A 144,179-nucleotide genomic window follows, 5' to 3' on the forward strand; every position below is an offset into this window, starting at 1 on the left:
AATGAGTCTTCATCAGGCCCACAAAAACACTCTGGTGGGGTGGTGGGCCCAAATCCTCTTCTAATCAAAACAAGGAAAAGAAACCATGGTGCTATTTATGTAAAGTAAAAGGCCTTTGGACAACAGATCCCAGTTGTCCAAAGAAAAGCACCAAGCCTCCTACCACTACAACCCCTACTGCTACCCCTAGTGTCCCTACTAATAGCAGTGGTGGTGGGAGCAAACCTACTAATAGCCAATCCAAGGGAGTAGCTGGGCTCACTATTGGTAATTTAGTTGGGGTTGGCCTTGTTAGGGAGGCCACAGAGGCTGTGTTAGTCTCTGAGGGGGCTATTGATTTAGCCACTTTAGTTGCTTGTCCCCTTAATATGGATAAGTACAAGCAGCTACCCCTAATAAATGGTGTTGAGGTTCAGGCCTACAGGGACACTGGAGCCAGTGTGACTATGGTCATAGAGAAACTGGTCGACCCTGAACAACACCTACTTGGTCACCAGTACCAAGTAACCGATGCTCACAACAACACACTTAGCCACCCCATGGCTGTTGTTAATCTCAACTGGGGGGGGGTTACTGGTCCAAAGAAAGTTGTGGTAGCCACAGATTTACCTGTAGACTGTCTACTAGGAAATGATTTGGAGACATCAGCTTGGTCAGATGTGGAGTTGGAGGCCCATGCAGCAATGCTGGGCATCCCAGGGCATATTTTTGCTTTGACAAGGGCTCAGGCCAAAAAGCAAAAAGGACAGGGAAGCTTGGATCCTGGAACAATGGACCAAGTGCTCCCTAAAGCTAGGGCTAGTAGAAGCAAACCACTTCCTACTATCCCTCCCTCTACAGTGGATTCAACTTCTGAGGAAGAAGAATTCCCTCCCTGTGCAGAACCTACACCAGAGGAGCTGGAAGCAGACACTGCTGAGCTTTTAGGTGAAGGGGGGCCTGCCAGGGAGGAGCTGAGTGTGGCACAGCAAACCTGTCCCACATTAGAGGGTCTAATACAGCAAGCTGTCAAACAGGCTAATGGGGATGTCAGTGACTCTCACAGAGTTTACTGGGAGGACAACCTCTTGTACACTGAGCATAGGGATCCTAAACCTGGAGCTGCCAGGAGATTAGTGATTCCTCAGGAGTACAGAAAGTTCCTCCTAACTCTTGCCCACGACATTCCCCTAGCTGGGCACCTGGGTCAAATGAAAACTTGGGACAGACTTGTTCCCTTGTTTCATTGGCCAAGGATGTCTGAGGACACAAAAGATTTTTGTAAGTCCTGTGAAACCTGTCAAGCCAGTGGCAAAACAGGTGGCACACCAAAGGCACCCCTTATTCCACTGCCTGTGGTTGGGGTCCCCTTTGAAAGGGTAGGGATTGACATAGTTGGCCCCCTTGACCCTCCTACTGCTTCAGGCAATAGGTTTATCTTGGTGGTAGTGGACCATGCCACAAGATACCCTGAAGCAATTCCTTTAAGGACCACTACAGCACCTGCAGTGGCAAAGGCCCTCCTGGGAATATTTTCTAGGGTGGGCTTCCCAAAGGAAGTAGTATCAGACAGGGGAAGCAATTTCATGTTTGCATACTTAAAGGCCATGTGGAAGGAGTGTGGTGTAACTTACAAGTTCACAACACCCTATCACCCACAAACAAATGGACTGGTGGAGAGATTTAATAAAACTCTCAAAGGCATGATTATGGGTCTCCCTGAAAAACTCCACAGGAGATGGGATATCTTCTACCATGCCTCCTTTTTGCCTACAGGGAGGTACCCCAGAAAGGAGTGGGCTTCAGCCCCTTTGAACTTCTTTTTGGACACCCTGTTAGGGGTCCACTCACACTTGTAAAGGAGGGTTGGGAACAACCTTTAAAAGCTCCTAAGCAGGATATTGTGGATTATGTACTTGGCCTCAGATCAAGGATGGCTGAGTACATGAAAAAGGCCAGCAAAAACCTTCAGGCCAGCCAAGAGCTCCAGAAGCAATGGCATGATCAGAAGGCTGTTTTGGTTCAGTACCAACCAGGGCAGAAAGTGTGGGTCTTGGAGCCTGTGGCCCCAAGAGCACTCCAAGATAAATGGAGTGGACCCCACACAATTGTTGAAAAGAAGGGAGAAGTCACCTATTTAGTTGACTTAGGCACTGCCAGGAGTCCCCTTAGGGTGCTCCATGTCAACCGCCTGAAACCCTACTATGACAGGGCTGATCTCACCCTGCTCATGGCAACTGATGAGGGACAGGAAGAAGACAGTGATCCTCTACCTGATCTCTTCTCTTCCACAGAACAAGATGCTCTTGTGGAAGGTGTAGTTTTGGCTGATTGTCTTACTGCTGAGCAGAAAGACCATTGCATAAATCTCCTAGATCAAGTCTCTGAACTCTTCTCTACTGTGCCAGGTACCACTTCTTGGTGTGAGCACACTATAGATACTGGAGACAGTTTACCTGTCAAAAGTAAGATCTATAGGCAGCCTTCCCATGTCAGGGACTGCATAAAGCAAGAGGTCCAGAAAATGTTAGAACTAGGAGTGGTTGAGCACTCTGAAAGTCCATGGGCTTCTCCTGTGGTACTTGTACCAAAACCTCATTCTAAAGATGGAAAGAAGGAAATGCGGTTTTGTGTAGACTATAGAGGTCTCAACTTGGTAACCAAAACTGATGCTCACCCTATACCCAGGGCAGATGAGCTCATAGATACACTGGCATCTGCCAAGTATCTAAGCACTTTTGATTTGACTGCAGGGTATTGGCAGATCAAATTGTCAGAAGATGCTAAACCTAAAACTGCATTTTCAACCATTGGAGGACATTACCAGTTTTCTGTAATGCCTTTTGGTTTGAAAAATGCACCTGCCACTTTTCAAAGGTTGGTGAACACAGTCCTGCAAGGGCTGGAAGCTTTCAGTGCAGCATATTTGGACGATATAGCTGTCTTTAGCTCCAGCTGGGATGATCACCTGGTCCACCTATGGAATGTTTTAGAGGCCCTGCAAAAGGCAGGCCTCACTATCAAGGCTTCAAAGTGCCAGATAGGGCAGGGGAAGGTGGTTTATCTGGGACACCTTGTTGGTGGGGAACAGATTGCACCACTTCAGGGGAAAATCCAAACAATTATTGATTGGGTTCCCCCTACCACTCAGACTCAGGTGAGAGCCTTCCTAGCCTCACTGGGTATTACAGGAGGTTCATTAAGAACTATGGCTCCATTGCAGCCCCTCTTAATGACCTCACATCCAAGAAAATGCCTAAAAAGGTATTATGGACAGCAAACTGTCAGAAAGCTTTTGAGGAGCTAAAGCAGGCCATGTGCTCTGCACCTGTCCTGAAAAGCCCTTGTTACTCTAAAAAATTATATGTCCAAACTGATGCATCTGAATTAGGAGTAGGGGCAGTCCTATCACAACTTAATTCTGAGGGCCAGGATCAACCTGTTGCTTTTATTAGTAGGAGGTTGACCCCTAGAGAAAAGCGTTGGTCTGCCATAGAGAGGGAGGCCTTTGCTGTGGTCTGGGCTCTGAAGAAGTTGAGGCCATACCTGTTTGGCACTCACTTCATTGTTCAGACAGACCACAAACCTCTACTTTGGCTAAAACAAATGAAAGGTGAAAATCCTAAATTGTTGAGGTGGTCCATATCCCTACAGGGAATGGACTTTACAGTGGAACATAGACCTGGGAGTAGTCACTCCAATGCAGATGGACTCTCCAGATATTTCCACTTAGACAATGAAGACTCATCAGGTCATGGCTAGTCTTATTGTCCTTCGTTTGGGGGGGGGTTGTGTAGGAAAGTACCATCTTGCCTGCCATGTTACCCCCATTTTTCACTGTATATATGTTGTTTTAGTTGTATGTGTCACTGGGACCCTGTTCACCAGGGCCCCAGTGCTCATAAGTGTGCCTGAATGTGTTACCTGTGTAGTGACTAACTGTCTCACTGAGGCTCTGCTAATCAGAACCTCAGTGGTTATGCTCTCTCATTTCTTTCCAAATTGTCACTAACAGGCTAGTGACTATTTTTACCAATTTACATTGGCTTACTGGAACACCCTTATAATTCCCTAGTATATGGTACTGAGGTACCAGGGTATTGGGGTTCCAGGAGATCCCTATGGGCTGCAGCATTTCTTTTGCCACCCATAGGGAGCTCTGACAATTCTTACACAGGCCTGCCACTGCATCCTGAGTGAAATAACGTCTACGTTATTTCACAGCCATTTTACACTGCACTTAAGTAACTTATAAGTCACCTATATGTCTAACCTTTACCTGCTAAAGGTTAGGTGCAAAGTTACTTAGTGTGAGGGCACCCTGGCACTAGCCAAGGTGCCCCCACATTGTTCAGGGCCAATTCCCCGGACTTTGTGAGTGCGGGGACACCATTACACGTGTGCACTACATATAGGTCACTACCTATATGTAGCTTCACAATGGTAACTCCGAATATGGCCATGTAACATGTCTATGATCATGGAATTACCCCCTCTATACCATCCTGGCATAGTTGGCACAATCCCATGATCCCAGTGGTCTGTAGCACAGACCCTGGTACTGCCACACTGCCCTTCCTGGGGTTTCACTGCAGCTGCTGCTGCTGCCGCCAACCCCTCAGACAGGCATCTGCCCTCCTGGGGTCCAGCCAGGCCTGGCCCAGGATGGCAGAACAAAGGACTTCCTCTGAGAGAGGGTGTTACACCCTCTCCCTTTGGAAAATGGTGTGAAGCCAGGGGAGGAGTAGCCTCCCCCAGCCTCTGGAAATGCTTTCTTGGGCACAGATGTGCCCAATTCTGCATAAGCCAGTCTACACCGGTTCAGGGGACCCCTTAGCCCTGCTCTGGCGCGAAACTGGACAAAGGAAAGGGGAGTGACCACTCCCCTGACCTGCACCTCCCCTGGGAGGTGTCCAGAGCTCCTCCAGTGTGCTCCAGACCTCTGCCATCTTGGAAACAGAGGTGCTGCTGGCACACTGGACTGCTCTGAGTGGCCAGCGCCACCAGGTGACGTCAGAGACTCCTTCTGATAGGCTCCTTCAGGTGTTAGTAGCCTATCCTCTCTCCTAGGTAGCCAAACCCTCTTTTCTGGCTATTTAGGGTCTCTGTCTCTGGGGAAACTTTAGATAACGAATGCAAGAGCTCAGCCGAGTTCCTCTGCATCTCTCTCTTCACCTTCTACCAAGGAATCGACTGCTGACCGCGCTGGAAGCCTGCAAAACTGCAACATAGTAGCAAAGACGACTACTGCAACTCTGTAACGCTGATCCTGCCGCCTTCTCAACTGTTTTCCTGGTGGTGCATGCTGTGGGGGTAGTCTGCCTCCTCTCTGCACTAGAAGCTCCGAAGAAATCTCCTGTGGGTCGACGGAATCTTCCCCCTGCAACCGCAGGCACCAAAAAGCTGCATTACCGGTCCCTTGGGTCTCCTCTCAGCACGACGAGCGAGGTCCCTCGAATCCAGCAACTCTGTCCAAGTGACCCCCACAGTCCAGTGACTCTTCAGTCCAAGTTTGGTGGAGGTAAGTCCTTGCCTCACCTCGCTAGACTGCATTGCTGGGAAGCGCGACTTTTGCAGCTACTCCGGCCCCTGTGCACTTCCGGCGGAAATCCTTTGTGCACAGCCAAGCCTGGGTCCACGGCACTCTAACCTGCATTGCACGACTTTCTAAGTTGGTCTCCGGCGACGTGGGACTCCTTTGTGTAACTTCGGGTGAGCACCGTTTCACGCATCCTCGTAGTGCCTGTTTCTGGCACTTCTCCGGGTGCTACCTGCTGCTAAGAGGGCTCCTTGTCTTGCTCGACGTCCCCTCTACCTCCTGGTCCAATTTGCGACCTCCTGGTCCCTCCTGGGCCACAGCAGCATCCAAAAACGCTAACCGCACGATTTGCAGCTAGCAAGGCTTGTTGGCGTTCTTTCGGCGGGAAAACACTTCTGCACGACTCTACAAGGCGAGAGGGATCCGTCCTCCAAAGGGGAAGTCTCTAGCCCTTTGCGTTCCTGCAGAAACCGCAGCTTCTTCTGTCCAGTAGAAGCTTCTTTGCACCCGCAGCTGGCATTTCCTGGGCATCTGCCCATCTCCGACTTGCTTGTGACTTTTGGACTTGGTCCCCTTGTTCCACAGGTACCCCAGATTGGAAATCCAGCGTTGTTGCATTGTTGGTTTGTGTCTTTCCTGCATTATTCCTCTAACACGACTTCTTTGTCTTTAGGGGAACTTTAGTGCACTTTGCACTCACTTTTCAGGGTCTTGGGGAGGGTTATTTTTCTAACTCTCACTATTTTCTAATAGTCCCAGCGACCCTCTACAAGGTCACATAGGTTTGGGGTCCATTCGTGGTTTGCATTCCACTTTTGGAGTATATGGTTTGTGTTGCCCCTATCCCTATGTTTCCCCATTGCATCCTATTGTAACTATACATTGTTTGCACTGTTTTCTAAGACTATACTGCATATTTTTGCTATTGTGTATATATATCTGGTGTATATTTCCTATCCTCTCACTGAGGATACACTCTAAGATACTTTGGCATATTGTCATAAAAATAAAGTACCTTTATTTTTAGTATAACTGTGTATTGTGTTTTCTTATGATATTGTGCATATGACACTAAGTGGTACTGTAGTAGCTTCACCCGTCTCCTAGTTCAGCCTAAGCTGCTCTGCTAAGCTACCATTATCTATCAGCCTAAGCTGCTAGACACCCTATACACTAATAAGGGATAACTGGGCCTGGTGCAAGGTGCAAGTACCCCTTGGTACTCACTACAAGCCAGTCCAGCCTCCTACATTGGTTGTGCAGCGGTGGGATAAGTGCTTTGAGACTACTTACCACTCTTGTCATTGTACTTTTCATAAGAGAAAAATATACAAAACAAGTTCAGTGTATATACACATAGCCAAAAAGTTTTGCATTTCTTCTTTTCACTCTTTTCTAAGTGCTGAAAAGTACTTCTAACTTTCTAAAAAGTTCTAAAAAGTTTTTAAAGTTTTTTTTTCTCTGTCTTTCTAAAAGCTCTGACAAACTTTTTTCTCTTTTTCTATCACTTTAACTCTCTCTAAAAATGTCTGGCACAGGCCAAAATGTTGATCTGTCCATACTTGCATATTATCACCTTAGCTGGAAAGGAGCAAGGAGTCTCTGCATAGAGAGAGGTTTGAGTGTAGGGAAGAATCCTTCCTTGGAACTGTTACTTAACAGGCTTAGAGAACAGGATAAGGCTAGAAGTGCCCCATCTGTTGAAAAAGTAGCTAATGGTTCCCAATCTGATCCAGGGACTCCCCCAGGAAAAGATTCAGGAAAGAAACTTCCTAGCCTGCCCATTACTAGACAGTCTAGCATAGTTGGTAATGATGAAGAGCCACACCATACAAATAGTGTTGTCTCACATCATACTAAAAGCATTTATTCACACCACAGTGGTACTGATGTTTCTGTTAGCCAAGCTGTTAGGGTGCCCTCTGTAAGGGACAGGTCTCCTTCTGTCCATTCTCACCATACTTCTGTTTCAAGGCATGTCCCTCCCACCCACCCTGATGACAGATTGTTAGAAAGGGAGCTCAATAGCTTGAGAGTGGAACAAACCAGACTGAAGCTCAAGAAGCAACAGCTGGATTTGGATAGACAGACTTTAGAAGTAGAGAAGGAGAGACAGAAACTGGGTTTAGAAACCCATGGTGGCAGCAGCAGTATTCCCCATAGTCATCCTGCAAAAGAGCATGATTCCAGGAATCTGCACAAGATAGTTCCCCCTTATAAGGAGGGGGATGACATTAACAAGTGGTTTGCTGCACTTGAGAGGGCCTGTGCTGTACAGGATGTCCCTCAAAGGCAGTGGGCTGCTATCCTATGGCTATCATTTAGTGGAAAAGGTAGGGATAGGCTCCTTACTGTAAAAGAAAATGAAGCTAATGATTACAAAGTTCTTAAGAATGCACTCCTGGATGGTTATGGCTTAACCACTGAACAGTACAGGATAAAGTTCAGAGAGACCAAAAAGGAGTCTTCACAAGACTGGGTTGATTTCATTGACCATTCAGTGAAGGCCTTGGAGGGGTGGTTACATGGCAGTAAAGTTACTGATTATGACAGCCTGTATAACTTGATCCTGAGAGAGCATATTCTTAATAATTGTGTGTCTGATTTGTTGCACCAGTACTTGGTGGACTCTGATCTGACCTCTCCCCAAGAATTGGGAAAGAAGGCAGACAAATGGGTCAGAACAAGGGTGAACAGAAAAGTTCATACAGGGGGTGACAAAGATGGCAACAAGAAGAAGGATGGTAAGTCTTCTGACAAGGGTGGGGACAAATCTAAAAATGAGTCTTCATCAGGCCCACAAAAACACTCTGGTGGGGGTGGTGGGCCCAAATCCTCTTCTAATCAAAACAAGGAAAATAAACCATGGTGCTATTTATGTAAAGTAAAAGGCCTTTGGACAACAGATCCCAGTTGTCCAAAGAAAAGCACCAAGCCTCCTACCACTACAACCCCTACTGCTACCCCTAGTGTCCCTACTAATAGCAGTGGTGGTGGGAGCAAACCTACTAATAGCCAATCCAAGGGAGTAGCTGGGCTCACTATTGGTAACTTAGTTGGGGTTGGCCTTGTTAGGGAGGCCACAGAGGCTGTGTTAGTCTCTGAGGGGGCTATTGATTTAGCCACCTTAGTTGCTTGTCCCCTTAATATGGATAAGTACAAGCAGCTACCCCTAATAAATGATGTTGAGGTTCAGGCCTACAGGGACACTGGAGCCAGTGTGACTATGGTCATAGAGAAACTGGTCCACCCTGAACAACACCTACTTGGTCACCAGTACCAAGTAACCGATGCTCACAACAACACACTTAGCCACCCCATGGCTGTTGTTAATCTCAACTGGGGGGGGGTTACTGGTCCAAAGAAAGTTGTGGTAGCCACAGATTTACCTGTAGACTGTCTACTAGGAAATGATTTGGAGACATCAGCTTGGTCAGATGTGGAGTTGGAGGCCCATGCAGCAATGCTGGGCATCCCAGGGCATATTTTTGCTTTGACAAGGGCTCAGGCCAAAAAGCCAAAAGGACAGGGAAGCTTGGATCCTGGAACAATGGACCAAGTGCTCCCTAAAGCTAGGGCTAGTAGAAGCAAACCACTTCCTACTATCCCTCCCTCTACAGTGGATTCAACTTCTGAGGAAGAAGAATTCCCTCCCTGTGCAGAACCTACACCAGAGGAGCTGGAAGCAGACACTGCTGAGCTTTTAGGTGAAGGGGGGCCTGCCAGGGAGGAGCTGAGTGTGGCACAGCAAACCTGTCCCACATTAGAGGGTCTAAGACAGCAAGCTGTCAAACAGGCTAATGGGGATGTCAGTGACTCTCACAGAGTTTACTGGGAGGACAACCTCTTGTACACTGAGCATAGGGATCCTAAACCTGAAGCTGCCAGGAGATTAGTGATTCCTCAGGAGTACAGAAAGTTCCTCCTAACTCTTGCCCACGACATTCCCCTAGCTGGGCACCTGGGTCAAATGAAAACTTGGGACAGACTTGTTCCCTTGTTTCATTGGCCAAGGATGTCTGAGGACACAAAAGATTTTTGTAAGTCCTGTGAAACCTGTCAAGCCAGTGGCAAAACAGGTGGCACACCAAAGGCACCCCTTATTCCACTGCCTGTGGTTGGGGTCCCCTTTGAAAGGGTAGGGGTTGACATAGTTGGCCCCCTTGACCCTCCTACTGCTTCAGGCAATAGGTTTATCTTGGTGGTAGTGGACCATGCCACAAGATACCCTGAAGCAATTCCTTTAAGGACCACTACAGCACCTGCAGTGGCAAAGGCCCTCCTGGGAATATTTTCTAGGGTGGGCTTCCCAAAGGAAGTAGTATCAGACAGGGGAAGCAATTTCATGTCTGCATACTTAAAGGGCATGTGGAAGGAGTGTGGTGTAACTTACAAGTTCACAACACCCTATCACCCACAAACAAATGGACTGGTGGAGAGATTTAATAAAACTCTCAAAGGCATGATTATGGGTCTCCCTGAAAAACTCCACAGGAGATGGGATATCTTCTACCATGCCTCCTTTTTGCCTACAGGGAGGTACCCCAGAAAGGAGTGGGCTTCAGCCCCTTTGAACTTCTTTTTGGACACCCTGTTAGGGGTCCACTCACACTTGTAAAGGAGGGTTGGGAACAACCTTTAAAAGCTCCTAAGCAGGATATTGTGGATTATGTACTTGGCCTCAGATCAAGGATGGCTGAGTACATGAAAAAGGCCAGCAAAAACCTTCAGGCCAGCCAAGAGCTCCAGAAGCAATGGCATGATCAGAAGGCTGTTTTGGTTCAGTACCAACCAGGGCAGAAAGTGTGGGTCTTGGAGCCTGTGGCCCCAAGAGCACTCCAAGATAAATGGAGTGGACCCCACACAATTGTTGAAAAGAAGGGAGAAGTCACCTATTTAGTTGACTTAGGCACTGCCAGGAGTCCCCTTAGGGTGCTCCATGTCAACCGCCTGAAACCCTACTATGACAGGGCTGATCTCACCCTGCTCATGGCAACTGATGAGGGACAGGAAGAAGACAGTGATCCTCTACCTGATCTCTTCTCTTCCACAGAACAAGATGCTCTTGTGGAAGGTGTAGTTTTGGCTGATTGTCTTACTGCTGAGCAGAAAGACCATTGCATAAATCTCCTAGATCAATTCTCTGAACTCTTCTCTACTGTGCCAGGTACCACTTCTTGGTGTGAGCACACTATAGATACTGTAGACAGTTTACCTGTCAAAAGTAAGATCTATAGGCAGCCTGACCATGTCAGGGACTGCATAAAGCAAGAGGTCCAGAAAATGTTAGAACTAGGAGTGGTTGAGCACTCTGAAAGTCCATGGGCTTCTCCTGTGGTACTTGTACCAAAACCTCATTCCAAAGATGGAAAGAAGGAAATGCGGTTTTGTGTAGACTATAGAGGTCTCAACTTGGTAACCAAAACTGATGCTCACCCTATACCCAGGGCAGATGAGCTCATAGATACACTGGCATCTGCCAAGTATCTAAGCACTTTTGATTTGACTGCAGGATATTGGCAGATCAAATTGTCAGAAGATGCTAAACCTAAAACTGCATTTTCAACCATTGGAGGACATTACCAGTTTACTGTAATGCCTTTTGGTTTGAAAAATGCACCTGACACTTTTCAAAGGTTGGTGAACACAGTCCTGCAAGGGCTGGAAGCTTTCAGTGCAGAATATTTGGACGATATAGCTGTCTTTAGCTCCAGCTGGGATGATCACCTGGTCCACCTATGGAAAGTTTTAGAGGCCCTGCAAAAGGCAGGCCTCACTATCAAGGCTTCAAAGTGCCAGATAGGGCAGGGGAAGGTGGTTTATCTGGGACACCTTGTTGGTGGGGAACAGATTGCACCACTTCAGGGGAAAATCCAAACAATTATTGATTGGGTTCCCCCTACCACTCAGACTCAGGTGAGAGCCTTCCTAGGCCTCATTGGGTATTACAGGAGGTTCATTAAGAACTATGGCTCCATTGCAGCCCCTCTTAATGACCTCACATCCAAGAAAATGCCTAAAAAGGTATTATGGACAGCAAACTGTCAGAAAGCTTTTGAGGAGCTAAAGCAGGCCATGTGCTCTGCACCTGTCCTGAAAAGCCCTTGTTACTCTAAAACATTCTATGTCCAAACTGATGCATCTGAATTAGGAGTAGGGGCAGTCCTATCACAACTTAATTCTGAGGGCCAGGATCAACCTGTTGCTTTTATTAGTAGGAGGTTGACCCCTAGAGAAAAGCGTTGGTCTGTCATAGAGAGGGAGGCCTTTGCTGTGGTCTGGGCTCTGAAGAAGTTGAGGCCATACCTGTTTGGCACTCACTTCATTGTTCAGACAGACCACAAACCTCTACTTTGGCAAAAACAAATGAAAGGTGAAAATCCTAAATTGTTGAGGTGGTCCATATCCCTACAGGGAATGGACTATACAGTGGAACATAGACCTGGGAGTAGCCACTCCAATGCAGATGGACTCTCCAGATATTTCCACTTAGACAATGAAGACTCATCAGGTCATGGCTAGTCTTATTGTCCTTCGTTTGGGGGGGGGGGGTTGTGTAGGAAAGTACCATCTTGCCTGGCATGTTACCCCCATTTTTCACTGTATATATGTTGTTTTAGTTGTATGTGTCACTGGGACCCTGTTCACCAGGGCCCCAGTGCTCATAAGTGTGCCTGAATGTGTTACCTGTGTAGTGACTAACTGTCTCACTGAGGCTCTGCTAATCAGAACCTCAGTGGTTATGCTCTCTCATTTCTTTCCAAATTGTCACTAACAGGCTAGTGACTATTTTTACCAATTTACATTGGCTTACTGGAACACCCTTATAATTCCCTAGTATATGGTACTGAGGTACCCAGGGTATTGGGGTTCCAGGAGATCCCTATGGGCTGCAGCATTTCTTTTGCCACCCATAGGGAGCTCTGACAATTCTTACACAGGCCTGCCACTGCAGCCTGAGTGAAATAACGTCCACGTTATTTCACAGCCATGTTACACTGCACTTAAGTAACTTATAAGTCACCTATATGTCTAACCTTTACCTGGTAAAGGTTAGGTGCAAAGTTACTTAGTGTGAGGGCACCCTGGCACTAGCCAAGGTGCCCCCACATTGTTCAGGGCCAATTCCCCGGACTTTGTGAGTGCGGGGACACCATTACACGCGTGCACTACATATAGGTCACTACCTATATGTAGCTTCACAATGGTAACTCCGAATATGGCCATGTAACATGTCTATGATCATGGAATTACCCCCTCTATACCATCCTGGCATAGTTGGCACAATCCCATGATCCCAGTGGTCTGTAGCACAGACCCTGGTACTGCCAAACCGCCCTTCCTGGGGTTTCACTGCAGCTGCTGCCAACCCCTCAGACAGGCATCTGCCCTCCTGGGGTCCAGCCAGGCCTGGCCCAGGATGGCAGAACAAAGGACTTCCTCTGAGAGAGGGTGTTACACCCTCTCCCTTTGGAAAATGGTGTGAAGCCAGGGGAGGAGTAGCCTCCCCCAGCCTCTGGAAATGCTTTCTTGGGCATAGATGTGCCCAATTCTGCATAAGCCAGTCTACACCGGTTCAGGGGACCCCTTAGCCCTGCTCTGGCGCGAAACTGGACAAAGGAAAGGGGAGTGACCACTCCCCTGACCTGCACCTCCCCTGGGAGGTGTCCAGAGCTCCTCCAGTGTGCTCCAGACCTCTGCCATCTTGGAAACAGAGGTGCTGCTGGCACACTGGACTGCTCTGAGTGGCCAGTGCCACCAGGTGACGTCAGAGACTCCATCTGATAGGCTCCTTCAGGTGTTAGTAGCCTATCCTCTCTCCTAGGTAGCCAAACCCTCTTTTCTGGCTATTTAGGGTCTCTGTCTCTGGGGAAACTTTAGATAACGAATGCAAGAGCTCAGCCGAGTTCCTCTGCATCTCTCTCTTCACCTTCTACCAAGGAATCGACTGCTGACCGCGCTGGAAGCCTGCAAAACTGCAACATAGTAGCAAAGACGACTACTGCAACTCTGTAACGCTGATCCTGCCGCCTTCTCAACTGTTTTTCTGGTGGTGCATGCTGTGGGGGTAGTCTGCCTCCTCTCTGCACTAGAAGCTCCGAAGAAATCACCCGTGGGTCGACGGAATCTTCCCCCTGCAACCGCAGGCACCAAAAAGTTGCATTACCGGTCCCTTGGGTCTCCTCTCAGTACGACGAGCGAGGTCCCTCGAATCCAGCAACTCTGTCCAAGTGACCCCCACAGTCCAGTGACTCTTCAGTCCAAGTTTGGTGGAGGTAAGTCCTTGCCTCACCTCGCTAGACTGCATTGCTGGGAACCGCGACTTTTGCAGCTACTCCGGCCCCTGTGCACTTCCGGCGGAAATCCTTTGTGCACAGCCAAGCCTGGGTCCACGACACTCTAACCTGCATTGCACGACTTTCTAAGTTGGTCTCCGGCGACGTAGGACTCCTTTGTGTAACTTCGGGTGAGCACCGTTTCACGCATCCTCGTAGTGCCTGTTTCTGGCACTTCTCCGGGTGCTACCTGCTGCTAAGAGGGCTCCTTGTCTTGCTCGACGTCCCCTCTACCTCCTGGTCCAATTTGCGACCTCCTGGTCCCTCCTGGGCCACAGCAGCATCCAAAAACGCTAACCGCACGATTTGCAGCTAGCAAGGCTTGTTGGCGTTCTTTCGGCGGGAAAACACTTCTGCACGACTCTACAAGGCGAGAGGGATCCGTCCTCCAAAGGGGAAGTCTCTAGCCCTTTGCGTTCCTGCAGAAACCGCAGCTTCTTCTGTCCAGTAGAAGCTTCTTTGCACCCGCAGCTGGCATTTCCTGGGCATCTGCCCATCTCCGACTTGCTTGTGACTTTTGGACTTGGTCCCCTTGTTCCACAGGTACCCCAGATTGGAAATCCAGCGTTGTTGCATTGTTGGTTTGTGTCTTTCCTGCATTATTCCTCTAACACGACTTCTTTGTCTTTAGGGGAACTTTAGTGCACTTTGCACTCACTTTTCAGGGTCTTGGGGAGGGTTATTTTTCTAACTCTCACTATTTTCTAATAGTCCCAGCGACCCTCTACAAGGTCACATAGGTTTGGGGTCCATTCGTGGTTCGCATTCCACTTTTGGAGTATATGGTTTGTGTTGCCCCTATCCCTATGTTTCCCCATTGCATCCTATGTAACTATACATTGTTTGCACTGTTTTCTAAGACTATACTGCATATTTTTGCTATTGTGTATATATATCTGGTGTATATTTCCTATCCTCTCACTGAGGGTACACTCTAAGATACTTTGGCATATTGTCATAAAAATAAAGTACCTGTATTTTTAGTATAACTGTGTATTGTGTTTTCTTATGATATTGTGCATATGACACTAAGTGGTACTGTAGTAGCTTCACCCGTCTCCTAGTTCAGCCTAAGCTGCTCTGCTAAGCTACCATTATCTATCAGCCTAAGCTGCTAGACACCCTATACACTAATAAGGGATAACTGGGCCTGGTGCAAGGTGGAAGTACCCCTTGGTACTCACTACAAGCCAGTCCAGCCTCCTACAGAGAGTTTTCAGGGTGCGGTTATATCTCTCGACTAACCCATCCGTTTGCGGATGATAAACCGCCGTTCTCAACTGTTTAATCCCCAGCAGTTGACAAACCTGTGCCATTAAATTGGACATGAACTGGGTACCTTGGTCAGTTAAAATTTCTCGGGGAAATCCTATCCGGGAAAAGAATCCTATCATGGCATTAGCAACACTCTTGGTGTTAATACTGGTGATGGGGATGGCCTTGGGGTATCTAGTGGCGTAGTCTACAAATACTAATATATAACGGTATCCTTTAGATGAAGGAAGAAGAGGACCTACGATGTCCATTCCTATTCTGGAAAAGGGCACGTCAATAATGGGAAGGGGCTGCAACGGGGCTCTTCTCTTTGGGCCGGGATCGATCAATTGACATTTAGGGCACTGTTGACAGAATTTTCTGATCTGAGAGAAGACCCCAGGCCAGTAGAACCTTCTTAACAGGTATTCTTCTGTCTTTTCTCTCCCATAGTGACCACCCCCTGGTTGACTGTGGGCCAGGTGTAGTACCTGCAACCTATAAGGTTCGGGTACTAGTAGCTGTTTCTTTTCCCTCCTATTATGGCCAGTGATTCGATATAACAGAGTTTTATGTATTGTAAAGGATGGACCCGTATCGTTGGGACTTCGAGGTCTGGCAGTTTTCCATGCATTAATCAAACTGGGATCTTCCCTTTGACAACTACGGAAGGGAGGAAGACCGGTAAGGGTATGGACCCGTGTAATTACCCCATTGTGGCTCGAATCCCCTTGTGCATAGGATTTCCTTGTTTCTCGTTTTTCTCTTCTTGAGGGTTTATATCGTACAACCGGAGGTTGAATTGGTAGGTTAAAGAAGGGAGCGCTCCTCCACCAGGTACTCATGTCTTCTTTATTCCTTGTACTGTCCAGAAGTATCGAAAAGTCATTAAAATCTGTTCCTATGATGGCTTCCTCAACCACTCGTTCAACCACCCCCATTCGTATGGGGGTCTCTTTTCTTTCCCATGAAAGGGTGGCCCAGATTAGGGGATATTCCCTTGTTTCCCCATGTATACAACAAATGGATACAGTGAGTCCCGGAGGGAAGGCATGACTGTTTATTAAATCGGCTCTAATTACGGACTGACTGCAGCCTGAGTCGATGAGGGCCACAGTTAACCTCCCCATTGATTAATAGTTCTTTCTTGTACTGGGTTTCTTTTCCCCCTGTGAAGAAGACCCTTCCTCTGGTAACCCCTATCTCCATTGGTTCAGGTTTTTCAGTTTTTAGGGGACAAACCCGGGCGATATGACCCCACTCTCCGCAACTAAAACATTGAGGTTGCTGTATGTATGGTCTCTCAGTTGCTCGAGTTTTTCCTAGGTCTTGAACCGATCTTCGCCCTAAGGACGAGGTTTGTCCGGGATTCTGTCGAATGGGGTTAGGTGGTGTACGTGGGAGGGGCGTCTTGAACTCGAGGGAGCGGTGGAAGGCACAGGCCAGCTCAATGGTAGTGTTTGTATCAGGGTTCGGGTGTTGCTTGATCCAGTTGCGGGTATTGGTGGGAAGGGCATCTAGATATTGCTCTAAAAGGACAACCTCAATGATATCCTCCCTATTAGTCCCAATGAGTCCTAGCCATTTGAGACCCAAATCTTTAATCCGAAAGTATAATGCCCTGGGATTCTCGGAGGGTCCCCACTTGGCTTTCCTAAACCTGACCCGGTAATGTTCCGTGTCAAAGCCCACCGCTCTCCAGGATACTCTTTTTTATGTCCTGATATGGTGTTGTGCCGCCCAGGTTTACCGCTTGGTACGCAGCTTGAAGTGTCCCCGTTAGTAAAGGAGTGATGTATTGTCCCCATCGATCTTGAGGCCAGGTGGCGGAAGTGGCAACGCGCTCAAAGTTGGTAAAGAAGGCGTCCGGGTCTTCGCCTTCCTGATACCTCTGTAAGACTGAGCTGGGTACGTTCGGATGTACTCGAGTGGCCGCAATGGTATCCGTGAGGCTTTTTAGTGCATTCTCATGTACCAACTGGTTGTTGGCCATGATGGTGGCCTGACTTTTAAGAGCATTCTGTAGGGCTTCTCGTTCCACTTTTGCTTCTTTCTGCTGCTCCTCCCACACGATTTGCAGGTGACGTTGACCCTCAGCTAATTGCTGCATCATGTCAGCTATTGTAGGGGTACCCTCCATGGTCTCTATTGATTCCGTCGCCTATTCCAATATCCCACTTCTGACTCCACTGTAACGGGTTCTTTATCTCCGAGTAGGATAGATATTGGAATAATTCGATAGGCGCAGTTTGAGAGGGTTGAATGATTTATTTATTCGTTATCAAGGTTGGGTTTTCTTTTGTCTCTGTTTGTTCCACAGGTTTAACTTCCTGTTTCGTTCACTCAGTATCCCTTTCTCCTTCTCAGGCTCCGTTCGGGTTCCCACTGTGGTCCAGTCCTGATTTGAAGGGATTCCTATCTGGTCTTGCGTGGAAGTAGCAGAGTGTCTCCCAAAATAAAGACAGAACGAAAAATAGGTAAGTGTAGAGGTAAGTAAAGTTATAGCGGGTTAATAGGGGTGAGGGTAAGTGCAGGTGGATGGGGTGAGGTAACTGTCATTCACTCGGTGTGCATCACCTTCCCCTGTGGTGCCTAGGTTTCTCTCTTTTCTAGAGAGGGTGGTTCTTTTCTTCTCTCTCTCTCTTTTCGCTCTGGGCTTTTTGTGAGGTTAAGAGGGAGGGCGGTTCCTGCGGATATTCCCCGACTTAAAGGGTTTCTCCCTCCCGACAGGACCTTCCTTTTTCCCTCCCGGTAGTCCCCCTTTTAGCCCCTACTTCCCGTAACCACTGAGGCAGGAAGCCCCAGTTCTGGTACGAACGTACCTGTAGGGGCCACGCCCCTCCGGGGACGCGGCCGGCTCTCTCGTGGTCTCCCGACTTTGCTTCGGCAGGGCCGGGAGGCGCCCTGGGGTTTTCCTTTGTTCCCCGCGGTTCTTTTCCCGGGTTGGGCTTCGTTTAGTTCGTCGTCGGCTCTCGGCTCTCTCGGTCCGGTTAGTTCGAGGTCCTCTGTTTCCTGCTTGCCCTCTTCCCCTAGTCCGTCGTCTTTTTCTATTCTCTCGACGCAGCTTCTTCCGGCTGCTGTCACGCCCCCGAGGCTTTTGCTCGTGCCCCAGGGGTATGGCCACTCGATCCCGGTAGCCGTATGGGGAGCTGCTTCTGTAGACGCCCGGCTACAGGCAGATTGGAGGAAGACCCCTCCAACCTGCCCCTGACGGGGGCAAAATGACTGCTGGGGGCATATGGGTGAGAAGGGACTAGGCCCGATGCCTGGGTGGGCCGCTCCCACCCATTTATTACCCTATTATAAAATCCCTGGGGTGTAGTAGGCTTTCTGCCCCCTCCTTCACGTGGGCAAATCGGAGGTTAAAACCTCCAATCTGCCTCGGGGGGCAGAAAGACTTTCGGGCCCAGGGGAGCACTAGACCATTGACGTGGGACTGCTTCCCCTCTCCAAGACACCTCCAACCTGCCCCTGATGAGGGACAGAAAGATTGCTAGTGTTTATATGGATGGGTGGCTGCTGGGGAATGTGTCGGTGGGACACTCCCATCCTTTTATGGCCCATAAAAAAAATCTCTAGTGTTTAGTGGGCTTTCTGCCTTTCCCAGGCGCTGGTTTGGAGGTTAGAACCTCCACTCTGCCCCTGGGAAGGGGGGGGGGGGGGGAGCAGAAAGACATTTGGGCCAGGGGGAGGTGGGAGCACTAGCCCATTGTCAGAGGGCAATCCCCACCCCCTTAAAAAAAGAGTACTTGATGTCTAGTGGAGTGGATCCCTGCTTCGGGATTGCCCTTCTGTGAAGCTCTTCCCCAGCACTCAAGGCTGAATAAAGTAAAAGGAAATCCCTCTGGTGCTTGCACCAGGGGACTTTCCTTCCTCATGTTCGAGGACGGCCTGCAGGCGTTCTCAGCAAACAAGGCCATCCTCCTCACAGAAGTGGTTAAAACTAGGTAGGCTGTAAAAGTTAATATCAACTTTGGTGATGTATGAATGAAAAATCCTATTTAGGACTGTGGACTTAAATCAATGCATCATTATAGATATTTAGTAGAGAAAAAAATAAAATAAAGACGTGTGATCAACAAAAAACTGCTGGACTTTGTGTTGACTTACTAGTTTTCAAAATACTTAGGCAGATGCTTCATATTGTCACCTCTCTAGTAACTACCCTTGTTGCCACCTGGCTGTTTTTTATCGTCATGACCAGTATTTCAGTAACCTGACCAGTACAAAAATTGGATACAGCATCTAAAGCAGGTATTTTCTCCCCCTTATATAAGTGTCTACCTTAATCAATAAATATAGGAAGAAAGCATTGCTTCCCTTCTAAGGACCTGATTACGAGCTTAGGTGTTATTTAAGACGTGTTATACATAACGACACCATGGGATACATTTTTTAACAGGTATGTAACACCTATTACAAGTTGAATGGGAATAACAAGCGGATGTTAAACACACCAGAATCTGCATGGTACGGTAAATACCGTATGAGCATACCAACACTACCCCACCCACCCCCTTTTAAAATTCGGCAGATTTGACCTGCCAACATTTTACAGACAGTTGAGGTATTTAAAGCATCCGATAACTGCGCCAAATACCTCCCGACTCCTATTTCCGACTACCCACGGGTCAAAAAACAGACCGCGTCGTAATCAGGCCATAGGTAGTCTCCTACGTTGAACATGCATGTACCGGTCACGCTGTAATTTTGCACCACTGATGTTTCATTATTTAACCAGCTCTAGTGTATTTCTCGTATTTGAGCTGTATCTTGTATCGTTTTTTTGTGTTTTTTTTTATAGCACAGACACGCGCCCCAAGGGCTTTCCTATGCTTACGAGACGTTAGGTTCGTTTGATCGAGAACTCTGTCTGACATTAAACAAGAAGTTATTTGTGCCTACCTAAGCTCTGCAGGAGTCCCGACCGAAGACGGCCGGCAGTGAAGTAAAAACTTCCCCGTTCAGCCTCCTCTGAAGCTTAAAAAACATAAGATTACAACCCAAAAGGAGGTCTAGTAATATCTTGCTCGACCAAAAAACGTCACCCTCTCGAGTGACGGCTCTCATAGTTGGATTCCCAAGGGATTCTCAAGCGGCTGCCTGACCCAAAGATGGTTGATGCTCAACGAGTAGGCCAAATACATCAATTGAAAGACTACATCTCCCGGTATGCCGCTAGTCCTGACCACAAGATGGCTACCCAGAGAAGTCCCTCCACGCCTATAGTACTTTCGAGGAAAGACTACATCTCCCGGTATGCCGCTAGGGACGTGATTTCCCGCGCTGTTCGGTTTAGTTCCCCTCTCTACTCTGTCCGCACACTCACCTACCCATCACAACTTTACCATGGCAGAATATGACAGTGGAGCACTTCCTGACCTGCTGCCTCTCTACTACCGACGTCTTTTCCCCTTTTCACAGTATTACCGCTGGCTTAACTACGGAGGCGGTGAGTGTGCTAGAATGAAGCACTGAATGTTGTGGCAGAGCGGGGACGGCAGAGGGAGAGAATGGTTGAACAGGTCATTAGAAGAAATCGTAATGTGGTATAAAATGAGTGGGGTGTGGGAAATCAAGTGGAAGCGGTAGGACAAAGTAACAAGGGCTGTTTGAGCAAATGGAAAAGCGCAGTGGAATAAGGAGGGAGACTATGGCAACGAAGGAATGATAAAGGTGCGGGAAATATGAAAGCTGCACTTATAACAAAACATACCTGTGGCATTAACCCCTTCGCTCCCAGGTCTTTTCCCCCTCAGGTGCCAGGCCTTTTTTGGCCATTTGGGGGAGTTCACGCTTAGGCCCTCATAACATTTTGCCCACATAAAAGCTACCCACGCCAAATTTGCATCCTTCTTTCCAACATCCTAAGGATTCTAGAGGTACCCAGAGTTTGTGGGTTCCCCTGAAGGAGACCAAGAAATTGCCCAAAATACAGCAAAAATGTATTTAAAAACAAAATGGGAAAAAGGGCTGCAGAAAAAAGCTTGTTTTTTCCCCTGAAAATAACATCAACAAAGGGGCTGCGGTGCTAAAATCACCATCTTCCCTGCTTTCGGGAACAGGCAGACTTGAATCAGAAAAACACATTTTTTTAACACAATTTTTGCATTTTTCTGGGACAGACCCCATTTTTACTTTTTTTTTTTTGTGTGTGTGCTTTCAGCCTCCTTCCACTTAGTGACCGGAATGGGTGTGAAACCAATGCTGGATCATGGGCAGCTAAACACTTCTGAAAAGTAGACAAAATTCTGAATTCAGCAAGGAGTCATTTGTGTAGATCCTTCAAACATTTCCTACAGAAAGCAACAGCTAAAATTCAAAAAAATATTGAAATTGAAGTGAAAAAAGAGCCATTTCTGTCCACGTTTTCTTCTATAACCTTTTCCAGCTAAGGCAGATTGTGGGGATATATAGGGCTTGTGGGTTCATCAAGAACCCTAGGTTTCCAGAGCCAATGAATGAGCTGCACCTTGTAATCGGTTTTCATTGTATACCGGGTATACAATTCATTTGGTGAAATATACAGAATGAAAAATATGTATCAAGGAACCCTTTGTATTTCCAAAATGGGCACAAGATAAGGTGTTGAGAAGCAGTGGTTATTTGCACATCCCTGCATTCCGGGGTGCCCATACTAGCATGTGTATTAGAAGGCATTTCTCAGATAGACGTCTTTTTTACACACTGTCTTACATTTGGAAGGAAAAAATGTAGCGAAAGACAAGGTGCAATAACACTTGTTCTCCTATTCTGTGTTCCCCTAAGTCTCCCGATACAAATGGTACCTCACTTGGGTGGGTAGGCCTAATGCCCGCAACAGGAATTGCAACATGAACACATCACATTTTTACATTGAAATCTGATGTGTTTTTGTGGAAAGTGCCTATCTTTGGATTTTGGCCTCTAGCTCAGCCGGCACCTAGGGAAACCTATTAAACCTGTGCATTTTTGAAAAGTAGACACCTAGGGAAATCCAGGATGGGGTGACTTGTGGGGCTCTCACCAAGTTATGTTACCCAGAATCCTTTGAAAAACCTCAAAATTTGGCAAGAGAACACTTTTTCCTCACATTTCAGTGCTGCAAAGTTCTGGAATCTGAGGGGAGCGAAACTCCCTTCCACCCAGCATTCCCCCACGTCTCCCAATAAAAATGGTACCTCACTTGTGAGGGTAGGCCTAGTGCCCGCGATAGGAAATGCCTCAAAACACTACGTGGACACATTACAATTATCAAATACAAAACTACCTGTTTTTGGAGGGGGACCTGCGTTTTTGGTCCTTAACTCAGCAGCCATCTAGGGAAACCTACCAAGCCCAGACATTACTGAAAATTAGACACCCGAAGGAGTCCAGGGAGGTGTGACTTGCGTGGATCCCCCAGTGTTGGCTTAGCCAGAATCCTCAGCAAACCTCAAATTTAGCTAAAAAAAACAAAAATCACATTTCTGTGTGGGATCATCGCACGGGCACAAATTTCCTACCACCCAACGTTCCCCTCAGTCTCCCGATAATAGTGATACCTCACTTGTGTAGGTGGGGGAAGTGCCTGTGACAGGGAAGAGCCAAAAACATGTCGAAATTGAGGGGGAACCAAAGTGGGTCCAAAAGGGCAGTTTGAAGGGGGAAAAAAAAACGTTTTTTAGGCCAAAAAGTGGGGCAGAATTTTTATTGGTATAGATGCGACAATGCTGGGTGTTAGGAATTTTGTGTATTCCTGCAGATTTTGGAAGGTTCGATCACAAAAATGTGGGGAAAATTTGGAGGTTTGCAGGGCATTGTGGGTAAGAAAATGGTGTGGGGTGCATGTGAAGCACATCACCCTGGACTCAACCCAGCTGTTTAGTTTTCAGATGTGTCAAGGTCTCGTAGAATTTTCTACATGGTAGCGTCTCAAAGTCCAGAAAGTGCCACCCTCACCATTCCAAGTGGGACGATTTTGAGTTAGCCAAGCTCTCATGGCCCAAATGTAAAACCAAAATAATCAAATGTCCTCTTGTTTGCCGTTGGGATAAGATCTTTTAGTGTGCGAGGGGAGAGCTGAAAGACTATTACCCCTTTCAGTTGGGGTGGGGGCATAACCATGCCCGGACTGGTTGGTAGCCACCGCCCCACTTTTTTTTTTTTAATTCCCTGGCATCTAGTAGGCTTTCTGCCCCCCCCCCCCCCCCCTTCCCCCCCTTGGGGAGTGGATCGGGGTAATTGCCCCATCTGCCCACCGGTTGGCAGAACAACTTTGTTCCCATTTATTGGGGGGGGGGGGGGTACAGCCATGCCCCCACTTTTTTTGTTTTTGTTTTTTAAATTCTTCCCGGGTGTGTCTGGGGGGCAGATGAACCTTCTAAAAATAGGCCGATCTGCCCCCAAGGTAGAAAAAAATGGCCTAAAATAAAATATAACCCCCCCCCCCCCCCCCCCCCCCAATCTGTAAAAACACAAACAAAAAAAATCCCTGGTGCCTAGTGTTTTCTGCACCCCCCCTCCTCCTTGGGGGAAGATAGGCCGATAGGCCCCCGGGGGAGTGACCCTTGCCTAAGGGGTCGCTCCCTCTTGCGTGAAATTGGCACAACAACAAAAAAAAAAAAAATCCCTGGTGTCAAGTGGTTTCTGCCCCATTGGGGGCAGCTTGACCTAATAAAAATAGGCTGATCTGCCCCCAGGGTGGGCAGAAATGGCCTAAAATAAAATTGCCTTCTGGGAAGCAACCCGTGCCTAAGGGGTCGCTCCCCATCTGTTAAAAAAAAAAATCGAAAAATCCCTGGTGAGGTATTGTTAAGGTGTAGGGTATGACTTTAAAAGATGAAAACAGGCTGTGCTCTGTGATATGAGTAGGCAATTTGCAGAAATCCAAAAATATAGGCTGAGGCAAACAGGCACATGATTAAGAATAGGCTGTATTCTCCTTGGGGGCAGATGACCTAATTAAAATAGTCCGATCTGCCCCCAAGGGGGGAGGCAGAAGTGGCCTCAAATAAACCTGCCCTCCCAGGGGAGCGACCCTTGCCTAAGGGGTTGTTCCCCTTTTGTTTTGTCTTTTGTTTTTTTAAATTGTCGCAAGAAAAAACAAACCTTTAGCATGTATAGCTGATCAGGTCAGCTGTTGGAAGTGTAAAGTAATGGCTAGACTTATGGATGGATAGGGGAATATCAAGAAATGGAGCTGCACCTTATTGAAGCAGTAACCTAATTCATGATCAGAGCAACATTAGAAAACATACAGAATAAAAAGAAAACATCCAATGTTTACATCAAAAACGGTGTTCTGTTAATGCTTTTGCTGATGTCTTCTGATGTTTACTCATATAAAGTGTGTTTCACAGAATTAATCACCAAAACAAATGGGGGCACATTTGTATGTTCTGATTTAGCATGGTTCATGATAGGGGTGAGGGTACCTTCACAGGCAGTAAAATTATATTGCCTGATTTCTTGCAGCTGGGAGGAGGAGATCCAGATACTGAAGTGAGGGGGGGAAAGACTGGGCTACCTTTAGAAATTCAACAGTGAGCTGCAGTTCAGTCTTCCTGAGCAATGCCATTTGGTAGATGGCATGGGTGGGAATGAGGTTCCTGTTTTTCAAGATGAGGAAGGTTCTAGGTCTGGTCTGACCTTTGTATCTCCTGATTGCTGTAAACTGTCAGGAAGGATGACTCATTCAGGTTCTGAGATTTCACACTTAATTGTGCCTGTGTTGTTGGTGCTCCAGCTTGGGGACAGCAGCAGTACTTTTGCTGTGAAAGACAAAACTTTATAGAAAGTTTAATAAATGTTGCATTCGCTAATTGTCAAGTGCTTTCTATATTGCTGAATGCCATTCTGGGCCACACAATCAGTGCAAAAATGTGTGTACATGTGTTACACATGTCGGACTCAGGGGATAGAAGATTGGAGAGTGTTTACACATTATAGAGGCCCGCATGTTTGCAGAGAGCTCACATAGTGAGCTGCTTTAATTTAGCTGTTCAAAATTGTAAAGAATATTGCAATAATTTCCCATTACAGTCAGCCAACAAGAGATAACTTTTTTCTATAAGTTTTAATAATGTATGACATATTGTAAACGTAATCACGTGCTGTATTAAGTGTCCTGAATCCTTCAGTGCCCAATGCACTAATTGCTTCATACAAGCACTGAAAAATTACTGATAAGTAAGCACAGACATTTTTCGTTCACTATGCATGTATGCTTAACCAGAAGGCTCGTAGTTGTACTTTGGTGTAGTTTTGGCACTCCATAAAAATAATCCATTAACACCCAAAGTTATCGATTTAAGGGAAAATTATTTGTGTTTTTGCTGGAGTAGTCGTCCCCTGACCTGCTACCCAACCCCATTTGCTACAGGAACTTTGTCTGAGTGTATTCTCTTAGGACAAACCTATCACAGGAAAAAACATCTGGGTAACAGGCAGCTGCTAGATTGCAATTTCCACCTGTACTGTGCTACATGTATGTAGTTCCTAAGTTGATTTGTAAGTTCGATCGGACGCTATGCCTAAAAAAACAAAAAATCTAAGTTTATGCGAGCTGATGCAATGCAGATTAAGTTCCTTTCTCTGGGTGTTTATTTCTGGTCTGTGTTTCCTACTCCAGGTTGAGGGGCAGGGCAAGTAATGGTGATGGCCGCACAGTTGATTGGCACTTCACGTGGGTACTAGTATGGTGTTGGCTGGCACAAGGGAACTTGAGGGAACATAGAATCTGCAAAGAGCAAAATGCAGGTGAAGATTGATTCAGCTCGACTTTCGATAGCTCAACCTGCCGGCCTGGTCATCTCACTATATCCAGAGAAGGACTCACAAAGAGGAATGGTGGCAATATTAAAAAGTGCATTAAGGGTGTGGGGTAGTAGGGGATGAGGGTGGAGCTGGATCAGTGTTCCCTCAATAGGCGGTATCAATTTAGTCGCTTTGAAATACGAGACGGTGAAAGCATGAATGAAGAGTGTCTCAGGAAAGGAAGACTGTGTTGTCCTGGGGGGGGGGGGGGGGGGGAGAAGAGAGAGGGGGGAGTTCTCTTACGGACTAGGTGGTCTCACACACATAATAGTGTCTTGCTTCATCATTTGACCACCTAGCCCCACCCAAGTAAGATGATACTACTTGGGCGGACTTAACCTCTTGGTTAAAAGAACCAGAGGGAGTGCTGAAATTAAACTGGCGATAATCTAGACTAGACTGAAGCTACCATTTCAGTGACTTTGGCAGTTCAAAAAGGAGAGCTTACACACATTTTGTGATTGTGCCAATGATAATAAAGGCAGTGCTACAATTATGAAATGGATAACAAAACAAGATATTTCCCCCTTTCCTGGTGGCAAATAAATACATATTTATAAGCAGTTAAATTTGTGCTTGATGTGACAACTCCTAATTCTTTATCTGGTTGTCAGGCTCTACATCCGGGGGCAATATATGCAGATATATCAACAAATCCTTCTTCGAAGGTTGAAATGAGGAGCCAAGTGAAATGCACTATGAGGTTGAAGATTGGCAGGTTGAGCCCTACTATTCCATTGAGTATAGAGGGAGTACGGGGCGAGAAAAAGGACAGAAGGAAATGGAGATCTGTAGGAGGAGGATCTATAAAAGCACCAATAAGATAATACTTTTGGAAGTCCAGCTGCTAAGTTTGAAGTCATGCCTATTGAGCAAAGCAATTTCAATCTAGGTGAGGTTGATAATCAAGGAACCTCTAAATCTGTCAATTCCCCCAACTGTGTGTTTATAAGCTAATTGTTTGGAAGGTCCTGAAGCTTAGAACAATGGTTCATAAAGACTCTGAACTCGTCACCTTGTCTTGGAAGGAAACATCTGGACAGAGATGCTATATGTAGTCCCAAAAATCATGGGGAACATGCTAAGCTAACTGAGGACAGTCTGTGGGCAATAGGAGTGATAAACAATCAACAGAAAGAGGCAGGCGTGGAGGATCAATTTTCAGACTGCCAGTAAAAGAACTGGATTACTGCAAACCTCATCAGGCAATCGGGATGTGGTGGACAGATCTCCAAGAAGTGAGTCTCTGAATGAGCCCTCTCTAGGAGAAATCTATCAACTTATTTTAGCTCACAGTTGAGCCTCAATCACACTATGCTGGAGTCAAAGCAGACAGTCTGAAAACCCAGAATTCCAAACAAGCCATTGCTGATTCAATAAACTGTGGTTAAATCGATAGATGAGCTGGAAAGAGAACAGAAAAAATGAAGGTAACCACTGCATAAATATGTGAACAAGTAGGAAATAAAACCATAAAACACAACACCTCCTGCGTAAGATTGAAGATTTACAGAATGGACAATGCACTAACTTGCACATCTTGGGAGTAGGAGAAGACCCGGATGGCTTGGATGCTCGCAGCATCATTGTGGGATTTTTTCAAAGGGTGTTTAGGGATTTGGAGCCCTGGGATTTCGACTCTGGTTCAAGGTGCCCGTTGCTTCACATTTAAAGAGTTTGAAACCCAGTCCCTATATGCATTCTATCATTTTGTGTGTGTGGTTAGGTTTGACATTTTTTTCCCCTCATCGGGTCTGGATTATGCACAGTCCCGGATTGATCTTTTTAAGTTCATAAGGAAACTGAAGTTAATGAAAATGCATATCTTACGCCATCAGAAATTGGAAGTGAAGGATAAAGAGATAAGAGAGCTAACTGATATTTTGAGGGGTACGGACTTGGAAACTTTACGGTTATTACAGGAGTTGGGTTGGAGATGTCAGAGGTTGGCCAAAAAGCGGGGAGGAGCCATTTCAGACCAAAAGTGCGCCAGATCCACATAAGCCACACAATGCCATAGATGTTTTTCAAGAAGCAGTAATACAAGATCTTACTAAATGTGATATCAATGGAAGGGAGAAATAACATATGGGGAAAGGCAATTTAACTAAAGATCAATGGCTGTCATTGCTGTCATTAAAACAAGATGAAACCATAGTAATTAATCCTTCAGATAAAGGTGGTGATGTAGTATTGCAGTCCAAGGAACAATACAAGGCAGAAGTCCTGAGGCAACTCATTGCTAAAGAACAATATTTGGAGAGTGTACAAACCTTCTATGACTTATTGGATTATTGGAGGGACTGGGGACTTTTGGACTTTGAGGAGTACCAGTACTTAAAAGTTGAACATCCTACCATTCCTGCCTTAACCATACACCAAAGATGCTACAAGTCCCTCGGGCCGTCCATCTGCATCATTAAAAACAGTTTATTAGAGAATGCTTCCATTTATATTGATTTATTTCTTTCTTTTTCCTTTTATTAAAGACCTCAAGCTCGTATGTTTGGGATACCACTGACTTCATGAGAATCATAGAGGGGTGCAATGTGGCCAGGTTTGCAATTGATTACAATAGACACCAAGAATTTATACACAAACATTGCACATCATTAATGATTGGAGGCAATAGAATTTTTTTTCTGAAAAGTAGGCCTCATAAATACTTTAAACATAATAGGATCCTGCTACAGATGATATAATTTTGTCTACATAACAACGTTTCCTGTTTGCAGGGCAAATGTATCAACAGCTACAGGGTACAGCGATGAGAACGTGCTTCGCCCCTAAGCCATGCAAATGTATTCATTGGCTGGTGGGAGAGGCAAGTGGCCTGGGCTGAAGAAAATGATAATTGGCTGGAACAAGTGGCATTATGGTTCAGGTACATTGACGACCTGTTTATAAAATGGAAGAGCTCTCGGCAATCGGCCGAGGAATAGAGCCATGTTAAACACCAATGGTTTGAACTTGTCATTTACCAGCAAGATTAATGAGGCCCAAGTTCCTTTTTTAGATCTATTAGTGTACATTCAAGACAATCAAATACACACAAAATTATACTGAAACTCCTCAGCGGGTAATTACGTATTACAAGCTACTAGTCAACCCCCTGGTACACTGGTAAGGAGTATCTGAAAAGGGGAATTACTAAAGATCAAACATAAATGTTCCTCTTACCATGAATATGATGAAGCGGAAAGGGAAACTATTTTGAAATTCTCCAGGAGAGGATACCCCAGTAGGCTGTTGAATGAGGCATCACAAAAAGGATAGAAAAATATTATTGGTCACAAGCAGAAACAAAATCAGACATAGAAAGTATAGTACAATGCCCTAGGATGATTGCAATATTCTCTGAAGTATCTAAAGTACTCTTCAAAATTATGAAGAAAAATTAGGGCATTTTACAGGCAGATAATTTCATAGGTTCCAACTTCCAGGCTCCCCAACCATTACTGATAAGAGAAGCACTTTATTGAAGGATTTCCTAGTACATAATCACTTCTCTGATAAATGGAAAAACAACAAGTCACTAGGTGGGTTCTATCCCTCTACATGACGTAAAACTTGCAGGTACAGTTCAAAGATCAATTAATTTGAGGTTCCTGGGGGGAAAGGAAAAGACAAAGGATCAACAAAGTGTTGAATTGTTACTCTGATTTTGTTATATACTGTCTACTCTGCCTCTGTGGGAAGAAATATGTTGGGAGTACCATTGGCATGGCCAGAAAACATATTTTAGAGCACATGAGGGCAGTCCCACACCATGATCGGCTTATCTTGTAGCTAGACATTTTCACAAAGAACTTCATGGGGATAGCAGCCGTATACAGTTCTTTTGCATTTATCAGGTAGTGAAGATGGAAAGAGGTGGCAACAGAGTTAGAAAACTGAGGCAACTTTAGTCTTGCTACGTTACTAGACTAAGGACAAAACACCCCCTGAATAGGGATGAGGAGATGTGGACACAGGTATTTAAGGTTTAGTTAGTTGATCTGCACTACGGCTTTGAGGAAGAATTGAATGAAGCAGATCTAGCCAGATAAGATCTCCCATTAAAAGATTGAGCCCTTATGGTTGGTATGTTGTGCAGCATGCCTTTTCTAGTGTAAAAAGCTAGCAGCAACATGGGTAATGAATGTTGAGAACTGATTGAGAAATGCATAAGAGACATCAAACAGTTATTAATTTGTTTATTTGTAATCTAAATATTAGCATGATGAAAGAAGAAAGTTGTATTACAAAATGAAATCAGGAAACTGAAACATAAGATTATTGTAATTGGGAAGCGTAAATCTGTGCAGGGATTAAGCCCCTTCAGGGCTTGCTACTCAAAAGAATAACATGCTGCAGGATACGTATGGAATGTCTTCACATCGCAAAATTTTGATGAGATAAATTAGGTGTGTTGATTTTCTGTTCACAATCATGGCACAAAATTTGTAAAGTTTTAATTTGTAAACTATGTGCCAGGAAAGACTGAGAATATTTATGGAAAGAGAAAGAACAAAGAAAACGTGGGTGGATTTCTAGACTAAAAAATGAAATGAATTGGTGAGATAGTGTAACTCCATGTTAAGATGGCACCCATATGATTTAGAACATGGGTACTCACAAACTTTTTCTCGGGGGCCAAAATTGCAGTATGGTTTGCGGCCGAGGGCCGCACTGAAGTGACAGCGGGGGGGGGGCTTAGAGGGGGAGGGGCTTAGAGGGGGAACAACCACCCCACCCCCTTTTTCAAAACATCTGCACACTACCCCAGTAACACACACAGCGCCATCTGCACACTGCGCCATCTGCTCCCACCCCTACCCCAGTAACACACACAGCGCCATCTGCTCTCACCCCTACCCCAGTAACACACACTGCGCCATCTGCTCTCACCCCTACCCCAGTAACACACACAGCGCCATCTGCACACTGCGCCATCTGCTCTCACCCCTACCCCAGTAACACACACTGCGCCATCTGCACACAGCGCCATCTGCTCTCACCCCTACCCCAGAACACAGACAGCGCCATCTGCACACTGCGCCATCTGCTCCCACCCCTACTCCAGTAACACACACAGCGCCATCTGCTCCCACCCCTACCCCAGTAACACACACAGCGCACACACACAGCGCAATCTGCTCTCACGCCTACCCCAGTAACACACACTACATTAAAAACAAATAAATAAATAACCAAAGAGCCTTACCTGACTCAAAGCACTGTAAAGATGCCACAAATGTGGAACAGCAGGCAGGCAGGCGGACAGCAGACGTGGAGCCGGTGACAGTAAGCAGACGACAAAGCCCCGTAAAAGTTAGCTGCAAGCGCTGACTTTTATGGGGCTTTGGCTTCCAGGATCGTCAGAGTAACGCCATAAACAATGGCCGCCGTACTTAAACATAGAGGAGGGCCGTGGGAGCATGCGCAAGGAAGCCACTGTTGCGCATGCTCCCGCGGCCCTCTTCTATGTTTACATACTGCTGCCATTATGATATGGCGTTTGGTGTGCGTCTCGCGGGCCGCCAAGCTAGGTCCGTGGGGCCGCTGGCGGCCCGCGGGCCGTACTTTGAGTACCGTTGATTTAGAAGAAGATGTACTGCTAGGAGGAACAGTCAGTTCTCTATGTTGTTGAAGTGTAAGGGTGAAAAGGAGTTGAAAGTATGATGGCGGCTTAGGGTTGCGTGACATTGAGACAGACTGTTAGCCGAAACGTGTCTGCCTTGCTGTAATTTTCCTGATTTGCGGCTTAGTAAATTTCTCGACAAAGCCAGAGTCTGCGAGTACTTTATGAAAACCTTTTGGGTGTTAAACATGTGTATGATGTATGTGTGTGTATGTATATATATATATATTGTGTGTGTGTGTGTGTATGTATGTATATATATGTATGTATGTATATATATATATATATCAAAACAAATCCCTTTCAGGGTTAGAGTGACGCATAAATTATGCAAAAAAGAGAATAGAGAACTCTGGGTAGTTCCCAAGTTTAGGTGGAGAGCAGCTAAGCTTCCAGCAAGCAAGAGTTGGGACTGGGCGCTTATGTCTTTATCCAATAACCATCTAGATTTATGTGAATACAAATGTTTGTGCACACTTTTGTCATACTGAGATGGAAGTTAAGGAGTAGATTTATCAGTGGTGTGTGTTCTCAACTAAAATCCCCAGAACAGAATGAGAGGGGGAAAATTATATATAATAGCTGGGTATCGAGCAATTGTCAAATTATTAACAGTTGATAGGATTTATTGATCAGGCCTTGAAAAATCAGAAAAAGTTTACTAGATCTGCATGTCTAGTGACTTGAATAATCTACTTGACGTAAATGTAATGTGCTTGACCATAAACTTGTCTCAACGTGCGCGATCCCAAGATTTCCAAGTTACCTTGTTCTTCAATATCATATATAAGAACACCTTCAAATAGGAGTTCAGCATGTCTGTTATACAAAAACTCTTTTGTTTGATTCAATAAACTAAACTATTGCTCCAAGTTTAATAAAAATCCAGTGCATACGCAGGATACACATGACCCTTGATTTGCCTCTTAATTAACTAATAGCATTGTCATAAGGGCTGGGGCAGGATTGTTTCCTAGTTCATATTTAAAACTCTCACTTTAATAAATATATTACTAGAACTTAATGTGGTAGTGCACTGTCGATTACAGACAGTTTTATATTGCAATGGCCATAAACTCTCCAACTCACATGCATTTTCACTGATACAACTATATAACGTACAAACAATAATGTGTGGAAATCTGGTTTCAGCAAATATTTCATTTGCACATCAGCAGGTAAAGGATTCTGACTTGTTTTTGATCTTATAGAAATCTGTTACTGTCTCACCTCAGAATCACAAGAAAAGACAAATATATTTTGAAATGTGTACAGTTAATTTATAAGCTATTTAAATGTGTGCCCAGCACAGTTGTCACAGTTCACTTTACAAATTCCTCTAACTTTGCAGTCAGAGAAACAAAAGTAAAGTCACTCACCAGAATATAATAAACTGCAAATCTTTAGAACACATAAGCTGACATTTGGCCTCTGTCTTTGAAAATACAGCAAAATGTAACCAGATAAAACAAGATTAAAATGTATCTGGATTACTCATAAATTTTTTGAATGAACAGAACACCTGTTCTTTTTGCGCTGAAGCTTTGTCACCAGTCTGGGCCAGTAGAACGTACAAAATAGCTCGGCCTGGTAAAATCTGACTTGCCATGGTGATCAGGATCTGTCCAGGAGACGAGTGTGTAGTTCCTTGGGAGCAGTACCCTCAAAAAGGCCCACTTTCTGGTTTCCCTATTCTGCAGTTTTGTACAGCAGAGTATCGGAATGACCAGACCAGAGGAGGGGTGATTAGGGATGGTACTGCAGGAATGAGACCTATTACGGAGAAAACCAATTGTTAATTAGGACAATGAGTATGGCTGTAGGCTGTCAAGATAGGGATTCTTCAGAGGGCTCCGCAGTACTGCTTGGGAGCGGAGAATCAGAAGGCACAAAGGATAAGATAACTCACAGCTTCGTCTTGAAACCCAGTGATAACCAAGTTGGTCCTCTATATGTAACCACATACATAAGTAGAACACGACAAGTGTTCTAAGGTGCCCTTATGTTATTACTACTCATAACATATGCTTGTCAATTACCGAAGTTGACACTCGCTAAAGTAAACACTATGTAGACAGTCACAGTTCAACTCAGTAGTCCCAGGATAGCTGGTTGAAAGGCAGGCAAACTAAAGCTCTCGAGGTCAGGTTTTACCTCACTGGTTCGTAGGGTGTTTTCTCCAGTTTGTCAAGAGCACTCAAGACAGAGGTTGCAAAGCATCTCTTAAGTAAGTAGGAATGTGAAGGGCTCTTACCTTTTCTCCAGAGGAAGCCATACATGCCACTGAGATTGTCCGTGACTCACCATAGTCACAGGGAAAACAGACTTCTCAGCTGTAGAGCCAGAATAACGAACAGTGCGGCTTGTGCTGGCCAGGCTTTTATAGTAGAGCTTGTGGTTATCCAAGATGGCAGCCTGGAGTGATGAAGTCTAGCGGGAAGAGACGCTGGAGCGCACCCAACTCCACAACCCCAGACCCTCCCATCCCCTGAAGATACAACATCACCGAGCTCTACACCCTCGACCCGCAACAAACACTGCCACTGTACCGACCCACACTGTACTATATGACCTGTCACCTACACCCACTGCCACTTCACCTGCCACAGCGTACACAGCAACCCACTGACCAGTCCCACCCTGAACACACCACAGACACCACCTGAACAAAAACACCAATTTGCATGTGTCCTTCTCAACACACTCACTATGCAAAACCACCACCAAGATTTTGGGCCTCATCAACACCTTCGCACCCAATGTCCTCTTCCTCACTGAGACCTGGCTCAACCCTACTTCCGTGCCTTACATCGCCACCGCAATGTCCAAAGGATTCAAGATCACCCACTGCGACTGCATCAACAAGCCTGGCCGAGGGACACTAGGAATCCATCCAGTGCACCACCACAATTACTACATCGCCTCAGCCATGGAACACCTCAACTTCTGACTCCAAACAGACAGCAAAACCACCATCAGGAGCACAATCGTCAACCGTCTTCCAGGACCATGTCCAGCCTTTTGAAACTTTATTGCTTGTATCCATTGCCCTCTCACCCCGCCATAGACTCCAACAACTATTTTTTCCTCCGCGACTTCAACTTCCATCTCGACGACCACAATGACATCAACACTACCAACCTCCTCAACAGCATGAACAACATCGGACTTGCCCAACTCATCCACGACCGGAGGGCACGTGCTAGACCCCCCTCTTCACCTCCAGCTACCGCATCAGGTACAGCCACACCACTGAACTCATCTGGACTGACCACTCCATTTTCAACTTTATCCGGTCACATACCTCCACCCCAGTCTGCCCAACTCCCACCTACTGCAGCTGGAGCAAATTCTCAAAGGACACATGGATCAACACCCTGAACACCACCAACCCAGTTTCCTTCAACACCCTAGATCAGAATGTCAGAAACTTCAACAGTCTGCTCGCCAATTGCCACAACAGCGTCGTTCCTATTGACAACACCCACAGAAAGTTCACCAAGCAGGCTAACTGCTACAGTGAAGACCACAAAACTGCTAAACGACACTGTGAATAACTGGAAAGGAGATGTCGGTTGTGTCCTTTCTGGTGTGCCAAGACCACCTTCAAGACAGCCCTCAACCTCTACCTCAGGCATTTCAGCAAATCGAAGAAAAGGCCTTAGCCTAGCACGTTGAATTGAACTCCGGTAACAGCAAAGAACTCTTCAACATTGTCAAAGAATTCTCCAACCCCTCAGCTGCAGCAAACATTAACCCCCTTACAGGAACTATGAGACAACCTTGCAATCTTGTTCCACAATAAGATCACCAACATCTACAAAAACTTTAAACCCCAGCCCAAGGGCACCTACTTCTTAAATCCAAACAACCACCCGCTACCACCATTTTTATGGGCAGTCACAGAACAAATGGGTACTGGGAAGGTTTATGTGCAACTTGTTCAAGCAATTAAATAACCTAATGCAAGGGTTGCAGTAATGGGTAAGAAGTCACCAATTATCTCATGTACCTGTGGACTTGTTCACCCTTTATCTGGAGCCTTATCTTAGATCATTGAGAAAAATACTGAAAAAGAGACACAGCTATTCAGTCAATTTGAGTATTAACTAAACATCGAGAAGACGCATATAGTCAGTTATAAGTTGGCTTCAGTCGATGACTGCATCTTTGAAAGAAGCCACGTATCTGGTCTGTAAAAAGTGGATTACTAGTTGGAGTGATTGGGAGACCCGCACAAAATAACAATGTCCATATTCTGTATCAGGCCCAGTTAGGTTACTTTAATTTAATCCTTATCTCATTCCTGGGTGGTTGTCAGGCTTAAATCAAAAGAAACAAGTGTAAAGCATTTATCAGTAACAAAACAGTTAATAAGTCGAACACAACACCATAAAAATCCCATTCCAATGTATAAACATAATATAAATTTTACTGAGCAAACTGATGAAACAATTTAGATGTTTTAAAGTTTTCTAGCAAAAACTAAAAAAAAGCACAAAGCATCAGCTGCAGGTATCTGGTCACGCTAGATGGGGGTGAAAGACAAAAGTTATGCTTACCGCAACGGAGTGGGGTTCGTCCAGGTAAAAAGTTTACCTTTGGTTTAGTCATTTATTTTTTTCTAGAGCAGTATTATTTTCGTCGGGCAGGCTGTCTTCTGGATCCAATGGAGGGCTGCACTATGGCGGGGTGCTGCTTGGCACTGGTCCTGTTGAAATCCTCAATGTTGGGACTTAGCAACTTTTTTGGGGAGTAGAGTTGTTTTTAGTAGTGCATACCAGCAAGTTAAGTTTGACTGGCGATGCAACAACTGCATCTGTGGTCTGGCAGCTTTCCTGTGGTGGCCTCTGTTTCTTTCATAGAAACAAAATCTAAGTGTCCACTTTTGCAGTTTTTAAATGAGGTGAGTAAACTCGAATTCCAACCACAGGTCCAGGGCCTTTTGGGTACTGGAACTAGTCACCTGGGTTCTTCTTTGTTGCAGGTTTCTTGTAGCTTCTATGTTCCTGTAGCTTACCAGGACGCTAGTCAACTAACTTTTTGAGTCCAATCTTCTGTCCTCAGTTCATTTGGAAGTAGGTCCATCACTTGGGGTTTCTCTTCACAGGTAAAACAGCAGTCTCAATCCTTCATCTGAGTTTCCGTCCTTTGGTTCACCAGGTGCAGCCCTCCTTCTCTTTTCCAAAGTTCAGCAGTGTTCTCTGTTTCAGAGGTGATCCTGGCTATTCTAGCTTCCTCCCAGGCCTTGATAGCCTTGACAAAGTCTCTTTTCTTGGCCTAATGGCCCAGGTTGAGTTACCTGCCCTTACACTTGGCCTTCATCTCCCCCGCTGTAAGGGTGGGCAGCTCAGCTAAATCATCTTCCAGTCCCCGTTAGACATTTTAAGAGGTGCAATAATTTGACAAAAAATAATTTAGAAAAATCAAAATGACAGTTGGGTGCAGCTCAGTTTAATTTAATGCCCGGCCGCACCTCCACATCATTTAGAAGTCTGTGGGATTCAGCTGACAACCTGCTCCGATAACGAGAGAATTCCTCCAGAAAAAAACACTGAGTCTGCAGGTATATTTTAAGTTTACCAGCTTGCCTAGCATTTGATTAATGAATGCTCTCTCAAATACATCAAAGATGCTTGTGTTTTTTAAAACTGGGACAGGCTTTTTCAATGCCCGTTAATTGTCTGCATGTGTGGTGGTTGGAGGATTTATACTGACTATCCCAGTGCAACATCTTGCTCAAGAGGAAGACTAAATAAAAGAAGAAAGTTTGTAAGTTTATTTTTTGTGAAATGTTGACTTTTTTTTGTTTTTTACAGTCACAAAGAATTACTTCCAAAACCGTGAGTTTTCTTTCACATTGAAAGATGATATCTACATCCGATACCAGTCTTTTAGCAACCAGAGTGAGCTGGAGAAAGAGATGCAGAAGAAGAACCCATACAAGATAGATATTGGAGCAGTCTATTCGCACAGGGTGGGTAACTATAACTGTTAAAGGAAAAATATGTGGCTTTGCTGTGGTCCCTGGCCTCATGTTCTTGATTTAGAGATTTGAGATCTGTATGCTGGTGTCTCCAGACTTGTTTCTATGCACCTTCTTTCAGTAAAGTGATCTTGCCCCTTTGACTTTTATAGATAGACTGTGTGGTCATCAAATAAAAATATAGCTATACAGAACTTAGGCCTAGATATTCTACTGCAATACAAAACAAATGCTAAAATATTCTACTGCAATACAAAAAAGGTAAAACTATGATTGTGCTTTCAATCAGTGGGAAACTTATTTATGAGAATAGTCTGTTTCCTTGAGAGTTTGATCTTCTCACCTCTTGTGCAAACTAGGTGATAAACTGACCTTATTAGTCTCTTATGGTATTTCTGGATTCAAGATGATCTGATTCCGTAGCCTGTTTTTCAAACGTTTCAATACATAAACATATTCTGGACATTTACCCTGCCACCCTCAAAAGGATCATTTCCTCTTGGCGCTAAATCTATATGTACAACCCATTCAGACTCTGGCTTAAAGTTATAGTGATTTGTGATGTGCTGCAAACTCCCGTCTGTGGTCTCTTTGTGCTTTGAGATAGGGAAAGAGCTGTCCCTGCTGCAAGAGCTAGGTGAGAAAACTGTAAACTCTCATAACCAGGACAAATATTTCTTAAAAAGCAACTTTAAGATCATGTTCTTTTCACTCAAGAAAAGTAATCTAAAAGAGGATGCTTTAGAGAATATTTCAAATTTATATCACAAAGGCACATCTGTTATTATCATTGCCTTTACATCTAAAACTAGAAATGATCCTGCCTGCATCTAATCCTATCCAGAATTGGACAATAACACTCCATATTATTTTATCCAGGACCTGTGAAAGACATGGAAAGATCTCAACATCCGCTATGCTGGTGACAGTGGTCAACTGAATGCTTCCCTATAAGACTATTATCCATACCCCTCACCAACTAAAGTGCCTTCCCTAACCGCATCACGAATAAGGCTCTTCACCTTATTTAGGCGGTAGAGACTCTTCGATCTTTAAAAAAAAATCAATTCTAATTCAGAGTTTGCAACAAACTTGACAATGAGTTGTCACAGTTCGTCAGATCGTAATGCTATGTCCTTCAGCAGTAATTTAGTTCCATGGACTGACTATGGAATAACTTACTCATTATTGCCTTTTTAGGGGCTCATCTGATAGGATCCCAAAATGAAAGCAAACCTTTTCAGAGCACTTATAGTAGAAAGATGTGAGGTTCTTAGGTTTGATATGTGTTTATCCCATTTCACATTACTAGCAAATGTAATACCAGGATAAAAGATACTGCCCTATTTCAGTAGAATACTATGCAGATACTAAGTAAATTTCTTTGGACAACTGAAAAAAAAAAAATGTTTGTTTTTCCTACATTGACAGTCAGCTGATAAGATTCACAGTAGATTGTAGTTTGTGTTTCAAACCTATTTAGGTGTAATCTATTTGACTAAATCCTCAGCATAAATAAGGCAATGGGTATGTATACACCCTGTTTTAGGAGAAAAATAATTCATATTAGCCAGAGCAGACGGGAGGTCAGAAATGAAAAGACTGAGCACGAGGGGTGCTAAATTATATGCCTGCATTAAACCATTTTCTACTGAGTTTGTTCCTCAGAAAATCCACAACTACTTAGGTTGACTTGAACCAAGTTGTTAAAGTGAAGTTGCTGTATCATGGTCAACTCGTCATGAGGTATATTCCATCTCTTTAGTTTTTCCCAGAGGGGTACAATGGTCAACCCAGTGAAAAGCAGCCCAAAATGCAACAAATCAACAGCAAAGTTTATCCATATTTGCTGTTGACCTCTTGCTGCAGACCAGAGTACCAAGAAATGATTGATCGTCAAATGCTTTGACCTAACCCCTCTCCTTCACCCCAACCCTGCTCTTTTGGAATAACAACCAGATCCAAACATCCACGTCTCAATTCATTTCAGCAAATGTGAGCGTAAATCTTAGAGGTGATTTCCAAGAGGGAAATCACTCTATAATTGGAAGGTTCATTATAAGAAACCTTCTTGTGTATGGGATTTATAATTTCTCCTCGCCATGATTCAGGAATTCTCCCTGAAGAAGTAACCCATTTAACGAAAGGACTGAAGACTTCTCCCCACCAAAGAGGGTCACTCTTAAACAGTACTGCTGGCAAACTACATGATCCCATTGCTCTCTGGAATTTCATGTAATTGTTTGAGAAATTACCCCAATTTCTGGAATTACCATTAATTGGTTGCTCTTTATACAATCCACTGTAAACCCAGTGGTGGTATTTGAGGCTGTACTTTTGTAAAGATTTTAAATTAATTCAACCTACTGGCTTTCAGAGATGTGTGTGTTAAGAAATGTTAGGATATTGTAAATTCAGTATTTACCATCCCCCAGTAAGCTTTAAAATTACCCTGTAGTATCACGTCCTGCATTTTACTTTAATTTGACCTATAAAAATCAATTCTCGTGTATCCTTGCCCGTCTACTATTAATCATTCTACAACTCTGTTTAACACCCTCCTTAGATCTTAACACTCTTGCTTAAACCACTCCTTTGTACTGTTTTTATTAGAATCAAAAATACACAAGGAGTTGTATTTCTCTTTCTAGATTTTCAAAACTATTTTTACTAGTTGATTAGACCATTCAGTGCCATTATCATAATATCTAAGACATTCCTGACTAATGTTATTTTCAATATTTCTTGGAGAATCTCTTCAATAAATGAAACTCTAATTCTGTGATTGTAAATTAGGTCTAATTCCAATCCTGGCTCCGATATATTCTTATTTTTCTTTTGAGAGCTATCTCCATAGCTAAATGATTTGCTCCCAAATCGAGAAACTTCAAATAATGTATTACTCCAAACTGCACTAAAGGATAAATGAATAATCTATAGGAATTTTTATACTGTCTAAAAGTAGCCGTTTTTGGACTATCACTTTGAAGTTTCCCCTTAAGAGTAAATAAATTGTGTTGCACTAAGGTTGCTGGTACTTTGTTAGATATACCAGGGCTTTTACCAGATAGGCACATCACTTAAGTAATCTCATAACCTCGCCTTTGTTCCAAAAATATATCAAACATAGAGAACAGTATTTTCAAATTAAAATCACCTGCAAAGATGAATAGTGCCGATGGAAAACAGCAACACAAGTTCGACGGATCATAATCCAAACTTTTCAGTTCATCAGCAAAGTACAATTGGGAGGTACATAAAAATTCAAATAAATGAACACATTGTTTATAGCTTTTAGAACAGGCTAACATCCAATTGCACATGGTCTCTAGTAATAATACTGTATTTCCCATGAAGAACGGACACTAAAATCTGCTGGCCTTCTGTGAACGCCCAGAATTGGGGGAGAAGCATTCTTTTAAAGGATGACAAACCCTTCAACAGAGAGGGGCCGTTGTCGGTTACATCCCAGCAAAAAATGAAACTCGTGGCCATGTTGGCGGGCAAATGTGAACACTGCTAAAACCTGAACTCCTACTGCATACGAGGCATTGCTTACATAGTCCTAATGGTATCTAAAGTACCGCAGACGTATCTACATGACCCTCTCGTCTTGCTCTCTCTGCAGCCGAGCCAACATAATACAGTGAAGTCCGGTGCTTTTCAGGCCCAGGAGAAGGAGCTGGTGTTTGACATTGATATGACCGACTATGACGATGTTCGAAGCTGCTGTAGGTATGACTGCATTCGCGTTTTGTTTAATTTGTAACCTGCCTGGCTGCAATCGGCAGCCCGTATGAGCTCGTAGTTATGTGATGTCAAAATGTTTTAATACAGAGCTGGCAACAGGGCTTGGCTGTCGTTATAACACTGCTTCTCTCCATGTTCTTTCAGTTCAGCAGACATCTGTCACAAGTGCTGGACACTGATGACAGTTGCCGTTCACATCCTCGATAGAGCCTTGGAAGGTAAGCTTTTAGAGAGCAATTTCTTATTGCACTGTCAGGTACTTGGAGCAGTGGAGCGTGTCCAGTCCGTGTTTTCTGTATCATGTACCCCCAGTTAGCCTTTGTTCTTGCGCTTCGCAGGCAGCTTGTAGATGTCTCTATTTAAGAATGCTCCCAGTCACCATGATCACGTGCGGCCCCTGGAATTGTCACCCTGCTCTCACGTGACCATAGATTGCCAGAATAGGTAATGATTTATGGCGAAATGAATGAACTTTTGTTTGAAATCGCTGGTGCTGGAACTAAGGGAATTTTTCCCACTGACTTTAGTTCGCACTGTCCTTGAGTAAGGGAGAATACAAATTCCGACACGCTTCTTGTTTTGCTTCTCAGAGGACTTTGGGTTTGAGCACCGGCTGTGGGTGTACTCTGGAAGGAGAGGCGTCCATTGCTGGGTGTGCGACGATTCAGCACGGAAGCTATCCCAGGCTGCCCGATCGACAGTCGCCGAGTATCTCAGTCTCGTGAAGGTTTGTTCTCTCTACCTTGTATCATTGAGCATCTTTAGAGAGGAGAAAGTGTTGCTATGCATATTGGTACTGCCTTTTGCCTGCCCGGGGCTCAGAAGCATTACTACCTAGCTAGCTGCTGACACTTGCGGTGTTGTGGCACTAGCCGGTTGTTGTGCAGCAGCATTGCCTATAATTACTGCAAAATGAATGTTCTGATTTCATGCTCTATTCAACTTTTAGCCACCATTGCGTCACGTTCGCTGTGCGGTAACTGGTGTGTTTTTTTTTTTTTTTCCCGTGAACACTAAATTCTAAGCTATCTCTTCAAAATCCTGCGTTAGTGTTGAGCGCCCTATTCTGCTGGATGCTCGTAGGTGATGTCACAACACTTATCATTTGTTGCTTCTTTTGTGGTAAGTCACAAGTTATCCTCTGAGGCAGCCGAAGTAGCTGATGTGTGCCTTCTTTGTTTGTTTTGGGAGTTGCCCATAGTGTGCATCGTGGCTCTCCTTTACAAACATCCTACTTTGCAGACCTCATTCCTTCCCTGATAAGATCCAACACTTTGAATCAGGCTGTGTAGAGGAGGGGGGCGCATTGAGGTCCCTTGGGTGAGGGTGAGAAAGGCGGCAATAGGGCAGAGGGGGGAATGGAGGCTGTGGCTGCATGTGTTTGGTAACCTGTTAACTGGCATCAACCAGTTTCAGACACCCAACAAGAATACTGAAAACGCCAGTGTGCTCTGGATTCGCTATTTTGTGGTTCCGCTCCGATATCCGCTATTGTTCATTTATGTCCGTTTTGTCTCCCATTGTTAAGATGATTTGATGTCTCTGTGGTTCGGCCCTTTCACCTGCTTTGGTCTGATAGATGCTTCCCTATTTATAGTGTGTCCTGTGTGAATAATAAGCAACTGTTCTTTACGGCCTCTTCCGATCGTGGACATTGCCAACCTCTTAATTTACTTCTGAATCTCACCATTACCCCCAAAGCATCATGGCGCTAGGATGCTTTTTTTTTTTTTTTTTTTTTTTTTTTTAACGAGTAACTGAATGGATAGCAACCAGTTTATTTTACCTTGCTGGCTGGTAGAGTTCATCCTTTTCTGTATTTAAGAATGGCTGTTTATTCAAGATTCATCCTCCTTTGATTATTGGCGAAGAAATGGAAGATGTTGCAAACTGAAGAATTTTTTTGTGATTTTTGATCATGCTGACAAAATTAAGCCTCCGCAGATATGCACAGTAGTAAAATAGAAGGTCCTTCACAAATCCAAATTCTAACCTATTATGCCTCCTCAAGGTCAAAAAAACAATACAGGTCTCCATTCTCAAAAGATTACTGTAGCTGTCTAAAATAGTGATGTCTCGAATACTTTGTGCTTGGCCTGAAGAAGTCAGTCTCATTTGCTTTGAATAATATTCATTGGCTTCCACTCCCTGCAAGAATCTTCTTCTAGATTGCTGTCGTCACAGGTTTTCAGAGATGCTAGTCCTCTCCAGTCACTCTTTTTGTGGGTTTCTCCTAATCTAACTGAAGAGGATTGGCTATTTGATGGTACCCTTTTACCCTTGGGAATTTGGAGTGCTGTATTAAAGCAGTTTAACATTATTAGCTTTGGTGGCTTACGAGTGAAGACTTGCATCCTTTGGAAACTTCTTCTTTCACGTTATCCATTCAAGGATGCCAAAGGCTTGTGGCGTCTTAGGCTAGTCTGTTTTGGCACACTTTCCCACCAAGGTACTTGAATCTCACTTGTTTTCGTAATACTTTTTGTCATCTGCTCTTTCAGCCCGGCTTTGGTTCTTGCACGCTTGAAAATATTGTGTCCGGGGATAGCTAGTGGGCTACAAAAATATGCGAAAGGTGAAGTTAGTAGTAACATTAGTACCAAAACTTTGATTTGCCTCCACCTTTGATTCAGTTGGTAGAAGAACTTATCACTTATAGGTGGTTGGAAGATCTATATAGCTGAATGTTTTATTGTTCCTTAATCTTATCTTTTTAAGTTAAATTGTTGTACAAATGATTTGGGACCAGACCAACAGTTTACAGTTGTTTTTTCTCAATTTTCTTTTATTAAGGCTCATCTCAGCCTGGCTCTCAGGGAGCCAATAAAAAATAAAGCCACTTTGCAGTATTGCAAGAGTCCCTGTGCCAAGCTGAACATTTTATTTTTCATTTTAGTTGGAATTTTTGTTAAGTGTTACCAGCCACCCAGATGCATCTTCAGAGCACTTTAGGAACAAATAACAAAGGAAATATAGTGTGTGAACCCGGAGGTGGAGAACCAGTTGGATCATTTGCAAAGAGATCAGAGTCAAAATTTCTCATTGACCAAAGAGATACAAAGGAATTTTAAAGCCTTGAGGAGTCTGTGACCTGAGTGCCAGAAAGGAGAAACAAAGCCAGTCTTAAGCATCTGACTGTGAAGGACTTTGGGTTCGTAAGTGGATGGCTAACTTGGTTTTAGAGTGAACATCCAGATGCCTGGGTGAATGTTTGGGACTTTTGAAGATCTTCTGATTCTGAGATAGCCTGCTTCCATGCTCAAATAAAGGGGTACGAAATTTCACAGGAAGAAATCCAAAGGGCGGGACAGTGACCATAATTTTCCCATATCTGTAGTCCTGGATCCGCAGTCTGCACTTTTTGGCCGATCTGTTTGTCTCATATAAACCAGAAGCTTTTATTTGGAAGTTTAATTTAGTGAATGGTCGTGGGGTGACTTATGTACAAGGCAGAATGTTTCGAAGGTTGAGCTTGAGATGGAATGGTGTATCTTGAGCATACATGTGATATCCTTACTTGTAATCACCTACAATGACAGCAAGGGGCGCATGTAAACATTGAAAAGGAGTGGAGAAATGGTAGAGCCTGGAGGGATGCTGCCATTGATGCCTGCTGTATTGAAGACGAGGGACTGTAACATGACCTAGTGAATGCAGTCTTGCAGGAAGTAAACCAATGCAGTCTCTTGATGAGGTCAAGGTGGTCAGTGATGTCACAAGGGGCCAAGAGCTCAAGGAGGATGAGTGCACAAAAGTAATACTGTTAGAAGGTCTTCCCTAATGTTTAATAGAGTAGTTTTTGTGCTCCTTTGAGATCTGCATCATGACTGAAAATCACTTGGCAAGTCTTTAGATCCCAGGTGTAAGGATATTTGGTGATTGATGACCGTTTTGAGCAGTTTTGCAACACAGGGAAGGCCTGAGGTGGGTCTCTGATTTGCTAGATCATCTGGCTCAATACAGGGTTCATTTAGTAGGGGTATATGCCGCCGTCCTAGCCAGTTCAACTCCAGTAGTTGTGTCTTCAAATTTTTCTCCAGCCTTTACTTCATCACATCACCACTTTTTTCCACTTTACCCTGTTGAACAAGAATGTTTCCCATTGAAGCCATCGTCTTCGTGTGGCCTCTCATTAACTCTAATAGCTGGGTTGCTTCTGCCCTCGTCCGTCGCGTCCACCTTCGTGTGATGGGGTGGGAAAAAATATTGTTTGTCTTTTTAGATGCTTGCCAGACGTGTTTCTCCTCCACTGTGCCAGTCCCTGTCACCTTGCAAGTATCATTGCTGCTAATCTCATGAGCTAGTCCTTCTCCTTGGGGTCCCTAACTGCACCAGTCCGTACAACCACTAAAAGGATCCTTCAGTCATCAGACTGCGAGGACCTCGTTAAGCTCCTCTCCACCTTGGTTCACCAGAGGACCCATCTGCTACATAGTAATTTTGCTCACCGTAGGCAGCTCTAAAGCCTCAGTGCACCAATCACTGACAGCCCATCATCTTGGAATCTTCTCCAGAAGGAAGAGGATCTCCTGCCCCTCCTAGCTTGGCTGCCACAGAGCACAGCTTCTAATAGCTTGCAGAAGACCACTCCCGACTCTGCATCGGGGGCAGTAGCGAGAGCACGAAGGGGAGAGTGGCAATCATGGTCACTCCCAGTCTCCCCATCTTCACCATATTATCACTTGCAGATTCCAAAGGTATTTTAGTTAGGTTATTATGTTAATATTTACAAAGGGGATGTACATTGTTATCGAAAATGTAAACTTTTTAAATGAGTAACTATCATTGACCTTGTTAGAGCAGCCTTTAGGAATGGAGAAGCACCAACAACATTAATCAAAACCGTTTATGCAACCAAGATGTCATTGTTTTTTCCTGCTGATAGATGAACCACCCTGCATTTTGCTGAACATGGTGACTTTTTGGTGTCTCCTTACGAAATGTCCACTTTCTTTTCAGGGTGGGCAGGAGACTGTAAAGAAGGTTCATCTTTCTGACATTATTCATCCCTTCATCAGGTGAGGCCAGTTTCTTCTGTTTATAGAGAAACCATGGTTCACAGACCTATATTCGAGCTCAGTGGAGTTATGCAGCATTTAAGGACCAGATTATATTGCATAGTTGCCAAAATGTTGCCGAAGGTAAAGGTAAATTGCGGCATAGTGCGTTCCATAACAGTATTTCACTATATTACAATTTTACTACAATGTGCAGGAAAAGTTTCACCTCCGTGGTACCCTTCTACAGCAAGTCAACATCTAAATTCTGACCAGTTAAGCTTTGTAAACGGTTTACTGCTGCAAGGTATAATGTGTGGGACTTTTCAGCTAGAAACCTTTTTTTTCTAAAATCTTCAGTTTCGTTGTTATGCAAAAAACATTGCAGCATCAGAATCTCAGCACTATGGTTCTGTGTTCACTTTGTCAACTAACTGCAAGTCAGAAAATTGGTTGACTAAAAACATCTAGTTTTGTGGCTGGTACTAAAATATTCCGGGGAGATGTGTGAATGTTTTCTGGATTAGTGGTGTTTGTCTTTTTGACTCTAATAGGTTCATGCATAATTTGTATTTTTTTTTTGTCTTTTCTGCAGTGAGTCGTTAAAAGTGGTACAAAGATACTTTGAGAAATATGCCTTGCAAGATCAAGACATTTTGGGAAGCAAGGAATCATGGGTCAAAGTCTTGGCGCTGCTCCCTGACGATATCCTTCTTTGTGCTTCTCCGTTGCAAAGATGTGTGTTTTTTTTAATTTTTTTATATACATGGTTTGTGACTTTTTGATTCCCCTCTAGATATGCAGTCATAGTTTTTTGGTTTACCCTTGGATTCAAACCTGTGGATTGAAGGATCTACAAGCAAGCACTTGCTTTCTTGGATGCATATTGCTATGCTATGGCACTCCTTTTTAGGGTTGAGCCTGCGTCGCATGCGCTTGTATTTCACTTGTGAGACGCTTCCATGTCACGTCAGTGTCTTTCATTGGTTCGTGGGCCTGCCTGTTAAAATCTGCTTGCTTACATTAGTGGAAGGCACGCATACGTCATGCCTTTTCTGGTGGTTAGACCTCCTCGAGCGCAGCGACCAAGTACTGAAAACATGCAAGGCTTGCTGTTTCCCATCCGGTTTGTGGGCTACTTTTTATCTTTATTCGCAGCGCGAACTCACTTGGCAGAAGTCGAGGGCTTTCCATAACATCGACCTTGTTACATAGAAAATTGCACTTTTGCAGGTTATGTAGATAATTGCACTTTTGCCGATAGGTTTCACTATGAATATAGCAGCACGATCGTGCTGTTTTTTTCCATTTTATGTGGCAAGAAAAATCCGGATGCGAGTTTACAACTGCTAATAGCTCTAACTCAGAGAAATGCTGGACCCTATTGCATTGCAAATGCTTGTTGTTTATATGCAGTCCCTGAACCTAGGTGAGGGCTTTTAGAAAGCAAATCCATGGAGTGACGGCCTAGTTTCTGAGTGTCACTATGCAGCCACTAAAATACAGGTTTGAGCATTCAGAGTGATGCATCTCCTGGACCCCAGACATTAAGTGAGCAGACACTACCACCATTAAACAAAGATAATAAGGCTCGCCCCACATCTCCCAAGGGTTGCAAATAACATCTGAAAATGTAACTTTGATATAGACATTAACTAGGCCTGATGCACATTATGCCTGCTAACCCTTCTTGCCTTACTCTTAAAGTATTTTTAGGGTGCGGATGATAAGCCATGCTAGTTTCCGAAACTGCATGTGATTGATACAAATGAATGAGTGCATGAATGAATAATGCTGGTCCTGTTGCCGTTTGACTTCACTGTAAGGGGGGGGGGACTGGTGCAGAGAACGGAGTTGGGAAGAGCTCATTCAGTGGTATCCATTTCAAAATTTGAGGCACAATATTTTGTTGTAATCCAACTGATTTCTCTTTCTCACCAAGGTAATGTTTGCCAGGGATATTTCATGGACGGTCTGTAAGTGGAGTGTCTTGTGGGAACTGTAACAGGTATACGTGATAAACACTGGAGAGCTTGGTAGGATGCACGATGTTTCAAAGTTACAAGGAGGACATTTCCATATCACTTCATTATGCACATTTACAGTTTGTTCTTAAATTGAACCAAGTTGTGTGTTTTGGCCAATAGTGTCATATTTTCTTGTGGCTCCTTGACACCAATGCACTAGTTCGTGAGGACTTGGAACTAGAATTTAACAAAGCGCGTAATTCTTGCCAGCGGTGGGAGCAACTGAAGAAAGCAGTTAGGAAATCCAGGGTGAGAAACTGCGCTGTCCTTTTCGCAAATCAGCCAAGCCTACAATGACCACTGTGCTAATTGAAGATCTTTCTTTATCACGTTTGGATGAAAATAATGTGAGGATTTGTTGAAAATCCATTTTTTTTCTCAATTATTGTATTTTTCGCTTTGTAGCTGGACCCTGAGAAAAGAGATGTGAAGTGCAAAAATGCGATAGGTCAGGAATAGAGCCAGGACCGAAATAAGGAGAGAGAGACTACAGAACATAATGCTAAATATTCCTGAGTGAAAATCTGTTAAATTTTACAAAGTGCATGCTCTGCTACGAACAGGTTAAACTACCAGTAATTGATTTGGGGTGCGAGTTTTACCTACACTGCTCAGTAAGCAGCATCGTTCCTACAACTTTTAGGAGCTGTAGTTTAGGTAGAGTTTAGTTCGGAAAATGGACTCCGTGTATTGCTCAGTTGACAAGTTATTTTAAATACCTCCATAATGGTCCAGGCTGTCTAGTGTCCACCCTCTGAAATAACACTGTCCTTGATGGGCGCAAGCTAGTCTCATAAACGGGCGATGGGAAGCAGAGCGTTTATCAATAATTCTTAGAGCACCGTTTGCACGGATTATGGAGCACGGAGTGCCTGTGTTTGAGGCACAAGTTGTAAGTCTCCCTGCCAGGTACAAAGGGCGTCAATAGCTTCAAACGAGGCATCTATAGGTTTAATCTTTCAGAAGTGCCTTCACAGATCTCAGAGCCGCCATCTTGAGGAAAGGTTAACGCACGTTTTTATTTGTGTCTTTTTTTTTTTTTTTTTTCGGTGGACGCAGGCGGAGTTGAAGAAAGGAACACGTGCAGATGAGGAAGTCATGCTGCAATACTGCTACCCTCGTTTGGATGTCAATGTCAGCAAAGGAGTGAACCACTTACTAAAGAGTCCCTTCAGTGTCCACCCGAAAACAGGTACATGACCTAACCCATCGCCTAACGTTCTGAGTGTAAAGTTTACTTACCCCTGAGCGCTACAGATATCACGATCCTAGTGCTATGCCGCGGACTCTTCTCCAGATCAACACGGAGCCCTTTGCATTAAAACTTCCCATTGTATTTCTTGTGTTGCCTTACATGCACTGCCTTGTTCCCACTGTATAGAAGTTGAAAGATGTGTTGGTGCCAAATAATTATTTATTTTCTAATTTCTCTAAAAGTGACATTCCTTACGTGATCGTGTTGTACGCACAGAAATGAATTTTTGTTTGTTTTTTTTACCCTATAGAGAATGTTCTAGGTGGCCCCTCCAAAGTTTAATGTATTTTCCTAGCCCCTGCTTGTTTAATTATGAACCTACTTGCTTCTCCATGTAGAAGACGTCCTTTGCTCAAACATTGTTCCATTTTCTCGCTCCGTAGGTCGCATCTCTGTGCCAATTGACCTAAAGATGCTGGATCAGTTCGATCCCTTTGCAGTTCCGACGATCAGGTGGGCCTCGCCTGACGCATGTGGAAGGAGGACTCTCTCTTGGGCACTCTCTGGGCTCCACTCCTTACCCAGTGAAACTGTCAGTTTATGGCCTTGCCTGTTCCCTGCATCATGCCCCAACCTCCCTTTTTTTGTTTGTTTGTTTTTAAATTAATGTATTTATTTAAAAGATGGAGTGCACTGTAGTTGGCGAATCCAGTCAAATTTTAGGCAGCAATGAACATGCAATGTCGTGACAAAAGGAACCGCAGAATGCCCCTTTTATTTGAGTCTCTAATTTTTATTAATCTCTTCCGCACTCAGCCTGTCTCTCTTAATATTGATTTGCTGAATAAAGCACCTTCATTCTTCAGGCTGTGATTTGGTAGTTGGGGAAATTAAAGGAATTACCGCTCTGATTAGCTGTCAAAAATGAACCCTAATAACTTGGCTGTTGGCAGAAATTAAAAGGAACTGAGAGTGCAGAAAACTACTAAATGTGAGTGTCCAAACATTCCATTCGACAGCTAGATCTCCACATACAAATGCTTTATGCATATGTGCTGGAAATAAATTGTTGGGAAGCAAAACTGTATGTCCGGTAAACTAAATAACTGGGAATCATACACATAGAAAGAACATGTTGGGCTTGTGGGCACCCCCCTTTCATTAATGAGACTTATGCAAATGGACAAAAGTCTTACAAATGCTCATTGTGTTAGTGCACAAGGAGGGCAGAGCTTCTCGACTGATTACAGTTCTCACCACCTGGAGTAGTTGTCTCGGAATGCCCTGCCATATGCTAGGGATACTGTAATTTCCTTCAGCCTAGCTGGAAACCACGTTGTGTAGGAAATTTTATTGAGGGGCAAGTCATTGTTTCATAGTCATTCTTGCAGCTAATGGTTCAGTTACAGAAAGTGGAGTGACTTGGACTGTTTGTACGAAAGTAAAAATGTAGACATCGTACAAGTAGGCGACGTATACAAAGAAAATATTTTTTGTTCCGAGCACCCACTGTCCCTAAAGGACGATACAATGAAAATTAAATCCATATGGGTGCTGCAGGGAAAATGGAGGCCACATGCTTTATTGATAGGTAATAGATCCTCTGAGTGTGAATGATCAAGAGTCCTCATAATGCCTACAAACCAAATTGGTCTGTCTGCTGATAAATTCTTTGATCTCAGACTCCCACAAATGCGTGCTTATCTTTTTTTGGGACAGTTTTAACATGAGCGACAAATTGGGTTAGGTTAGGTGATGTGTTCAGCTCAGAACTTTGTTCAACTGTTGTTCTATTTTCCAATTGCGTTGGTATGCTTGTAGGGAGAGCATGCTCTGTTATATTATTTGTTTCTTTTTTTTTTATATAGTGCTTGCACTGCTTTTTTTTTTTTTTTTTTTTTTTTTTTTTTTTTTTAATACAACTCCTTCAGCAATTGTGAGAACATACCCATCAGAGTTTCAGGACTGGGTTTTATTGCATTTTCGAACTGCCCAGTGACTCAATTCTCATTAAGTTACTTGTGGTTGTGAAAATGTCCAATGGTGAGACACATAGGCAGGGGACCAAATGGAGCATTGCAGCTCAGTGAGTAGAGTTTATTTCCCCCCCCCCCCCATGGGAAACAGGGCAAGAGAGCAGACCAACCTGCTGCATGTTTTACAAATGCATTATTTATTGCCTTTCAGTCAGATATGCCAAGAGCTGGACACTGTGCTTAAGAAGGATGAGGAAGGCGAGAAGGAGGAAGACATGGAAGTGGATGAAGCTGTGAATGAGGGCGAGTCGGAGGTTAAACGTCATACGAGAGGTACATCTTGTGCAAATAAACACTTTGATAAATAGCCTGTTGTTTGGTTTGAATAAAGTTGTAATAGGGTGGACCCTCTGCTTCTAAAACTGTAATCCAAAAACATATACTATGAAGGTTGGACCCAACTCTCTTACTTGATTGAATGCGTGACTTTCCAAATATCACCAGTGAGTGTCTCTGGTGAATTAGTGCACGCATCACAATGCTTGGATATATTAGTAGGGTCCTTACCCACCGGTACCACCTGTGGCCTGCTTCATCATTGGATCCTCACCCACATCACCTAATGCAAGTGGGGGGGCTCTATGTGTTTGTAAGTGAACACTTAAAGAGTGAATGCAAGGGATTTGTGTGTGTGAGTTAAAATTGCCTCAAAGAACCTACAATAACTTTTAATGGGCAAGGTCTTGTGAAATTAAAATCAGTGGGATGTTATAAGGACACAATTGTCCTTTGCATCAAAAATTTCGACATGTTTCAGCCTTGTGGCTGCCCCAAAGGGTCAATCGGCTTTCTTCAGGACCAACATATATTCTAAATCCCTCTCTGATATGATTTAAATTTCTAACCAACTAAGATGCTCTCATAATAGTAAGGAAGCATGCACACAAATAATACAGACCCTATGCAGGACACTCATCTTGGTATGGCCATGACTGAAAGAGAATACGTTGTAAACATGAAAATAATCTTAGCTATCCTATCTTTTAGACACAAAGCCCCTCTTAAGGTGCAGTAAAAACATGCAAACACTTGTGGGACGCTCCTGAAAATAACACACTGGAAGTTTTAAGGGAGATTGTACAAGAAGATTGGACTCGTATGAACCCAAGAGAATTTGTCATGGAATGTAAAAGGTTGGCTCTTACAGATTATTTTTGTTTAATTTGACGGTACATTGTTCCGCCATACCCATGGAACTTCAAAGGGGAGCACCTTTGCTCCAAGTATAGCGGGGTTGTATGTCTAAAACTTACAAATTAAACACATCTTACATGAGAGTAACCCCTACTGCATCCAGATTTCTATGTGGAAGTGCTATATAGACAACTTCTTTGTAGTATGGAAAGGCGATTGAGCAACAGCAGAGGCCTTCATTTCTTGGCTAAACCTCCAGGATACAAATTTGAAGTTCACCCATACTTTCAACAAGAATACACTGATGCTCCTGGCAGTCACAATTTTTCATGAAGGTGGGAAACTCCAGACTGATACCTACCATAAGCCTACAGCAAAAAACAATCTCTTGATATTTCATGGCTTTCATCCTCGTCCCTTATGAACAGTTCCTCCGTCCTCAGAGGAAATGCAGCCAGTTTAAGGATTTCAAGCAACAGGCTGAGATATTGTCAGATAAATTGAGGAAACACAATTATCAAGAACATATCATTCAAAAAAACTAAGAAGACAGTGAGGAATCAAAATTGAGACACACTTTTAGAGACCACAGTATGCCAACAAACAGATCCTCCCCTTGTATGTGTGACTACATATTACGTGGCATCAGATCACATTATTAAAAAGATAATCAAACCTAGCTGGCCGATAACTGCATAAGGAAACCAGACAATGGAACAACCCCCTGTTCTCGCACAAAAAGGCTAAAAGTCTGTGTGATAACTTGATGCACAGGAGACTCGAATTTCGAAACATATACACACAATAGAGACTGCATTCGGTTTACCACAGGTCACAGGATTCTATCCCTGTGGCCAATCCAGCTTATTTCACTCCACTACACCAACTAAAGAAAGTGACCGTAGTCTACATACTCCATGGCAACTCAGAAAACACACAAACTGCTAAACCAAACAAGTTATCTACTTGATCAATTGTCTGTGTAATCTCAAATATATAGGGATGAGTGCTAGGAAAGTTAGCACAAGAATCAGCGAACATAGGAGCAGCATATGCTGTAGACGTATTAGTACCAAAATGGCTGAACATTTTATCACCAGAAAACGCACTGCGAATGATCTCAGGGGGTTAGTTTTAGAACAAGTAATGGCCAAAACAAGGAACCTAGAAAAGATTCTCTTTGAAAAAGAACAGCTATGGATTCATAAATTGTCAACTTATATTGCGGACCTCAATGATGAAATCCCTTGGTGGAATATCTGATCACACTCTGCCACCACCTTGTAAAAATGGTCTGTATCCTAGATCATTTATCCCTATATTTAAACTCTTTAGAGGAGTCTTCTCAACCACAGCAATTAACACATAAGTATAGGTCATTCCTGTTTTATAGAAGGTGGGCTATTTTGGGTGTTTGGTCTAACATAGTACATAGAATCTGAACATAATTCACTCTTATGTCAGAGGAGCCTATGTTATGGAAGTTGGGCTAGTTTGAGTGTTTGGTCTAATATAGTACATAGAATTCAAACATGCACTGTGTCAGTAATGTGTTGACCATCTTACCACCCCCTGCCCTTCTTTATAAATTATCATTGGCAGTACACTGAGTGTATTCTGGGCAAAATGTAGGTGAAACACTCATCCCAGTTTAATACTACACCACAATGTTGGGTGCACTGACAGGGTCCAAAATAGATGAACAATAACATTACTGATGGTGGACGTTGTGTACATGTTTAGTAAGCGTGCAGGGAGGAGCACTCTGCATCAGAAGCTGTTTTTCTGGCAACCGGGTCATATTTGCTGTTCCTATTTCAGAAAAAATACCTGCGGGGAGTCTGTTTTTTTTTTTTTACAAGATTGCCACAAGAAGGTTTGATTTAACAGAATTTTAAAATCTTTGTTGGGTACACGTACTATTACCCAATCACGTGATTTCGGAACATGTCACGTGATACTCGCAGCTGAACTCTTATAATCTCATTAAGCACGAGGTACTATAAAAATGCAGGGGTTCATGTAGGTCATGTGGAGGACATGATCACTTCACGAAGTAAGTGCCTGGACATTTTTCAATTTGTGCACCAAGTAGGGCTGTTTTATAGACCTTAATGTCAAACAAAACTTTGTCCCCCTCTTTTTAGTGTGACTACAGCTCCTTGAAATTATTCTGAGAGCATCTTAGTAGTTTAGAAAGTTTAACCACATCACGCAGGGATTTAGTATATATGTTGGTCCTGAAGAAAGCCGATTGACCCTTTGGGGCAGCCACAAGGCTGAAACACGTCAGCCTCTTTGATATAAAGGACCATGGTGTCCTTATGACATCCCACTGATTTTAATTTCACAAGACCTTGCCCATTAAAAGTTATTGTAGATTCTTTGAGGCAATTTTAACTCACTCACACAAAATCCTTGCCTTCACTCTTTAAGTGTTCACTTACAAACACATAGAGCCCACCCACTCTCATTAGGGGATGAGGGTCCAATGGTGAAGCAGGCCACAGGTGGTACCGGTGGGTGAGGACCATACTAAAATATCCAAGCAATGTGACGAGAGAACTAATTTACCAGGCTACTGCCCGCACACTCACTGGTGATATTTGGAAGGTCACACATTCAATTAAGTAAGAGTTGGGTCTACCCTCCTTAGTCAGTTTTTGGATGTTGATAGGCCTGCTACAGACATAAAAAGATTGTGATAGGGACAAACATTTTAATGTTTAGCCATACAAGATACCTATCCATTGAACGTTTCACTCCACCCAGCTTCCCTTATCTGTAGAAAGCAGTCTTGTTCTTGCAGCAGTTGTGTACAGTAGAAAAACTTGTGTGTGAATGACAAAACATTTGCTCAAATGTATAATTTTTGCTTATCCATGAATTAGACATTCCTCAATTGACGATGAAATGTATAGTGCAGTTATGTATACTGAAATGTTTGTTGGTATCGGATTATAAATGTAAAAAACTTAATTAAACAAACCAATTTAGTAGCTGATCAGAACCATCCGATCCAGTGTCTGCCCATTTTCCCGCATCCCCTTGAAATAGCAAGTCCTCCTTGATCACCAGCTTTCTCTCTGGTTTTGCTGAACCGTAGCACCCCTCTCACTACTTTTGCTTTGGTGGCCTGTTGATTTCCTGTTTATTTCAGATTATAAGAAGACCAGTTTGGCCCCATACGTGAAGATTTTCGAGCACTTCCTGGAGAAGCTGGACCTCTCTCGCAAAGGAGAGCTCCTGAGAAAAAGCGGTGTGTATTCTCTTGGAGGGGGAAGGTTTCATGTGTAATCCCTGGTGAGAATTCTGCATCCGGAAAGGGATTTTTGTGCATTTCAGGAAATGTTTGTTTGTCGGTTAGTGACTTAGTGGTGCATTTCATGGACCCACTGTTCATACAGTCCCTTGACAGCGGGAAGCAAGCCTTAGACCAAACTGCACAAAGTGTGGCTGATGTTGTGAATTAGACCCTACAACATGAGAACTAATCTAGAGAAGAACTGAATGACCATACAGGTTGTGTGACTTAAGGTACGACCTGACTGAGATGCGCACTGTAAGGCTCGAGCATTCCCTCAGGTTGAAGAAGTCATACCTTGGACGGGGTTCTTCCAGTAGGGACAGAGAGGAGTCTGAGTACATGAGGTGTTGCTTGGAGTAAGGCCCTACAGCTTTAACAGCGGGTGTTCTGCGCCAGCGTGCTCATATACATCGAAAATCCCACACAAGACCTGCACATACCGTCGTACACAGCTGTGCTGCCATCTTGCTTTGCACTCTTTTGTGCATTTTTATCCACTCTGTTGCACACTATGGGCCGTGAACCAGAACCTCTGCCAGCAGCAGTGGGCGAAGTGAAAATCCAAGGGCAAGAGCTTTATGGGCAAGCTGTGATTCTGTGAGAGCTAAATATTAAATCTATTCCCAATGCAAAATAATAGAAATACAAATTCTACTTCAGTCTTTGTGGTAGGCATATGAGACCTGTTGTACGCGCCAGGCAGGACGTGTCATGTGCTTGACCATTTCCACTAAAGAGGCAGATGCGGAAAAGTATTCACATTTTGGTTCCAATAAATGTGCATGAAGTATAGCCTTTATGTTACAATGCTATGCTGCAACTCCCTTTCGAAGCACTATCTTGTGATTTCCATTTGAGGTTATCCTAAATGTATTGTGACATCAGCTTGCATGTCACCGAGCCCTGTAACATGAAAGAAAGAGGCACACAGGCCAAAGAAGCCTAATCTGGCACTGTCCATCACTGGAGTGATGGGAGGATGCCCAACTATAGCACGCCCCACTGTATTATAGGGCAGCTACTGGTTCTGATTCTGCTGTGCAGCACTAACTTCTTTAAATCTTCTATATCTTTTTTTTCCAGATTTGGAGAAGGACTTCTGAATCTTAAATTGCTTTTGCCTCTTCTCCTCTACGGAACAGGTCTGCTCTGAGTCAATTGCCACATGGAGAAGCGAGCCGGCGAAAGAAGTCCGTCTGCAGTCACTTGCCAAGATAAAAACAGTTTCTTTAGTGACATTGGTTGCATTATCAACAAGTGGATTAAATTGTTTTATATTTTTTCAGTAGCTTAGTTTTCTTTTATTCCAGAGTGAGCCATTAATATTTAAAATAAACAAGTTAATCGTTATGTGATTGACTACAACTTTTAATAAGTGTAGCACTTCAAAACACTTAGTGAACCCCATTTTAGTATTCTTGAGGAGACACGGAAAGCTCTTCTTTTGCCTTAATTCACGATGAAAATAATCTATTTTTTAATGCCTTACAAAGCCATACGGGACGTTCAGTAATTTTATTTGCCACATAAAGGAAAATGCAGACACCCAGATGGCACTTAGAAATCAGTAACTTTAATACGGTTTGGTGCCTTTTTATAAGTACAAACAGTAGTACCTAGTTGAAAAAATACTTGAAGCTGCCTCATACAGTGCTACACCACTCTCCTAATATGATCCCTGTGCAAGAAGGGACGCCCTTCATCCCTCGCACCGCATACCGAAAAGGAGCGAACTACCCTCGAGGCAAGATTCTTTGTGCAGATTAAGTAACTTCTATCCGAAATTTAAAACTAAATGTCTTTCCAGGCCATTATAAACTGCACAGACACTTTTAGTCTTGGCTGCAGCCTGGTACCTTGCATTGAAGATTCTAAAAAGAGGTTCTAGGCAGGCAAGGTTGCATTTGACTCTTGTTGAGGCGAATGGTGAGTGTGACTCCTGGCTGGAGTGTAGGACTATAGCTGCAAAGGTGCAGTCTGTAGGACACAGTAAAGGCAGTGTTGGAAGCTGAAGGCCTGGTCAACGGTTAATGGGTATTGCGAGCGGAGGCGGGTCTAGAATCAATGAAGTAAAATTGAGTCTGGCAAGTACTTTCACCGGGAGGTGTGGAGTGGAAGACTGGTTACAGAAGTTGATGGAGCGAGTGAGTCACGGATAGATGATCATCTACTTAAGTGTTTCATCTTGGCCTTATTTTTGCATCCAGCCGCCATTTTCATATTGATGTTCGTTGTCACACGCTCGACCAATTAGCTTTGTAATATGCTAACAAATAATTTCAGAACTTGTTCTTCAAATATAAGGAAGGAAATGCCATATATCCCTCAGTCTGGATCTCATTCTTACCTTTGTCTTCAGGATGTGGCGAGGCTTGATGCACTACTCACTGAAAGGTGTAGGGCCTCTTTGAGAAAAGTCATCCTCTAAGGAGCATTTTTTAATAATGTTGGTTGTGGATGTTTCTTGGTTGTGCAGTTGTTACTTTAACCTGGTTGGGGGGAGCGCAAAGCAGAATCCACAAACTGTGTTGGATAAGCACCCCCGAAGCCCTGGTTGATGGAGACGGGTTGACAGGCAAAATCAGTCTTTCGTCCACTACCTACTGTATCTTGATTAATACCACTGATCCTTATGTAGCTTGTTGTACAAGATTTATTTTCTTATCCTTAATAAGATGTTAGTACTACCTCGGCTTGTGCACACCTATTTATGCTCCAGGTGCATTAACCCACTGAGCTGCCTTAACAATTACGTTTCTAGTTGAATGGTGGCTTGGACTTTTAAGCTGCTTCTTAGGTGTCGTGTCTCCTTTTTTGACGTTCTGGGCATTATTAAAACACTGTAAAATTTCTTAATCACAAGTACAACCAAGAAGGCAGCCTTTTACAATTTCAGATGAAGCTGCTTTTTGGTATTTGAGTCTCATCGTTCACCTCTGAAATATGGGTAATGTCTTGTTTAACCAGGGCGCATTCTTTCTCAGTAAGACATTTATGATGTGGATAAACAAATGCCTCCAGGCAATCTAAATATCAATTAAACATTTGTTGATTTGGCCGTGACTGAGTCAGACCCACCAATCTGGATTGACTTTAATTGTGGAAAATAAGCTTCCAAGTTTCTCTTACACCTTATGGCGAAATTAATGTTTTACGTTTCACACTACTTCACCCACAAGTTAGGGGCCCATGTGAAAAATCTTGTAATCAAATTTTTCCCTTTGCATGTTGACTTAGGGTGACCATGGTTTAGGGTGACGAGGCTTTAAAAATCAAAACCTACAACATTCCACAAACCTAGATGTAGAACTACAAATTTCCATCAACTACAGACTGAGTGACTTCTTGCGAGCACTCAGCAACATACAAAACACAAGACAATTGGGCACTAATAGGAATTAAACCAAACCTTTACGCCCGAAATCATCTCTGTTTAATGAGTAGCTTTCTGTTGAGGACAACTAATTCTGCGCTAGGATAAACAAAAACTTGTCTCCCACTTTGTCCAGTCAACTTAGTGTAAACCAGAACATTTGCTAAATTTACCATGAAAGATGGTAGAAAAGCATGACTGTCCCATCAAACCTGGGACAGCTGTTCACCTTAGGTCTTGTTACCCTGAAGCACTTTAATACTTCTTTTGAGAATCGAGACTGTTGTTGGACTTTTTTTTTTTTTGGAGCGCTGCACTTGACCCTGCATCAGGTGCAGATGTGAGATCAAGTGTGTTGTAGGTTAGCGACAAATGGTCTCCTTTGCAAATCGAGATGGTGTTGTTGGATTTTGTTTGGAGCTCTGCACTTGACCCTGGATCGGGGGCAGATGTGGGATCAGATGTGTTGTGTGTTAGCGACAAATGGTCTTTGCAGCCACTCCTAGAATAGGAGAGACCTCATTACAACTCTTTTTAGAGTTTGAGATTTTTTGCATATGTTACGGTCTTCTGTAAGGAGGCAGAGATGCAGAAAAAAGTGAGATAGTGTAGCTCACAGGGCACGTCCTCGGGAATTTATAAAGCAAAACTACAGACCTTTGATCTCTATAGCACAGATGGGAAATGCTGGCATAGCCAATAGGTCCCCAACATAGATCCGTGGAGACCAGAATTTGTGCCAGATTTTCAAGATATCCCACACAAGACAAATTTACCTACTATGATTTCGAAATGAAATTATTAACAAAGTTAACACTGAAACTATGGCTTAGATGAGTCGCTTCTGGTCCTATGTTGTACTCCACTGTATGACTGGGGTGCTTGCTTGTGCCACCATGTGACTAGTGAAGATGTACGTCCTGTGCACTCACACTCCAGTAATTGTAAAGCTTCAGTATGAAGTACTCTGTACTAATGAACCTGCGCCATTTAGCAAAAACCATCAGACTCTGTCCGATGTTAATGAACTGTTGATCACCAAAACCTGGCTTCGCCCTGAGTTCATGTCCTAGAGGACAAGTGTTCCACCTGTTCACCACTTCGTTGTAGAACGGGCTGGAAACCTGAATCCATCACACCACCCCATAATCTTCCCATTAAATGCATATGCTAGATTTTACCCCTATAATAACATAAGGGCAAAGATGTATTTATTTCAATCATTTACCATACCTTCTATTAGTTGGCAGCACAGCATTTTGAGAAAAATCACACGCACAGTCTCTGTACTTGAGTGAATATTTATTATTTTAGAAACAATGAGGTAATGTGAAGTGCAATGGAACTTTGACCCCGTCCCACTTTTTTTTGCAAATTAAATGACTTATCACCAGTTATTTTCAATGCCAGATTACTGGTTATCACTTGACCACAACTTTACTGCTGTCTTAAATATGTTAAGAATGTGTTTTTAAACATATGTGTAATTTACCTTTCTTCCTTTATCTCTAGTATTTGAGCAAGAAAGAGAATTCACAACATACATCGAAGACACAGCACAGACTAATTCCGGCATATTATATAATTATACCTATAGTAAGCCTCCTGCCTCTTCCATTTCTCCCCCCCCCCCCTCCCCCTCCAAATCCATTTTCAATTCACTGCTCATTTTCTCATACAGTTGTTCCCCGAACATTCTTACTTCTGAGCAACCCTATATATTATGCAAGCAGGATCCCACCTCCAAATGAGACCACATACGTTGGTCACTTGACTCTACTGAGATTCCACTTCCATGTTATGGTGTCTGTGTGCTGAGAAATATTAAATGCTTCATAGCCCCAAAATGATGGGAGAGTAGTCCACATCTAAGTTCATTTCCCGCCAGATTCTAAAAACTATAATTATGAAGCTTGGTGACAAACTGTTCCTATTTTTATGTTGTGTTGAGGTAAGCTTTTATAAACTAGTTCTATAAAGCCTTGGTGGAACTTTCAGTAAATGTCGAATTAAACGGTCACTTTCCATCCTCTTTCTTACCTCCGGTAAAAACACTTCTTGACAGAAGATAGCTGAAGACGTTGGTTTGGGATCAAACTATAAACTTCTTTTCTCCCAAGAAGGAAAAGAAACCTTTATCCTCAAGCAATTGATTTTCCTCTCCGATGCCCCAATCTCTCCAATTCCTAGTAACTTCTGTTCTATCGGAAGAAGAAACTGAGCAGGCGCTTGGCGATACTAGGGCTTATAGTGGCCAAGCGATGGATTGCGATGAGCAGCTTTGTATTTTTTGCCTTTTGGGGGTGGAATTGTTGGAACAGCATGCAGGCATATAGAGGAGCCTGCAGACTATACTTTGGAAAGCTATAAGAAGGAAGACTGGGCCTATAAAATGTGTCCATTACTACTAGTGGTTATCTGAAAATGTTAATAAAGAAATAAAAAAAGCTCTTAAAATAACGGCCTAGGAGGGAAGCATCTCTATTGTTACCACCATTATATTTGGTGTTTAGTTTAAGGAGTGTACCACAGGCTTGTTCAGTCAGATATTTGTTGAATTCAATCTTAGCTGTAACTAAGGCATCAAGATCTAGTTTGCTGTTTTTGCTTGTATATGTTCAAGTGACTGTGTACCAAGATGGCAGCAGGCTTTTGTTGCGCAGTTTTCGTTTTGGAGTGAACAAAACCCATAATAAAACCCCTTGAGGCTGCATTAAAGGCATCACAAAAAAACTGTGAATTCTGCATGGAGTGACTGGTTATCCCATGAGTCTACACGTCCAGTTTCCCCTCTTTGTAGTTTAGTTGTTTCTTCCACATTCTATATACTTCACAAATGGGTATCAGCATCTTAAATTTGAGTCTTAAAGAATGTTATGCTATCAAATTATGCCACTAAGCCCCATGGCTTTTCATTGTGTCCAGTATACCCACAAACATCCTGATTTTCACAGTGAGGTAGAACTAATCTGCTAAGAATACTGTTCGAAATCGGGCAGCTCACATCCAACTTTTTCCAATGATACACATAGATTTTTCCTAGACACACTTGGGCCTTTGCCTGCCTAAACAAAAGAAGTGGCTAATTAATTTGCCCCCTCAAAATTATCTTATCTACTTTAACCGGTAGACAATGAAAATACGACCTACAATTGGCAATGGTGTGTCTCTGTCTCCTGCTCTGAGTCAGTCTGTTGGTTCCTGTCCCCAGTTTAAATGCTAGTGCCCCCACCTGCCTGCAGCCGTGGCCACAAATTAAAAACTATGGGTGTATATTTTTGCTAAAAATTATCATTGATAGTAGTTGCATTTGATTGATGATTGGAGTTGACTTGTTCAGTATGTTGAGTTGCAAATGTTAATTTAGTTTTTTCTTTTCCTAAGCTTTGCGACTGTAACGTTCCTCAGCTTGCTATTGTTAGCTAGAATTTTCTAGTGATATATCATTTGTTTCTTTTGTAGAGTACTGCTGTCTTTGCTTGGTTGCAATTCCTAGTGCAAGCAACTAATGATTTTGTATTTATCAAGTTATGGAGCAATTTATTTAGAACTTGTCAAACCCATGAACTAAAATTCCCTGTTTCTCAAAAAGCCAAACCACTCAGTAAGCTTAATGAGGTCCTTTTGAGGGTTCAAAACTTCTGTTCTTTTTGTACACTCCTACAACTTTTCCCCTAATTGATGCAGATTGTTCAATCATACTCGAAAGATGTTTCAGGTACATTTTTAACTCTCTTAAATACACGTGAGCCCATGGGTGCCATAGTTTTGGACTGTCAATTACGTCTTCCTAAAGTAATTACATTGTAAACTTAATTATTGAACGCTGTTGCACTCTGCAAGAATGGGTTAGCACAATATAAGCAAATCCAAAGTACTTCTCAGAAACATGTTTGCCAAAAGTACCTGTCATACGGTGATTCTATTTTAGCAGTAATGTGCTCTATCTTCATATCATATGGCTTTATAAGGAGCCTCACACAAAGGCTTTCTCATCTTTGCTGTTGGTTATCCATTCAATGCAGGATGGTACAAAGGCCACAGTCATCAAAGGAATGATAGCGCACTTGCAGAAGGACAGGGCATAGAAGAGAAATGGGGAGCTGGTCGGAATGCGAAGATAGTCTAATAGCTGAAGGGCAGCCAAGGAGATAACCATTGAGAGGCCTTTCAAGCTCCCCTGCATCATCTTCTTTTTGCTAAAACCTCGTTGTGAAGCTTTTAGGTTGACTGCTAGGCCCAAGCCAAAGAGAGCCCCTAGGTTTCGGTACAGGCCAGAAAACGGCATAGTGTCCATGTGGATCCAGTCTGGGTTGGCACACCACTTGGTTGCTCGTTCCACTGACCACAGCAAGTCTACATCAATGAGTTTCAGCAGCAGATACAACCCGAGTGCAAAGAGGAAGAGAGCTAAGGTGACAGCACTGTACTGCCTGCTGCTGGCACTGTAAATCCAGGACGTGTGGTTGAAGGCTTCAGCGACAAGCATGCCTGTAAAAGATTATTAAAAAAAAACAGATGATGGATTGTTCCTTTTTTTTTCTTTTTTTTTTCTTCTCCTCAATTCCTTGATAATTAACGTATGTGTAGGGTATGTGTCCCTTAAAAAATCAAAAAAAAAATCAGGTGCAATCCAAGACCAATTTGTTCTGTGATCAGTGCCTGATTTTCCATAGATGTTGTACACTTACCTTAGAACGTAGCTATGTTTACCATGGATCTGAACACCACCTCACATGATTTACAGACGTACATCAAACTTCTCCTCTCGTACTAAGATTTCGGAGAATGAAGTGACTCCGTATATCTTCCTATACTGAAAACCGTACGTTTGTGTCGACTTTCCACTTTAATTTTTGGTTGAAACTTCAAATTGAGATTAGCTCCCTTCTTGACAATGTCTTAATTGTGGCACGTCATCCTAGTGTTAAATATTTGTATGTGTAAACTATCACTTATGATAATCCTATTCCTAGCCTGTCACTTACACCCAAGATCACTTCAATATCCACCTTAACTGTCCCTCTTAGAACGATTTTTCCCATTACCTTAAATGGAAATTAAAGACAAATAGTTGTGCTGACTTTATTTTTATTCATTTCTTGGGGAGGATTCTTTAAGTATTTTTGTGTTATGGTGTTGATTTCATCTGCAGATTTCCATGACCATTCCTTAATCTACCCCCTCCAACTCCCTCGCGTATATGCAACTTGACCTAGAATTTCCAATGATCATGTTCAAGTTTGTCAATTTTGAACAATGGTTAGGACCTCTGGCTTAGTGTTGAGGCCCTCAACTGCTGGGTTTAGATCAGCTATCAGTTGTTTGTAACGCTGTATTAGCAAGATTGGCAAACTTTAAGATGAGTTGCCCATCTCTGGCGTGAGTGTGGCCTACCTACTGTGGTACTTCTCCCTGTCTTGTGACAGTTCAATTTCATATTAAGATCTAGCCTAGTAATAGAACCACAGACTAGCGACCACGTTGATTTTTGCTTTAAACAAATTTTGATTGTGCGTATTTGCCCTTTCCAGAAAGTCTGTTGCAAAGACATTGGGGCCAGTGGAACTGTTTCAGCCAGTCTGACTACTGGATAAGCTGGCTCATGGGCCAGCTTCAAAAGTGCTGTAGCGGAACACAGTTTGCACTGGTGCAAAAGACACACTATTTCAGCACTTGCAACGTATAAACTTATCCCTGGATTATGGGGAAGAAATAATTCAATTTGGTCGGATTCTTAAAGCAGCGACCAAGTCTAGATGGCTATTCCTGCAAAATCTTCATCATGAAATAAAGTATTTCCAATAATTATTGCTGTGGTAAATCCAAGATTGAAACAGTTACGGAAAGTGTTCATCATTTCCTTTTGCTTAACAAATGCTTTGGAAAAAATCTCAGTTCAGTCATGGGGCGAGGAAGAACACCAGCAAGACAGTGCAGTTTGAACTGCTCTACAGCTTCCATCTTGAAAATTCGTCATATAGTGGACCTGCTGTAAAAGAGAGGTATGGCCTCTTCCCTTGACGTGATAGAACTATCACTCCAAGAGCACCCACTACGGTTGTGCATGTGTAATAACCAATTTGATGCTTCTTTTCACTCACTGAGGTAGTGATTTGTGGGGTGGAGCGGGCGAAAGTTTTACGTATACATTTTGCTGAGGAAATTTCTGGTGTTGATACAGTAATGTGCAGGGTGTCAATGAGAAGGTAGTGGCGTGTTGCCTCTGAAGGTATTTTGTTTTGTCAGTAAGTACTATGAAATATCTTTAACAGGTGTGGCACTTAGACCTCCCCAACGCTATCCTCCACATGGGTAAATACACCACACCCCCACAGCACCCCTATGCAGAGCACCCTTGAAAAACAGTGAACAGGTTACCTGCTAAGACTCCAAGAATGACTTGATGTGGGAAGTGTGTGGCCACAAAGACACGGGAGACGCACACACTGAGTTGTATCACCCAGAACAGAGTCCAGAGGAAGATTCGAACGCACCTTGAAAACAAAGACAAACATTACTATTGCAATCATAGTCTTTTAAAAGAAAATGTGTCCAGCACCTTTTCCTTGCCCCTCCCACCTCCACCCAATGTGCATATCTGCACTAGTTCAAATCCAGCCTAACATGATGTAAGAATATTGACTTAACTGGTTCGTGAATGGTGACTGTGAATCATAAAAGAAGAGAACCCACTGGACCAAAGGTTCCAAAATGGATATTGTTACCTTACCCTTCCTTCTATATGTAAATCTTTGGTTCTAGAGTTCCAGCGAGTGACATTTGCCAGGATGGTGACAGATTAGGAACACTTTGCTTTTTGTGTGTGTATCTTTGTAATGGTGTTTACGGGATGTATGCGGAATGGTGCATGTGGCTGCCTTTCATATTCACTTCTACGTGCAGAAAGAAATGGGTTTCAGTGAAGAATTCAACAGCTGAGAAAGGGTCTGGTTCACTTTTATGCAGAAACAGATTGAATTTTGAATTTTTATTCTGCAACATTTCTAAAGTGCAAGGTTATCCAGCAGGTCTCCCAGTGCTTAAGACACATCAGTCGCAAAGTCTAATTAATACACGTCAGTAGGACTAGCTAAACAGGAAACTCTTCAAGTGTTTCCTAAAACTCCATTCTGCCTTGTTCTTTCTTAGTTCAGGCGGAAGGGTGTTCTAGAGTTTAGGTGCTAAAAAGGCAAAGGAGCACCCCAAACTCCTTGCTTGCTTAATCCTGGGGACCAAAAAGAGCCTTTGGTCAGTGGATCGCAGTGATCTGCTGGGGCTGTAAGGACTCAACAATCGCTGTATCAGCTTTGGGGCCTTCATATGTATTGGACGATGAGCTAGACAAGGGGTTTTAAACTGAATTCTCTTATAGACTGGTAGCCAATGCAGAGATGCCAAGGCCGATGTGACGAAGTGATGCTTTGGCATTTGTAAGAGTCCAGGCTGCACCATTTTTAATCACTCGAAGCCTTTTCACAACAGGTTTGGGGCTTCGCAGATACAAACCGTTTCTGTAATCTAAACGTGATATCAACAGACCTTCCACTACAACTCTCCGTGTGGGGCCAGGCAGCCATTTGAGCAATTTTCTGTGTGTCCTTAGTAGTCCAAAGCAGCTTGAGGCCAACTTCCTGACCCGGACCTCTATAGATAAGTTATCTATCCAGAACACTAGACTGTTTACTTCTGATTTAGGAGAGGGCTCATCACCAAGATTGTCAGGCCAACATAATTCCAACCAGCTAGAAGAGTTGTTCCTTGCCACTAACACTTCTGTTTTTTTTCTCGGTTTAGTTTTAAGATCCTGTTAGACATCCAGTCTGTTACTTGTTTTAGATAGGCATTGAGTAGGTTGAAAACGTTTCCTGTGTGGGGTGAGGGTAATGATGATCTGTGTGTCATATGCAAAGGCCTGTAGAATCTCTGCTAGAGGGAGAACATAAAAATTAAAGAAGGTACGGCTTAATGATGACTTGCAGAACCCCACACTTTAAAGAGTGAGTAACCGAACACCAAGACTCTCCATGGACTTGAAAGCTTCTATCTTTAAGAAAGGCAGTGAGACATTTGAGTGCCATCCTAGAAATTCTGACCTCCTCCAGCCTCTGAATCAAAACGGGATGGGAGACAGTGTCAAAGGCTGCACTCAGATCTAGTAAGATCAACACTGCTGAACAGAATCCTTCTTTAACTGCTAACTAAGCAGTTTCTGTACTGCTTACAGGTCTAAAACCTGTATGAATCGGTTGCAAAATTCCATGGGCCTCAAGAAATAAGGAAAGATGTTTGCTCACAAATTTCTCAAGGGTTTTAATGGCCCCGGGAAGAAGGGAAATTGGCCTATAGCTCTCAACACACAATGGATCAACAGAGGACATCTTCAGCAGGGGTCTCACAATTGCATGTTTCCATGCAGGGGGGAAACACTCAATCCATCCAATGATTAGTTAAAAATATCAGTCACAACTAACAGGATAGCATTTCCCCCTTTCCTAACTATTTCGAGGGGGAGCTGGATCTCACAGTGATCCTGATTTGATAAATCTCTTCAGTAAAATTCTTGCTAATTTCTGGGAATGGCATTAATTTCTCCTTGGCCATACATTCTATGTGAGGTATATGGGAAACCTTGATGTGACCAGAATCCCCCGGCAATGTATCAAGGATGTTATTAACCTTTTCTAAGAAATAGTTAGCAAACATATTGCAACAGGCCTTGGGGAAGGGGACCAGACTGACTCCTGGCTGGCTTCTTAAACAGGTTCACCAATTAAATAGCTCTTCAGACACGTTTGGTGCACTATCATTCTTTGAGCTAGAATAGGTAACTCTAGCTTTTATCTTCTCATAGTGATATTTTTTCGCTGCTCCCTTGTAATTTAACTTACTGGATTCATCATCATTTTTCCTCCATATCTTTTCCACTTTTTTGGATTCTTTCTTTACCTCCACTAGCTCTAAGCAGAACTATGGGCCATGACCACCAAGACAATTAGCCTTCTGTAATCTTAAAGGGAAGAGGTTGTCCAGGATATTCCTCAGCCAGCTCTCAAACCGGTCATACCTTTCTGTGATTTTTCCCTTTCTTTTTGGGCGCAAGAGAGCTTTCACATATCACTGCGTCCAGTTTTGACCAGCAGCGGATAAGCCTGGGCTGTTGAGACAAACTGACTTTATTTCCTGTTCTGCACAAATGAAGAGGCATGATATTATGGTCTGACCAGTAAATTGGAACAGGAGCTCCTGTACCCATGTCAGATATATTTGTAAAAATGGGATCCAGGAGATGGTCTAAATTGTGAATAGGACGCTTAACCACCCGTGACAGCAGCACGCCCGTGTACTAGATTTTTTGCATTTTCATAATTGTCATCTTCAAATGTAAATTTAAATCACCCAGTAAAGTAAAATTCGGTCTGAAGGCTGTACTCTGCAACAATATCAGACTGGGTCTGAATAAACTGGGTAGCCGTTCCTGGGGAACGGTACAACAATAAAACTGAAATAGTGAAGGTGGAGGAAAGTTCAATTGAGAAAAGAAGACTTTCACTCCCTGGGATACAAATAGGAGAAAATGTCCCTTGCAGCTCAGTCTTATAAATTATGGCCACACCCCCATCCCTTTTTATTTCCCGTTTCAATTTAGCAATTGTGTATCCCTGAGGGAGGGTCAAGGCAACATCAGGCATGAAGTCCTCTCTGAGCAACAATACCTCGGGTCGCTTGTGTTCCAAGAACGAATACAGCCAAGAGCAGGCACCTAGGGAGTGATCTGCAATTAAGCAGATACATCTGCCTTTTTTGGCTGTTTTTGTTTGCCTTATCTAACCTAGGTCCACGTTTTAGCAATTTTAGATTCCCAACATCAAACTTGTTTCTTAGGGCGATCAAATACTGTTTTGTAGGGCAAAACTTCAGATGCTTAATTGGGTGTGGTGCAAAGCCTTTCTCATATGCCAACAATGATGTCTGTTGTGGACCCATTTTGATTCGTATAAAGTGGATTTTCATAATATAGTTTTCGAGTTCCAAAATTAAAGTGAGTGGTGCTGAATTCTTCCCAGTTTTAGGGCCAAATGAATGAGCTCCACTCTGCAGACTGGCAAGGCTTAGAACTAACCTGAAAACCATAGATGTTGGGAGCATTGAGGGAGCAATAACATTTACATAAAATTCACTGGGCATTCTAGACTGGTCTTTCTGCTCTGGGTGCCTGATCCATGGCTGCAAAAGGTGAAAGTTAAAAGCAATTTGAATTTAGTCTAGTGGCCAAGTAGTTGAACTGAGGGCGACTCAATGAGCTGAATGGTGATACTGGTGTTCAGTTCTCAGTTGTGAGTGTGCATCATAACCTGAGTTATTTGTCTGTCTATGCCTATAGCAGGAAATGTCTGACAAAGGACAGGTGTGAGTTACAAGGCCCGTTTCAAGGGTCCCATCACCATCCTTTAGTTAAGGTTCAAGTAGTTTCTCCCTCTGTTTCAAGCAGAACTGGGTTGTTTATATGATGTTTAAGTTGTGACCCTTTTACGCTGGAGTTGTGCGAGGAAGCCTTTTGGGGACTAGGAAGGGATTTTCCATTTAGGATGTTATTATACAACATTATGTTTTCTTGTGAACCCACAATTGCTGTCCTGCTGAACTATAACTGAGTCCATGCCATGAAAGTGTTCCTCTCTCTGGCCCTCCAGTGACAGAGCTACAAAAAGTGCTTTTTGTATACAGGCATCTCCTGCCTTCGATTTGGGTTGCTGACTCCATTAGTTGGAACCTCATGTTTCTTTTTTGTCATGTGTGGCCTGACCTGTAGGCAAAGGCTGAATAAAACCATAAACACATTTGGCCATGTCCCTCTTTTGTGTGGCTATAATGGACTTCTACTTTATAGGACTCCACTACCTTCAGAAGAAACAAAGCCATGCACGAATGAGAGTCTGCCACATACCATGTCCACTAGAAAGTCATACAGACACTAAGATATAGTCTGTGCTTTAAAAAGGGCCAGAAGAAGTAATGGGTTCCTTTTGGCTCATAAGAGAGGCAGATATTCACCCTCTTGGGATTTAGTGGGACCACCACATCTAAGAGGCCTTTGGTACCTGGCTCCTCTAGCACCTGCCTAAAATCCTTGTGGAATGTGTAAAAAGGCACCTGGCTTTCAAGGCAGAGGATCCCCAACCCTTGAGTAAAATGGAAAGACAAGCTCATCAATAGAGAGCAGGCAGGAGGACAGGCCACACAGGCCCAAGTTTAGCAGGATAGTAGAAAGCCCTCAACAGGAAAGAATGTGTTAAAGGTCCTAGCCATGCACTAATGAAGTTCACCTCTGTTCTTCACTGCATTGACCTTATGGGAGAGCTTGATGTACAGATAGGCAGAGGTGGGAAGTACACGTGGATGCCACCTAGCAGGTACAGCTAACGCTTGCCTATGTGTGGCCACAAGTGATCTCCTTGCTAATTCCACTGACCTGGTCAGTGAACTGCTCTGCCTCCTGTAGCTCCACTTGTAAGTGGAGCCCTCGTGCCTCTGAACTCCTGACCCCTGTCAGGAGTTACAGGCCCTCCTCCACCTGCAGGCTTCTGCCTGCACCTCACCCCTGGTGTCTAGTGGGAGAGCTCTGCTTTCCTACTAGATTGCCCTCTGCCTCTCTCCTCCTTTTTCTCTGCCTTGCTCTGTGTGCTCTCTCTTCTGTGTCTGCCCCCTTGTGCTGTTCGCTCCCCACAGTGCTCTGTTTGCTTTTTCACTCTTTCTCTGCTTTTCCCTCCACTCTGCTCTCTCGCTCTGCCCCTTTCTCTCTCTTCCCCTTTCTCTCTCTTCCCCCGCCACTGCTGCCTGCCCCCCTCCTCACTTTCGCGTTGCACTCCCGCTACTGCCACCGCGGCCAGCCCCCTTTTTTCGTGCCGTTTTCGCTCTAGCCTCCCAGCTGTCCTCTTCCCCCCCCTCCCCCACTTAATGGCGACTGCTGCGTGGTAGGTTGAGCAACACCACTGACCCGGTCAGTGAACTTCCCTGCTTCCCATAGCTTCACTTGTAAGTAGAGCGCTCGTTCCTCTGAGGTCCTGACCCCTGTCAGGAGTTCAAGGCCCTCCTCCACCCGTAGGCTTCTGCCTTAGCCTCAACCCTGGTGTCTAGTGGGAGAGCTCTGCTTACCTACTAGGCTGCCCTCTGCCTCTCTCCTCCTTTTTCTCTGGCTCGCTCTCTGTGTGCTCTCTCTTCTGTGTCTGCTCCCTTGTGCTGTTCGCTCCCCACAGTGTTCTGTTTGCTTTTTCACTCTCTCTGCTTTTCCCTCCAATCCGCTCTCTCCTCCCTCTCTCCCCCACCACTGCTGCCCCTATGGCCCGCTCCCCCTTCACTCTCATGCTGCACTCCCACCACTGCTCCCCCGCTCCCCTTTTTTTCGTGCCGTTTTTGCTCCCAGCTGTCCTCTCCTCCCCCCTCCCTACTTAATGGCAGCTGCTTTGCAGGCGTGCCAAAGGCAAGCCTGTCTGCACCCAGCGCCGGAACCCCTGGTTCTTAACACCCCCCCCCACCTCCGCTACACCTGACTCCGCTAGGACGCCACCACCCTCCATGCACTCAACACCGACCACTCATCCACCTGTCATCAAGCCACCCCGCAGCTCACCTGCGGACCCTTCTCCTGCTGGAACTGCACCTTCACCAGCCTCCCCGCCGACCACCCACCCACCAAGGCAAAATGCAACCATCTCAGATGCATCCTACTCAACACCCGCCCCGTCCACAAGCACGCCGTAGAACTTTGAAATCTACTCGACTCAGCTTCCTCAGATGTCGCCTACCTGACCTGGATGAGCCCCTCCTCAGCACCCAGCATCGCCATAGCCATCCTGGACGGCTACAAAATCACCTGCAGGGACCGCACCAACAAATTAGGAGGAGGCATCGCCATCATCCACAAGAACACCCTTAGAATCACGACCGGCACCGAAGACCCCCTTAGCACCACCGAACACCTGCACTTCCAGATCCACACCGACCCAAACACCACCCTCAGAGGGACCCTCGTTTACAGAGCCCCTGGCTCCCAACAGCAGTTCAGCGACTACATCACTGACGTCATCAGCAAGCACGGTCTCCCATCCACAGACTACATACTCCTTGGGGACTTGAACTTCCACCTCGAAAACACCAATGATAACAACTCTACCACCCTGCTCGACAACCTCGGCCTCAAGCAGCTCGTCACGACACCCACCCACTCCGCAGGACACATTTTCTCCCCCAGCAAACACGTCCCCAGCCACACCACCGAACTCACTGGACCGACCACCGCTGCATCCAATTCTCCTTCAAGAAACCCACATCACCCGCAATGGATTCCTCACCGCAGATGGAACAAGGTCACCGAAGACCAACTGATCACTACCCTCTCCCGGTGCCCACCTATCGACATCACTGACACAGCAGCCCGCAACCTCAGGCAATGGATGGACGACTGTGCCAACACTCTCGCCCGATCTAGAATCCCTCCAACAGACGTACCGGCAGAAGGCCTTCGGATTCACCACCGGCCTCCAAGAATCTAAGCAATCATGCCGAAGACTCAAAAAGAAGTGGCGCTGAGATAAGACACTGGACAACCACACAGCCTTCAAGAACACCATCCGCAGACACCACCAACTCATCCGAACCGCCTTCTAAGAACGCATCGGTGACAACACACACAGCCACAAGGAGCTCTTTAACATTGTGTAGGAGGTCTCCAACCCCAGCTCAAACGTCGACATCCCGCCATCACAATACCTCTGCGACTCCCTTCTTCTACCGCAAGATCGCAGACATCCATGACAGCTTCAGTACTCAGACCCCCACCGACACCACAGACTTACCAGCCTCCTGCTCTCCTGGACCCACGTCAACGACTCCATCAAAATCATGAACACCATCCATTCCGGCTCACCATCTGACAGCTGCGCTCACCACATCTTCAACAAAGCAAGCTCTGTCATCGCACCCTAACTCCGGAAGATCAGCAACAGTTCCTTCGAGACCACCACCTTCCCGGAGAGCTGGAAACACGCCGAGATCAAGCCCTCCTCAAGAAACCCAACGTGGGCCCAAAGGACCTCAAGAACATCCAGCCCATCTCCCTGCTCCCCTTTCCAGCGAAAGTCCTAGAGAAAATTGTCAACAAACAACTGACCCGTTCCCTTGGTGATAACACTCTGGAATCATCCCAATCCGGATTCCGCAGCAACCACAGCACTGAAACCACCCTCATCGCTGCCACCAACGATATCAGGACCATACTGGACAACAGTGAAGCCTCAGCCCTCATCCTCCTGGACCTCTCAGCCGCATTCGACACCGTCTGCCACCACACCCTATGCACATGCCTCAACGGCGCATGAATCTGCGACAGAGCCCTGGACTGGATCACCTCCTTCCACACCGGCAAAACTCAGAGCCTCCGCCTCCCTCCATTCGGCTCTTAAGCCACAACAATCATCTGCGGTGTACCCCAGGGTTCATCCCTCAGCCCGACTCTCTAACGTCTACATGGCTCCGCTCACTAACTGCCCGATCTCACAACCGCAACATCATCTCATACGCCGATGACACCCAGCTGATCCTCTCCCTCACAAAGACCCCGCCACGACCAACCTCCATTAAGGAATGAAGGCCATCACCGAATGGATGAAGAACAGCTGCCTGAAACTGAATTCCGACAAGACTGAGGTCCTCATCTTCGGCTCCACCCCATCCACATGGGGCGACTACTGGTGGCCTGCCACACTGGGAACCGCACCAACACCCACCGACCACGCACGCAACCTGAGATTCACCCTGGACTCTTCATTATCAATGACCCACCAAGTCAACGCCATCTCCTCTGCCAACACCCTCCCCATGCTTTGGAAGATCTCCAAATGGATTCCCATGGAAACCAGAATGGTCACCCAAGCCCCCGTAAGCAGCAAGCTGGACTACGGCAATGCCCTCTACGCAGGCACCATGGCCAAACTCCAAAAAAGACTGCAACGCATCCTGAACGCCTCCACATGCCTCATCCTGGACATCCCCCGCCAGTGCCACATCAGAGCCCACTTGAGAGACCTACACTGGCTTTCCATCAACAAGCAAATCCCGTTCAAACTCCTCACCCATGCCCACAAGGCACTGCACAATACCGGACCAGAATACCTCAACAGATGGCTCTCCTTCTACACCCCGATCCGACAGCTTCGCTCCACCGACCTTGCCCTTGCCACTGCCACTGTCCCACGCATCTGCAGAACAACCGCCGGCGCCAGATTGTTCTCCCACCTTGCCGCTAAGATGTGCAACACTCTTCCCACCCACCTGCGTTAGACTAAGGACCTACATACCTTCAGGAGACATCTCAAGACATGACTGTTCGAGCAGTAGCAGCCCCTCCCCCTTCAGCGCCTTGAGACCCTCACAGGTGAGTAGTATGCTTTACAAATTCTCTGACTGATTGATTGGTTGAATTCCTTCTGCACGTCACCCGCTGTGCAGATCCTAAATCTGCCTGCTAGTTCTGCTTCCTTTCAAGCCATAAGACTGTACAGAGGGTAAACATGGGCATATAAACAGCAGAAAAGTAAAGAGCAGTGACAATTGACAAAAGAATAGGAGACGGTGGTTTAATTTTTGTGTTTTGCAGTCTGCGTCAGACACTTCAAGCGGTAGAAACTTTGTGCCACGCGCTTCTTGGCATTCTGTGTTCCATGTGCCAAGGTTTAGTCATGCTGGAACAAGTTTGTGGCCTGTTTCTTTACTCACCTGTAGCGAGTGTCTCCTCCAGCTTTTTTAAGGTGAGCCAGGACTGCAGTCACCATGACGTACCAGACGCAAGCAGATCCCATAGCATGTCCGGATGGACTACCTGGAACAACCAAACAATTCTTGGTTATGTGTGAGCCTGAGCCTATGGGTTACTGCAGCTGCATTAAGGGAAATAAAAACAAGGGTACAGAGAAAAGGTCAAACCTGCAGAAACATACAGTGTGGTAAAAATGCCAGAAAAGTACTGAAACATTCAGGTTTTATAAGTACTAAAATCCACATCTTATTCCTCGTTATTGGGACTAAGTCACAATGAATTGCTATTGATAGCACCTGATGGATTATGTCCTACCGGTAACGGATTTCATTGGGTGAGATAAATATCAGCCCAATCACCAGGCCTCTCATAATGAGGGCCTTAATAGGGTGTTCAGAGAGATGCCGAATGAAGGATGAGAGCTACATAGATCAGTACAGATGGAAACATTAGCTCACATAGGACATTACAGTTAACATTTATTAAACAGCCATATTTCAATAGTTATTTTCTATATAGACCTCAATTTCACAGGTAACAGATAGTGACTAAACCAATATAAAACAAGCATTGGCAAAGCCAATCGGTGTGGTATTGGCCACCAACCTTTTGGTAACTTTTGTTTTCTCATGGTTTTTGCAAAACGTTATTGTTTGGAAATCCGCCGGGCCCTCATCACTCTGAGCAAAAATATTGGCTATATGCAAAAATGTTGTTTTGGTCTTAAAGAAAAAAAAATCACACGTTGCTATAGTACTCCCTGGCACAGAAGTGAACTACTTTGTGTGTTGATGTGCTCCTTGTGAAAGGACAGCAAGCTGTAACTCATAGTAAAGCCAGCCTACGGCTAAAGTGGGCTGACACATAATTCCTTGATGCATGTTGGAGTGAGTGGAAGTAAATATGCGTGACAGAACCACAGACTAATGGACGAAGTCTGACTGAACCCTAATAGGTAACTATGGTATACATATACTTTTAATAAAATGTCTTGGCTAACACACTTTAAAAAGCCAACTGGTCTTGCACTGGCTGTCAGCCTCTTGTTGAGAAAGAAGGCACAAAAGAAATATTGAAAGAAAGAATGTAAGAAAGAGGAAGGATAGGGAGGGAAAAGAAGAACCAAGAAAGAAAGGTAGAAAAGTAAACAGGGAGAGGAGAAAGAAAGTGGAAGCCAAGAAAGAAGATGAAGGAAAGAGAAAAAGAAGGAAGGAACAAAAGAAGGGAAGTGGGGGACAAGTAGGAAAACGGAAGAAAAAAGAGGACATAAAAGGAGAAAAGCAAAGAGGAAAATGAAGGAATAACAGAGTTACAAAGATAGAGTTCATGAGAGCTGCTCGTATGGTGTGAAAAAGCAGTTGTCAGCTAACAAAGGTCACTTCAAAAGGAATTTACCACAGCATTGGCAAGACATAGGAACTGAAAAGCTGGAATGTGCTCATCTGGTAGAAAGTTTCATGCTGTCACATCAAGCTCTGCAAACAAAGGCAAACTAAAGTAATACTACTGTAAAAACAAAACCACTGGCACGGAAGGGAATTTTCATGTGTGCAGATGTGCTCCTTGTGAAATGCAGTCACTCAAAGTGAAGTTACCCAGTGGCTGAAATAGGATGAACCATTGCCCTATGCTATGTGCTGTGGTGGGTGGAAAACAAAATGTGACTGGCGCAAGAGACGAATGGATGAACAGAGGTGGCTGAAAGACCCTTTAAGTGTGTATATTACAGATGTAATTTTAGTAGGATCAAAAGGTCTTAGCTAACGCCACGCATAAAAACTGGGAAGCCCCCCCCGTGGCTGTTTATATTTAATACTGATATTCCTGTCCAACGTCTTCCAGAGGTACCAGCATGTAGCCTACATTGCAAAACATATGCCTGTGTGCTGAGCACATGCTTACCGTAGGCCCCACTGGCTTAAATACATGCCAAAGGTCCCAACTATGCCTTCACCCACCCCTTTTCCCAAAAATTATGTGACCTGAAAAAGTAAATAGTGCTGTCATGCCTATTACACATTTTATATCTTCCACTTGCACAGTGCTTACTCTGCATATCCTAGCACCCTTTGTGGTAAAGTGCTCTGTTACATTTTGAGTCTAGTAGTGCGATAGCAAAAACTATAAAATTAATATAAATAGACTACGCGTTCTCTTCTACATTTGGACATGGTTAAATATTTTTGTGTTTGGATTCTTTGGCTATGCGTGGTGTATGACCCCAGCTTACCCACAATCCCCAACCATTGACTGTGCTGTGGGACACCGAATTTAAAGAATCACATGTTTCATGCCCAACACCGTTGTGCTTACAGTTGTTTGGGTGCAGAGTACCTCTGGCCTGATTACACACTTTGCGATGCTCTCTCATGTAAAACACTCCAAAGACTTGCGTTACTGGTGCCTTGCCACTTAATGCTCCATGGTCTATTGAGGAGCTTGTAGCAAGGAAGCAGACGAGATTTGATCTTTCCAGGCATTGCCACTGCCTGCAAAGGTTCCACTGTTCCACCGGATGGCTGGAGTTGGCCAACTGGTGGAGAGAAACCTGGAGGTACATAACGCGACTAACAATGAAGTGCATCTTAAGGTGCTGCCCAATGTTAAGCCCCCAGGCCCTGTACTGAGGTGTTTTGTAGCCCAGTAATGAGGGTTCTCGTCGACCAAATTTGCCTGGATCTTGCAGGAACACCCTGTCCGAGGTTACCTTACAAGTTAATTCAGCTAGTGCACTCCACTGACCTCCCATAATGGCCCACACCCTAAGCACATTGCTTTCTTGGCGTAGGTTGAGGCAGGCACTGCAAGGCTTTCTTTCTCAAAGGCTCTCTGGGTTTGTCAGGACAAGCACCCTAGATCAAACTGCTCCCCAGCATCTTTGGGGGGGGCAGATTCTAACCTGCACTGGGGTCTCCCAGTGTAGAGTCTCCTGCGGAAGGTAAAGACATAAGGGAGAGGTTGTAATCATCAATTCCTCCCCCACCTGCAGTAGACTAACGAACATGCTATACTGCCAGGTTCCAATAAACAAAATGTACCTCGGATCAAATGGCCACTGCTAACAGGGATGTGAACCTGGGGATGAAAATAAAATGCCAGGCTTAGCTGAAGCCATCCTTTGTTTCCTAAACCATCCCCGTCTGCACCACTGAGATCCAAGACCGTTTTACTCCAGCTGTGGGAGGACCCAGAGGAACACTGTGACGCTATGGCATTGTGCATGCGTTTCGTGAAGGCGGAAGTTGCTATTAGTTGACGATCGTTCTTCCCATGACACCCGGTTTGCTTTCTGTGGTGTCATGCTTTGTTTCAGACTTACATATGATTATTCCTTTCTTTAAAGAAAGTCTTACAAACATCATGAACCTTCTCTTAACCTTTGAAAGAGGAAATCCTGTCCTTACCAAAAAGTACTGTGAATCTGGCTCATAACTATTGTAGCTCTGGCTGAACAGCACTGTCTATCTCAACCAAAACGTAGTTCTGCCCCAAACTCCTGTAAACATTGACACAAACACTAAATTGTCTCTGAGAATACTATTCATCTAGTAATGAATTGTTGAAAACACACAGCCACAATATTGTCACTCCTGCACAAAACCCTATATATAATTGACTCCAGTTATGCACAAAACCCTATATATAATTGCCTCCAGTTATGGCTGTAAAATAATGTAAATTTGCTTGCAAAGTGTAAAGAAATGGCTCCCTGTTGCAGTTACCCCCCACTTTTTGCCTGATACTGATGCTGACTTGACTGAGAAGTGTGCTGGGACCCTGCTAACCAGGCCCCAGCACCAGTGTTCTTTCACCTAAAATGTACCATTGTTTCCACAATTGGCACAACCCTGGCACCTAGGTAAGTCCCTTGTAACTGGTACCCCTGGTACCAAGGGCCCTGATGCCAGGGAAGGTCTCTAAGGGCTGCAGCATGTCTTATGCCACCCTAGGGACCCCTCACTCAGCACAGACACACTGCTTGCCAGCTTGTGTGTGCTGATGGGGAGAAAATGACTAAGTCGACATGGCACTCCCCTAGGGTGCCATGCCAACCTCCCACTGCCTGTGGCATAGGTAAGTCACCCCTCTAGTAGGCCTCACAGCCCTAAGGCAGGGTGCACTATACCACAGGTGAGGGCATATGTGCATGAGCACTATGCCCCTACAGTGTCTAAGCAAAACCTTAGACATTGTAAGTGCAGGGTAGCCATAAGAGTATATGGGCTGGGAGTCTGTCAAAAACGAACTCCACAGCTCCATAATGGCTACACTGAATACTGGGAAGTTTAGTATCAAACTTCTCAGAATAATAAACCCACACTGATGCCAGTGTTGGATTTATTAAAAAATGCACACAGAGGGCATCTTAGAGATACCCCCTGTATTTTACCCAATTGTTCAGTGCAGGACTGACTGGTCTGTGCCAGCCTGCTGCTGAGATATGAGTGTCTGATCTCATGCGGTGAGAGCCTTTGTGCTCTCTGAGGACAGAAACAAAGCCTGCTCTGGGTGGAGGTGCTTCACACCTCCCCCCTGCAGGAACTGTAACACCTAGCAGTGAGCTTCAAAGGCTCAAGCTTCGTGTTACAATGCCCCAGGGCACTCCAGCTAGTGGAGATGCCCGCCTCCTGGACCCAGCCCCCACTTTTGGCGGCAAGTCCAGGAGAGATAATGAGAAAAACAAGGAGGAGTCACTGGCCAGTCAGGACAGCCCCTAAGGTGTCCTGAGCTGAGGTGCCTCTGACTTTTAGAAATCCTCCATCTTGAAGAAGGAGGATTCCCCCAATAGGGATAGGAATGTGACCCCCTCCCCTTGGGAGGAGGCACAAAGAGGGTGTACCCACCCTCAGGGCTAGTAGCCATTGGCTACTAACCCCCCAGACCTAAACACGCCCTTAAATTTAGTATTTAAGGGCTTCCCTGAACCTAGAAACTAGATTCCTGCAACAACAAGAAGAAGGACTGCCTAGCTGAAAACCCCTGCAGAGGAAGACCAGAAGACAACAACTGCCTTGGCTCCAGAAACTCACCGGCCTGTCTCCTGCCTTCCAAAGAACTCTGCTCCAGCGACGCCTTCCAAAGGGACCAGCGACCTCTGCATCCTCTGAGGACTGCCCTGCTTCGACGACGACAAGAAACTCCCGAGGACAGCGGACCTGCTCCAAAAAGACTGCAACTTTATCCAAAGGAGCAGCTTTAAAGAACCCTGCAATCTCCCCGCAAGAAACGTAAGACTTGCAACACTGCACCCGGCGACCCCGACTCGGCTGGTGGAGAACCAACACCTCAGGGAGGACCCCCGGACTACTCTACGACTGTGAGTACCAAAACCTGTCCCCCCTGATCCCCCACAGCGCCGCCTGCAGAGGGAATCCCGAGGCTTCCCCTGACCGCGACTCTCTGAAACCTAAGTCCCGACGCCTGGAAAAGACCCTGCACCCGCAGCCCCCAGGACCGGAAGGACCGGACTTTCACTGCAGAAGTGACCCCCAGGAGTCCCTCTCCCTTGCCCAAGTGGAGGTTTCCCCGAGGAAGCCCCCCCCTTGCCTGCCTGCAGCGCTGAAGAGATCCCTTGATCTCTCATTGACTTCCATTGCGAACCCGACGCTTGTTCTAACACTGCACCCGGCCGCCCCCGCGCCGCTGAGGGTGAAATTTCTGTGTGAGCTTGTGTCCCCCCCGGTGCCCTACAAAACCCCCCTGGTCTGCCCTCCGAAGACGCGGGTACTTACCTGCTGGCAGACTGGAACCGGGGCACCCCCTTCTCTCCATTGAAGCCTATGCGTTTTGGGCACCACTTTGAACTCTGCACCTGACCGGCCCTGAGCTGCTGGTGTGGTAACTTTGGGGTTGCTCTGAACCCCCAACGGTGGGCTACCTTGGACCAAGAACTGAACCCTGTAAGTGTCTTACTTACCTGGTAAAACTAACAAAAACTTACCTCCCCCAGGAACTGTGAAAATTGCACTGTGTCCACTTTTAAAATAGCTATTTGTGAATAACTTAAAAAGTATACATGCAATTGAAATGATTCAAAGTTCCTAATGTACTTACCTGCAATACCTTTCAAACAAGATATTACATGTTAAATTTGAACCTGTGGTTCTTAAAATAAACTAAGAAAAGATATTTTTCTATACAAAACCTATTGGCTGGATTTGTCTCTGAGTGTGTGTACCTCATTTATTGTCTATGTGTATGTACAACAAATGCTTAACACTACTCCTTGGATAAGCCTACTGCTCGACCACACTACCACAAAATAGAGCATTAGTATTATCTCTTTTTACCACTATTTTACCTCTAAGGAGAACCCTTGGACTCTGTGCATGCTATTCCTTACTTTGAAATAGCACATACAGAGCCAACTTCCTACACAAAGCTTATACCGTTCTACTTCCAGCAAAACGCCAAGAAGTCTATTAGTATGACTGAAAGTTCGGTAAACCTGCTAACCCAACTGCAGTATATTTTGCTCAAAAGAGTTGGTGGAAATCATGTCTCAAAATGTGGACCACGATGTAGAATTCTGCTGCTCTGCTTGAAACAAATTGGAAATGTGGCCTAATGGTTTTCAGAGTCAACCCAACATCTTACAAACATTCACTGTGCCACATGATCCACATAATATATCTCACTGACAATGCCAGATAAGGCAGAAACTGGTCTGGAGTGACTTGTGGTCCCTTCTGAAGGGAGTAGTCACCAGGCAGTTCGGAATGGACTGTTCCCATGAAGAGCAGGGTCAGTAGTGATTTGCATAAGACAGGCCTCTGCCTAGAGCGGCTCACTTGGTGAAAACTGATGGGTTAGAATGCTGTGCAGAGTCATAGCCAGTAGTTAGACTGTTTGCAAGCAGTCCCCTCTTAATCTTTTGTGTGTATTATGACAAACATTTCCAACAAGACATCGAACTGCCACCCCAAAAATTCCTAAATATGAGTAAATTTACTCTCTATGTTCAGTTAATTTTGCCTTCCTGCACTAAGAACTAGAATTCCGTAACGCTGCCCCATAAAATTCTCGAAAATACAGTAGTTCCAAAAGATGCCATTGGCGCTTGAAATATGATGTGCACCTTTGCCCTCAAATGCAGTTGAGTAATTTAAATATATAGTACATTTTGATGAAAATAAACTGCGAATTTGCACTATGTGCTACGTGTGGAAACAACATATTGTTTTTTTACCTGGGAGCTACTGATCGGTTTCAAAATTCTACCACAACCAAAATAATTCACACATCGTTCAACTAAAATATTAGTAATCTGTTTGGTCAACTAATCCCCATAAAAACACAGATCTCTGTGCCCAGCACACTCCTCACAATAAAACTGCTAACCTCTTCTGCAGCTAAACCACACAAAAACCCATGCAAAGGCCCTAGTCTGTTGCAGCTTCCCCACAACATACAACAACCATCTGCAATGCAATAGGTCGCACATTTGCTTGAGTTAGAGCTATTGGCAATGTAAATGCATAACTGGACTTTTCTTGCCATATAAATTGGTGAACTCTGCCGCATAATTTGGTGTTCTCTCCCACCTAATTCAAGTGGCCCTGCATATAACTAAAACACTTCCATTTACTGCAGAGTCTTGCCCTGATGACCTTGAACATTTTTTAGATTGTTTTTAGTACTGTTTTCTTGTAATTTGTTTTTAATGTGGGTGATGTGTGAGGGACTGTTACTAGAGAAATGTGTTTGTTTCATGCAGCATTCATAACAAAGGTTCTTTAAGAATAAACAGAAACTCGCATATGAGAAATGGGAGGGTGTCACAGAGGCTATTTGCAGCAATATTAGTGAGCTGCTGCTGTGTTACAAGTATTGAAAACACACATCACTATCCTTGAATATTAAATGTAAACACATTAAGAATTCGGAAGGGTATGCCTGTGCATTGTCAGTGACCTGGCCAAAGAGGGTGAAAGAGAGCTGGAACTGTATCATAAATTCAAATCTGTTATGAGCAGGACCCCCCCCCCCCCCCAAAATCCTAAGATGCCCCGGGAAGAACTAGGACAAAAGTATGATAAATGTGGTTGCACAAGTAGGGAAGTGGATTAGGTTGCAGTTGTCAGTAGCTGGGAGAGTTTACCTTATGAAGATGGTTCTATTCCGGAAAAGCATCCGCTAAAGCGTTTACAACAGATATGGAGCTTTACCTGGGGCAAAACTGAGTCATGATGGCTGACATCTCCTCACTGCTGTTACTAAGAAGAAGTTGGAACTGGAAGGGCAGCTTTTAATCAACGTGGCAGGTGCTAATCTGTGTGAACACACTTTTTCATCCCACTCTTTCAGTGGCTGAAACATACTATTTTGTGGTAAGCAGGGCACAGGAAAGGGGCTTAAAGGGCAGCGGAAAGAGAAAGGAATGCAGTGCAGTAAGTGGGATAAAGCCCATTACTTTGTCAACATTTTTTGAAGTATTTCCAAACAGAGAGAGGGAGAGAGTGGGGATGCATTTTTGCCGATGTGCAAAAATTCCTGGTGAAATCCAACAGACACCACACCATACCTGACTGAAAGCACCTTTCCATGCTACAAAGGATGACCGGATATACATTTTAAAGTGACTTCAAGCACAGCATCAATGTAAATTCTTGGTGCTGGGTGATTTATGGCTTAAAATCTTCCCCAAAATCACTACAGTTATTTTGCAGTTTTACATAACCCGGACTTGACCAGGCAGACATTGAAGCGCTTTACAGGACCACCAATTATATTACACAAGTGCAGATTCATTTTATGGGGGCACAGGGAGTTTAAGTGAATTGCACAGAAGCACAGGATGGTGAACCAACACTGATACTCAAACCTTGATCCCCAGTTAAAAAGAGAGCAGCTTTAGCACAACGCCACATATGAGACATCTGTTGATGGACATTGTTAATTACAGTGGGAATGCTTTGGATAGCATGGACCAAAAAGAACAAGATTAGGTAAAGCATGTGAAATGTAATCAGGAAGAACATGGTTAAATTAACACTGTTACACTTCTAATATGCTGGCTGAAAAAAACCTGCAACGTTTACCGTTCTAATGTGCACAAAGTAGGGAAAGGGTGGAGTGCCACAGGCTGTCTCTAGGTATTCCTTGAGACATCTTTTGGCCACATAAGGTACTGCACCCTGCAATCTTGAATTTAACACATCCCCGATAACTTTCAAGCACTGTGCTAAAAATTAAAGCGCGTGCCCGTTTTGTGAAAAGTTTTACGCTGTGCATTCAGGTTATGAGGGAGATGGGAACCATGAGTAATATGCTCTTTGAAAATAAAAATAAGTATGAGGTCACAGTATATGTAACTTTAGGTAGTGATGTAAAGAGCTCTTTTGATCAAGTTCACTTTATATGCGTAGTTATGTACAGCTCTCTTCTGATCGAGTTGGCGCTATATGAAGCTTCACGTCCTCATGTAAAGTGCTCAGACACCACAACGGCATGCCCAAAACAAGGAAGAGGAAGAAACAAGATACAGCCAAGCGCGAAGCGGCGAGGCATAAGAAAAAAAGAATGCACCACACTAAGCTATATGTGAGAAAGTGCAATCATCTATTTAACAGGGTCAGCCTGCACGGTGGTAACAAAGCAGCCTCAAGACGGGAAAAACCTGAAGCATTTTTCTAAAAAATCAATGGAATTTGAAAGGCAGGTCAAGGAACAAATGAAAGTGATGGGTGTGAGATGGGTGTGGTTACAGCTGTAGATTAGAACATGTCAAGAGACAGCACTTGTGCACTGCCTAGGCTCGACCTAAAACTGGTCATTCCTGCACACAGCACAACACACAAAATGATACCTTATCTCTTGCAGCTACTCAACCACATAAAATAATTGCTTGATCCTTCATGACGTACAGATCACAAAAAATAGCTGGTCGCTCCTGCACAACACACACACGTTACAGTAGAGCTGCCCCACTACATAAAGTAACCAGTCACTCCTGCACAACATACACTCCAAAGAAGAATACTTGATATCCTGCAGCCATTTCATAAAAATGTGGTCACTCCTGCACAAGAACACATCCACAGAATACCTGATCTCTTGCAGCCTCTGAAACACATAAAATAACTCGGAGCTCCTCCATGACATGGGTCTCTAAAGTGAGGGAGAACCATAAGTTACCTGAGAGGCTGGAGAAGGATCTTAATTTTAGGCACCACCACTGGCTGTTCGGTGGAAGGCCGAAGTAAACTGTTGGGGATGATAGTAGATAAGTTGATTCCCAATGTAGCCTAGGCTAGAATTAGTTAAGCCCTTCCTTGTGCATAAAGCAAGGTCTTAGCTGTCTCTCTCTGTTTCTTCTGGGGAATGTATTTGCTGTGATAGGACAGTGATTGTACCAAGCATCGCTTTCAGCTCTCCTGCCCTTGCGGGATCTCAGTACCTAGTTATCCTAGTACTTCCCATGCTTGGGAAGCGGAGCGCTAACTACAGACGCATGTTGGTACAGTGAGGCTCAGACGTCACTGATTTCTTTACATAATTTTGTTATGCACAAGATCTACTGTTGTTACGAAGGCACACTTCTCCCTATGTTTCCCTTCCCAGGCGCCTGTTTTCCACCAAAATTTGATTGGCTCTTTTGATAGTTATATGCACATTTTGATTACTAATTCGGCGTCGTAGCTGTGTGTACCAGAATGTGTTCAAATGCTTATAAAGAACTTAAATACAGAAAAATACAGGACACACTTCCATACTGGTAGCCTGAGCAGGGGCACAGCTTAGTCAGTTAGATTTAGGTGGGGTGGGGAGGAGGGTTGGCATTGACATTTACCAATCATCACTGCCATTGAAATGACAAATGGATGAAATTAGTTTTACATAAAAATAACTTCTCTGCACCACATAAGAGACACCAGTCATTTGTTTATTTTTGGCCTGTTTAATGAGAGGGAAGAGGAGGGGTGGATGTAGTCTACAAAGTTTTATAGAGATGAGTGTCTGTGCTATGAGGGCTGCTAATCCGAGTGGAAACCCGAGCACAGACACTGCTAGCCTGACTGGAGGGCCCTGGATCCAACTGCACACATCAGAAGCCATTTATTAGAAGAGTGTGTCACACCCCGAACGCCCCCCGGAGCTACACCCCTGAGCCTGTATAACGTTCTAAGGGCTACTGATAAAGACACATTTGGGAATATGGAGGATAAGACGGGCTGCTGTGTTTTGGACTACCCGAAGTCGCTGAATAGGGTATTGGGGATGCTCAAGTGTAAGGCATTTCTGTAGTTCAGACGAGAGACAAGCTATGACTCGACGACAACTTTCGGAGATGAATAAGATAGGAGAGGACACATTTTGTGCAGTGACCATAGAATAGTAAAGGAAGGAGCTGCAAATTAACTAATACACTTTATCCCCAAATTTATGGCACAACTCACAGGGTGGTGGGTATGTGCCGAACTCTGATGGGCACCATTGTGGTGTCTAAACTGTTGATTACCTCCCAGAAAGAAGAAGCTCGGGTTTCTCTCCATTAAGCTTTAAAAAGTGTTGCTTCATCCATTGTACTATTTGTGACACGCTTTGTATGAGGGTACTTCTGGTGATACTACAGTTGTCTGCTTTGGATACCAGGATCTGCGTATCATCTGCATAGAAAGAGTACCTTGTCTCCAGCAGCCACTTAACCATATAAAATAACTGGTTAGTCCTGCCCAACATAAATGCCACAGAAGAACACCTGGGGTCTTGCAGCCACCCTACCACACAAAAGAATTGATCACTGGTACATGACACATGCATCACAAAAGAATGCCTGGTCTCCAGCAGCCACCTAACCATATAATATAACTGGATGCTCCTCTACGATACACATATATATGTACCACAGAAGAATATCTCATCTCTAGCTGCCCCTCCACCACATAAAAAAGCTATCCTGCCCGGGATACTCAAAACTAAACTTTTGCTATTATCAAAGAATTATCCAGTATCTCCTTTCCCATCTGTCAATCTCGTACTTATAGAAAAAAAAGCTTAACAACACCTTTGTCTCCAAAACTAAAAATATATATCTAAAACTTGAGTCTATGGTACTACACCTCTTCATGACATTGGTGATGTGTCCTTAACATTTGGTATAGATGTACAATGTCGTTCATTAAAAAAAACTAATTTGAATAATCTTGCTCCCTCTTTGCCCAATATCTGTGCTTCTAAAATACTGGAGGCTCAGGTGAAGATCAACTAAATCTTTTTTGGAATCAAATAATATCCTTACTGATTTCCTAGTAGGCTTTTACCACCTTCTCAGCACATAATTATCTCTTTTAGCAGTGGTAGATGATTTTCGACTTCCAGCGGATGAGAACACCCTTTCTGTCTTAATCCTTCTGGATCGCTCCTCTGCATTTGATACCATCAGCCACGCCTTTCTCATAAAACAACTTCAGTCTGTAGGCAATGGAGGAGCAGTACTTCATGTGTTTTCATCTTTTCTTATAGGCAGAAGGCTTCAGGAGCTTTTGGCCAAAGTCCATCATCCCTAAAACATATTTTTGTGGGGTAGCTCAGGGTTCATCCATTTCACACATCTGTTTAAGATTTACAAGTTTCCACTAGCATCTATAGTCCAGTCCTTTGGTCCCAATCTTTACACTTATGCTGATGATACTCAGCTTCTATTTAATATTATCTCTACTATTATAGACTCTTCTTGTGTTCAGAACTGCCTTACATGGTTGGATGCCCCGGCACTGTCTCAAGTTTAACATGGACAAGGCTGCAATACTGAGATCTGGGGCTAACAATTTGACATGGCAACCTAGTTACTGGCCAGTTAGATGGGGCATTGCACAGCATCCTCCAAAAAAGTGAAGAGCCTGGGATCTAAAACATGTGCAGTTCTACAAATGGACTACCAAGTATTGACAGTGGTATCCCCCTGTATCTTTCATTTTCCGTCTACTTTGCTCCATCTTGCCTTTCTCATGAACGGAGGTGGGTACCTCTGCTATCTGTGGTTTGAGACTGGACTATTGTACAGTTTGTAACTAAATATAAAACATCTCTTCTCCACTGCCTGCAGTGCAATGAACTTCATGCTGCCAGGCCGGTGGTGGGTGCTCCAAGGTTCATCCCAAAGTCTACTATATGAAAGGATTTGTACTGGCTTCCTATCCAACAACGAATCAAATTTATTTTTCTGTGCATAGTACATGAGATTCTATACAGCACTACTTCTAACTGTATGTCCAAATAGATTAAAAGACACCTATCAGTTAGACATTTACAGTCATCTGAACGTTGTCTTATCGCTGTTCCCAAATTCCGTAAAACCTGGACAAGGGGTCATTTATTTTTCATCTGTGTGCCTCAGCTTTGTAACTAACTGCCTATGCATCGACAGCTCTGTTCAAATTATCTTTTATTTAGAAAAAAACGTACAACCTTGCTTTAAAAAAACGCTTACGATCAGTCTCTACTGTTCTATGCAGCACCAGGGGGCATTCGGGTGAAGTGGGCTTTATAAATGTACCTACCATAACAAAACATGCATCATAGAACAATACATGATCTATTACAATCACTTGAACACATAAAATACCTGTTTGCTCATCCATGACACACAAACCGCAGAATACCTGGCCTCCAGTAGCCACCTCACCACATAAAATAACTGTTCACTCCTGCATGTTACGCATACTACAGAAGAATACCTGGTCTCCACAGCCATCCTGCTACATAAAATTACTGGTCCCTCCTGCAAGTTACGCATACTACAGAAGAATACCTGGTCTCCACAGCCATCCTGCTACATAAAATTCCTGGTCACTCCTGCATGTTACGCATACTACAGAAGAATACATGGTCTCCACAGCCATCCCGCTACATAAAATTACTGGTTGCTCCTGCATGACATACACACCACAGAAAAACACCAGATCTCCAGCAGCCACCGCACCACATAGAGCACATAGAGCAACTGGCCACTCCTGCACATAACACACACCACTGAAGAAGACCTGAACTCCAGCAGCCACCCCACCACATAAAATAACTGGTCACTCCTCCATGTCACACGTACTACAGAAGAATACCTGGTCTTCTGCAGCCACCCAGTTCAACAAAATAACTGGTCACTCCTCTGTGATGCACACACCAGAGCAGAATACCTGATCTCATGCAGCCCCTATACACCTTAAAGTAACTGTTCACTCATTTGTGACATATGCACCACAGAAGGACATCTTGTCTACTGCAGTGGTTCCACTCAAAAAAATAATTGGTCGGCACATCCACACCATCGTATTCTAATTACCTGGTTTCATGCAGCTGCCCGCCACATAAAATTAATGGTCGCTTCTGTGCGATATACGCAGCACCAAAGAATACCTAGTCTGTGACGACCATTCCCTTGGAAACCTTCAAATAGGGCCTTTCCATTGTGAAAAGAAATGAAATCTGTCCTGCCACAAGTTTCAAACTTTTCATGGGGTATTTGTTTCTGGACAACCTAGTGTTAGCTCTCACCTGGCCCTGTCTCGCAGGTAATGGGAAACTGCTCAAGTTGCGGGGTCGCATTGCCCCGATAGATGCTGGTCTCCTGGACCCACCAGTAGGGTCTCTGGCCGAACATGATCCTACAAATAGAAAGAAAGAGGGAAAGTCTGTTCATGCTTAGCTGTCTCTGTGAAGCACCCTCAGCAGCTCCCAATACACAGTCAAGGGTATGTATATTCTTCTTTTAACACTACCTGCAATTTTGCATTGCAGTTTTGTGAAGGTTAGTGTCTGTTAAACTGCCAGCAATTTAGGGGCAGTGTTGGTGAGCTGTTCACCTCCACATCTGCGGTCCAAGACAGATCCATACAGGTGGTTATTGAAAGGCCCTGGCTGTTTTAAAGATTGGCAGGTTAAAAAGGTGGCTTTAAAAACGAAAGAAGGTTATCAACACAACAATGATTTTGAATGATTAATTCACATATCCAACTCATATGATACCACTGGCGACTTGTGGACAAGTATAACTGTAAAAAAGACTGTCCTTCAAAGAACAGGTTACACTTTGAACAGATCATGAAATAGGACAGAAAGATGGCCTGACCTGCTCCAGCGTTCAGCTGATGAACACCGATTACAAGAACAGTCTCGTTCGACAAAGCATTAATGTGACCTTCAAGGCGTCGATAAAGAAGTGCTGACAAAGAAAAGTTCACTCCCAAGTTTCCTCAAGAGATAGTTATCAGCAATCGTGAAAAACAGCCATGTGACTTCTTAATAACCTGTTAAGTCGATATCAAATCTTCTTGCTCAGTTTTATGTTTTACTCACATCATTTATTGACAGTCACTTTATATCAAACAGATGTTAACATTTGGTAAAACGTAAACATTCCCTTTCTGTTTCTAGATGCTCCATGGAAGGGGGTATCATTTAAAGTTTATACGCTTATCCTACGAGTAGCCTTACGTTCATTTTCACCTTTGTCTAAAGCGCTCCTTACTGGTAAACAAACTAATACTTGTGTGAGGGAGAACAAGTCATGGGTAGATCTTACCATTGATCTACAGTTCTATTAGTCTCGGCTAGTCCATCCACTGTGTCTCTTGCACTTCGTCAAAGCAGGGTTAATATTTAAGACCTTACTTTGAGTTGGTAGCAGTGGAACATACTCAGAAGTGCTAAATTCCAAGTAGTTTCTGTAAATAGAATTTCCACCACATACTATCCCAGTAGTGGTGGAACTCTGCTGGCTCATTCTACTCCTGATTTAGCACTTTCTGGAGAATTCGGAGGATCTTCCGTAACTGCCCAAATCTCAATGAAGGCCCTCAGTGTTATCAGCTTGGGTCTCTGTCTACATCCAGAACTTATACCCCCCAATAACATCTGCAAGGCCAAACACTTTGATCCCGCCAGACAATGACTCCACTGGTAGCGTCAACATCGCAATCTGAACCGATGCCCCGCACAATAAAAGTGGTGTGGAGAAACGACTATTTCCAAATCATGTGCCAGGAAGTGCAGCACCCGCCTGCCATGCAATGCATTTATCCAGCTGAAGCACAGGTCATTGAATGTTGACCTTTTGACTGGGGGTCTAGTAGATATGGCCTTCAACAGAAGGAGGCGATAAGCGTTATGGAGGAAGTCAGCTTGCCTCCTTGTACTTGTCCTGCTGCATAGGGTTGGATTGTAAGAAAGTTGGCCAATTTTATATGTGTCCTAGGTGTCCCGCTGCTCTCCCTGAGGTGCATGGAGGTAAGAAGACTTGCCTAAGACCACACCACCAATAGGGAGCCTTCATCTGAAAAAACACCGATGCACCTTTCTTGAAGCACCCTTACCATTTAAGAATGAGGTTGCACCAGTCTCCGATCACTGCCACCCATATCATTTGTGTGCCCACGCGGCGGCTCAGGTGGAACCAGGCAGGGAAGTAGAGCAGGAAGGTGTTGCGGGGGTCACCGACAGCCGACATCAGGTTGAGGAAGCCCAGGGCCCCCCTGTAGTTCTCCTGGAGGTGCTGGATGGCGCTGATGCCATGGCTGTGGAGCAGATCCATCAATCAGTGGGGCACCTTCCTGGCTCTTTGCCCACCCTGCTGCAACAAGGCTCTATGAAGAGACAAAAGTGCAGTCCCCAGCCTCGTGCCAGAGTCCAGAGCTGCACGCCAGTAGAGCCAGCCAGAAATAGTGAGAATTTTCTTTTGCAACAGCTTAGCTGATCTTTGGACAGTAAGTGTATCTGCTCAGAGACCAAGAAAGGAGGGGGTGGGCTGGAGTTTCAACCCTCTGGCGGTTTTATTGGGTGGGAGGAAAAGTGACCTGCAAGTGGGCCCCGGTGAGAGAAGTTGCTGAATACGCAGGTAAACCTGTCCCCGCAACCCTGGCTCTTAACAGCAAGAAAATATTTACTTAGGGCTCATAGCCGCCTGTTCACAGTTTCAGTGAGCTATAGGCAGCTGGTAAGTGCAGAGCCTGTCTGTCGGTCTCGCCAGCATGATGAATAGCCGAGTGCGCACAAGCCGATGCAGATAGCACACAAGCATTTTGTGCGAGTTACTCGCAAATATGCATGAGACGCACGAGTCTGCACGGGAGTGGCTGGTCCCCCGCCCTGCTAGCTGCTCCGAGGGCGCCCAGTCTGCACAGAAGCCTTGCTGTAAGAGTCTGCGTTAGCACCGTTCAGGTCCCATGAGTACCTCAGGTAAGGTGAAAGGAGTCCTGAGAGCTTTGAGGGTTGTTCGGGTGGTCAGGCCACACACTATGCATACAGTTAAAGGTACGGCACAAATGGTGCTCTGCTGACCGATTGCCACAGTTAATAGATACACTAATCACATTATAGAAGCATAACGTCCTGAACAAAGTACATGAAACAAATGCACTTTTATAAGTGACCATCTGTCCCCCCCAAACTAAACCTGAAATACAAATTACATAGCTGAAAAAAGAAGCACCTATTAGCTTTGTTTCAGTGCTAGGGGGCCCCCGGTACGGGACTTTTTATAGAGATTTATCTTTTTGTAGGAGTAATACATCGGCACAAGTGAGAGCGCGTGCGCTGTCTGAGGTGAGACCTATAAATGAATGCATCGCTCCCCTGACAGCTGTGCTTCGCGCCATCCCTAAAAACTGTCATCCAGTCAGTTGGAATCTTATTTTGTCACCTGTTGAAAGGTACCATCTTGTTACACGCACTATCACCATTGTGATGATTTTGGTTGCCATATTGCGAGAACTAAATAAATTAACTCACTACTGCAAGGGTCGATTTTTGGAAGGCCAGCCAGTAGACCACATCACCACAGTCCACAGTCCATTACCTTGGCAACTAGGCCATAGGTTGAAAGTTATTGGAACAGATGATCATCTGGACTACGGAACACACTCTGATGTCACAGTAACGACTGATGGTTCTCCATATAAGTACCAAATTAAACCAATAAAGTTAACAATGATACACTTACGTAACACACCAACATGGATGGATTGAAGTGGTGAGTGCTGGGACTAGTCTGAGCACTCTGGGCTTTGCTACCTGGAGGAGTGCCAGGGTTGTGTGTCAAAGCCCATCCAGAACGACATATGCTTAGTGGGAATCCGGATAATACCCGGGGCCTCGGGAACAGGTGGAAAGTCTTTGAAAACATGACACACACCTGTTTAGTGAGGTAAGTACCCATATCGTCTGAGAGTTGAGAACTCCTCCTTATGCATATGTCTATCTAATGCAACCTGCAGAGATCTCAAGCGTCACTCATCACGAGTGATGCACGTTTGGAGGTCGGGTTGAGATCATAGCAAACTGAACCTGACACCTGGTGAGGAGTAGAAGCGCTACAGATTACCACATTTAACGAGTTCCAGCTTTCTTGTGTGCAGAGCAGTTGCTGATAGCAGAGAGAAGGGTGTGAGCCCCCTCACCATGAGGATGCAATTTCAGCAAAGTGCATCAGTGCGCTACAATGTGTTGAGACTATATGTCGCACATCTGATCTGTATGCCTGTACACATAATATCCACTCAGAAGGATGTTGATTTGTGTAGCCATTTCAGTGATGTTTGGCCGTTATTTTGCAAATCTTACAAAGTTTCTTTACTGTTTATTTATTGTATGTAATCCCTTGATCTCACCTCCTAGGACATCACTGAATACGCAGATTAATCCTCACTTCTAAGGATTTTGAGTACGTAAAAACTCTGAAGTTAAGCTGTAAGAACTACAATGCATCCAAAAGGCAGAGATATGCTATTTGCTTCCCAGAATGTAGTAAATAAGCAACTCACTTACAAGAGATGCAAATGACAGGCGTGAAGCCAGGTACTGTTTAACCACACTGTCCTGATTGCAGAAATGGATAAAGGAATACCCTTGACCCCCCGAACACTCACCTTGCAGTTTTATCTCCTTTATGGATGTTTTCAAGCACGGGCTCACAGTCAAGGGCACCTTTATCTCACAACCACTGCTGAGGAGTAGTAATGGGTCTTGGGACCCTAATGCCAGTATTAAACAGGACCAACCTCTGTGTGTGTGTGTGTGTGTGTATATATATATATATATATATATTTATATTTATACCTAACCTACTGGCCGTCTCCTATAGGTATAGTTAGGACCTAGTTTCCATAGGAAAAGCAGTTTTTGATCTGCCAATAACTTTGGTGCCGTTTGACAAATCTTCACAAATTTTTTAAAACTAATACAACAGTCAGCTCAGCTACTGCCTTGTAAGTTTGGGGGCGATCTGTCAAGCGGGGACCGATAAAAAAGGGGGGGGGGGGTCCAAAAACATGTTTTCCCCATAGTTTTTTTTTAAATACAACTACAGCATGAGCCGCTGGTTGTAATTACACCAAATCTGTCAAAAAGGTAGGTCTTGGTCCAGAAAGTGCTTGTTAGAAATGGGCTCCCTAGTTGGCAGTGGTTTGCACCCTGTTAAAGTAGGGACCCTCACTCTAGTCAGGGTAAGGATGTCACACAGCTGAGCTAACTCCTGCTCACCCCCTTGGTAGCTTGGCAAGAGTAGTCAGGCTTATCTCAGAGGCAATGTGTAAAGTATTTGTGTGTGAGCACACACACACACACACACACACACACACACACACACACACACACACACACACACACACACACACACACACACACACACACACACACACACACACACACACACACACACACACACACACACACACACACACACACACACACACACACACACACACACACACACACACACACACACCAGTTTAGAACGATAACCAATATTTATGAACATGACCAAAACGACAAAAATCCAACATACAAAAGCAAGGATATGAATTTTCAAAGATTAAATCTTAGTATAGTACCTGGAAACACAATCGCTCCAACTGGAGCCATCATGACATCTTGACGGAGTAATTCCCAACAGTCTGATGCCACGCCTAGTCGCTTGGACCCCAGGTACCACACCTTGGAAAACGAGGAAACAAAGATATTGTACGAAGTCGGGGAGGTAAGGCATCACTGGAGCCGGTGCAGTGTTAGTGCCTTACTGCTACTGGGGAGGTGCAGCATCTGTTCCTTACTCCTAGGCAGGGGAGGTGAGGCATCGGTTACTTACAGTTGCAGGGGAGGTGATGCTGCGTCAGTGGCGAGGCATTGTTTCCTTATGACAGGGCGAGGTTGATGAATCCCGCAGGTCAAGATGCGAGGGTTCAACTTTACGGTGTTGCGATCACACCATGGGGCCATAGGTGCTGCGGTGGAGTCGGGTGTCACGGATGTCAGTAACATGGCATTCGTGAGTCACGCTGTGGTGGGACTTCGGAGCGATATGGCAGTGTCGGACCTGCGGCACCGGTTGTGGTCACTGCACTCAGCGGGGACCACAACTCCGATGCAGGCAGCGGCAGAGAGTCGGACAGGGGCTCCAGACCCAAAGTCGCTCTGGAGTTGATGTGCTGGGTGTCGACTTAGTTGCACCAGAACTCACTCCCAGGGGCCCAGGCACTGGATTTGGCACCACTAGGCAAGTCAGGACTCTCAACAAGAGAGCCCAGATGCTGCAGAAGAAGTCTTTGATGTCCCTGGGACTTCTTAACAGGAGACAAGTTCAGTCCAAGCTCTTGGAGAACCTTTGGAAGCAGGATGTAGAAAGCAAAGCTCAGTCCTTTCACTTCCCGGACAGAAGCAGCAAGCAGCAGTCCAGCACAGCAAAGAAACAGGTAGAGTGGCAGTCCCCCCTACAGCATCCAGCTCTTATTCCTGGCAGAATGTCTTCAGTGCAGAAGGATTCTAACTTTGTACGACAGAGGTCCAGTACTTATATTAATTCCTGCCTGTGAGAAGGTAGCCTCTTTCTAGTCTTGTTACCCCCACTTTTGGCCTGGTTGTGAGTGTATGTCAGGGTGTTTGTCACTGTTTTCACTGTCTCACTGGGATCCTGATAGCCAGGCCTCAGTGCTCATAGTGAAAACACTATGTTTTCAGTATGTTTGTTATGTGTCACTGGGATTCTGCTGGTCAGGACCCCAGTGCTCATAGGTTTGTGGCCTATATGTATGTGTCACTGGGACCCTGTCACACAGGGCCCCAGTGCTCATAGGTGTGCATGTATATGTTCCCTGTGTGGTGCCTAACTGTCCCACTGAGGCTCTGCTAACCAGAACCTCAGTGGTTATGCTCTCTCATTACTTTTAAATTGTCACTAACAGGCTAGTGACCAATTTTACCAATTCACATTGGCTTACTGGAACACCCTTATAATTCCCTAGTATATGGTACTGAGGTACCCAGGGTATTGGGGTTCCAGGAGATCCCTATGGGCTGCAGCATTTCTTTTGCCACCCATAGGGAGCTCTGACAAATCTTACACAGGCCTGCCACTGCAGCCTGAGTGAAATAACGTCCACGTTATTTCACAGCCATTTTACACTGCACTTAAGTAACTTATAAGTCACCTATATGTCTAACCTTTACCTGGTAAAGGTTAGGTGCAAAGTTACTTAGTGTGTGGGCACCCTGGCACTAGCCAAGGTGCCCCCACATTGTTCAGAGCCAATTCACTGAACTTTGTGAGTGCGGGGACACCATTACACGCGTGCACTACATATAGGTCACTACCTATATGTAGCTTCACAATGGTAACTCCGAATATGGCCATGTAACATGTCTATGATCATGGAATTGCCCCCTCTATGCCATCCTAGCATAGTTGGCACAATCCCATGATCCCAGTGGTCTGTAGCACAGACCCTGGTACTGCCAAACTGCCCTTCCTGGGGTTTCACTGCAGCTGCTGCTGCTGCCAACCCCTCAGACAGGCATCTGCCCTCCTGGGGTCCAGCCAGGCCTGGCCCAGGATGGCAGAACAAAGAACTTCCTCTGAGAGAGGGTGTGACACCCTCTCCCTTTGGAAAATGGTGTGAAGGCAGGGGAGGAGTAGCCTCCCCCAGCCTCTGGAAATGCTTTGTTGGGCACAGAGGTGCCCAATTCTGCATAAGCCAGTCTACACCGGTTCAGGGACCCCTTAGCCCCTGCTCTGGCGCGAAACTGGACAAAGGAAAGGGGAGTGACCACTCCCCTGACCTGCACCTCCCCTGGGAGGTGTCCAGAGCTCCTCCAGTGTGCTCCAGACCTCTGCCATCTTGGAAACAGAGGTGCTGCTGGCACACTGGACTGCTCTGAGTGGCCAGTGCCACCAGGTGACGTCAGAGACTCCTTCTGATAGGCTCCTTCAGGTGTTAGTAGCCTATCCTCTCTCCTAGGTAGCCAAACCCTCTTTTCTGGCTATTTAGGGTCTCTGTCTCTGGGGAAACTTTAGATAACGAATGCATGAGCTCAGCCGAGTTCCTCTGCATCTCCCTCTTCACCTTCTGATAAGGAATCGACCGCTGACCGCGCTGGAAGCCTGCAAACCTGCAACATAGTAGCAAAGACGACTACTGCAACTCTGTAACGCTGATCCTGCCGCCTTCTCGACTGTTTTCCTGCTTGTGCATGCTGTGGGGGTAGTCTGCCTCCTCTCTGCACCAGAAGCTCCGAAGAAATCTCCCGTGGGTCGACGGAATCTTCCCCCTGCAACCGCAGGCACCAAAAAGCTGCATTTCCGGTCCCTTGGGTCTCCTCTCAGCACGACGAGCGAGGTCCCTCGAATCCAGCGACACCGTCCAAGTGACCCCCACAGTCCAGTGACTCTTCAGCCCAAGTTTGGTGGAGGTAAGTCCTTGCCTCACCTCGCTGGGCTGCATTGCTGGGAACCGCGACTTTGCAAGCTACTCCGGCCCCTGTGCACTTCCGGCGGAAATCCTTCATGCACAGCCAAGCCTGGGTCCACGGCACTCTAACCTGCATTGAACGACTTTCTAAGTTGGTCTCCGGCGACGTGGGACTCCTTTGTGCAACTTCGGCGAGCACCGTTTCACGCATCCTCGTAGTGCCTGTTTCTGGCACTTCTCCGGGTGCTACCTGCTTCAGTGAGGGCTCTTTGTCTTGCTCGACGTCCCCTCTCTCTGCAGGTCCAATTTGCGACCTCCTGGTCCCTCCTGGGCCCCAGCAGCGTCCAAAAACGCCAAACGCACGATTTGCATGTAGCAAGGCTTGTTGGCGTCCATCCGGCGGGAAAACACTTCTGCACGACTTTCCAAGGCGTGCAGGATCCATCCTCCAAAGGGGAAGTCTCTAGCCCTTGTCGTTCCTGCAGCATTCACAGTTCTTCAGCCTAGTAAGAGCTTCTTTGCACCAACCGCTGGCATTTCTTGGGCATCTGCCCATCTCCGAGCTGCTTGTGACTTTTGGACTTGGTCCCCTTGTTCCACAGGTACCCTCAGTCAGGAATCCATCGTTGTTGCATTGCTGATTTGTGTTTTCCTTGCATTTTCCCTCTAACACGACTATTTTGTCCTTAGGGGAACTTTGGTGCACTTTGCACTCACTTTTCAGGGTCTTGGGGAGGGTTATTTTTCTAACTCTCACTATTTTCTGATAGTCCCAGCGACCCTCTACAAGGTCACATAGGTTTGGGGTCCATTCGTGGTTCACATTCCACTTTTGGAGTATATGGTTTGTGTTGCCCCTATCCCTATGTTTCCCCATTGCATCCTATTGTAACTATACATTGTTTGCACTGTTTTCTAAGACTAAACTGCATATTTTTGCTATTGTGTATATATATCTTGTGTATATTTCCTATCCTCTCACTGAGGGTACACTCTAAGATACTTTGGCATATTGTCATAAAAATAAAGTACCTTTATTTTTAGTATAACTGTGTATTGTGTTTTCTTATGATATTGTGCATATGACACTAAGTGGTACTGTAGTAGCTTCACACGTCTCCTAGTTCAGCCTAAGCTGCTCTGCTAAGCTACCATTATCTATCAGCCTAAGCTGCTAGACACCCTATACACTAATAAGGGATAACTGGGCCTGGTGCAAGGTGCAAGTACCCTTTGGTACTCACTACAAGCCAGTCCAGCCTCCTACATTGGTTGTGCAGTGGTGGGATAAGTGCTTGAGACTACTTACCACTCTTGTCATTGTACTTTTCATAAGAGAAAAATATACAAAACAAGGTCAGTGTATATACACATAGCCAAAAAGTTTTGCATTTCCTCTTTTCACTCTTTTCTAAGTGCTGAAAAGTACCTCTAAACTTTCAAAAAGTTCTTAAAAGTTTAAAAAGTTTTTTCTGTCTTTCCAAAAAGTTCTGAAAACTTTTTTTCTCTTTTTCTATCACTTTAACTCTCTCTAAAAATGTCTGGCACAGGCCAAAGTGTTGATCTGTCCAAACTTGCATATGACAACCTTAGCTGGAAAAGAGCAAGGAGTCTCTGTATAGAGAGAGGTTTGAGTGTAGGGAAGAATCCTTCCTTGGAACTGTTACTTAACATGCGTAGAGAACAGGATAAGGCCATAGGTGCCCCATCTGTTGAAAAAGTACCTAATAGTTCCCAATCTGATTCAGGGACTCCCCCAGGAAAAGATTCAGGAAAGAAACTTCCTAGCCTGCCCATTACTAGACAATCTAGCATAGATGGTAATGATGATGAGCCACACCAAATAAATAGTGTTGTCTCACATCATAGCAAAAGCATTTATTCTCACCATACTGGTAGTAATGTTTCTGTAAACCAAGCTGTTAAGTTGGCTTCTGTAAGGGACAGGTCTCCTTCTGTTCATTCCCATCATAGCTCTGTTTCTAGAAATGTCCCTCCCACCAACCCTGATGACAGAATGTTAGAGAGGGAACTCAATAAGTTGAGGGTGGAACAAACCAGACTGAAGCTTAAAAAGCAACAGCTGGATTTGGATAGACAGTCTTTTGAATTAGAGAAGGAAAGACAGAAGTTGGGTTTAGATACCCATGGTGGCAGCAGCAGTATTCCCCATAGTCATCCTGCAAAAGAGCATGATTCCAGGAATCTGCACAAGATAGTTCCCCCTTATAAGGAGGGGGATGACATTAACAAGTGGTTTGCTGCACTTGAGAGGGCCTGTGTTGTACAGGATGTCCCTCAAAGGCAGTGGGCTGCTATCCTATGGCTATCATTTAGTGGAAAAGGTAGGGATAGGCTCCTTACTGTGAAAGAAAATGATGCCAATAATTTTACAGTTCTTAAGAATGCACTCCTGGATGGTTATGGCTTAACCACTGAACAGTACAGGATAAAGTTCAGAGAGACCAAAAAGGAGTCTTCACAAGACTGGGTTGATTTCATTGACCATTCAGTGAAGGCCTTGGAGGGGTGGTTACATGGCAGTAAAGTTACTGATTATGAAAGCCTGTATAACACAATCCTGAGAGAGCATATACTTAATAATTGTGTGTCTGATTTGTTGCACCAGTACCTGGTAGACTCTGATCTGACCTCTCCCCAAGAATTGGGAAAGAAGGCAGACAAATGGGTCAGAACAAGGGTGAACAGAAAAGTTCATACAGGGGGTGACAAAGATGGCAATAAGAAGAAAGATGGTGAAAAATCTCAAGATAAGCATGGGGATAAGGGTAAAACCAAAGATCCCACTTCAAATCTTAAACACTCTTCAGAGGGTGGGGATAAAACAAATTCTTCCTCTTCTTCCCAACCTGCACACATTAAAAAGCCTTGGTGCTTTGTGTGTAAAAACAGAGGCCATAGGCCAGGGGATAAGTCCTGTCCAGGTAAACCCCCTGAGCCTACCACCACTAATACATCAAGCTCTAGTGCCCCTAGCAGTAGTGGTACTAGTGGTGGGACTGCTGGCAACAGTCAAGCAAAGGGTGTAGTTGGGTTCACTTATGGGTCCATAGTGGAAACTGATGTAATCAGTCCCAAGACAGTTTCTGTCACACCTAGTGGCACTGGCCTTGCCACACTGGCTGCTTGTCCCCTTACAATGGATAAGTACAGGCAGACAGTTTCAATAAATGGTGTTGAGGCCTTGGCCTACAGGGACACAGGTGCCAGCTTCACTTTGGTGACTGAAAACATAGTGCCTCCTGAACAACACATCATTGGACAACAGTATAAGATTATTGATGTCCATAACTCCACTAAGTTTCTTCCCTTAGCTATAATTCAGTTTAGTTGGGGTGGAGTTACTGGCCCTAAGCAGGTGGTGGTATCACCTAGCTTACCTGTAGACTGTCTCTTAGGTAATGACCTAGAGGCCTCAGGTTGGGCTGATGTAGAGTTTTATGCCCATGCAGCCATGCTGGGCATCCCTGAGGAATTGTTCCCTCTCATTTCAAGTGAAATGAAAAAGCAAAGGAGAGAAGGCCTGAAAACTCAGGATCCCTCTCCATCAACAGGTAAAAAGGGTATCACAGTATCCCCTAACCACCCTACCATTCAGGATACTATTCCTGTGGTGGGAGAAACCTCTCCTGGGGTGGCACCTGTTCCAAGGGAATCATCAGCTGGCAAAGCTGGACTCCCTGAGGTAGAAGTACCTCTCTGTGGGATAACTAACATTGGTGAGAAAAAGAGCACCATTTTAGTTAACATGGAGCATCCCTCCAACCCTCCCAGAGAAACTTTAGTGCAGAAACCCTGCACTGCCTCACAACACTTAGGACAGCATCCCTGCCCTAGTGTGGAGCTCATAGGACAGCATCCCTGCCCTGCTCCAACTCAAGAGAAACAGCATCCCTGTTCTCTCTTCCAGCCATATGGACAAAGTTTTTGCCCAGCTATGGCTTTTCTGAGACAGCATCCTTGTCTGGCATTTCCATCACTACAAATAGGTTCAGTGGACAATTACCACTGCTCTAAACTAAAACTTACTGATAGAAACTCTGAAAATACATCTTCACATTGTTGCTTAGCTAACAAACTTCAAACAGGGTGGTTTACATCCCCACAGGGAAGTAACCATATAGTGGATGATAAAGGGAGTAACCAGTCTATTGCAGAGCTACTCTCTACTTATCACCACTTAGACAATAAAGTCTCAACTGGCCAAGGTTAGCCTTATTGTCCTTCGTTTGGGGGGGGGGTTGTGTGAGAAGGTAGCCTCTTTCTAGCCTTGTTACCCCCACTTTTGGCCTGGTTGTGAGTGTATGTCAGGGTGTTTGTCACTGTTTTCACTGTCTCACTGGGATCCTGATAGCCAGGCCTCAGTGCTCATAGTGAAAACACTATGTTTTCAGTATGTTTGTTATGTGTCACTGGGATCCTGCTGGTCAGGACCCCAGTGCTCATAGGTTTGTGGCCTATATGTATGTGTCACTGGGACCCTGTCACACAGGGCCCCAGTGCTCATAGGTGTGCATGTATATGTTCCCTGTGTGGTGCCTAACTGTCCCACTGAGGCTCTGCTAACCAGAACCTCAGTGGTTATGCTCTCTCATTACTTTTAAATTGTCACTAACAGGCTAGTGACCAATTTTACCAATTCACATTGGCTTACTGGAACACCCTTATAATTCCCTAGTATATGGTACTGAGGTACCCAGGGTATTGAGGTTCCAGGAGATCCCTATGGGCTGCAGCATTTCTTTTGCCACCCATAGGGAGCTCTGACAAATCTTACACAGGCCACGTTATTTCACAGCCATTTTACACTGCACTTAAGTAACTTATAAGTCACCTATATGTCTAACCTTTACCTGGTAAAGGTTAGGTGCAAAGTTACTTAGTGTGTGGGCACCCTGGCACTAGCCAAGGTGCCCCCACATTGTTCAGAGCCAATTCACTGAACTTTGTGAGTGCGGGGACACCATTACACGCGTGCACTACATATAGGTCACTACCTATATGTAGCTTCACAATGGTAACTCCGAATATGGCCATGTAACATGTCTATGATCATGGAATTGCCCCCTCTATGCCATCCTAGCATAGTTGGCACAATCCCATGATCCCAGTGGTCTGTAGCACAGACCCTGGTACTGCCAAACTGCCCTTCCTGGGGTTTCACTGCAGCTGCTGCTGCTGCCAACCCCTCAGACAGGCATCTGCCCTCCTGGGGTCCAGCCAGGCCTGGCCCAGGATGGCAGAACAAAGAACTTCCTCTGAGAGAGGGTGTGACACCCTCTCCCTTTGGAAAATGGTGTGAAGGCAGGGGAGGAGTAGCCTCCCCCAGCCTCTGGAAATGCTTTGTTGGGCACAGAGGTGCCCAATTCTGCATAAGCCAGTCTACACCGGTTCAGGGACCCCTTAGCCCCTGCTCTGGCGCGAAACTGGACAAAGGAAAGGGGAGTGACCACTCCCCTGACCTGCACCTCCCCTGGGAGGTGTCCAGAGCTCCTCCAGTGTGCTCCAGACCTCTGCCATCTTGGAAACAGAGGTGCTGCTGGCACACTGGACTGCTCTGAGTGGCCAGTGCCACCAGGTGACGTCAGAGACTCCTTCTGATAGGCTCCTTCAGGTGTTAGTAGCCTATCCTCTCTCCTAGGTAGCCAAACCCTCTTTTCTGGCTATTTAGGGTCTCTGTCTCTGGGGAAACTTTAGATAACGAATGCATGAGCTCAGCCGAGTTCCTCTGCATCTCCCTCTTCACCTTCTGATAAGGAATCGACCGCTGACCGCGCTGGAAGCCTGCAAACCTGCAACATAGTAGCAAAGACGACTACTGCAACTCTGTGACGCTGATCCTGCCGCCTTCTCGACTGTTTTCCTGCTTGTGCATGCTGTGGGGGTAGTCTGCCTCCTCTCTGCACCAGAAGCTCCGAAGAAATCTCCCGTGGGTCGACGGAATCTTCCCCCTGCAACCGCAGGCACCAAAAAGCTGCATTTCCGGTCCCTTGGGTCTCCTCTCAGCACGACGAGCGAGGTCCCTCGAATCCAGCGACACCGTCCAAGTGACCCCCACAGTCCAGTGACTCTTCAGCCCAAGTTTGGTGGAGGTAAGTCCTTGCCTCACCTCGCTGGGCTGCATTGCTGGGAACCGCGACTTTGCAAGCTACTCCGGCCCCTGTGCACTTCCGGCGGAAATCCTTCATGCACAGCCAAGCCTGGGTCCACGGCACTCTAACCTGCATTGCACGACTTTCTAAGTTGGTCTCCGGCAACGTGGGACTCCTTTGTGCAACTTCGGCGAGCACCGTTTCACGCATCCTTGTAGTGCCTGTTTCTGGCACTTCTCCGGGTGCTACCTGCTTCAGTGAGGGCTCTTTGTCTTGCTCGACGTCCCCTCTCTCTGCAGGTCCAATTTGCGACCTCCTGGTCCCTCCTGGGCCCCAGCAGCGTCCAAAAACGCCAAACGCACGATTTGCGTGTAGCAAGGCTTGTTGGCGTCCATCCGGCGGGAAAACACTTCTGCACGACTCTCCAAGGCGTGGGGGATCCATCCTCCAAAGGGAAAGTCTCTAGCCCTTGTCGTTCGTGCAGTATTCACAGTTCTTCAGCCTAGTAAGAGCTTCTTTGCACCAACCGCTGGCATTTCTTGGGCATCTGCCCATCTCCGAGCTGCTTGTGACTTTTGGACTTGGTCCCCTTGTTCCACAGGTACCCTCAGTCAGGAATCCATCATTGTTGCATTGCTGATTTGTGTTTTCCTTGCATTTTCCCTCTAACACGACTATTTTGTCCTTAGGGGAACTTTGGTGCACTTTGCACTCACTTTTCAGGGTCTTGGGGAGGGTTATTTTTCTAACTCTCACTATTTTCTGATAGTCCCAGCGACCCTCTACAAGGTCACATAGGTTTGGGGTCCATTCGTGGTTCACATTCCACTTTTGGAGTATATGGTTTGTGTTGCCCCTATCCCTATGTTTCCCCATTGCATCCTATTGTAACTATACATTGTTTGCACTGTTTTCTAAGACTAAACTGCATATTTTTGCTATTGTGTATATATATCTTGTGTATATTTCCTATCCTCTCACTGAGGGTACACTCTAAGATACTTTGGCATATTGTCATAAAAATAAAGTACCTTTATTTTTAGTATAACTGTGTATTGTGTTTTCTTATGATATTGTGCATATGACACTAAGTGGTACTGTAGTAGCTTCACACGTCTCCTAGTTCAGCCTAAGCTGCTCTGCTAAGCTACCATTATCTATCAGCCTAAGCTGCTAGACACCCTGTACACTAATAAGGGATAACTGGGCCTGGTGCAAGGTGCAAGTACCCCTTGGTACTCACTACAAGCCAGTCCAGCCTCCTACACTGCCTTTGAAGTAGGCAAACTTTAAAGAAAAGTCTTTGTAGTGCACAAGACCCTGCCTTTCCTGCCCTGGTCCCAGACACACCCCAGGTGGTCGGAGACTGCTTTGTGTAAGGACAGGCACAGCCCTATTCGGGTTCAAGTGTCAGCTCCTCGCACCACTCTAGCTCAGGAAGACCCATCAGAATATAAAGGGCACACCTCAGCTCTGTTTGTATGACTGTCTACAGGGAATTCACAAACAGCCCAACTGTCATCCTGACCCAGACGTATATCCCACAGACAGGCAGAGGCACAGGATGGTTAAGCAAGAAAATGCCCACTTTCTAAAAGTGGCATTTTCAAACGTACAATCTAAAAACCGATTTCACCAAAATATGTATTTTTAGATTGTGAGTTCAAAAGCCCCAAACTCCATATCTCTAACTGATTCCAATGGGAAATTACACTTAAAAGATATTTTAAGGCAATCTTCATGTTACCCCATGGGAGAGATATTTCTTGCTATAGTGAAAATTGAATTTCACTATCAGGACATGTAACACAGCAGTGCATGTCCTACCATTTAAATACCCTGTACCCTGCCCAGGGGGCTGCCTTAGGCCTACCTTAGGGGTGAATAACATGTAGTAAAAGGGAAGGTTTGGGCCTGGCAAGTGAGTGCACTTGGCAGGTCTAAATGGCAGTTTAAAACTGCAAACACTGAGGTGGCAGGTATGAGGCTTGCTTACATGGCTACTCGTGTGGATGGCACAATCAGTGCTGTAGGCCCACTATTAGTATTTGAATCTCAGGCCCTGGGCACGCATATTGCACTTTACTAGGGACTTACTAGTATATCAAATATGCCAATCGATGATAAACCACTCACCAATACAATTTAGACCGGGAGTACTTACACTTTAGGTAAGCGCTATAAAGCAGTGACTACTTTCCCAATCAGTCATTATCTTCATGGGATACAGTTTAAAACTGAACGCGCATTTTTATAGTTACAGACAGCAATTGGTACTATAATAATTATGATAAGAATCATCTGAACTACAAATCTTGACGTATATGACTGACCGTTTTGAGATCAGGTATTATTTTTTCTACTGACACAATATAGGGGGATTACTTAATTGTGCGATTTTATCACTAAGCATGGCTTCTTACATGTTACATTTTTTTAAAAGAGCTTTAAAGAATTGGTTTCACAACTCTGAGATCGTCACAGAGGTTTTTTGAGTATATAGAAGTTTGGTGTTTTATACATTATTAGTGGCAATATCACTGTAGGTTGTTTGAAATCACAGTTCTCACTTTTGGTTCTGCAACAATTGAGTCACTTTGGATGGTGAGGGGTTATTGAATTGAGAAATATACTCTGTATACATAATTATGATGTGTATGTTGGAAACTGTCTGTTGTAGAAAGTCCTGAAGAAGCCAAGGGGTATTCCCCAGACGAAACACGTGTTGCTGGGACTGGAATGGGAGCAATTTTGTATAAAATAATTTTCTAGAAGAATAAAGAAGAGTATGAGTACATTTTTGGAGCCTGTTTTAATTATGGATGTTTGAGCATTTAATGTTACACGGATTATCACTGCTTACTAGGTTTAGACGTGTTCCGTTCATATTTGCAATATTCTGGTAACACATGTTGTTATTAATACTGGGTTTGTTGGGGGGTATCCCAGTGAATGGCACAGTTTGAATAACTTTTGATACTACATTGATTGATTTGAGGGAGAGCGCCGATTACCTCTTAAAAAATCGCCTCTTGGTAGCTATTACTTGCACTTTAGCACTGGTCAGCAGCAGTAATGTGCTCAGAATCCTAAACCAGGCAAAACCGAAATTCAGCACTGGATCAAAAACAGGAGGTCAGGCAAAAAAAATAATCTGGTAATAACCCTGCAATAAGGCTATTTTAAACAGTGTGATTTTTGTGATTTGGTATACATCTGTTCAGTAGTTTTAGAAATATTAAAGGAAAAATGAATATGAATATATATATATATATATATACACATACACACACACAGATCCAACAGTCCCCGTGCTGAAATCTGATTGGCTGATTGGCTGCCAACAGTTCAACAAGGAAGTGTTGGCAGCCATTTTGGGACTCGGCTTCCGCCGACTGCCCGCTGTCATGCGGTCATGGAAACAGATGAAATATTGCTCCAGCATGCACGGAGCTGCATATTTAGCCCTAAGGTAACTATAATTCGTGCCCTTCGCATGCACAGTTTTCTTATCAATAATGTTATTGCAAACGTTTCAGTGATATCAAAGATGCCATACAAGATCTCATCAATGACATAACATGAGGAGTAATTAGATGTGCATGGTGAAGGCACGAGTTATAGTTACCTTAGGGCACGAGTTATAGTTACTTGAAAGAACTCTAACTATAAATGCTGAATTTCTATGGTTTTGTACGAGTAAATTCAGAACCTATCTATAACATCCCTGGAACCTTTGTTTTTTTTCAGTAAATTTCTATGGCTTTTTAAAGTAAAGTAATTTTAATTACTATATGTTATTCAAAGCCCCGCCACTCACGGCCGAAGGCCTTGCAGCCAAGCCTTTATAACAACTCAACCCCGCACTGTGCGCAGCACAGGTAGACCACAGGGCCTGTTCTCTGTCAGTGGATGTGTGAGTGGGTGTGTGAGTGTCTGAGTGCGTTTGAAAGTGGGTGTGAGAGTCTATGGGTGGGTCTCAGTGGGTGCATGAGTGTATAAGAGGGTGTGTGAGCCTCTGAGTCCATTTATGAGTGAATTAATTACTGTATGAATAAGTCTGAGGTTTTTCTTTCAAATTTATCCATAATAGCAAATATTTTGCAGATTATTCACAGACATTCGTGCACCATGACACAAAATTATATTAAACCTATAATTTGCCCCTGAAACCCACCTATGTCACACCCCTAGGGTCAGGGTACCGTCACCGTGACATTTTATGCCACTTTCAATTAGAATTTTAACCCCTGTGATTATGTCCCCTGAAATAAAATGGCGGTCACAATTTTCTAGTTAGGTTGCTGTCAGCTAGCCAATTGCAATGCTTCGTTTTGCACACGTATTTCCAAACATTCACGAATTTAGCAAAATATTTGTGGCCAGATATATAATTGTATTTGGCCTTAAATATCTCCTAAACTACTGAATGGATTTACACCAAATAACAAAAATCACAATCTGTGTACCGACAGCTAGCTTTCTGCCAAATTTGGTGTAATTCTGTCAGTGGTTTGGGCAATAGACGTGTGGAAAGGTCCTATGGAAATTAGCATGGGAAACAAAACTTTTTTTAGCCCCCTTTTTCTCTCCCCGCTTGATGGATCACCCAAAAACTTCTGATGCGCAACAAGAATCATCAGGCCACTTTTTTTGAATTTTTTTTTGAAGATTCGTCAAGCGGTGCCAAAGATATAGGCAAGTCCAAAAATGCTTTTTCTATGGAAACATTGTCCTAACTATAACTACCTACTGGCGACCGCCGGTAGGTAATATATATATATATGTATATGTGTGTATATGTATACATACATTTTGATATATGTAACCAGTTTGTAAAAAATATAATTGACAAGATTCAGACTCTTTTTAAAATAGTAACATCTCAAAAACTAGTGAACTTGTTTACAGTAAATCTAAAGAAAGCATACTTTCTAGGTGAAATTCTACATTTCTGCCATGTTTGGGATAAATCTGTTCAGCAGTTTTTCTCTATCTTTCGGGAAAATTTCACATTCTACCTAAAATGGGAAATCACTTGTTTTTCAACGTACCTTAACTTTTTTCTCATGAACGAATCTTCACGACGCTTGGCTTGCCAAAACATAGCTGAACCCTCAAGTCACCCTCACCTCCCTTTGCCTTTACCCACCCTGAACCCTCAGGTCACCCTCACCTCCCTTTACCTCTATCCACCGGTGAACCTTCATCATCTTCACTTCCCTTTACCCCTGACCACCCTTAAAACCTCAAATCACCCCACATCCTTTTATATCTACCCATCCCTGAACCCTCAAATTACCCTCACCTTCATTTACCTCTACCTACCCTTGAGCCCTCAAGTCACTCTCACCTCCCTTTATCTGTACCCACCGCTAAACCCTCAAGTCACCCTCAACCCCTTTACCTTTACCCAACCCGGAGCCCTAAAGGCACCCTTACCTTCCTTTACCACTACCCATCCCTGAACCCTCATCACCCTTTTACTACTACCCACCCCATAGCCCTCAAATGACCCTCATCTCACCTTACTGCTGCATACCACTGATCCCTAAAGTCACCCTGATCTCTTTTTACCTCTACTCACCCCTGAACCCTCAAGTCACTCTCACCTCCCCTTATGTCTACCCACCCCTGAACAGGCAAGTCACCCTCACCTCGCTCTACTTGTACCCTACCCTGAACCCTAAAGCCACCCTCAGCACTCTTTACTTCTACCCACCCCTTAACCATCAAGTCACTCTCACCTCCCCTTATGTCTACCCACCCCTGAACAGGCAAGTCACCCTCACCTCGCTCTACTTGTACCCTACCCTGAACCCTAAAGCCACCCTCAGCACTCTTTACTTCTACCCACCCCTTAACCACCAAGTCACCCTCACCTTCTTTTACAACTACCCACCCCATAAACTTTGTTTTCCTCACCTCCCTTTATCTCTACTCCCCCTGATCTCTCAAGTCACCCTCAGCTCCATTCACTTCTACCCACTCCTGAACCCTCATATCACTCTCATCTTCTTTATCCCTACCCAGAATACTCAAGTCTTCTTCACCTCCCTTTACCTCTACCCAAAATTAAATCCTAAAGTCACTCTTACCTCACTTTACCCCTACCCATCCCTAAACTCTAAAATTACTTTTATTTTTTAAATAACACAAAATGCATGTTTTTAAAAAAAAACATGCTTACCTGCATGACATAGTAATGCCTGGTAGAGGTACAAAAGGCTGTTTCCCCTCAGACAGGGCACATCCCTGATACTTTCTTAAACTCCCGGCTTCAGCCTAGTACTGCTGAACATTTTGCGGGCACTGTTGGTTGTTTTATTCCCTTTAGTATGCTCAGCAGGCACCTTCACCTCTCTAAGTTTGTCCCCTCCCCTTCCGTCCCCCAGATCCTATACTTTAAGGCTCTACTAAACCAGTGCACCCAATGTCACATAAAAAACATTTAGTTAACTTACAGGAGGCTGAGAGCCCATCTATTTCTTGCCAGTGGTTGACTTAATCGTCACTCCTATTTCCTTACTTCTCTTTGGTCAGGGAGTGTCAGCTTCACTTCCACTTTGTGTGTTTGTCCCTACCCTGGAGCATGACCAAGTAGTACTTCCCTTTAACAGTGTGCTTCCCTGCTCGCAGGTGTACTTTGTTTCCTTTTACTTGCACCCCTTCCTCCCCTCCCCCTTTTTCTTTGCCCTGCCCCCACACCCTTCCTTCATTGTTGTTTGTCTGATCTGGCCCCACCCCTCCCCTTTTGTTGCTTGCCCCATCTACCTACCACCCTTTCCCCTTTGTTGCTTACCCCTCCCATCTCACCAGAAAAAAGCACCTAAAAGTCGCATAAAAGAGTTTCAAGATGCTACAAAGATACAGACGGGGCTGCTCCGTGCTCTACATGGGCTGTTTGGTGCTTTTTCATGTGGGGCTAACATGGTGAAATGCAACAAAGACATAGGACAATATTTTTTTTGGGGAGGTAGAGGATAATCCCACACTAAAGAAAACAGATAGCTGTGCTTCACAGTCAGAGCTTGCAGCGTCATAGGACTTTTCCCCCTAATTGAAAGCCATGCTGCATAGCAGACATGGTGCTGTACAACAGGGCTAAAAGAAATTAACAAAGCCAATGACTCTCCAATATATGAGACCTAATGGCTTTGCCAATGCTTGTTATGTCTGGCGTTAGCTAAGACCTTTTGATCGGACTAAAATTATATGCATAAAATTCTTACATATAGGGGTTTCAGCCAGCCATCTTCAATCACTAGCCTGTTGTGTCATTCACATTTTTCTTCCACCCCCTACCGCTTGGAGCAAAGGGTCAGCCCACTTCAGCCATTGGCTAACCTCACTGGAAGTGATGGCATTCTGCCCTTTAACAAAGCACATTCAAACATTAAGTAGTACCCTTCAGTGCCAGATATCACTATGATAATGTGTGCTTTTCAAGACCAAAAAATATTTACGCTTTTAGTCAAAAGTTGTTTTTTAGATGAATAGGGTCAGACTGCTTCCCCAACAATACAGATCTGCAAAAAACACGGCAAAACAAAACAAGCACAGACAAAGTCAAAAGGCTTGCAGCGAATGCCAATAATATTAGCTTTGCCAGCGCTGAACAGTTTTATAGAGTTACAGAGGTAGGAAAGTGGAGCATCTTAGAGACCCTTAAATCTTTAGCAATAGAGGACCCCTGAGGCCACATTTTTCACTTCGAAATGTTTAATTTCTACAAATAGTGGTGTCTCTGGTATGATGTGTTTGCTTTTGTGATCAATAAACACCACTTCAGCAGCACCATCGCTACCATGCTAAGACTGTAGTGGCTGCCCCCTGCTGTCTATTATTGGTAGCACACGTCAGAGGTCTGAATTTAATGCTGAAAACCTGCCCTTCTCTGGAGAGGAACCAACCATGATAAGAGCCACGGTGTTCCGAGACATTAGATGGTGCTACCTGCAAAGCAGACCACCTCCATTTGGGCCTTCCTAAGTTACACTGCCAAGCTCCCTCAGCTCCCTTCCAGCAGAAACTCATCTGTGATCTGTAAACTAAGTTCTTCCAGAAACATGCTCAAGAGCAACATGTGTCTTCATGTTGGATCACAAACGCTGTTGCATCTTCCCTGAATGTAGGCCATTATTGTCATGTTATTTCTATTTTTGGAACAGACTTGGATTCTTGCTCTTTGTTCCTCCTTTAGGTTAAGCAACATTAGCTTATTACCTTGTTGTAGCGGCCAAGGCCCATTTGAATTCCACTGACACACCATGCTGAATGCACTGCCAGCAGCAATGGTATCCACAGACAGAACTTAGAGTTGGAGAATTGAACACAGGGGTTGGGAGACAGGCAGTGCTTAATTTAAGCCGATGGTCTCCGGTGCCGGGCACTGGCACTTAATTGTCAACACCAGCACTTATGACAGTCTGCCACATGGTGGCGCAGTTTGTCTAATTCAGAGATGAGCACAACAGTTGTTTATTAATTAAATACACATAAAAAATGGCTAATACCTGCCGTCCACACCTTTTTAGTAGCTTTGAGGGCATGGCATAGTCTGAATTATTAACCAAAAGCTGGTGCCCACGCTGTACATCAGTCCCAGGGTGCACTACTAGTTTGCATAGTCAAACGTAGTCCAATTTTAATTAGTTTAATCCATACTCATCCAAATTTTAAACATCAATCTTTTATTAGAAACATGATGATTCCAGTTTTTGGATTTACATAAACTATGACAAGTGTTCCTCCAACATGTGACATTTCTGAGATTCATACCAGCGGTAATGACATCAACCCAATGTATTTCAGGACGAGTCCCTTCGTCAGGGGTAACTGTGATATAGAACAAAAATTAGACCATAGCAGCGTCAGCAAAAGACAAACTGTTATCAATCAACAGAAATAATCCAGTATCATCTGTATTAGTTCCGAGTATCAATCTAAACCACTGCCATTTACCACATTTCATCTATAAACATGGCGCTGTGAAATAACCAACCAAAAACTTAACCTGAATACAGGACCCCCTTTGAAAAATGAACCCCTTTAAACTCTGGAGAACCCAAGTGACGCATGTCAATTATATATCATTACGGCTGTTAGGAAACTTGGCAACATCAGGTTGGAGCAAAATTTGTCATGGTTTACGTAAATACAGAAAATGGAATCATCATATTTCTAATAAAATATTGATGTTTAAAATTTGGACAAGTATAGATTAAACTGCTTAAAATTTAACTATTTTGTCTATGTGAGCTAGTAGTGCACCCTAGGACTGATGCACCGTGTGGGCACCAGCTTTTGGTTAATATGGTAGCATGTCTGGGACAGAACATGCATCAGAGTAAAGAATGAACGACTTGAATTGACGGTGTGCATTCCATCACTCATATATCAATAGTCTGAACTGCCACACTTGCAGCAGTGTGATGGTTAGTAGCTCTGTTGTTACCATACATGGCAATAAACCCGATTCAGGTGGGAGACTCCTGATTTTTGTAGCCAAAAACAGCTTAATTTTGGCTGTCTTCCGCCTTAAGTTGCCTCTACTTCAATAGAAGGCAACAGGAGGCATACATTCTCCTGATTATTTTTTTCGGAAACTCACTCTTTCCTCTTCTAAAATGTTGGCATGTATGGTTGCTACTGTCAATGGCACCATTGACAGGGACAATGGGTGGTGCAAGCTGCAGTGGCATCCTGACGACAGCCCTGGCACTTATGTTTTACAAATTAAGTACTGGAGGCGGATGAATAGACACTGAAAGCGGATGCACAAAGGAGGCCAGTCCATGGATTTGCACATTTATATGTATTAGCAGTTATATAATGCAAACCAAGCAGGGGCAGCTACTCTGCTAAGGCAGAGGAGCTTCGCCCCACTGGATTGTGGGGAAAGGAAAAATAAATGATAATAATGCTACATTATTATCATTTTATTTTTCCTGGGAGTAAGGGGCAGTGAGGGGCTTGGCTAGAAGGAGGGTGCCGGAGGAGGGCTTTTGCAGCACAAAGTGTGCATACCTGTTTGGCCGGCCATGCTTGTCTGGCCAAACAGAAATGCGCACTTTGCATGTTCTCTACCCGGCTGTATTGCACAACCGAGTGGAGAACATGCCGAGGCTCCCACTCCCAGTCTGAGCAGCGGAGGTAGCTGCTCAGACCAATCATGACGCTGCTGTCATGCTGGTGACAGCAGCTTCGTGATTGCCTGGGAGCCTGTTTGCAGCCGGGAAGAGGACGTAAGTGTTTTTTTTTCCTTCCCCCACTCCCCCTGTCCCGCCCCGCCCTGCCACCACCATTAAGTGGCAGCCGCCACTGAAACCAAGGATTGAGCAAAAGAGCACTGTACATTATGAAGGTTGTTGTTGGGTCAGTATGATCTTTAAAGGTGGGGGAAAATGTTCTACCTAACGTGATGGAAAATGTAAATTCTTCTAAGGTCAGAGAGGTAAAGATTATGCATTGTCTCTCATTATTACACTCACAGCAGTCAAACAGTTGCAAAAATCACAATATTGACAAGTGATGTCTTCAACACAACAGATCAGATAACCAATATCAACCTGTAATAACCATGTCTTGGTGATATGAGTCTCTTATTGTCTTTCCTCCTCTTTCTTTGTGTCACATGCTGCAGAGAGACCAAATGGCTTTATTATCTCTCAGCATCCATGAAGTGTGTTTTTCTGCCAACACTGATAATCCAACAATAGCGCATTAGACATCTTCAGCCATCCCAGGAGGTCACGTTCTGCATTTAATATTATTACAACCATTACAGTTGGAAAATGCATAAAATAACTTCCAGCATAATACATGGTGAAGAACAAATTGTAATGTCACACAAAACCACTGCCTTAAAACAGGAGTTGAATATTGGACTTCAGTATCAAAATGGGTGGGATAATCTTTGCCTCTGTGTCCTTAATGAACTAAAGCTTTCCTTCGTGCTAGGTAGGACATTTTACATTCTGTCTCAAGACCAGATGCTCTGATTATGCTACTTACCACAAACGGGGCAAAATCTGAGATTGGTTTAAAACAAAAACTTTCTAAATATCATATCTGAAGAGCATCCTGTCACTCTTAAATATCCTCTAGTCTTGCTCCGAGGGCAGACATCTTGGAAGCCATTGCACTCTTGGCGGACTGAACAAATCAATGCCCACCTGTTGCATAACCCATCTGTCCCACCAGGTAAATGGGAAAGGAAACAATGTTGAATGACTTCTTGAAAGACATCAACAACTTATTAACTTCTCTACGTCTCACATCCTGTGATACACATTCATATTCTTGCAGGCATTTAACCACATACAATTTAGAGTTGGCCGGGAACTCGGGGTAGGAAACAATCTGCTCCTGGACATTACCCCCTCCAGGGTAAATGGTCTGCTCAATCAAATTCAAAGTTCATACATCGCTTCTGTAACTTTTGTGCAGGCAGTGAGATATAGTAGCATGCTTTGCAAACAGTTATTTCTTTGACAAGGTGTCTTTGTCTGACCAGCTACAGAATATGTGTAAAACCCTATTGATGTCCCTGAGTTTTGCGTAACGATGCATTGGGGAATTAGAAAGCCTGATTCCTTTCATCAACTTACAAACCAAAGGGTGGCTTCCCACTGGTTCTTTTGCTAACACCACATGACCTGTCAAACAAGTGGATCTGAAGGGATTCATCATCTAATAAGTTTTCTCCAACTTGGGCAACCCGCCACAGGAAGGTCAGGATGAAAACAATATCAATGCCCACAGGATCAAGATTTCTCACAAAACATCAAACACATCAGGTGTTCCAGGCCAATAAATAGTTTTAAGTATAGCTGCAGACGGCACGGTTCAATAAGGAAGGCAACCCTTTAGGAAATTCCTGCCAAAGTCTATCCATCTCTGAAATTCGCAATGAGCGACAGAGTATTGTCTTGAATCATGGGGAGGTTCTTGGCAGTAACATCACTTTACTAAAGCCATAATGGATATGCTGCATGCTGTCTTTGAAAGCAGAACAAATGCTGCCCGAAGAAAAACATTTGATTGGCCATTATATTGTTCACTGTGTGGCTAAACTCTTTCAATTAATAGTGGTGCAGTAGCACCTCCAGCACCCTTAGTTCCAGCGCCACTACATGGGTGGAACTCTGCCCCCAAGCCCAGAAGAAGCTCCTGGAGGTGAGGAAGTACGATTGAGCAATCACATGACATCTCTAGAAGGACCAGAAAACACAACTGTGTCCTCCAGACTGGAGTCGCAAGTCAACTCTGCTTGCTGCAACTTGTGCAATCACCAGAAATGGATGAAAGGCATAGTTCATATCTTCACTCCAATCCTGCAGGAAGATATTCACTTGTGTAGTGTCAGGCCTAGTCTCCAAATGAAAAACAGTAGCACCCAGGTGTTCAGCCTGGAATAAGTCCCTCTTACAAAATAACCCATCTGTGAGTAAACTCCCTGAAGATCTGCAGTTGCAGCTATCGATCTCTAGAGTCCTTCAAGACCCAGGAGTTCCAGTCTGCAACTAGCTGCTTCTCCTAGGTACTGACCCACTGTTGGAAAATGGGTTATTGGTAGGGCAGGTAGGTACCTACACCTAGCAACAAGCCACTAACCTCCACATAGGTACAGTTAGGTCTCAGTAAATTAATCCCAGCTCTACCCTTGGTAGCTTGGCATCGAGCGTCAAGGCTTAACTTAGGAGACAAAGTGTAAAGCATTCAAATATCACAAAACAGTAATTAAATAAAACACAGGAAACAGTTTAAAAATCCAAAACCAATTTATAAAAATAGCTTATATTTTTATCTTTAAAATGACACAAAAACGATTAAAATCGGTTCAGGGGAACCGGAGATATGAATTTTTAAAGTATTATTATTTTCTAGCGCTTAGAAACAAAAAGCGCCAATCGGGTCATCTGGTTGCACCAGGACCGGGGCAAAGTCAAACTTTCAGGCCGACCGCGATGGAGCCCTGCTCGGCTACAAGTCGCGGGAGGCCTCGGTTAAAAAGTTACCTTCTGACTTAGTCTCTTTTTTGATGTTTTTCTTCCCCGGGACGAACCTGCCAGTTGAATCCGACCTCCTGGAGCCCTTGTCCGGATACGCGAAGTCGGTTTCCTCGGTGGCGATTTTTACCTTCGGACTTAGTCGTTTTTTCGAGATGAAAATCCTTCGACCGGGGTAAACCTGGATCTTGATCCGACGTCCATGGATCCCTTCTCGGATACGATGGCTGGGAGGTCCCGGTCAACTTTTTACGTTCGGACTTAGTCTCTTTTTTGGATGTTTTTCTTTACCGGGACGAACCACGAAGTCAGGCCGGGTCGCGGTTGAGGAAAGCCGGCTAGAATTTCCGCGTCGGGTCGGTCCCTCTCTGGAGCTTTTTCCAAAAATTCTCAAATCTTTTCCAAACTTCTGGGGCTTCACGCAGATGTTCTTTTAAGGTTCTTTTGGGGTCCACAGCTCACCCCAAGGGTCCAGAAGTTCTGTGATGGTCCTTGGGGGGTGCGGACTTCAACTCCCAGAATGTACCTGGTGCAAACTCCTTTTTGGCCACTGGACAGTGGTCAGCTGGTCGCTTTCTTCAGGAGTTGGTGCAGGGGACTCTGGTTTAGCAATTTTTCACCTGTAGCAAACAGGGAGTCCCTCCTTGAACCAGTTGAAGCCAGGCAAAGTCCTTCTTGTGGTGAAGCCCAAGTGTGCAGCTGGTGCAGTCCTTCTGAGTGCAGGGTCCAGGTGCAGGCCAGGGGTCCAGCAGGGCAGTCCTTCTTCTTCTTTAGTTCCTTTCTTGTTGAATTCTGGAGGGGATCTGAGGTGTGGGTGCAGGTCTGCCAGTTTTATCCTTGCTCCTGGGTGAAAAGCAGGGGGGTCCTGGTTCTCCAATCAGGGACAGGGTCGTCCCCCTGTGATGACCACTTCCTGGGAAGTGTGGCAAAAATCCATCCCAGAAGGCAACAGTCTCTAAAAATCCAACATGGATGAATCTGATTTTTGGAGGTTACATCTGGCTGAGCCCACCCACTGGTGTGGCTAAAAATCATAAACACACCCCTCTCCTGCCCTCTCCTAATCTAATCAAGGGGGCACCTAGTTGTCTGGGGTTTCAGGATGTGGGGGTGTTGCTGGGTGCTCCAAATGTCCTCCTCTGCCTTTGAAGACCAGTTTGGCCGCCCTCCCCCTTCCTGCCTCACCATCTGCTGAGGGGAGATTCTCTCCCCCAAGCACATTCCTTTGTGTGAAGTCTGGCCACTTCACACCTCATCAAGGCAGCCTGGCAGAAGCTGCTGCAGGCTGGCCAATCAGAGCACAGCAGCAAAAACAATGCAGAGCTGAAATTGGCAACTTTTTAGGTAAAGTCTAAACTTTTTACCTGGACAAGTTATATTAAATCCAACAACTGGAAGTTGTGGGATTTATTACAACAATCAATTTGATACCAAATTCTTGGTATGTAACATTTAAGGAGACTTTAAAATTTAAAATAAAGTCTGCCCATTCTGGCCTATGAAGGCCATTTACTTCTATGAGGGAAAAACGAATTTGGCTGTTTTTACCTCACCAGGGCTTATAAATCTATTTTTATAAAGTCCCTGCTTATAGTTACATGGCACCCAGCCCTAGGGGCACATAGGGCACACCTTAGGGGTGACTTATATGTAAAAATAAGGTAGTTTAAGACTTTGGAAGTACCTTTAATTCCAAAGTCGAATTTGCATATAACTTTAATTTAAAAGCAGCCAGCAAGGCAGGCTTGCTTTTAAAATGACACTGGGCACCTCAGCAATGCACCTAGGTGTGCACCACCTATGCTGTGGTCCCTAAACCTACATGCCCTACCATATACTAGGGACTTATAGGTAGGTTAACTTAGCCACTTATAATTAGCCTAATTTGCATATCCATTTTACACAGAGCACAGGCCCTGGGACTGGTTAGCAGTACCCAGGGCACCTTTAAAGTCAGGAAAACACCAGCAAAAAGTGGAAAATGGGGGCAAAAAGTTATGGGGCCTCTGCAATCAGCCCTGTTTTCTCACACAACCCCCCCCCCCAGCCCACACGCCCAGGAGACTCAGCCCAACCCTGGGAGAGTCTACCTGGCTTGTTAGGTGAGGAAGACAGTGAAGAAAACTGGCTGTCCCTTTGCAGGGCCTACTCTGCCTTACATCCCCCTGTCAGGGTCACTCCCTCTGGGTAGTGAAGCCATCCCAACAGTAAAAGGACCCAACTCAAACTGAAACTTCCCTCTAGGGGGGTCTTCTTCCTTTCTCTCTGCCAACTTGGGTAGTGAGGTGCCCACCTCCCCTACTCCAAACTTTGCTAGGGCAACACCTAGCTTACCCAAAGAGGTCACCCAACACTTGAGCAACCCCACCATGACCAATAGGGTCAGGGGGCCTACTTTGCTATTGGCCCTGGGGTCTGCCTCCCAGGCCAAGTACATTGCTGCCAGGAAGGCTAGCACCCAGCAGAGGCTACTGACAGTTGTCAGTACCCAGAACCACACCCTAAGCTCTCCACTGACAGGTGGCTGAGCTGCTTTAGGGGCATCTTTGGGGTCCTGGCACCCCTCTTGCTGTCTAGAGTGGGGGGCTACCACTTCCTGTGGCAGACACCCTCCTTCCACTCTCCCTTCTGTCAGTGCAGGGGCAACACCTTGCATCTGGACAGCTGCCTTACTACTCAGGACTTCCTTGGGGTCAGGTGAGGCCTCACCAGTGCCAACTCTGGGCTCCCCCCTTACTGGGGCAGAAGGCCTTTGGCACCCTGGAACTCTCTTTAAGAGTGGCCTACCCTTCCTTTTCTTCTTTCCTTTTCTTGGGGACCCCTGTCTCCTAACTGTAGGGACTGACTCCCCAGGACTTTGGCTTGGGGGGGCGCCCTGGGCGACCACCCCATCTGTGACCAGACTCACCTCTGGGAGGTCATTGCCCAGGATACAATCTAGGGGAAGGTCAGCACTGACTACCACCTTAATCCAGTCAAGGATACCCTCCCTCTCTAGGGGCACTATGGCTACAGGTTTGGAGGTGACCTCCCCTGTGGCTATCCTGACTTTCTTTGTCTTTCCTGGGACATACATGTCTGGGGTCACTAACCGGTCACTCACTATAGTGTGACTGGCACCGGTGTCTCTCAGGCCAGTGGTAGGGATCCCATTCACTTGAATGTGGTGGAAGTGCCTACTCCCACCCTCAGGGATCACCAGCTTACCATCTGGTCCTGTCTCCCAGCACAATGCTAGGAGGACTTCATCATCTGAGGAGTCCTCCTCTATGGCTACACTGGACAGCCCAGTGCTAACCACCTTCTTTGGACAGGCTGCATCTCCTCTGAAGTGACCTGTCTGCTGACAGTCAAAGCAAGCCCTACTGTCCAAGAGCTTTTTTAACCCTGGGTCTCCCTGTCTCTGATTGTCAGAGTGGGAGTGGGATTTACTCTCCTCCTTGTTAGGGTTCTGGGGTACAGAGGGAGTCTCTGTGGTGGGCTTACCATCTCCCTCCTTAGGTTTTTGGGGACCTGTCCCCCCCTTCTTGGAGTCTCCCCCCTGGGACTTGACAACCACCCTGGTTCTCAACCACTCATCAGCTGCCTCCCCTAGCTCTCTAGGGTTGGTCTGCTTAGAGTCCACTAGATGCTGGCGTAACCTTTCTTGGATACAATTGGTCAAGATGTGCTCTCTCATGATCAGATTGTATAACCCCTCATAAGTATCTACCTTGTTACCAATAATCCAGCCCTCTAGTGCCTTTAGTGAAATGTCCACAAAGTCAACCCAAGACTGGGTACTGACCTTCTGGGTGTCCCTGAACTTCATTTTATATTGCTCTGGGGTCAGACCAAACTTCTTGGCTAAGCACCTCTTCATACTAGGGTATGAATCTGCCTCCTCCCCCCTTAAGGTCAGAAGCCTATCCCTCCCTGAGTTGGGGACCAACTCCCACAAAAGGGAACCCCAGTATTGAGGCCTAACCCTTCTCATTTGGAGTGCCCTCTCAAAGGCCCCCAGCCACTTCTCTATGTCATCCCCCTCTACAAAAGCAGGAACCACCCCTTTGGGTAATATGGGGCAAACTCCCCCACCCATGGACACCTCAGCTTCTTTATCGCTGCTTCCATCTCTTTTCTCTTTGTATGCCCACTTTTTCTTTTCTAGGGCCAGCTTCTCTGCTTCCAAAGCTATGTATGCTAGCTGGGCCTCCAGCTCTCTTTCTCTGATGGATGGGTTCTCTCCTCCTGAAAGGACCCCCTTCCCACCACTAGCTTTGGATCTGCCCCTAGTGACTGTGTTTACTGAGGACCGTTCTTCCTCATCCTCACTTAGGCTCAGATGCCTTCCCTCCCCTGAGTGGTTAGAGCTTGCATCCTCCCTTCTTTCTCCCTCCTCTGGAGCTTCTTCTGACTCTACCTCTTGGGCCTCAGCCCATGCTGTCAGGGATGTGATCAGAATTTGCTTCCTGAGATCAGTGGTTGCAGGCAACCCTCTTTCAATACACAACCCCCTAAGCTGGACTACTGTCAGTGTGGGTAGGCTAGCCAGATCAAGCTCCATGGTTCCCTAGTTTTGTGTCAACAAAAACTTTTTGCAAAAATTGGAAACAAGAACTTAGAAAAATTTCAAAAATTCAATAATTGAAATTAATCCAAATTAAAAATTAAAAACAATTTTTGCACTAGGACAATTTAAAGGATTTTTAATTTGTTTTACCCAAAACTGTAACGTGATATTGAACACAAGTACAGGATCCCGTCGCTGCTTCCAATTATGTTGGAAAATGGGTTATTGGTAGGGCAGGTAGGTACCTACACCTAGCAACAAGCCACTAACCTCCACATAGGTACAGTTAGGTCTCAGTAAATTAATCCCAGCTCTACCCTTGGTAGCTTGGCATCGAGCGTCAAGGCTTAACTTAGGAGACAAAGTGTAAAGCATTCAAATATCACAAAACAGTAATTAAATAAAACACAGGAAACAGTTTAAAAATCCAAAACCAATTTATAAAAATAGCTTATATTTTTATCTTTAAAATAACACAAAAACGATTAAAATCGGTTCAGGGGAACCGGAGATATGAATTTTTAAAGTATTATTATTTTCTAGCGCTTAGAAACAAAAAGCGCCAATCGGGTCATCTGGTTGCACCAGGACCGGGGCAAAGTCAAACTTTCAGGCCGACCGCGATGGAGCCCTGCTCGGCTACAAGTCGCGGGAGGCCTCGGTTAAAAAGTTACCTTCTGACTTAGTCTCTTTTTTGATGTTTTTCTTCCCCGGGACGAACCTGCCAGTTGAATCCGACCTCCTGGAGCCCTTGTCCGGATACGCGAAGTCGGTTTCCTCGGTGGTGATTTTTACCTTCGGACTTAGTCGTTTTTTCGAGATGAAAATCCTTCGACCGGGGTAAACCTGGATCTTGATCCGACGTCCATGGAGCCCTTCTCGGATACGATGGCTGGGAGGTCCCGGTCAACTTTTTACGTTCGGACTTAGTCTCTTTTTTGGATGTTTTTCTTTACCAGGACGAACCACAAAGTCAGGCCGGGTCGCGGTTGAGGCAAGCCGGCTAGAATTTCCGCGTCGGGTCGGTCCCTCTCTGGAGCTTTTTTCCAAAAATTCTCAAATCTTTTCCAAACTTCTGGGGCTTCACCCAGATGTTCTTTTAAGGTTCTTTTGGGGTCCACAGCTCACCCCAAGGGTCCAGAAGTTCTGTGATGGTCCTTGGGGGGTGCGGACTTCAACTCCCAGAATGCACCTGGCGCAAACTCCTTTTTGGCCACTGGACAGTGGTTAGCTGGTCGCTTTCTTCAGGAGTTGGTGCAGGGGACTCTGGTTTAGCAATTTTTCACCTGTAGCAAACAGGGAGTCCCTCCTTGAACCAGTTGAAGCCAGGCAAAGTCCTTCTTGTGGTGAAGCCCAAGTGTGCAGCTGGTGCAGTCCTTCTGAGTGCAGGGCCCAGGTGCAGGCCAGGGGTCCAGCAGGGCAGTCCTTCTTCTTCTTTAGTTCCTTTCTTGTTGAATTCTGGAGGGGATCTGAGGTGTGGGTGCAGGTCTGCCAGTTTTATCCTTGCTCCTGGGTGAAAAGCAGGGGGGTCCTGGTTCTCCAATCAGGGACAGGGTTGTCCCCCTGTGATGACCACTTCCTGGGAAGTGTGGCAAAAATCCATCCCAGAAGGCAACAGTCTCTAAAAATCCAACATGGATGAATCTGATTTTTGGAGGTTACATCTGGCTGAGCCCACCCACTGGTGTGGCTAAAAATCATAAACACACCCCTCTCCTGCCCTCTCCTAATCTAATCAAGGGGGCACCTAGTTGTCTGGGGTTGCAGGATGTGGGGGTGTTGCTGGGTGCTCCAAATGTCCTTCTCTGCCTTTGAAGACCAGTTTGGCCGCCCTCCCCCTTCCTGCCTCACCATCTGCTGAGGGGAGATTCTCTCCCCCAAGCACATTCCTTTGTGTGAAGTCTGGCCACTTCACACCTCATCAAGGCAGCCTGGCAGAAGCTGCTGCAGGCTGGCCAATCAGAGCACAGCAGCAAAAACAATGCAGAGCTGAAATTGGCAACTTTTTAGGTAAAGTCTAAACTTTTTACCTGGACAAGTTATATTAAATCCAACAACTGGAAGTTGTGGGATTTATTACAACAATCAATTTGATACCAAATTCTTGGTATGTAACATTTAAGGAGACTTTAAAATTTAAAATAAAGTCTGCCCATTCTGGCCTATGAAGGCCATTTACTTCTATGAGGGAAAAACGAATTTGGCTGTTTTTACCTCACCAGGGCTTATAAATCTATTTTTATAAAGTCCCTGCTTATAGTTACATGGCACCCAGCCCTAGGGGCACATAGGGCACACCTTAGGGGTGACTTATATGTAAAAATAAGGTAGTTTAAGACTTTGGAAGTACCTTTAATTCCAAAGTCGAATTTGCATATAACTTTAATTTAAAAGCAGCCAGCAAGGCAGGCTTGCTTTTAAAATGACACTGGGCACCTCAGCAATGCACCTAGGTGTGCACCACCTATGCTGTGGTCCCTAAACCTACATGCCCTACCATATACTAGGGACTTATAGGTAGGTTAACTTAGCCACTTATAATTAGCCTAATTTGCATATCCATTTTACACAGAGCACAGGCCCTGGGACTGGTTAGCAGTACCCAGGGCACCTTTAAAGTCAGGAAAACACCAGCAAAAAGTGGAAAATGGGGGCAAAAAGTTATGGGGCCTCTGCAATCAGCCCTGTTTTCTCACACCCACCTTAACTGAAATTGCCTTCTCTAAGCAGAGGCACCAAAAGTCTTTGGCTAGTTCTCAGAGTCACCTGGCCTTGGTTCATCCCAGCCGACTGACATATCACACAGCTGAGCTGTTGTCAATTCTTAGCAGAACAAAACTTCTCACCACGTGTAAGGTACTAGCTCTTTTTTTTTTTGGATGATCACCCCAAAGTTTTGGATTGATGCTGCTGGCTTTTCCACTCTAAGAATGCCCTAAGGCCTCCTAACCAGACCTTAGTGACAGTGCTCGTACCTCAAAAGTGCATGTTTACTTGGCTTATACCCAATTGGTATAAGTTAACATAAATTGGTGTAGAGCCAGACGGCAATGGAACAAGATGTGCAGAACTGAACTCCTGGGCTGTTGCCCGCCTGGGCCTCCCTTGTAGTGCATAGCTAGATGATCCTGAGCCCCCTGGGGGCAATGGGGGTTGCTGAGTGGGGGGCACGCCAGAGTGGGGGGGGGAGGGGGCAAAAAAGAGCTCAGCTTTTGCCCGCAGCACCATTGAGATCATCCCAAGACAGCGGTCTAGGACAACCACCAGAGGATTAAGGGAGGCTCCAGCATTGTGCAGAGTGCCTGGACTGCTCGCCAATTCTTGGTGAGACAGCTCTGCAGCCCAGTTCCCCTCTCCTCCTGTTTGCTATCCTGATAAGGGGGAGGATGCGGGGGATAGAGAGGCCACAGCTCTGCCAGAGGGTAATGCTGGATTGAGTCGCGTGGTCCACACTTACCCGTCATTGAGGAGCCCCAGTGCCCCAACGGTGTGGGGGCTTGATATTGGAGCACCCTTTTTTGGGGGTAGCTGTCTTAAATGGCGACACTAGTGCTGTGTAGGAGCAAGAGAGCGGATAGGTAGGGGCGCCGCTATTGCTGTGCAAGGAGACCATGCACATCAAGGCCTTAGGTCAGGAGAGCTAAGGTACAGAGGTGCAACCCAGGGAAGCATTCAGGAGTAACCCTCTTAACAAGGCCCTAAGGAATGCAGTTTGTAGCTGCATGTGTAAAAGACAGGTGGGTGGGGGGTAATCACTTAGAGTTGGAAAGCAGAAGTTCCCCCTCACCACTACCTTACTGTGGAGGCTCCTACTGCCCACCTCAGTGGTGGCAAAGGCCCCTGGAAATATGCCTACCCACCAAACCGAAGCTTGTAGAGGAAGCAGTTGACCGACTACTGTAACCACAGCAGGAACCTGTGACTGAACATGGTGAGAATGCAGCGGGCTCAAGAAGGGACCCAGGAGGCTCCTGCTGTGATGTGTGACAACGACCCCCTCCCTCCCCCCGAGTGCTGCTCACCAGGCAACAAAGAACAGTCTTGCAGGTTGAGTGGGAGGTGACCACATTAGCACAGGTGGCCACTGTGATCAATCAGAAACACGGATGGATGCTCAGGTCAGAGCCATGGAACTGCACAGAAAGGATCAAGTGGGCTGGGCTCATTGCAATAATATACTGTGTGATAAGCCTCCCTTGCGGGCTGAATGCCCATCCTGGAGGACTGCCAGCAGGAGGTCATGTCTACTGAGGGACTGTCCAAATTCTAGTCTTTGGAGAGGGCGCACAGAGTGCCAGCACAGCCTCTTCGACGAAGGGTGCCCCATGGCAGTGGTGGCCCATCTACAGCACTTCAGAGAAAGGGATTTTCTTCTGAAGGTGCCCCGGGAAAAGGGCCCATTCATGGTTAACCAACTCAAAAGTTTCTAAATTTCTAGAGTTAAAAAGCAGAGGGCCTCTTTTGTGTCTGTAAAGAAATGTCTACGGACACTGGGCATTCAATATGCACTGCTTTTCCCTGCCAAGTTGCAGATCCAAACAGGGGACAAACCACACTTTTTTGATAGTCCACAAGCGGTCTGGTACTGGCAAGACACTCATTATGGATCGAAGAGACAAGAGGAGCACCGAATGCCTCATAAGAGCACCCAGTGCAAAAACACAACTGATTGACATTCTTTCGGTAGTTGGCTCCACCACAAAGCAGGGATTCATCCATTAGCCAGAAACACGCAGTGCTGGCGGCAACTATACTTAGGGGCATAACTTCAGGGGGGTGTTTGGGGTGTTAGCACACCCCTAATGAATGTATTTTGTGATAAATAGTTGGGTGCAGCTGCTTTCAGTTGGGTATGGTATGGTGTCTGTCGGATGTCACCAGGAATTTATACAAACAGACAATAACGCACACACATTCTCTCCCTCCTTCATTTTGGAAAGGCTTTAAAAATGTTGTTTATTTCACCAAAAATGTGTTTTCTGTCACTTAGTACCCCTGCCAATCCTCATTCATCTTCCCTTTCCACTGCCCCCTAAGCCCCTCTCATGCGCCCTCCTTGTCCTAATAAGTATGTGCTGGAGTGATTGTTGAGAAATCTGAAGCTCACACATCCCAAAGGTTATTAACCAAGCTACGCCCCTGGCCACACTGTGTATTGGCAGTGCACATCAGGAGAGCAGGACCATTCGTTATCAGAGGAGAGCAGTATGCTGGATTTTGAATGCAGAGTCCAGCTACCCATGGTTACCCCATCAACTGCAGATGAAATAATCTGACACAGGGTGTTTGGTTGAGTTCTACTGTTTCCCTTTGCTAGAGAGTCGGACAGGTCCAGATGTGGATGTTGAGTGTCTCGCAGATGATAGAACTTAACATATTAACAAATATATCAAAGAAAAGCGTGTACGGGTTATCACATGGAATGTAAGAGGTCTTAACTCACAGAGAAAGCGCTACAATGTACAGGCATATCTCAAGGCGTAAGGAGCAAGTGGCCTTCCTACAGGGAACACACTTGACTAGAGCTGAAGGCCAAGCATTGCAAAAACGCTGGCGAGACAAAGTGTATTGCACAGCATACTTTGCAATTGCGAAGTGGGGTTCTAATATGGATCTGACCATGGGTCCCCTTTAAGCATTAAACAAAGATGGTGGATAGCGAAGAGTGGTACATATTCCTAGCAGGGAAAAAAGGACAGCCAGGCCCCATCGTGACAAGGGTTTTTCACTAAACCCGGGTGGTGGGAAGGGATTTTAATTGAGCCGCAGATACAACTCTAGATAGATCAAATCCCCTATGTCTAGAGCAGCTCCTTATTAAGTTGCCCAGGGGTGTTCAAGAATGGGTAGCAATGTGGGAGCTACTGGAGTCATCTATCCCCTCCAGAAGGAGCATTCCAACTAATCAGTGGTATATTTGCTACATGTAACTCTGGATAGTTCCTTGCAATGCATTATTACAAGAAAGAGCACAGGTGGCAGAATACTAGCCAAGGGGTATTCTGACCACACTCCATTACTGCTGACCCTTAACTGTTACACAACCAGACCCCTAATTCCGAGTTGGAAACTTAACACTGTTTTGTTGGAGGACCTGGCTTTCCGAGAAATGATAGGGGAGACCCTAGACAACTACTTCAAGGAGAATGAGGGTACAGCAACTTCTAAGCTGGTTGAATGGGAAGCATTTAAGGTGGTATTGCGCAGGCAATGCATGGCAACAATGTGCGGAATACGAGTACTGCTGAACTCGGATATACAGAAGCAGGAAGACCTGCTCCACCAGTTAGAAAATACTCTGGGAGAGGACTCTGCCAATGAGACTAGACTGCGAGAAGAGTAAAAGCCTCTATTGGTCTTAGGCTGGCTTTGATAGAGCATTCGAGGGGTTATGACTACCGCAACTATCTAGCCAAAACTCATGATTAACAGGACAAATCTGGTAGGCTCCTTACTTGGTTGGTTAACCTGGAGTAAAGGGGGTCCCCAATACTCAGCATCCACAATGCAGAATCGCGGCAGTCCACTCGCAGGTGGAAATCAATCAAGCATTCCTGGAATACTATAAAACGCTATACGCATCTGGTGCACTGTGCAGAGCACAACTGATCCATGAATATATCATCAGCTCATAGTTTAGGTGGCTACCAGTGTAAGAGGTTAGCCCCCTTGGTGGGAGGCCATCACTGAACAGGAGTTCAGGGGTGATATCAAGGACACATGGAATGATGTTGGGCATGGATGGGCACCCTACTGAATTATATTCAACCTATGCAGACTGTCTGGTCCCACCCCTGGTATCATTATTTACCATGGTTTGGGAGGCCGGGGAGCTACCGAAACCATGCGTGAGGCACAGATAACGGCACAGCCCAAACCAGAAAGGGACAGTGAAAGAGTCAAATCACACAAGCCCTGCTGTTACTGTATGCTGATGATATGCTGCTCTACACGTGAAGTACTGTTAAGAATATACAGGTGTGTTTAGAGTTCGGAGCTTTAGAGCTGTATGGAGGAGTCTCGGGCTATGGGTCAAGTGGGAGAAGTCCTGCACATTCTCTTTTGTAGACCATAGGGAGGGGATTAAACCTGCAGCGTTAGGAGTCTCTCTGAGTTGGGAACCAACCACAATCAACTACCTAGGGGTTTGCATTTACCGCAAGACGGATCAACTTCTGGGTGGAAATGTTTTAACGGCTGCAGCCTCCTTTGGCTATCCTGTTAAATTCAGTTAGATACTACCACTGTCTGCAATAGGCAGAATAGCTCTTACAAAGATGGTCATGCTCAGGCTGCATGACCACTTCATAGCTCTCCCAGTACTATTCCCCAGGAAACTGTTTAAAGATATAGGTGCTCCAATTCTGCATCTTATCCGTGGTACCCATAGAAAGAGAACATCGCTTGCAAAATTGAAATGACCTGCTCAGAGAGTGGGTTGGCGATTCCAGACCTGGAACTTTATTATCTGGTGGGGCAGTTCTCATGGGCGGTGTGATGGTGAGACCATTGTTGTCAAGACTACCAAGGAAACAGCCCTAACTGCCCGGGTCCATCCTGGTGCACTTACTCCTGGTCCCAGTGGGCAAGCCTTGCCCACAGAATGATAAGGAGATCCCAATAGCAAATCCCTGTGGACCCAGGTGCTGCAACGCACTTCTGCTCAGGCTACTTATGCCCGGGAGCGTCTTCTCACATCTCTTCTCACCCAAATGCATTGGGGCAATTGGAGAGGGCTTCGGGAGTGGGGAGTGTTGGGGATCACCAAAGTGAGTGATCCCTATATTAATGTTGCACTGGCAGATTTCGAGAGCCCTGAGGAACAATATGAAATTCCAGTGTGCTATTTCTTGCTACATGGGGCGCTTGCCATTTTACTGTATCAGTGGTGGCAAATTGGTGTGGCCGAACCCCCAAATGACATGGGACTGTAATGTATTTGCAAGATACTGAGGCACCGACATTGAATCAGGAGCCACTTAGAAAGCACTGGGCGCTAGACCTGGGATCCCCCATTGGTAACTCTGACTGGGCCACAATACTAGCACACACTCCCACAGTATCACGGAGCACGAGATTCAAGCTTATACAGTGGTACTTCCTTCACAGGGTATATATGACACCTAAGTGTGTGAATTTGCTGTTCCCAGATACATGGACGGGTTGCCCCACGTGTGGGGAGGGTAATGCTGAGTTCTTCCACATGGTCTGGTTGTGCCCAACCTTAGTTGCATACTAAGACAAGGTGATGGAAATAATCACACCAGTGAAGGACAAGTCAATGGCTATAACAACAGCAATCTGTCTGCTGGGCAGGTTCAGTAGAACTAAAGCAAATGCATCCAGGCTCACGTACCTAGCAGTAATATTTGCTGGGCATCAACTAGCAATGGTCTAGAAGACCCCTGAAGGTCATAAGGTATTTAGCTGGCTGTCAGAACTCCACAACTGGGCTAGTTGTCTGGAGGTTGTGTTGTTGAGAGGGATTAACAGGGGACTGAGGCTTGGAAGTTAAGCTGAGGCCTGGATCCAAACAATACTAGATGTACCCCAACTGCCGGATAACAGGCATCTTGTGCGCCATGCAATAGACAGGGACTTGCCATGAATGAGTATGAATAAGGGGTCCACAGGCAGGGGGTAGCCCAACCACAACCAGCAAAGACTCCCACCTTTGGCTATGGTTACAGAGAGGAAGGAAGGAAGATACACCACCTGCAAACACTCCCACAAAAAAATCAGACTCATCAGCACCCTAAACACACAGCATTACCTCTCTCTGACAGGGCTATTGTGTATTATTTTATTTGATTTATTTTCCTTTATTTGTTTCAACATTTTAATTAATGCTGCATTGTAAAACCTTCAGAAACGTCTATTTCTCACTACTATGTATGCTATCTCATTATTGGGGGACAAAAAGCAGAAAGGGGGTTGGCCAAATGCATATGTGTATACCTCTGATGTAAAATTGAACAAACTACATTTAAAAAACAAACTTACTTTTACGTCCCTCATATACTGTAACAGGACTACCCAGGGCCTATAAAATTGTTCCACATGGACTGTAACACCTATTATGCTGTCATGAGTGTGAAAAAGTAAAACATGTCTCTCAGCCTGTAACTGCAGACTGGTAGAGCAGGTTCATTTTGTTAACTCAACTTTGCCATTAAAACTGATGACAAAGACCGGACCTTTTTTTTATATATATAAATCACCACTAATGTAGGCCTGTCGAGCCCTAGGCAGGGCGATGTACATTAAAAAGTTGGACATCTATTTTCATATGTCCTAAAAGTAACCTACCACCCCACAATTGTCATTTTCACTGTAGAAAGGCTAGTAGACCCATTTTCAAGAACAGGGTTACATACTTGCTAATAACCTGTGCTAACTTCTGAACGGGACTACTAAAGTTGGTACTTCAAGGTATCTAAGGAATCACTATATTAAACCCAACTTAATGCCCAAGTTGAATTTAGTGCAATTTTTGAGTATAGGGGAATCTTGGAAAGTTGCCACTCTGTTTCCCAATTTTTCTAGTGCCCATTCAAAGTTGCTGGCCACAAGGCAGCTTTGTACCCTCCTGGGGAGAAGTGAGAATCACCCCTAGGAAAGGACACAATAGATGCTTGCCATTGAAAGAGGTATTACCTTCTGTGGTTTACATTCCATGGTAGAAAACCACACAGGGTGTGAGCCCAAAAGGCGAACTTCAAAGGCAAAGCCGCCTTTGAAGGGCAAATGGTGGACAAACACAAGAGTAGCTACTCCTTTGTTCTAGTAGACAGGCTGGTGTCAGGGACAGAGAGGGGAAAATAGTTTTTCTGTGGGTGTGTAGCCCTAAGGCAACCACACCTCTGGGGTAGGCTAACAAGCTCCACACACTGAAAGAAGGGTTCTGTAATTTGCGGAGTGGTCAGAATAGTGCACCCTAGGGTAACTGGTTGCTACACTTTACAAGAAGCTGTCATCAGGTGGGAGGGGACCTGTTAGCCCATTGGTTAGTAGTCACTGCATCTCCGAGGGCAGGTTGTGGGCATAAAAGTGGCACAGCTGGCACCCAGATCTCATCTGTACTGGTGAGAGGACCAAAGAAGGGCTGTCCTGCTTCCCCCTGGAAGTGGCAAGGAGAGGCTCCAGCAAAGACTGGACTGCATCTGCTACTCCTGGGTTAGCAAAGACAGGACTTTGTCTGTGGCGCTCTGCTTGAGAAAAAGTTATTCCCCACGCTCAAGACTGAAGAGGTGATCTCCAAGAGTCAGTTAGCTGACCTACTGTTACATCTTCAGGGCCACAAAAGCTGAAGAAACCACCTTGGCTAGTTGGTAGCCACAATTAATTAGTTGTCACTGACCGCCAAAGGTGCGGCTGGGAGACTGAACCCTAATACTAAAACATTGCACCGAGTCTCCCAGGAAAGTTGCCAAGGTGCAGTTTGGACACTCAAAACTAACACTATCCGCAGTTAAAGGGAACAACTGGTTTTGCTGTGACCGGAACCCAGTAGACCAGTGGAAACTGTTTTTTTGTCTGGACTTCACCTAGACTTTGAGGGACATTGATCTCTGTGGCCAAAGTCACCCCCTTGTGTTCGTGGACCAAGAAGAGGGCCCAGGAAGACCCCAGTCTGTCGGACTAGCATCCTCAGCATCCTGTATCCCTTGCATCAGGACCATTCCATTGATGTCTATAGAAGTTTGCCCACAGAGCCTGGAACTGGACTGGAGACTGCTTTTACTGCAAGATAACTGTCCTGCTAAACTTTATTGGCCCCTCTGACTTGCTGCCTGCCAATGTTGGTCACCCAAAGTGGGCCGGAGTGCCCAAACATAACTTTATAAAACGTTTTCAAAGTAACTGCTAACAACTGTAGCTGACAATGCTTGTTTGCAGTGATTTACAATTTGCGTAATAATTTATATCACCAGAACAATCTGGTTGAGTTTGTTTATTTTGGTGTTAAAAAACGTATAAAAATAAGATCTATTTTTATAAACTGGTGTTGGATTATCTTTATGTCATGTTCCTTTCCTATTCCATTGTTTTGGTACTCCTAAATGCTTTGCACTTGTTTGTTTGCTAAAGCAGGACTGCTTGAAGCCACAGCTAACCACGGTTGAGCTAAAGTTGTGCAAACGAGTCTGACTGGACCTAAGATGGGTTTGTGAGTTTATTACACGTCGAGGTCGCACAATCACACTATATTTTAAAAGGTATTTCCTCACACCGCATCTCTTGAAAATCTGCAAATCGCAAAGAATCCTGCCAGATGGTCCAACAGTTTATATGGAATTCTAACTCATCCTGTGACCACTGACCCATTAGAAAACATTTCCACATTGGGCCTCCCAGTTCAACAACTGCCATCTGATTCTACCATTATATCCAAAGGCGATCTGGAGATCGCTCTGCTGTGCCTCGTCTTCATGTGATTCAGCCACCAGAATATTTCCAATTGGGCCACTCCCAATAGAGGAGTCTCCTCTTATCTTCATGTGTTGCAATACGTAATAACGGAAGGTATTAGGAAGATGGTTTGAATGAAAAGGCTAACAGGTCTACTCCCCCCGTCGTAGTTCTCAAAGTGATCATGTTCGCATTCAGGACATTTTTGTGGTTCTCATTTTGTTATTTGATAGCTGAAGGGCTGCCATTTCTGCATCTCTTAGCACTTGTGAAACTTAGTAACCCCATTCTCTTCTTGGGAGTCAGATCAGATATCGCCTGGTTTATACGGAACTCACGATCCGCCAGCAGCTGAATAGCGGACCATACCTGGTAAAAGGGTGTTTTTGTTTTGCAGAAAAATTTCGCTAGATAGATGATTAATCTGGTTCGTTGAGCCTATAATCAGGCCTCGGCGGGTTGAGCAGAAAAACACCTTGGGGGAAGATACTCCAAACAGGAATACTCTGAACTCCCATACCTGTTTTTTCCACAGGAACTGTAGGACACAAGAGTGGGGACCAAAAATACACTGAAAAAGAGGCATCCCTTGAGTCTAGCCATGCTATCCAATTGCTTTGTCTTAAGAGGTCCTTTAGAAGATGAATCCCCTCTATATTGAAGCGTCTGTAAACCAGGCAGCAGCTAAATTACCTCAAAATTGTAACTTGTCTGATGCCATTCTCTTTCTTTTTTACCAGGAAGTGGTTGCTGAGAAAATAACTGTTGGTTAATGGACGGATCTCTGGGCTGCCACTTTGGACTCCCAATTCTGAACCCCCAGGTCTATTATAGTCTCCAAGTTCTTTAGGGTGTGGTCTTACCATGTGCACTGGGGTGCCCCAAAATCTATTCTGAACCCTTGAACAGCCTGAAGAATTCAGTAAACAAAATGATCTCTCAACAATTGTGAATACATTCATTTATCTAGTCCCCCTAGCCTTACTAGGGAAAAGGATAGGAATCACCTGAAATGTTTGTGTTGCTTATGCCACTGCTTATGTGGAACTGACTCCTTCTGGCTGTCTGTGGACAAGAAGTGGTTAAAGGTTTGCTAGTCCTGCCAACTTCCTTTTCTGAAGTTCTAGCCCTCACAGAACCTCTCTGAAGCTCGACGGGCCTGGATGAGCATCCCTTATTATGCCCAGGCTACTCGAACAGATTTGGGCAAAGAACTTTCTTTAGCGAGAACTGTGCTTTGTTTAGTGCTGTGCACGTCTGGATGATCTTAGTTAGATTGCGAACAAAGGTGTCACTGAACAGGTTTCCCATTGCCTGCTGTTCTGCCTCCAAAGAGACTAAAGCTCCCATGTTAGGGCCGAGCCTCAGTACAATTGAATGTCTAAAGGCCTAACCGGAGAATATCTCGGGGTTACCCTGTACCCACAATTCCTTGGCCGCCTCGGCCATCTTCACAATCTTTGCCAGAGATCCAGACATCTAACAATTTGTCCTAGCATGCATGACAGAACCTGTTCTAAACCCTCCAGGGGATCTAGGTGGATTTCCACAGAAAACTTATCATGTTAGTATTTATTCGGCTGTGCACAGAGCTGAAGGGCATACCAGTGGGAGGTTGTCCACACATTGCAGGTTGGGTAAAATTATGGAATTGAATCAAAACCAAATAACACTGAAATTTGCATGTTATGTTTAGAACCGCAATTGGCACACCAGCCATGCCAAGCACAACCTGCACACCAAATGCAGTGCCTGTGACCTTACAATAGTTGTTCAATAGGTAATAATACCTGAAAGCACAATGTAATTAAATAACAAGATATACTCAAACCAATGACTAATGGTACATTGGTGATTTTATATTGTTAGAGGTAATGTGGTATGTAATCTCATCTGTAAGAATTATTTCCAATATTTGCAATTGCATTTTTTCCATCAAGGGAGAGATCATGAACATTACATTTGGTGTGCGAGTTATGGTTTGTGCAGCTGTTATGAGGCAATTTCTTAATTGTTGATGCTACATCATTTACATTAAATATTGTCGGGATAAGACAGATGTCCTTATCCCATGACAATAATCCGCTGCATTATTTTCTATGTGGTATCCCCCGGTTTAGGGGCCTACCCAAACACAAGTGTAGACAGCTGAATTTGCTATGTTTATCCCTCATTTTCAATATCTTACTTCAAACTGCCTGACAATTCTGAAAAACCTCAAGATAAATCTGCTTTTCCTTGCTGCAGAAGGAAAGCAAATACTGTTTCAGGCAGCTATCTCTTCCTAGATAGACTGTAGCACTATTCCTAAAGCGAGGGTGGTGTCTCCCATTTGGCACCAACTGTTGCCCCTGAGGGTTTCTTGTTCTAATGACTGATTCAAAACTCACTTATCATAAAGCCTGAAACTTTCACTTTTATATCACTGAATGAGTCAACTGACTTTTCCAATATTATTCCACATCATTTAAAAAAAAAAAAAAGTATTTATTTATTTAGGGCATTTATATAAGACAACAACAAACAGTTACATCTGCAGGGTCAAATACATGAAGCAGGACCAAATCCGAATAGTTGCCAATTGAAATTATACAGCCAACCACCTCATAGTAACTGAGGAGGTTTGTAACATCCCAATTTTTGTCCAAAAAAGCACCGATACAGCCCCTCGATGTACATAAGAAACAACAAACAGCCTCCACAACAGGGAGTGCATACCAGGAAGAAGAGAGTCAGAAAGGAAGAAAAGAGAGAAGGTAAGAAGCAGAAATGAGAGAGAAGAGATAACGTGGAGTTTTCAGAGCGTCATACAAATTCAACTAATGCTGAAAAAAGCGCGACCGGGGGGAATAGCTACAATGCAAGCCCAGAAGGCACTAAGATTGTGAAGCAGACGGTGCACAGGCCTCTAAAAAGGAGCGCAAAGGGGCCCACATATCTCGCGGCTGCGATCCCTCTGGCATTAGGTCCCAGTAAATCATCAACTGGTCCTGAAAATACGAAGCACCTTGAAACCAGTCTGAACAGCGGGGAGCCCGTCGCCTTCCCCAGCACATCAATCAATCAATCAATCAATCATAGTATTTATAAAGCGCGCTATGTACCCGTCAGGGTTTCGAGGCGCTGAGAGGGGGGGGGGAGCGCTGCTGATTTAGCGGTCGAAGAGCCAGGTCTTGAGGAGCCTTCTGAATGCGAGGAGGTCCTGGGTCTGGCGAAGAGATGTGGGGAGAGAGTTCCAGGTCTTGGCGGGGAGGAAGGAGAAGGATCTGCCGCCGGATGTTTTGCGCTGGATTCGGGGTACGATGGCGAGGGCGAGGTTGGCGGATCGGAGTTGACGTGTTGGAGTGTAGAAGTTAAGTCTGGTGTTGAGGTAGGAGGGTCCGGTGTTGTGAAGTGCCTTGTGAGCGTGGGTCAGGAGTTTAAAGGTGATCCTCTTGTCTACCGGGAGCCAGGGGAGTTCCTTTAGGTGAGGGGAGATGTGACTTCGGCGGGGTATGTCGAGGATCAGTCGGGCGGAGGCATGTTGGAGTCGTTTGATGTCTTTGGTTGGGATGCCTGTGTAGAGTGCGTTGCCGTAGTCAAGTCTGCTGCTGACGAGGGCCTGGGTCACCGTCTTTCTGGTTTCTGTTGGAATCCACTTGAAGATTCTGCGGAGCATTCGAAGGGTGTTGAAACAGGAGGAGGAGACGGCGCTGACCTGTTTGGACATGGTGAGGGCGGAGTCCAGGATGAAGCCGAGGTTTCTTGCGTGGCTGGCAGGGGTGGGCGGGGGTCCGAGGACGGAGGGCCACATCGCAACCCTGACCTTTGCCAGCAACAACAACAATCCGATTAGCCGCTTGTGCGCAGCGGGGAGTCCCTCAACACTCCTCAAGAGGGCAAGTCGGGGGTACGCGGCAACCGAGTCCCCGTCATTTCTTCAATTGCCTGCAGCACCTCCAGCCAGTACACACTCAGCATCGAACAGCTCCAAGCCAAATGTATAAAGTCTGCACCAGGGAGCATGCACCTCTCACAATGTGCCTCAGCCCCGAGACCCATCTTCTTCAGCCGAAGAGGCGTATAATACAGACGATGCAGAAAATTGAAATGAATAAGTCGTAATCTATAATTAGGGGACAGGGCTCGCATATGCGCGCAGTATTGCCGCCACTCTGTGTCAGAAATGGGCTCGCCCAAGTCCACCTCCCACTGGGCTCTCGTGGTAGCCTCCACCCCAACCACCCCACACTGCACACATACATACAACTTAGTTACGAGACTGCGCTGGACTGCGCCTGATACATAAGGTCAAGGGCACTGCACGCCGCAGGACTTTCTGGAAAACAAGGGTACCGCACACATAATGTGGCGCGGATTCTAAGATAGAATAGCCGATGCAGAGCAGTATCACATGTGGCACTAAGCGCGGCAATGGGTGCAATAAATCGCTCATCAGGGAACCAATGTAAGCAATCCAGATTCACAAATAAACTCGCGCATCCTCCGCCAGCGGCATGCCACCCATGTCCAAGATCGGTATTGAAGGGGCAAAGACCTCCCCCCTATTCGCGCGCTTCAACAGCGCAATCCGGGCTCTCGCCGTGCACGTCAGTGTCGACTCCCCGTGGCCTGGGCCGAGGTGATCCAACTAGCAGCCTCGGCAAGCTGTCCGGCCACACAGCATCGCTCTCAGGCACCAAGTGAGGTAGGTAACGAATAAGATGAAGCCAGAAATATGCAAAATGCGCCTGAGCGCACTGATAGTACAACGCAAGATCCGGAGACGCCAGTCCAGCACGATCAAGCGGAAGTGTCAATTGCTCCCACGATATTCGGGGTCGCTGGCCCGCCCAAGCCAGAGTCACAAGGGGAGAACGAAGCTGTTTCAAAAATCCAGTGGTAAGAACCAGAGGCAAATTAAGACAGACAACAACCATCTTCGCTATAGCAATGCGCCCCATCAGCGAAAACGAACGCCACCCTTCAACCTTTTCTTCCAGCCACATCATGGCTCTACCATAAGTGGCTGACCACAGTGTGTACACATCTCTGCTTAGCCATATAACAAGATATCACACCGGACCATCAGCCCAACAAAGGGGATATTTAGAGGGGAACTGTACGGTGACCTCAGACACGGGCAGCACCACTGATTTGGACCAGTTGATGGTAATCCCAGTAGTCCGTCCGAAGCTCACAATCTCATCCAGTAACACATCCAGATGTAACTGCGGATCACGAATATATAGGGTCGACATCGTCTGCATACATGGAGACCAATATTGGGCGTTGCCGGAAAGCTAATCCCCACTGATTATGATGCTGACGCAAGTGAGCCGCAAGCTGCTCCATCGCAATGGCAAATAGTAACGGAGAAAGCAGGCACCTCTGACGAGTACCTCTAGCAATCGTAATAGAGTCAAAGACAACACCATTGACGCTCAACCTGGCGGATGGCTGTGAGTACAGCAGACGAATCAGCCGAAGAAAACGAGAGCTCAGTTCCATCCTAGCAAGCAAAGCAAACATGTAATTACATGTCAGAGAGTCGAAAACCTTCATGGCGTCAGGACGAATCCCACTTAGAATCACAAAAAACATGTGGAGGTTATAGAGGGTGGAGCATCCTGGCACAAAGCCTAACTGATCTGGCAGCACCATAGTAGGAAGCAGAGGTTGCAAACGAGCAGCAATGGGCTTTGCCAGGATCTTATTATCGACATTGATCAATGAGAGAGGCCTGAAGGATTCACAGCTGCACGGATCCTTCCCGGGCTTCAAAATTGTCACAAGGAGAGCCTCATGCAGCGAGGGCGGAAGAAGCCCTGTCTCCAGAGCCTCTGCATAGACCTCTAAGAGGTGAGGAGCCAATATATCAGAATATTCCCTATAGAAGACTGAAGTAAGACCATCCAGTCCCGGTGCTTTATCTCCAGGCAAGTTGTATTTTGCCTGGATAACATCGTCCACCGAGAAGGGGACATCTAAATACAGCCTATGCGCGTCCTCAAGCCACAGAAAGCTTATATCCTCGAAATAGTCAGTAGCCACCTCAGGGAGCATCTTTAGAGGTTCAGCATGTAAAGCGGAGTAAAAATCAGTAAAGATGCGTGCGATCGCGCCCGTGCCAGTGTGACGCGCACCAGACGCATCACACAGCTCCACAATATAATCACCAGCCCGCGGCCTACGGAGCACCGCAGTCAACGTGCGACCAGCTCTGTCCCCTCACCATATCGCCTTGCCGCAGCATGCTTCCCCAGGAAGCATACCCCCATTGGGCAGCCTCCTCAAACTGTGACAACTTCTATCTCAAGACCGCCAACAGGTCCTCTGACCAGTTTAAAGCTAATCGTTTTTCAAGATCAGCAATGTAGACCTCCAGTTCAGCTAGCGGCGCAATAGCTTCAGCACAGCGTGCTGCTTAGAGAGGCAAATCCCACGTATTATCACCTTAAAGGCCTCCCAAACAGTGCTGACGGAAGCCACCGACCCTCGATTCTCATCAAAGTAACGAAGTATAGCATCACGGATCTCATCCCTAAACACCGGATCTCGAAGCGCTCCACGAGGAAGGTGCCACAGAAAAGGACTGCGAGGCCCACCCGGAACAGCCAACTCCAATTTAACCGGCGATTGGTCCGACAATGTATGGGCCTTATGTTCAATGGCCGTCGTCCAGAGCTCCACATCCCTGGTACCGAGCCACCTATCTAAGAGGGACCAGCTGCCATGAACATAATTGATGCAGGTGCCCTCCCTGGCAGACCCATGTTTCCTCCACCATAAATCCCCAAAGGCACCCTCCTCCATCACCCGCCTCAAAGCTCTAGCAGCCGCCACATGCTGAGGTCTGGCGCGGCTCTCACGATCCAACTCAAAGTCCAATACCACACTGAAGTCAAAACCCCATAACAGGGCCCAGCGAGTCAATAAGTCTCCTAACCTCCACAAAGGATTCTGAGTCATCCGGGTTTGGGCCATATGGTGGCACCAACCTACACGGCCAATCAAGCAGCGTACCACTCAGCATAACATAGCGGCCATTAGGATCTAGCAGCACCTTCGCAGTTCGCCATGGAAGCCCCTTCCGGATCAGGATCGCCACACCTCTCGCGTTGTGCGAACACAGTGCCGCATACCAATCACCAATCCAGCCTGCCTAGTGGCTTCCATTAGGTGAGTCTCCTGCAGCATGCAAATATCCACAGCATGTCGCTGCACGTAAGCAGATATCAACCACATCTTGCTCCCGTCATTCAGCCCACGCACATTCCAAGTAAGACAGCGCACAGGAGTCACATTTCTCCGTGCCATAACACCACTCTATGCAAACATACAGCAGCCCCCAGCATCGCAAACAAGTCTACCGCGGCTAGCAGCAAGAAGCAAAAGCACAGAAGATAGGAAAAAGAGAAAGTAAACCAAGAATACAACAGACACAACCCCGACCCACGCTGGCCCCGCAAACAAGCCAGAGCCCTCTCCCCTCCCGACCCCCAATGCATTTCCCCCAACAAGATATCAAACAATGTAAATGGACTCATCCAATTGGGGATCGACAAGGCCATCCAAACTCATCCCAGGCAGAATGAAAGGGCAGGGGAACCAACATAATGAAACAGACACCAGAATCTCCTGCCCTGCCGTGACCACCTGCAAGGAACAGAGCACTCTGCCCCAGCTACGATCACGGGTCCCGGGCATAACAAGAATAAATTCAGACATTGTCACTCAGTGAAGAAATGTAGCTTGCCCCGGTGTTGGACTTGCAGCTTAGCCAAGTAGATGAGGGAGTATTTTTGCTTCCATCTGGCTAAGTGTACGCTTAACCGGCAAAAAGGCCTTGCGAGCCACCTGCACCCAAGGAGTATAGTCCGGGAAGATATGCAGTTCCACCCCATTATGCATCACAGGCCTGCGCTCCCTGACCAGAGGAAGAACAGTGTCCCTGTCTCTATAATTCACAAACGCACAATGACAGGGCGCGCAGGGGAACCCAGGGGAGGCTGAGGTCCCAGAGATATATGGGCCCTCTCCACCACCAGCACCTGAGAGAGCTCGCCCAGGAATAGCGTGGAGAGCGTGGTCTCAACATAGTCCTCCATGCCCCCGGTAGCCGTTGATTTCAAGAGACCCAAAATGCGAATGTTATTATGACCGGACCGGGCCTCAAGAACCTGATTCCTTTCCTAATCACCTCCAGGACGCGCTCCATGCGCAGCAGCTGCTCACCGACTTCACGCCGACTACCCTCAAAGTCCGAGGTACGGGACTCCAGCTGTTCAAAATGGGAGTCATGACCGTCCACTCTTTCCTTCAAGCTGTCCATCTGCTCTGTCGAATGGTCAAGTTTAGCATCGATACCAGCCAGGCTGCGTTTGAGGTCCAGAAACATAGCCCTCACGGAAGACTCAGAAGTCTCCTCAGACAGCACGCTTTCCATCAGCCGGCCAGCCGGACCGTTCTTCTTATCGCTCTCAAAAGAGATCTTAGCCTGTCTCTGTTCCGCCTTTCCCATCCCTTGCACAACCGGGCAGGCAGGCGATCAAGGGTGCACCGCCTCACCTCTCCAACCAGCAACCGACCGGCAAGGCCACAATAAACGATGGGCACCACCAAGGGAACGCATTCACTGGGCACCCACCGCAGAGCCAGACAGGAGAGAAGTGGAGCCACGACAGGCCTCAAAGCCAAGCCAGCAACAAACAACACCTAGCAAGGCACGGTCACAGAAGGTAGCCCATCCACCAACAAGAGCAATCTGTAGGAGCCAAAGGCCCCTGCGGCCCAACCAACACTGCCAGCGGCCCGCGGGACAGCTGCGAAGGGGCATTATTCCACATCTTTATTTACTCTTATTCCTTAGAAAAAAACATCCAGGGGTGTATTACTGATTCCCCAAGTGAATTATAATTCAAAGTTCCAAAAGCATTTCGGATATGGGAAGGTTCTCCATCAGGATAAAAAGAGAACAAAGCTATCTTAATGCTTAATCGTGTATATCATTGGTACTTCCATGCAACATAAACATTCACTGTCATGTGCTTATTTAATCATATATCAACAATAGTTCTATACCAGCAATAATCCATTCCAGCATGACGAAGACTTAGCACCAACCCTTATCACTCCAATGATGTTTTCTGCTCTATTGAATGCCTCGTCCAACAAATTATAAATCTAAACAAACACCTATAAATACCTCTCTAATTGAAAACAATCCGTATCGCTGTCAAATCATTAGTAGGTGTTTGATGACTGCCTTCCGAAGAAACATTTGAAACGGTATTATGAACTGATACCTTCAGTAGGACGCTGATATTCGCATTTAAATAGAGTGAAGCAGTGTCATTTTGTTGTGCCGGTCTAAATATCTTCTGGCCAGTCATCAGAGATTCTCCAAAACGTAGCTGCCTGGCTATTACGGCATCTCCCTTCTTCTGACAAGTAAGAATTACAACCCAGCTTTCAGAACTTTGTTGGATCGCAGCCACAAACAGATCACTGTTAAGGAATTGAGCATTTTCAACAGAGAGGTATCTAGTGAAGGCTCCAGCCATCTGTGCTCCAAATCTTACCTTATGCCCTGGATCAAAATCTTCGATCTTTTTCCAGTGCCTTTCTGAAGATAAGCCACATAAGGCTGGCAGGAGCAGGAGAGGGAGGCACATATTTTTTCATGGAACTGCTCTCTGGAAGTTCTCCAATGAGGTGGCCTTCCAAAAACCAATGAAATTTGGAAGCATACTTACTGAAGTCATTTCCCTGTGTTTAGTCCTAAATTAGCTCTAAATTAATTCTTTCATTAATAGAAGCACATTATTCTTGAAAGACAGTTCGCAACCATGCAGGACAAGAATAGAGATTCCTCTTCTCCGAGACCCCAGCTGTGCATTAAATGTGATCTAATGACTTCCAGAAAACAAAAGTTACTCCGGTTGAAAACATTTAATGGAGGAAGCAAATGTCCTACTGAATAATTTCTATAGGTAGAGAGAGATCAACCAAAACAGTAATGAGCCATACCCACATCAGAAAGGACAAGATTACCTACCTGACACTGAAAACCACATTTCATACCAAACAACTTATGAATGGGTATTACTGTATACGCCACCATCATCCTTACCATTAGTAACAATGGGTCCCTTTCCGCTGGTAAATATGTTGTATTCCACAATAGGACTTGTAAACATGCAATGTTGTGTTAGTCAGTAGAGCTTCTGAGTGTCCAATACCATGCATCTCAGTGTGAACAGTATATACTTAAACCTTTTGGCGAGATGTATCAATGTTAGGAGTAGCGATTACCTAATTGCGCTTCTCTGCAAAACGCATTCCTAATGTATGAAACTCATAGTTTCATTTAGCCATTCCTAGTGGGTCGCAAATCGACCTGCCTCATTGATATTAATGTAGTAGGTCGCAATTTGCGACCTGTTAGGTCACACAAAAATCAGAGAGATGGTGGCCTGCTGGGGCCAGCAGACCACCATGTATGTGATTGCTTTTCAATAAAGCAATCTTTAAAAAAAAAATCTGCTAGTTTTCCTTAAAGGAAAACAGTATGCGTTTGAAAAAGAAAAATGAAAAGTTTTTCTTTTGTTTTTTAAGAATGGACAGTGGTCCATGGGACCACTTCATGCTCTTAAAAATGTTTAACAAACATTCACAAAGGGAAAGGAGTCCTTTGGACCCCTTCCCAATTTGTGAATGGGTTACCACCAACTTGAAGTAGGTAGTAAAATGTGAATGTTTTGCAACCCAATTTTGGTCGCAAAACATTCTTACATACCGCTGCACTTCGATATTAGGAAAGGACGCTCTATACACACCCCTTCCTAATACTGAATCGGTATGCATTCGCAATTCCAAATTGTGATCAGTAACATGTTGCCAAATCGCAATGTGGAATTCATACATACCAAAATGCGTTTTTGCAGTCGCAAATGGCACAATTCTGAGATTCTTAGAGATGGCAAAAATGCTTTATACATCTGTCCATTTGTCACTCACTGTAACCTGTGCGCATGGAATAGTCCATTCCTCAATGATGAGAATAAATGCTTAAAGCAGTGTGCCACATTGTCACCAAGAGTCATGTTATGTTGCGTTCATTACTATTATCTGTGATTATAAAATACCTTTCCAATCCTGATATTTAAGAATTAACTAACTAACTTGCCTGTAGCCCTGTGACAATAACACAATTCTGGGGGAGTATGAGAGTTGGTGAACACTAGTACATTTTTTTTTCCAAGTAGACATAAGTTTTATTGTATTGTCAAAACTCAGAGACAGATAA

General features: G+C 45.1%; 2 protein-coding genes across 2 annotated transcripts; one reads left to right on the plus strand and one right to left on the minus strand.

Annotated features, from left to right (window-relative positions):
- The first annotated feature begins 20,349 nt into the window (after nt 1-20,349).
- Nucleotides 20,350-57,289, plus strand: PRIM1 (DNA primase subunit 1). The gene is made up of 13 exons (XM_069230722.1): nt 20,350-20,560; nt 37,327-37,484; nt 41,122-41,228; nt 41,388-41,461; nt 41,834-41,970; nt 46,203-46,261; nt 46,836-46,945; nt 48,425-48,516; nt 49,327-49,459; nt 49,906-49,975; nt 51,650-51,771; nt 55,793-55,891; nt 57,023-57,289. Exons 1-13 carry the CDS (start codon nt 20,458-20,460, stop codon nt 57,040-57,042), a joined length of 1,284 nt encoding a protein of 427 aa, XP_069086823.1. The 5' UTR covers nt 20,350-20,457; the 3' UTR covers nt 57,043-57,289.
- Nucleotides 57,290-60,953: 3,664 nt separating this feature from the next.
- LOC138292255 (glucose-6-phosphatase 2-like) lies at nt 60,954-91,717 on the minus strand. The gene is made up of 5 exons (XM_069230723.1): nt 91,437-91,717; nt 89,620-89,729; nt 75,087-75,189; nt 65,694-65,809; nt 60,954-63,803 (listed from the first exon to the last, which is right to left on the minus strand). Exons 1-5 carry the CDS (start codon nt 91,652-91,654, stop codon nt 63,289-63,291), a joined length of 1,062 nt encoding a protein of 353 aa, XP_069086824.1. The 5' UTR covers nt 91,655-91,717; the 3' UTR covers nt 60,954-63,288.
- Between the last annotated feature and the right edge of the window lie 52,462 nt (nt 91,718-144,179).

The sequence above is a fragment of the Pleurodeles waltl genome, chromosome 4_2 (genome assembly GCF_031143425.1).
Source record: "Pleurodeles waltl isolate 20211129_DDA chromosome 4_2, aPleWal1.hap1.20221129, whole genome shotgun sequence".
NCBI classification, from domain to species: domain Eukaryota; kingdom Metazoa; phylum Chordata; class Amphibia; order Caudata; family Salamandridae; genus Pleurodeles; species Pleurodeles waltl.

What these genes read in the sequence shown, in the direction of transcription:
- PRIM1 (XM_069230722.1), top strand. Translation starts at nt 20,458, where the DNA reads ATGGCAGAATATGACAGTGGAGCACTTCCTGACCTGCTGCCTCTCTAC. An exon ending in ATTATTCATCCCTTCATCAG is followed by an intron (nt 46,262 to 46,835) that starts GTGAGGCCAGTT and finishes TCTTTTCTGCAG; the next exon opens with TGAGTCGTTAAAAGTGGTAC. An exon ending in TTTGCAGTTCCGACGATCAG is followed by an intron (nt 49,976 to 51,649) that starts GTGGGCCTCGCC and finishes ATTGCCTTTCAG; the next exon opens with TCAGATATGCCAAGAGCTGG.
- LOC138292255 (XM_069230723.1), bottom strand. Translation starts at nt 91,654, where the DNA reads ATGGATCTGCTCCACAGCCATGGCATCAGCGCCATCCAGCACCTCCAG. An exon ending in TGCAACCTCATTCTTAAATG is followed by an intron (nt 89,730 to 91,436) that starts GTAAGGGTGCTT and finishes TTCTATTTGTAG; the next exon opens with GATCATGTTCGGCCAGAGAC. An exon ending in CATTCTTGGAGTCTTAGCAG is followed by an intron (nt 63,804 to 65,693) that starts GTAACCTGTTCA and finishes AATCTTTTACAG; the next exon opens with GCATGCTTGTCGCTGAAGCC.